The sequence below is a fragment of the Lissotriton vulgaris genome, chromosome 3_1 (assembly GCF_964263255.1).
Source record: "Lissotriton vulgaris chromosome 3_1, aLisVul1.2, whole genome shotgun sequence".
NCBI classification, from domain to species: domain Eukaryota; kingdom Metazoa; phylum Chordata; class Amphibia; order Caudata; family Salamandridae; genus Lissotriton; species Lissotriton vulgaris.
The window spans coordinates 111,957,811-112,101,485 of NC_141689.1; positions in this window are offsets into that span (position 1 = coordinate 111,957,811).

Sequence of the window (143,675 nt, forward strand, 5' to 3'; positions counted from 1 at the left end):
GCCCTAGGGGGGCCTGGCACTGCCAGCTCAAGATGGAGCATGGCACTGCCAGCTCTAGATGGAGCCTGGCACTGACAGCTCTAGGGGGAGCTTGGGACTGCCAGCTATGGAGGGAGCCTGGCACTGCCATCTCTGGAGAGAGCCTGGCACTGCCAGCTCTAGGGGGAGCCTGGCACTGTCAGCTCTAGAGGGAGCCTGGCACTGCCAGCTCTAAGGGGGTCTGGCACCCCCAGCTCTAGAGGGAGCCTGGCACTGCCTGCTGTAGGGGGAGCCTGCCAGCTCAAGAGGGAGCCTGGCACTGCCAGCTCTAGAGGGAGCATGGCACTGCCAGCTCTAGAGGGAGCCTGGCACTGCCAGCTCTTAGGGGGGTCTGGAACCGCCAGCTCTAGAGTGAGCCTGGCACTGCCAGCTCTAGTGGGAGCCAGGCACTGAGAGTCTGGCACTGCCAGCTCTAGAGGGAGCCTGGCACTGCACTGTCAGCTCTAGGGGGCCTAGCACTGCCGGCTCTAGAGGGAGCCTAGCACTGCAAGTTCTAGAGGGAGTGCAGCACTGCCAGCTCTAGGGGGAGCGCGGCACTGTCAGCTCCAGAGGGAGCCGACCACTGCCAGCTCTAGAGGGAGCCTGGCACTGCAAGCTCTAGAGGGAGCCTGGCACCACCAGCACTAGAGGGAGCCTGGCACTGCCAGCTGTAGAGGGAACCTGGCACCACCAGCTTTAGAGGGAGCCTGGTACCTCCAGCTCTGGAGGGAGCCTGACACCAATAGCTTTAGCGAGAGTGCAGTACTACCAGCTCTAGAGGGAGCCTGGCACTGCCAGCTCTAGAGGAAGCCGGGCAAAGCCAGTTCTAGGGGAGCCCGGCACCGCCAGTTCTATAGGGAGCCTGGCACTGTGAGCTCTAGAGGGAGCGTGGCACTGCCAGCTCTAGAGGGAGCATGGCACTGCCAGCTCTGAATGGAGCCTGGCACTGCCAGCTGTAGTGGGAGCCTGGCACTGCCAGCTCTAGAGCGGCCTGGCACTGCCGGCTCTAGAGGGAGCCTGCCAGCTCAAGAGGGAGCCTGGCACCACCAGCCCTAGGGGGGCCTGGCACTGCCAGCTCAAGATGGAGCATGGCACTGCCAGCTCTAGATGGAGCCTGGCACTGACAGCTCTAGGGGGAGCTTGGGACTGCCAGCTATGGAGGGAGCCTGGCACTGCCATCTCTGGAGAGAGCATGGCACTGCCAGCTCTAGGGGGAGCCTGGCATTACCAGCTGTAGAGGGGCCTGCACTGCCGGCTCTAGAGGGAGCCTGCCAGCTCTAGGGGGGCCTGGCACGACCAGCTCTAGGAGAAGCCTGGCACTGTCAGCTCTGGAGGGAGCCTGATACTGCCAGCTCTAGAGGGATCCTGGCACTGTCAGCTCTAGAGGAAGCCTGGCAAAGCCAGTTCCTGGGGGAGCCCAGCACCTTCAGCTCTAGAGGGAGCCAGGCACTGCCATCTCTAGAGGGAGCGTGGCACTGCCTTCTCTAGATGGTTTCTGACACTGCCAGCTCTAGAGTGAGCCTTCTACTGCTAGCTCTAGAGGGAGCCTGGCACTGTCAGCTCTAGAGGGAGCCTGGCACTGCCAGATCTAGAGCAAGCCTGCCACTGCCAGCTCTAGAGGGAGCCTGGCACTGCCAGCTCTGGAGGGAGCCTGACACCACCGGCTCTAGAGGGAACCTGGCACTGCCAGCTCTAAATGAAGCACTGCCCTGACAGCTATAGATGGAGTCTGGCACTGCCAGCTCTAGGGAGAGCCTGGCACTGCCAGCTCTAGGGAGAGCCTGGCACTGCCAGCTCTAGGGAGAGCCTGGCACTGCCAGCTCTAGAGGGAGCATGGTACTTCCAGCTCTAGAGGGAGCGTGGCACTGCCAGCTCTACGGGGAGCCTGGCACTGCCAGCTCTAGGGGGAGCCTGGCACTGCCAGCTCTAGAGGGAGCATGGCACTGCCAGCTCTAAGGGGGTCTGGCACCCCCAGCTCTAGAGGGAGCCTGGCACTGCCTGCTGTAGGGGGAGCCTGCCAGCTCAAGAGGGAGCCTGGCACTGCCAGCTCTAGAGGGAGCATGGCACTGCCAGCTCTAGAGGGAGCCTGGCACTGCCAGCTCTTAGGGGGGTCTGGAACCGCCAGCTCTAGAGTGAGCCTGGCACTGCCAGCTCTAGTGGGAGCCAGGCACTGAGAGTCTGGCACTGCCAGCTCTAGAGGGAGCATGGCACTGCACTGTCAGCTCTAGGGGGCCTAGCACTGCCGGCTCTAGAGGGAGCCTAGCACTGCAAGTTCTAGAGGGAGTGCAGCACTGCCAGCTCTAGGGGGAGCGCGGCACTGTCCGCTCCAGAGGGAGCCGACCACTGCCAGCTCTAGAGGGAGCCTGGCACTGCAAGCTCTAGAGGGAGCCTGGCACCACCAGCACTTGAGGGAGCCTGGCACTGCCAGCTGTAGAGGGAACCTGGCACCACCAGCTTTAGAGGGAGCCTAGTACCTCTAGCTCTGGAGGGAGCCTGACACCAACAGCTTTAGCGAGAGTGCAGTACTACCAGCTCTAGAGGGAGCCTGGCACTGCCAGCTCTAGAGGAAGCCGGGCAAAGACAGTTCTAGGGGAGCCCGGCACCGCCAGTTCTATAGGGAGCCTGGCACTGTGAGCTCTAGAGGGAGCGTGGCACTGCCAGCTCTAGAGGGAGCATGGCACTGCCAGCTCTGAATGGAGCCTGGCACTGCCAGCTCTAGGGGGAGCTTGGCACTGCCAGCTCTAGAGGGAGCCTGGCACTGCCGGCTTAAGATGGAGCCTGCCAGCTCTGCGGGACCGGAGCACCACCAGCTCTAGGGGGGCCTGGCACCCCCAGTTATAGGTGGGCTTGGCACTGCCAGCTCTAGAGAAAGCCTGGCACTGCCAGCTCTAGAGGGAGCTTGGCACTACGAGCTCCAGAGGGAGCCTGGCACTGCAGCTCTGAAGGGAGCCTGGCACGACAGCTTTAGAGGGAGTGTAGCACTACCAGCTCTAGTGGGATTCAGAGCTGGCAGTGCCATGCTCCCTCTAGAGCTGGCAGTGCCACGCTCCCTCTAGAGCTCACAGTGCCAGGCTCCCTATAGAACTGGCGGTGCCGGGCTCCCCTAGAACTGGCTTTGCCCGGCTTCCTCTAGAGCTGGCAGTGCCAGGCTCCCTCTAGAGCTGGTAGTACTGCGCTCTCGCTAAAGCTATTGGTGTCAGGCTCCCTCCAGAGCTGGAGGTACCAGGCTCCCTCTAAAGCTGGTGGTGCCAGGTTCCCTCTACAGCTGGCAGTGCCAGGCTCCCTCTAGTGCTGGTGGTGCCAGGCTCCCTCTAGAGCTTGCAGTGCCAGGCTCCCTCTAGAGCTGGCAGTGGTCGGCTCCCTCTGGAGCTGACAGTGCCGCGCTCCCCCTAGAGCTGGCAGTGCTGCACTCCCTCTAGAACTTGCAGTGCTAGGCTCCCTCTAGAGCCGGCAGTGCTAGGCCCCCTAGAGCTGACAGTGCAGTGCCAGGCTCCCTCTAGAGCTGGCAGTGCCAGACTCTCAGTGCCTGGCTCCCACTAGAGCTGGCAGTGCCAGGCTCACTCTAGAGCTGGCGGTTCCAGACCCCCCTAAGAGCTGGCAGTGCCAGGCTCCCTCTAGAGCTGGCAGTGCCATGCTCCCTCTAGAGCTGGCAGTGCCAGGCTCCCTCTTGAGCTGGCAGGCTCCCCCTACAGCAGGCAGTGCCAGGCTCCCTCTAGAGCTGGGGGTGCCAGACCCCCTTAGAGCTGGCAGTGCCAGGCTCCCTCTAGAGCTGACAGTGCCAGGCTCCCCCTAGAGCTGGCAGTGCCAGGCTCCCCGTAGAGCTGGCAGTGCCACGCTCCCTCTAGAGCTGGAAGTACCATGCTCCCTCTAGATTTGGCAGTGCCAGGCTCTCCCTAGAGCTGGCAGTGCCAGGCTCTCCCTAGAGCTGGCCGTGCCAGACTCCATCTATAGCTGTCAGGGCAGTGCTCCATTTAGAGCTGGCAGTGCCAGGTTCCCTCTAGAGCCGGTGGTGCCAGGCTCCCTCCAGAGCTGGCAGTGCCAGGCTCCCTCTAGAGCTGGCAGTGGCAGGCTTGCTCTAGATCTGGCAGTGCCAGGCTCCCTCTAGAGCTGACAGTGCCAGGCTCCCTCTAGAGCTAGCAGTGGAAGGCTCACTCTAGAGCTGGCAGTGCCAGGATCCATCTAGAGAAGGCAGTGCCATGCTCCCTCTAGAGCTGGCAGTGCCTGGCTCCCTCTAGAGCTGAAGGTGCTGGGCTCCCCCAGGAACTGGCTTTGCCAGGCTTCCTCTAGAGCTGACAGTGCCAGGATCCCTCTAGAGCTGGCAGTGGCAGGCTCCCCCCTGAGCTGACAGTGCCAGGCTTCTCCTAGAGCTGGTCGTGCCAGGCCCCCCTAGAGCTAGCAGGCTCCCTCTAGAGCCGGCAGTGCAGGCCCCTCTACAGCTGGTAATGCCAGGCTCCCCCTAGAGCTGGCAGTGCCATGCTCTCTCCAGAGCTGGCAGTGCCAGGCTCCCTCCATAGCTGGCAGTCCCAAGCTCCCCCTAGAGCTGGCAGTGCCAGGCTCCATCTAGAGCTGGCAGTGCCATGCTCCATCTTGAGCTGGCAGTGCCAGGCCCCCCTAGGGCTGGTGGTGCCAGGCTCCCTCTTGAGCTGGCAGGCTCCCTCTAGAGCCGGCAGTGCCAGGCCGCTCTAGAGCTGGCAGTGCCAGGCTCCCACTACAGCTGGCAGTCTCAGGCTCCCTCTAGAGCTGGCAGTGCCAGACTCCCAGTGCCTGGCTTCCACTAGAGCTGGCAGTGCCAGGCTCCCTCTAGAGCTGGCGGTGCCAGACCTCCTAAGAGCTGGCAGTGCCAGGCTCCCTCTAGAGCTGGCAGTGCCATGCTCCCTCTAGAGCTGGCAGTACCATGCTTCCTCTAGAGTTGGCAGTGCCAGGCTCCCCTAGAGCTGGCAGTGCAGTGCCAGACTCCATCTATAGCTGTCAGGGCTGTGCTCCATCTAGAGCTGGCAGTGCCAGGTTCCCTCTAGAGCCGGTGGTGCCAGGCTCCCTCCAGAGCTGGCAGTGCCAGGCTCCCTCTAGAGCTGGCAGTGGCAGTCTTGCTCTAGAGCTGGCAGTGCCAGGGTCCCTCTAGAGCTGGCAGTGCCAGGCTCCCCATAGAGCTGGCAGTGCCATGCTCCCTCTAGAGCTGGCAGTACCAGGCTCCCTCTAGAGTTGGCAGTGCCAGGCTCCCCTAGAGCTAGAAGTGCAGTGCCAGACTCCATCTATAGCTGTCAGGGCTGTGCTCCATTTAGAGCTGCCAGTGCCAGGTTCCCTCTAGTGACGGTGGTGCCAGGCTACCTCCAGAGCTGGCATTGCCAGGCTCCCTCTAGAGCTGGCAGTGGCAGTCTTGCTCTAGAGCTGGCAGTGCCAGGCTACCTCTAGAGCTGACAGTGCCAGGCTCCCTCTTGAGCTAGCAGTGGAAGGCTCAATCTAGAGCTGGCAGTGCCAGGCTCCCCCTAGAGCTGGCAGTGCCATGATACATCTAGAGAAGGCAGTGCCACGCTCCCTCTAGAGCTGGCTGTGCCGGGCTCCCTCTAGAGCTGAAGGTGCTGGGCTCCCCCAGGAACTGGCTTTGCCAGGCTTCCTCTAGAGCTGACAGTGCCAGGCTCCCACTAGAGCTGGCAGTGCCATGCTCCCCCTAGAGCTGGCAGTGCCAGGCTCCCTCCAGAGCTGACAGTGCCAGGCTTCTCCTAGAGCTGGTTGTGCCAGGCCCCCCTAGAGCTGGCAGGCTCCCTCTAGAGCCGGCAGTGCAGGCCCCCCTACAGCTGGTAATGCCAGGCTCCCCCTAGAGCTGGCAGTGCCATGCTCTCTCCAGAGCTGGCAGTGCCAGGCTCCCTCCATAGCTGGCAGTCCCAAGCTCCCCATAGAGCTGGCAGTGCCAGGCTCCATCTAGAGCTGGCAGTGCCATGCTCCATCTTGAGCTGGCAGTGCCAGGCCCCCCTAGAGCTGGTGGTGCCAGGCTCCCTCTTGAGCTGGCAGGCTCCCTCTAGAGCCGGCAGTGCCAGGCCGCTCTAGAGCTGGTAATGCCAGGCTCCCCCTAGAGCTGGCAGTGCCATGCTCTCTCCAGAGCTGGCAGTGCCAGGCTCCCTCCATAGCTGGCAGTCCCAAGCTCCCCCTAGAGCTGGCAGTGCCAGGCTCCATCTAGAGCTGGCAGTGCCATGCTCCATCTTGAGCTGGCAGTGCCAGGCCCCCCTAGGGCTGGTGGTGCCAGGCTCCCTCTTGAGCTGGCAGGCTCCCTCTAGAGCCGGCAGTGCCAGGCCGCTCTAGAGCTGGCAGTGCCAGGCTCCCACTACAGCTGGCAGTCTCAGGCTCCCTCTAGAGCTGGCAGTGCCAGACTCCCAGTGCCTGGCTTCCACTAGAGCTGGCAGTGCCAGGCTCCCTCTAGAGCTGGCGGTGCCAGACCTCCTAAGAGCTGGCAGTGCCAGGCTCCCTCTAGAGCTGGCAGTGCCATGCTCCCTCTAGAGCTGGCAGTACCATGCTTCCTCTAGAGTTGGCAGTGCCAGGCTCCCCTAGAGCTGGCAGTGCAGTGCCAGACTCCATCTATAGCTGTCAGGGCTGTGCTCCATCTAGAGCTGGCAGTGCCAGGTTCCCTCTAGAGCCGGTGGTGCCAGGCTCCCTCCAGAGCTGGCAGTGCCAGGCTCCCTCTAGAGCTGGCAGTGGCAGTCTTGCTCTAGAGCTGGCAGTGCCAGGGTCCCTCTAGAGCTGGCAGTGCCAGGCTCCCCATAGAGCTGGCAGTGCCATGCTCCCTCTAGAGCTGGCAGTACCAGGCTCCCTCTAGAGTTGGCAGTGCCAGGCTCCCCTAGAGCTAGAAGTGCAGTGCCAGACTCCATCTATAGCTGTCAGGGCTGTGCTCCATTTAGAGCTGCCAGTGCCAGGTTCCCTCTAGTGACGGTGGTGCCAGGCTACCTCCAGAGCTGGCATTGCCAGGCTCCCTCTAGAGCTGGCAGTGGCAGTCTTGCTCTAGAGCTGGCAGTGCCAGGCTACCTCTAGAGCTGACAGTGCCAGGCTCCCTCTTGAGCTAGCAGTGGAAGGCTCAATCTAGAGCTGGCAGTGCCAGGCTCCCCCTAGAGCTGGCAGTGCCATGATACATCTAGAGAAGGCAGTGCCACGCTCCCTCTAGAGCTGGCTGTGCCGGGCTCCCTCTAGAGCTGAAGGTGCTGGGCTCCCCCAGGAACTGGCTTTGCCAGGCTTCCTCTAGAGCTGACAGTGCCAGGCTCCCACTAGAGCTGGCAGTGCCATGCTCCCCCTAGAGCTGGCAGTGCCAGGCTCCCTCCAGAGCTGACAGTGCCAGGCTTCTCCTAGAGCTGGTTGTGCCAGGCCCCCCTAGAGCTGGCAGGCTCCCTCTAGAGCCGGCAGTGCAGGCCCCCCTACAGCTGGTAATGCCAGGCTCTAGCGGGAGCCTGGCACTGCCAGCTCTAGAGGAAGCCTGACACTGCCAGCTCTAGGGGGAGCCTGGCACTGCCAGCTCTAGATGGACCCTGGCACTGCCAGCTCTAAAGGGAGCCTGACACTGCCAGCTCTAGGGGGAGCCTGGCACTGACAGCTCTAGAGGGATCTGGCACTGTCAGATCTAGAGGAAGCTTGGCAAAGCCAGTTCCAGGGGGAGCCCAGCAACGCCAGCTCTAGATGGAGCCCGGCACTGCCAGCTCTAGAGAGAGCGTGGCACTGCCTTCTCTAGATGGATCCTGGCACTGCCAGCTCTAGGGGGAGCCTGGCACTGCCAGCTCTAGATAGAGCCTGCCACTGCTAGATCTAGAGGGAGCCTGGCACTGTCAGCTCTAGAGGGAGCCTGGCACTGCCAGCTCTAGAGCAAGCCTGCCACTGCCAGCTCTAGAGGGAGCCTGGCAGTGCCAGCTCTGGAGGTAGCCTGGCACCACCGGCTCTAGAGGGAGCCTGGCACTTCCAGCTCTAGATGGAGTGCAGCACTGACAGCTATAGATGGAGTCTTGCACTGCCAGCTCTGGGGAGAGCCTTGCACTGTCAGCTCTAGGGGAGCCGGGCACTTCCAACTCTAGAGGGAGCACAGTACCGCCAGCTCTAGAGGGAGCATGGCACTGCCAGCTGTAGGGGGAGCCTGGCACTGCCAGCTCTAGAGCGGCCTGGCACTGCTGGCTCTAGAGGGATCCTGCCAGCTCTAGAGGGAGCCTGGCACTGCCAGCTCTAGGGGGGCCTGGCACTGCCAGCTCAAGATGGAGCCCGCCAGCTCTAGCGGGACCGGGACACTACCAGCTCTAGGGGGGCCTGGCACCCCCAGTTATAGGTGGGCCTGGCACTGCCAGCTCTAGAGAAAGTCTGGCACTGCCAGCTCTATAGGGAGCCTGGCACTGCACTGTCAGCTCTAGGGGACCTAGCACTGCAGGCTCTAGAGGGAGTCTAGCACTGCAAGTTCTAGAAGGAGCCCAGCACTGCCAGCTCTAGAAGGAGCGCGGCACTGCCAGCTCCAGATGGAGCCAACCACTGCCAGCTCTAGATGGAGCCTGGCACTGCCTGCTCTAGAGGGAGCCTGGCACCACAAGCACTGAAGGGAGCCTGGCACCGCCAGTTCTAGAGGGAGCCTGGCACCACCAGCTATAGAGGGATCCTGGCACCTCCAACTCTAGAGGGAGCCTGGCACCCACAGCTTTAGCAAGAGTGCAGCACTAACAGATCTGGAGGGAGTGTGGCACTGCCAGCCTTAGGGGGAACCTGAAACTGTAAGCTCTAGAGGGAGCCTGGCACTGCTAGCTCTAGAGGAAGCCTGGCAAACCTAGTTCTAGGGGGAGCCCGGCACCTCCAGCTCTACAGGGAGCCCAGCACTGCCAACTCTAGAGGGAGCATGGCACTGCCAGCTCTAGAGGGAGCCTGGCACAACCAGCTGTAGGGGGGCCTGCACTGCCGGCTCTAGAGGGAGCCTGCTAGCTCTAGGGGGGCCTGGCACGACCAGCTCTAGGAGAAGCCTGGCACTGTCAGCTCTGGAGGGAGCCTGGCACTGCCAGCTCTAGAGGGAGCCTGGCAATACGAGCTCCAGAGGGAGCCTGGCACTGCAGCTCTGGAGGGAGCCTGCCACCAACAGCCTTAGAGGGAGCGCAGCACTACCAGCTCTAGAGGGAGAATGGCACTGCCAGCTCTAGGGGGAGCATGGCACTGCCAGCTCTAGTGGGAGCCTGGCACTGCCAGCTCTAGAGGGAGCCTGACACTGCCAGCTCTAGTGGGAGCCTGGCACTGCCAGCTCTAGAGGGACCCTGGAATTGCCAGCTCTAGAGGGAGCCTGACACTGCCAGCTCTAGGGGGAGCCTGGCACTGCCAGCTCTAGAGGGATCCTGGCACTGTCAGCTCTAGTGGAAGCCTGGCAAAGACAGTTCCTGGGGGAGCCCAGCACCTTCAGCTCTAGATGGAGCCCGGCACAGCCAGCTCTAGAGGGAGAGTGACAGTGCCTTCTCTAGATGGATCATGGCACTGCCAGCTCTAGGGGGAGCCTGGCACTGCCAGCTCCATATTGAGCCTTCCACTGCTAGCTCAAGAGGGAGCCTGGCACTGTCAGCTCTAGAGGTAGCTTGGCACTGCCAGCTCTAGAGCAAGCCTGCTACTGCCAGCTCTAGAAGGAGCCTGGCACTGCCAGCTCTGGAGGGAGCCTGGCACCAACGGCTCTAGAGGGAACCTGGCACTGCCAGCTCTAGATGGAGCACAGCCCTGACAGCTATAGATGGAGTCTGGCACTGCCAGCTCTTGGGAGAGCCTGGCACTGCCAGCTCTAGGGGAGCCTGGCACTGCCAACTCTAGAGGGAGCATGGTACTGCCAGCACTAGAGGGAGCATGGCACTGCCAGCTCTACGGGGAGCCTGGCACTGCCAGATCTAGGGGGAGCCTGGCACTGCCAGCGCTGGAGGGGCCTGGCACTGCCTGCTGTAGAGGGAGCCTGCCAGCTCTAGATGGAGCCTGGCACTGCCAGCTCTAGGGGGAGCTTGGGACTGCCAGCTATGGAGGGAGCATGGCACTGCCAGCTCTGGAGAGAGCATGGCACTGCCAGCTCTAGGGGGAGCCTGGCATTACAAGCTGTAGGGGGGCCTGCACTGCCGGCTCTAGAGGGAGCCTGCCAGCTCTAGGGGGGCCTGGCACGACCAGCTCTAGGAGAAGCCTGGCACTGTCAGCTCTGGAGGGAGCCTGGCACCGCCAGCTCTAGAGGGATCCTGGCACTGTCAGCTCTAGAGGAAGCCTGGCATAGCCAGTTCCTGGGGGAGCCCAGCACCTTCAGCTCTAGAGGGAGCCCGGCACTGCCAGCTCTAGAGGGAGCGTGGCACAGCCTTCTCTAGATGGATCCTGGCCCTGCCAGCTCTAGATTGAGCCTTCCACTGCTAGCTCTATAGGGAGCCTGGCACTGTCAGCTCTAGAGTGAAGTAGTGTGGCTCACTGGTTAGAGGCGGCAGACCCGAGAGCAGAGGACGGCCCGGGACCAGGGTTCGATTCCCGGCGCGGCAGGTTTCTGGACCAGGGTCAGCGGACTCGATAATTCTCTCGCCTCGGTCCCCACTCTGATCAGCGTTCACACTCGGCAACTCTGGGCATTAGCTTGCCATATCTTCACTAACGGCCCCACCAGACCGCCGGGGATGCCTGGTCTCACCCTGGTGATACCCATTAAGGGACCATCTCTCAGGGAAGCCAGGAAGGGTTTCGCAGCGGTCGAAGCGCCTTGGGACCCTCCGGGTAAGTAGTGCGCTATATAAATGCCTATACATACATGTCTATACATAGAGGGAGCCTGGCACTGCCAGCTCTAGAGCAAGCCTGCCAATGCCATCTTTAGAGGGAGCCTGGCACTACCAGCTCTGGAGGGAGCCTGGCACTGCCAGCTCTAAATGGAGCACTGCCCTGACAGCTATAGATGGAGTCTGGCACTGCCAGCTCTAAGGAGAGCCTGGCACTGTCAGCTGTAGAGGAGCCTGGCACTGCCAAATCTAGAGGGAGCATGGTACTGCCAGCTCTAGAGGGAGCGTGGCACTGCCAGCTCTACGGGGAGCCTGGCACTGCCAGCTCAAGGGGGAGCCTGTCACTGCCAGCTCTAGTGGGTGCCTGGCACTGCCAGCTCTAAGGGGGTCTGGCACCGCCAGCTCTAGAGGGAGCCTGGCACTGCCTGCTGTAGAGGGAGCCTGACAGCTCAAGCGGGAGCCTGGCACTGCCAGCTGTAGGGGGACCTGGCACTGCCAGCTGTAGGGGAAGCCTGACACTGCCAGCATTAGAGGGAGCCTGGCACTGCCAGCTCTAGAGGGAGCATGGCACTGCCAGCTCTAGAGGGAGCCTGGCACTGCCAGCTCTAAGTGGGTCTGGCACCATGAGGAAAATTAAATTTTTGGTCATGTTATGTTCCCTAGCGCGCACCCCACCGACTCCATGTACCGGCTTAAAGTACATGTAACTTCCCTCCTGTGCCAGCTATGAAGACGCAAATACATTTGCGTCCAACGTTAACTTGTCCTCTTTCAGATCCACCCTGAATGGATTATGTAGTCCGTTCCTAAGTATGCTATGCCACCGTCTTTTTGTAGTACACTTTACATGTTTTTCCTGCTCCTAGCAGAGTAGGCCCTGAATTCCTGCCATTGAGCCTCTTTTCTGGCTTTCGACTCTGACAGCTCCTGCCCAGCCTACCCCTGTACCCGTGAACTCTGACTTACTTTCAGCGCGGCCCCTCGCGCTCAGCTCAAGCCTGCTTTCTGCCAAGACTGACTATAACCTTCGAGTTATCTGTTCCGCTCCTCGAGAATGCATTCCTGCCTACTAGATCCTGTAAACATCCTCTCCAGCTGCAGAGCCAAAGGGCCGACCTGTCTCAATGCAAGTAAATCATAGCCTCTGTTGCCATGCTTCAATGGAAGGCCCCGTGCCCCCACGCTTCACATACAGACACTTAGGCGCTTATACACGCATCCACAGTTAGCATAGAATAGCTTCTGCCCTAGAGACCTTTTCGCCCAGATAGTATGGTTCCTAAACATCAGATATCAGATATGATAGTAGTACAAGTTGATCTGACATGCCAGACTTCTGTCTCTTTCCGTCAGTGTAAATGTCAAATCCCCCGCACCCCTTCAATCACACGTCATGCAGCTGCGCGCGCATCCAAGCTTCCGATTTCTGCTGACATTGCAACAATTCTGTTAGCACCACCCCTTGGTGCCACCCACTTGCGTCACCTATCAGTGACGTTTCTAGCACACACCTCTGGTTCACGCCTAGTTTACGCCTCTTGATCACGTACTAGTACCACGTGTATACTGTTATCTTGTCTTCTCTCAGCTGTTACGCCTCTTACATTATTACTTATGATGTGAATTAAGTATATAAGCCATGAAATATCAATAAAGTTTTGCTCTATCCCTTCTGACACCCCTGTGGTGGTCAGAACATGATATCCTGGTCGAGACCATTCCTTTATGAGGAATAAAACCCTTAGAAACTCTAACACCACGGACTCTGTCTTTTTTCATTCCGATTGAGTTATTATTGATTAAGTACTTACCTGCATAGAAATTAAGAGAGTAAATTAATTATTTACGTCATTTTGGCGCCCGAATAGGGACCCCTCCCCCACCTCACGCGCCGGTTGGTGCGTTGCAAGCTCTGTCCCCTGCCATCAGTTAGATGGAACATACGCGTACTGGCAGGATTTCCTGCATCTCCCTCTGACCCACGGAGGTGACGAAGACTGCGATCAGTGCCCAGACGAGGCGGTGAGGAGCGCGGAGGATCCCGACCAGAGCCTAGCCGAAAGAAGCAAGGTCCGAGGTGTCAAGAGGCCCACCAGGTTTCCGAAGTTTTCCGAAGTTTTCCGAAGTTTTCCGAAGTTTTCCGAAGTACCGAGTCGAGTCCAGTCGAGTTTTCCGAGGCCTTCTGTTTCCGTGCTTCCCGGTGAGTACCATTGCTGGGTCGTATCTAGACGGGTTTGGGTACGCAAGTCCGGTCTGCACTGTTTTTAGGCAGTGTATCTGTACTGTTTAGCAGTATATCTAGTATTCCGAATTTCTGCACTGTTACACCAGTGTATCTGTACTGTTTAGCAGTACATCCAGTATAGGGGGGTAGTCATCTATGTCTTCAATGTTCTTATGTGATTAATGTTGTGGTATGAATGTGACTGTTTAAATGTGTATTATTGTGTTTCTCGTATAACCTAGCTGTCAAGAGTATTAAGGAATAAGGATTGAGCATTCAGTAATAAGTAAGCAAAATGCCGTTTTTCAACAAGTTAAAGCAGATAGGAACTAGGAAAGGGATACTGGAGGAAGAAATTCCTATTCCCCCTAGGGACACTCCCGGCAATTTTATGTACCACAAGCATGGCATAGATGCCATATTATATCTAGATTTATGGGCCGATTACACCAAACACCTAGACGAAAGACACAGATGGCCTGTCACCGGAACATGGGATGCCGAGTGCATCATGAAGGTAGAAGAAGCATTGTGGAAAAAGAAAGCTAGACAATCTCAGAAAGACGCCATAGAATTTTGGCGTAAGGAATCACATAAGCGTGCTGAGAAAGCACTCCGTAGAGAAGACAGACTTAAAGAATCAGAAAAGGCTCAAGAAAACGAATTAGTTATCGAAGGAATCCGAGTAAAAACGGAACAGATAGACCGCGCCCGAAATAATCTTGTAAACGGTATGTATCTTGCAGCAGATGGCACATCTGAAGCCCTATCAGAAATACCGAAAAACTTACCGACTCCATTAGTTCCAACTAAAGTAATGCATAAAACTACTAAAGACATATTCCTAAATTCATATTTAGAGGATGTAGCACCAGCTTACACCAATCTGCCTGTTCGTGCCCTGCCTACTGACAGGGATGGGGGTGGCACTACGCCCCCAGATCATGTCCCGCCGGTACCGCGACAGACCTCCCCTGTTCCGCCAGCTCCGCCACTTCCCGCACTCAAGATTGACCTACCGAAACCAGTCCTACCTGATCCTACTAAACGACAAATTCCAGTTCAGATCCAGACTCCGCGGAGAGATAATGCCCAAGCATCCGCCTCAGGAGGTGCGACTGCGGGTCCTCAGACCCCGCCATTGACACACAGATTCAATTTAAGGGACACGCAGAATCCTTTCCAGTCTCCCCACTTGACGCGTCTTGACGCATTAAAGGAAAACATGTCAGTCTGCAGATATGATCCAGTACCCGGAAGAAACGATCTAATGATATTGGCATCCCTACGGTTAAGATCTGCCACTGATAGCTTGCTATGCTATGTAGGAATGAAGGAACGTCTCGACAGACTATATGAGTTTATACAGACAGGGAAAGACCCTGACAGTGTCAAAGATGCCATGCATAAACAGAAAGTTGACATTCAAGCACAGATATTACGATTTTTCATAAATTGTCTAATAAGAGAACGAGACAGGCCCGAGACAGATCAAAGTGAATTAGACGGACTAAACAAGTGGGGTCAAAATATAGCCGAAGGAAAACATGATAGGGGGGCTTGCATAGCCAGTATGTCCCAGAAAATTAGAAAGGCAGTATTAACTGCACACCAGGAAGGGAATGATAAAGCTTCCTCCGAGGAGGAAGAAGAACATGAAGCACCAGGAAGGTCTACAGATACTATAGCGTATGTAGGTAAGGGAAACTACCTTAGGAAAGGTATTCGTCCGGAAAACAAGAGAGTTCTTTTCTCTGCTTTAACAAATCCGAATTCTTCTGAACATCAGTTCCAGGAAACTGATAAAAGGCTTCGAGACCGAATGGGGTACCATGTACTCAATTCTATGGATGAACAGGAACTAGCCCGGTCAGCCGTGTTATGGGCCGAAAACCCAGACATATATAATGATGATACGTTAGTACAGACATTCTTGAACCTTTCCCCAGAAGAGCAGAAAATAGCAGGTGTATACATGATTCAGCACCTCCTCATCAAGTTCAGAAACCATCATTCCGATCCAGGTCCCTTACACGAAACATTAGAAGCACTACTCATGGATAGATGGAGAGGTTTCAGTACCAAATTAATACAAATAATTCTAGAACAACGACGTAAATATAACACCTTCATAAGCTCTGAATATGTTCCCGCCCCGCCTCCAGAAAGAAAAACGTACCACATGCAATGCCTGAGTGGCATTGAAAGTCAGAACCCCTTACGAGAAGTACACCCAGTTATGGGTACGGATCAAGTTTTGAAGCGTGTGTATGTTCACACACCACTGACTAAGTTAGAACTGTTAGAAATGAAGAAATTAGTCCCGTGTCACGATAAAGACCCTGCAGGTTTTCACAGAGAGCTCAAAGACATGTTACTCATGGGGGATTACACGTATGATGATATTATGAAAATGTTAAAAGTACTGTTGCCCACGGGCATTTACGAGAAATTAAAGGAAAAAGATTGGGAGGTGGGGGAGGCAAAGATAGCATGGGCAGAAATAGAAGACGAAGAAAGTAAACGAATCCCAGGGTTAGGCCTTGGGGATAAGACTAAAGCATTACCAGGTTTAATAGTACAGGTTTTGCCAAGATTATTGACAACTAGAAAGGAAGATTGGGACGCAATCTCGTCCTGTAAACAGAAACAAGATGAAGATACTAGTGACTTCTATTCCAGATTCGAGAAATGTTTCATTATAAATAGTGGCCTACAACCAAGTAGCGAGTCATATCCACACCTTTTTGTATCAAAATTAGTCGAGAATTCCCTACCATTAGTCAAAAATAGAGTGTACAAAGTTGAAAGTACTTGGCAGGCAAATACGCCATCCCAGATGTTACAAATGTTACAATATCACCAGAACAGAATTAGGGAAGAACAAGATCAGGAACAGAAACGTATGAAAGACACGAAAATGAAAATGTTAGTAGCTCAGACGGTCCCAGCCGACGGTCAAAGAAAAGGTGGGGCCCAGACCAATCATTCTGCAGCTCCCGTTAAAGGGACATGTAATTACTGCAAGCAGCCAGGTCATTACGTACATGAATGTCCAGTCCTGAAACACAACATCGCGACAGGTAAAACTAAAGAAAGACCGCATCCGCCTAGACATGAACATGGTCATCAACAGACCTCGCAGAACGAACAGCCAATGCAGAATATGCAGCCTACGCATGCTCCATCCCACACAGCACAGACCGTAGCAGTACCGCAGCCACAGCCCATTGCCGCGACTCAGCAAGTCTCACAACAGATGTACCAGTATGCCCAATCTGCATATCCAGATTACCCCCGATATACATGAAACAGCCTAGAGAGGGAAAGTGATTTGCCTCTTATTGAAATTCCTGTAGATCAAGAAGGTCCTTATGTACACAGTCACGTATTGGGAAAAGACAGAAAGTTTTTAATTGACACAGGGGCAAGTCGCACTACGATCAGTCATAATGAAGTCCCAGGGGCACCCCTCTCAGGCTCACAGAATGTTTCCCTTGGTTTTTCAGGACAGCCTATTGTAAATGAAGTATCGGAACCAGTACCATTAGCTGTGGGTCCATTATCCCGAGTTACAGATTTGTTGCTTACAAAATCATGTCCAGAAAATCTGTTAGGAATTAAAACACTGAAGGCTCTAGGAGCTATAATATGCTGTTCCCCGGAGGGAGTCAGACTCTTTCTACGGGATTTCAAGGGTCATTATGTTTTACGTGATTTTGATGTCAGACTGAAAAATGTACCAGATCACTTATGGGCAAAAGGCCCAGCTGATGTAGGTTGTATGCATATCACTCCATACCGTGTTACACTCAAGACAGGAGTTGTTCTACCCAGAATCAGACAATACAAGTTACCACCCGATGCTGTAGTGGCTTTACTGAAAATAATTGAAGAGCTTATTGCCCAGGGGGTGGTCGTAGAGACCAACTCCAATATCTGTAATTCACCCATCATTCCAATTCTTAAACGTACAGACCCCAATGCACCGCCAGTATATCGGCTGGTGATTGATCTTCGAGAGCTGAACAAATGCATTGTACCACAGTATCCTGTGGTCCCCGATATCTCCTCCCTGTTAACTGCTATTAATTCAGAAGCAACGTTCTTTACTGTAATTGATCTCAAGAACGCTTTCTTCAGTGTACCTATTGACCTGGAGAGCCAATATCTCTTCGGATTCAGTTTAAATGGACGAAGTTTCAAATTTTCCCGCGCACCTCAAGGATTTACAGAAAGCCCCAGCATCTATAGTCAAGCACTGAAAAGACAACTAGATTGTATTCAAATGCCAGTTAATACCGCTTTACTGCAATACGTCGATGATCTACTGATCACCGCACGAAGTGAGCCCGAATGTGAACAAGCATCATTGACAGTTTTGCATTTCCTGGCCGACAAGGGACACAAGGTGTCTCCTTCGAAGCTACAATTCTGTGTTCAGCAAGTTGTGTACTTGGGTCACTTGCTGTCCAAAGTGGGGAGACAGCTCACTCCCGATCGCATTCAGTTAATTGTAAATATGCCACGACCCCAGACACAAAAGGAAGTGCGGGCCTTCATAGGCCTCACCTCGTACTGCAGACAATGGATTCCTCAATATGCATTTCTAGCTAAACCACTCATCCAGTTAACAACGCAGGAGGTAGCAACTTCCATTGCCCTCCCTTGGACTCAGGAACACACACAAGCCTTTGAGGAATTAAAGAAAGCATTATGCCAAGCACCAGTTTTAGCGACACCATGTTACAGCAAACCGTTTACACTTTTTGTTACAGAACGTGACGGTACAGCATTATCTGTCCTCACTCAAGATCAAGCAGGTTCACATAAGCCTTGCGCTTATTTTTCAAGTACATTGGATTCAGTAGCCCAGGCACTCCCTGCGTGCTTAAAGTCAGTAGCAGCAACAGCGCTAGCAATCAGACAAAGCGATTCAATTGTTCTAGGTCATCAGTTAACAGTACAAGTCCCACATTCTGTAGAGGTTCTGTTAAACAGAACCCAGACTCAACACTTGACTATAGCACGACTGACAGGTTACGAATTGACACTATTCCAGCCACACATAGAAATCAGACGCTGCAGCATCCTGAACCCAGCAACACTGTTACCTACAGTTATGACAGATCCAGCTCCGCATGATTGCATAGAGATCATTAATGCAGTAACAAAGCCCCGACGAGATTTAACAGATATTCCATTGACAAACCCAGACCTGACACTTTATGTAGATGGTTCATGCATGAGAACAAGTACAGGAGAATTAGTGGCCGCGTATGCAGTGACCACTGAAACTGAAGTTAAAGAGACACATCGTATTGATACACTGTCTGCTCAAGCAGCAGAGCTCACCGCTCTGACCCGAGCCTGTATTCTAGCCAAAAACAGAAATGTCAACATATACACTGATTCCCGTTATGCATTCGGAGTTGTTCACGACTTCGGAGTACTATGGCAGGAACGAGGTTTCCTGACCTCTCATGGTGCCAAGATACAGCATGGTCCTCTCATTCAAGCACTGTTAGAAGCAATACATCTGCCTTCAGCCATATCCGTCATGAAGTGTAAAGCACATACTAAAGTCACAGATTCTGTTTCCCAGGGTAACGACCTGGCAGATCAGACAGCAAAACATACAGCACTGACTCACACTCAGACAAATGATACGACAAAGACAACAGATCCGACAAACTGTATGACAGTCAGGGATCCCACACTAGATGTTATCGACATTCAGACACATGCTACTCCAGAAGAAATAAAGAAATGGATTGAACTAGGAGGGATCCAGACAGATCAAGGTTGGATGACGAAGGGAAAATCTACATGGTTTCTCCCTGACTCTATGGTTCAAGTCATGATAAATACAGCACATAGTCCTGCACATCTAGGAGAGAAAGCAATGTTAGACAGTTTGCAAAATCTCTGGAACAATAAACACTTACGAGCAGCCGCAAAACAGAAAGTGCGTACTTGCATGATCTGTTGTCAGTTCAATCCAGGTAAAAGCGTCCCTGTAGAGCAAGGTGGATTTCATCCTCCCGATCACCCTTTTGAAGTCCTCCAGATGGATTATATCCAGATGGACCGTTGTCGAGGATTTAAATATGTTCTCGTAGTTGTCTGTGCTCTGTCCCGCTGGACCGAAGCATACCCAGTCTCAGATTACACTGCTCCGACCACTGCCAAGCAGTTGGTTCGTGAATTCTTCCCACGATACGGCCTGCCTCGTGTCGTGTACTCAGATAACGGTCAGCCATTCTCATCTGCATTAATGAAAGAAGTTTCTTTATTACTGGGATACCAGTGGAAGTTCCATTGTGTCCGACATCCAGAAGCCGCAGGCCTTGTTGAGAGGCATAACCAGACACTAAAGATCCGCCTTGCCAAAATATGTCAGGAGAAAGGGGTCGACTGGATAGTCGCCCTGCCAGTGGCACTATTCTACATGAGAATGGTCGCCCATTTGAGATCAGGGCTATCCCCGTACGAGGTGGTCTTTGGAAGACCACCGAATATGTGGGGGACGCCCATTCCGAAAAAGATTACTGATGTTGATTGTAACATGTTGACAGATTACCTTGCCTCCTTGATGTCTGCACTCCAATCATGTCGTTCACAGGTTGCCGCAGCCTTCCCTGACAACACTGATGTAAAGCCACACGACGTCCGTCCTGGCGATACGGTGCTCGTCCGCAATTTCGACAGAAAAAGTCCGCTGGAGCCCCGCTGGAAGTCTCCGAAGACCGTACTTCTTACAACAAGGACGGCCGTGAAAATCGAAGGAAGAAAGGGGTGGGTTCACACGAGTCATATAAAAAAATTCTCTGGACTGAAACCTGACCGAGACTCGTCCACCCCCACCAAAGACTGTGTTGAACAAAAAGACTTTACAGAATCTGAACGAGAAAAAACTCCTCAAGAAAATTATCGCATGAAATTACGATCTAGCAAGTCAGACAGTTTAATTGTTTAAGTCCTCCCCTAGGTGAATCGGTTAAATAGTTTCTGACATGTATCCCCTAGATCGAGATAGAGAGAGAGAGAGAGAAGTAAAGAAACGTACATATTGTAAATCACTTCGTAGTCACTGCATAGTGACACTAATAATCATGTTTATTCTCAGTATTTTAATTATCATTACTAGCATCCTCTTGCCTATCTATTACCCTATTTTCAAGCATGAACAATCTGCCTATAATGTCTCTGCTGAACACACTTTTAGTGAGTTACCTCCACACGAGCTTTCCTACAGACTTGCGCTGCGCAACAACACATTCATTAGTATGTTACATCATTCTCATCAAACTAACAATGCTACAAATTGCTGGATATGTGGCCGACTCCCTCCCTATCAGAATTACAAGGGAGCTCTGCCCCTCTTTCCGTACCCGTTCACTCACAACGGCTCCTGCGGAGCATGGTTTAAAATAATTAATTCTTTAGATCCTGATATTGCTGTTTTCGATGGGGGTTGGGTTTGGGGAAACCTGAACTTGGTCCTGCTCGACGTCTGTTACCCAGATAAGGAGGGACTTCCCACTAGAATAGGAACTGATCTAGAAAATGAAGTATATGGATTAGGTAATTATACAATTAGCCTTATGATTCTCACTGTCGAATCCGAAGCCACACCAGTTCTACCCATTATGTCAGTATTGCCAGTCACTGGTGGATTATGTATCAAGAAGAAAGGTTCAGTACACTTAGGTCATAGTAAATGCACTACTGTGGTCGAATTCAGTGATCATGGAAAATCGTCCTTCAAAGCTATCAGTCATTCTTACTTTGTTTGTGGTCATACCGCATACATACGTCTACCTCCAGATTGGGATGGTACCTGTTACATTGCATTCCTTCTGCCACCTGTTTTTCTAGCTCCTCCTGATTACCATAGAAATACCAATCTAGTAAAGAATAGACCCAGAAGAGATATCCCACTTGTCGACTACACAGAAACGGCATGGGAACAGTACACTGATTTTAATAAAGGATTCTTTTTCTTTTTAGGACCTGTCCAGAATAGTAAATTAATACGCAGATTAACTAGAACACTTGAAGCAGTAGTAAATGAAACTGCCTCCGCCTTAGGTAACTTAACAGAAGAGCAGTCCGCCATGCGGGTTGTTGTCCTTCAGAACCGTCTTGTAATTGACGTCATCTTGGCAGATAGAGGTGGAGCCTGTAAGGTCATCGGGTCAAGTTGCTGTGTTTTCATACCACAAAACGCACCATCTGTATATCAAGCTATCACCCGTCTTCATAAAATTGCAAATCAGATACATCAGAATCCAGGCACCTGGACTTGGTCCGGTTGGTTCTGGACAACGTTAACAGCTTGGGGATGGAAGATCCTATCCTTCCTAGGCATTGGCCTAGTCCTAGTATTCAGTTGCTGCCTGTGCCTGCAGTGTGGGCCAGCGATTTGTGGACTGTGTGCCACCTCCTGTATTGAACACTCCAGTTTTCTCTCAAAACGTAAACGAAAGAAAGAAGAACAAATGATGTTACAAGAACAGACTGATCGATTCATGAGGATCGATATTTCATGAAGGGTCCGTAGGGAACAAGGAGGGAATGAGGAAAATTAAATTTTTGGTCATGTTATGTTCCCTAGCGCGCACCCCACCGACTCCATGTACCGGCTTAAAGTACATGTAACTTCCCTCCTGTGCCAGCTATGAAGACGCAAATACATTTGCGTCCAACGTTAACTTGTCCTCTTTCAGATCCACCCTGAATGGATTATGTAGTCCGTTCCTAAGTATGCTATGCCACCGTCTTTTTGTAGTACACTTTACATGTTTTTCCTGCTCCTAGCAGAGTAGGCCCTGAATTCCTGCCATTGAGCCTCTTTTCTGGCTTTCGACTCTGACAGCTCCTGCCCAGCCTACCCCTGTACCCGTGAACTCTGACTTACTTTCAGCGCGGCCCCTCGCGCTCAGCTCAAGCCTGCTTTCTGCCAAGACTGACTATAACCTTCGAGTTATCTGTTCCGCTCCTCGAGAATGCATTCCTGCCTACTAGATCCTGTAAACATCCTCTCCAGCTGCAGAGCCAAAGGGCCGACCTGTCTCAATGCAAGTAAATCATAGCCTCTGTTGCCATGCTTCAATGGAAGGCCCCGTGCCCCCACGCTTCACATACAGACACTTAGGCGCTTATACACGCATCCACAGTTAGCATAGAATAGCTTCTGCCCTAGAGACCTTTTCGCCCAGATAGTATGGTTCCTAAACATCAGATATCAGATATGATAGTAGTACAAGTTGATCTGACATGCCAGACTTCTGTCTCTTTCCGTCAGTGTAAATGTCAAATCCCCCGCACCCCTTCAATCACACGTCATGCAGCTGCGCGCGCATCCAAGCTTCCGATTTCTGCTGACATTGCAACAATTCTGTTAGCACCACCCCTTGGTGCCACCCACTTGCGTCACCTATCAGTGACGTTTCTAGCACACACCTCTGGTTCACGCCTAGTTTACGCCTCTTGATCACGTACTAGTACCACGTGTATACTGTTATCTTGTCTTGTCTCAGCTGTTACGCCTCTTACATTATTACTTATGATGTGAATTAAGTATATAAGCCATGAAATATCAATAAAGTTTTGCTCTATCCCTTCTGACACCCCTGTGGTGGTCAGAACATGATATCCTGGTCGAGACCATTCCTTTATGAGGAATAAAACCCTTAGAAACTCTAACACCACGGACTCTGTCTTTTTTCATTCCGATTGAGTTATTATTGATTAAGTACTTACCTGCATAGAAATTAAGAGAGTAAATTAATTATTTACGTCAACCACCAGCTCTAGAGTGAGCCTGGCACCCCCAGTTATAGGTGGGCCTGGCACTGCCAGCTCTAGAGAAAGCCTGGCACTGCCAGCTCTAGAGGGAGCCTGGCACTGCCTTCTCTACAGGGAGCCTGCAACTGCCAGCTCTAGAGGGAGCCTGGCATTGCACTGTCAGCTGTAGGGGGCCTAGCACTTCCGGTCTAGAGGGAGCCTAGCACTGAAAGTTCTAGAGGGAGTGCAGCACTGCCAGCTCTAGAGAGAGCGTGGCACTGCCTTCTCTAGATGGATCCTGCCACTGCTAGATCTAGAGGGAGCCTGGCACTGTCAGCTCTAGAGGGAGCCTGGCACTGCCAGCTCTGGAGGGAGCCTGGCACCACCGGCTCTAGAGGGAGCCTGGCACTTCCAGCTCTAGATGGAGTGCAGCACTGACAGCTATAGATGGAGTCTGGCACTGCCAGCTCTGAGGAGAGCCTTGCACTGTCAGCTCTAGGGGAGCCTGGCACTTCCAACTCTAGAGGGAGCACAGTACCGCCAGCTCTAGAGGGAGCATGGCACTGCCAGCTGTAGGGGGAGCCTGGCACTGCCAGCTCTAGAGCGACCTGGCACTGCCGGCTCTAGAGGGATCCTGCCAGCTCTAGAGGGAGCCTGGCACTGCCAGCTCTAGGGGGGCCTGGCACTGCCAGCTCAAGATGGAGCCCGCCAGCTCTAGCGGGACCGAGGCACCACCAGCTGTAAGGGGGCCTGGCACCCCCAGTTATAGGTGGGCCTGGCACTGCCAGCTCTAGAGAAAGCCTGGCACTGCCAGCTCTATAGGGAGCCTGGCACTGCACTGTCAGCTCTAGGGGGCCTAGCACTGCAGGTTCTAGAGGGAGTCTAGCACTGCAAGTTCTAGAGGGAGCGCAGCACTGCCAGCTCTAGAGGGAGCGCGGCACTGCCAGCTCCAGATGGAGCCAACCACTGCCAGCCCTAGAGGGAGCCTGGCACTGCCTGCTCTAGAGGGAGCCTGGCACCACAAGCACTGAAGGGAACCTGGCACCGCAAGCTCTAGAGGGAGCCTGGCACTACCAGCTATAGAGGGATCCTGGCACCTCCAACTCTAGAGGGAGCCTGGCACCCACAGCTTTAGCAAGAGTGCAGCAGTAACAGATCTGGAGGGAGTGTGGCACTGCCAGCTCGAGGGGGAACCTGAAACTGCCAGCTCTAGAGGGAGCCTGGCACTGCCAGCTCTAGAGGAAGCCTAGCAAAGCTAGTTCTAGGGGGAGCCCGGCACCTCCAGCTCTATAGGGAGCCCAGCACCTCCAGCTCTAGAGGGAGCGTGGCACTGCCAGCTCTAGAGGGAGCCTGGCACAACCAGCTGTAGGGGGGCCTGCACTGCCGGCTCTAAAGGGAGCCTGCCAGCTCTAGGGGGGCCTGGCACGACCAGCTCTAGGAGAAGCCAGACACTGTCAGCTCTGGAGGGAGCCTGGCACTGCCAGCTCTAGAGGGAGCCTGGCAATACGAGCTCCAGCGGGAGCCTGGCACTGCAGCTCTGGAGGGAGCCTGCCACCAACAGCCTTAGAGGGAGCGCAGCACTACCAGCTCTAGAGGGAGCATGGCACTGCCAGCTCTAGGGGGAGCCTGGCACTGCCAGCTCTAGAGGGACCCTGGAATTGCCAGCTCTAGAGGGAGCCTGACACTGCCAGCTCTAGGGGGAGCCTGGCACTGCCAGCTCTAGAGGGATCCTTTCACTGTCAGCTCTAGAGGAAGCCTGGCAAAGACAGTTCCTGGGGGAGCCCAGCACCTTCAGCTCTAGATGGAGCCCGGCACAGCAGGGAGCGTGACAATGCCTTCTCTAGATGGATCATGGCACTGCCAGCTCTAGGGGGAGCCTGGCACTGCCAGCTCTATATTGAGCCTTCCACTGCTAGCTCAAGAGGGAGCCTGGCACTGTCAGCTCTAGAGGTAGCTTGGCACTGCCAGCTCTAGAGCAAGCCTGCCACTGCCAGCTCTAGAAGGAGCCTGGCACTGCCAGCTCTGGAGGGAGCCTGGCACCAACGGCTCTAGAGGGAACCTGGCACTGCCAGCTCAAGATGGAGCACAGCCCTGACAGCTATAGATGGAGTCTGGCACTGCCAGCTCTTGGGAGAGCCTGGCACTGCCAGCTCTAGGGGAGCCTGGCACTGCCAACTCTAGAGGGAGCATGGTACTGCCAGCACTAGAGGGAGCATGGCACTGCCAGCTCTACGGGGAGCCTGGCACTGCCAGATCTAGGGGGAGCCTGGCACTGCCAGCGCTGGAGGGGCCTGGCACTGCCTGCTGTAGAGGGAGCCTGCCAGCTCTAGATGGAGCCTGGCACTGCCAGCTCTAGGGGGAGCTTGGGACTGCCAGCTATGGAGGGAGCCTGGCACTGCCAGCTCTGGAGAGAGCATGGCACTGCCAGCTCTAGGGGGAGCCTGGCATTACAAGCTGTAGGGGGGTCTGCACTGCCGGCTCTAGAGGGAGCCTGCCAGCTCTAGGGGGGCCTGGCACGACCAGCTCTAGGAGAAGCCTGACACTGCCAGCTCTAGGGGGAGCCTGGCACTGCCAGCTCTAGAGGGAATACTGGCACTGTCAGCTCTAGAGGAAGCCTGGCAAAGACAGTTCCTGGGGGAGCCCAGCACCTTCAGCTCTAGAGGGAGCCCGGCACAGCCAGCTCTAGTGGAGCGTGGCACTGCCTTCTCTAGATGGATCATGGCACTGCCAGCTCTAGGGGGAGCCTGGCACTGCCAGCTCTAGATTGAGCCTTCCACTGCTATCTCAAGAAGGAGCCTGGCACTGTCAGCTCTAGAGGTAGCTTGGCACTGCCAGCTCTAGAGCAAGCCTGCCACTGCCAGCTCTAGAAGGAGCCTGGCACCACCAGCTTTAGAGGGAGCCTGGTACATCCAGCTCTGGAGGAAGCCTGGCTCTGCCAGCTCTATAGGGAGCCCGGCACTGCCAGCTCTAAATGGAGCCTGGCACAGCCAGCTCTAGGGGGAGCTTGGCACTGCCAGCTCTAGAGGTAGCCTGGAACTTCCGGCTCAAGATGGAGCCTGCCAGCTCTAGGGGGGCCTGGCACGACCAGCTCTAGGAGAAGCCTGGCACTGTCAGCTCTGGAGGGAGCCTGGCACCGCCAGCTCTAGAGGGATCCTGGCACTGTCAGCTCTAGAGGAAGCCTGGCATAGCCAGTTCCTGGGGGAGCCCAGCACCTTCAGCTCTAGAGGGAGCCCGGCACTGCCAGCTCTAGAGGGAGCGTGGCACAGCCTTCTCTAGATGGATCCTGGCACTGCCAACTCTAGATTGAGCCTTCCACTGCTAGCTCTATAGGGAGCCTGGCACTGTCAGCTCTAGAGTGAAGTAGTGTGGCTCACTGGTTAGAGGCGGCAGACCCGAGAGCAGAGGACGGCCCGGGACCAGGGTTCGATTCCCGGCGCGGCAGGTTTCTGGACCAGGGTCAGCGGACTCGATAATTCTCTCGCCTCGGTCCCCACTCTGATCAGCGTTCACACTCGGCAACTCTGGGCATTAGCTTGCCTCATCTTCACTAACGGCCCCACCAGACCGCCGGGGATGCCTGGTCTCACCCTGGAGATACCCATTAAGGGACCGTCTCTCAGGGAAGCCAGGAAGGGTTTCGCAGCGGTCGAAGCGCCTTGGGACCCTCCGGGTAAGTAGTGCGCTATATAAATGCCTATACATACATGTCTATACATAGAGGGAGCCTGGCACTGCCAGCTCTGGAGGGAGCCTGGCACTGCCAGCTCTAAGGAGAGCCTGGCACTGTCAGCTGTAGAGGAGCCTGGCACTGCCAACTCTAGAGGGAGCATGGTACTGCCTGCTCTAGAGGGAGCGTGGCACTGCCAGCTCTACGGGGAGCCTGGCACTGCCAGCTCTAGTGGGTGCCTGGCACTGCCAGCTCTAAGGGGGTCTGGCACCGCCAGCTCTAGAGGGAGCCTGGCACTGCCTGCTGTAGAGGGAGCCTGACAGCTCAAGCGGGAGCCTGGCACTGCCAGCTGTAGGGGAAGCCTGACACTGCCAGCATTAGAGGGAGCCTGGCACTGCCAGCTCTAGAGGGAGCTTGGCACTGCCAGCTCTAAGTGGGTCTGGCACCGCCAGCTCTAGAGTGAGCCTGGCACCCCCAGTTATAGGTGGGCCTGGCACTGCCAGCTCTAGAGGGAGCCTGGCACTGCCTTCTCTACAGGGAGCCTGCAACTGCCAGCTCTAGAGAGAGCGTGGCACTGCCTTCTCTAGATGGATCCTGGCACTGCCAGCTCTAGGGGGAGCCTGGCACTGCCAGCTCTAGAGGGAGCCTGGCACCACCGGCTCTAGAGGGAGCCTGGCACTTCCAGCTCTAGATGGAGTGCAGCACTGACAGCTATAGATGGAGTCTGGCACTGCCAGCTCTGAGGAGAGCCTTGCACTGTCAGCTCTAGGGGAGCCTGGCACTTCCAACTCTAGAGGGAGCACAGTACCGCCAGCTCTAGAGGGAGCATGGCACTGCCAGCTGTAGGGGGAGCCTGGCACTGCCAGCTCTAGAGCGACCTGGCACTGTCGGCTCTAGAGGGATCCTGCCAGCTCTAGAGGGAGCCTGGCACTGCCAGCTCTAGGGGGGCCTGGCACTGCCAGCTCAAGATGGAGCCCGCCAGCTCTAGCGGGACCGAGGCACCACCAGCTCTAGGGGGGCCTGGCACCCCCAGTTATAGGTGGGCCTGGCACTGCCAGCTCTAGAGAAAGCCTGGCACTGCCAGCTCTATAGGGAGCCTGGCACTGCACTGTCAGCTCTAGGGGGCCTAGCACTGCAGGCTCTAGAGGGAGTCTAGCACTGCAAGTTCTAGAGGGAGCGCAGCACTGCCAGCTCTAGAGGGAGCGCGGCACTGCCAGCTCCAGATGGAGCCAACCACTGCCAGCTCTAGAGGGAGCCTGGCACTGCCTGCTCTAGAGGGAGCCTGGCACCACAAGCACTGAAGGGAACCTGGCACCACGAGCTCTAGAGGGAGCCTGGCACCACCAGCTATAGAGGGATCCTGGCACCTCCAACTCTAGAGGGAGCCTGGCACCCACAGCTTTAGCAAGAGTGCAGCAGTAACAGATCTGGAGGGAGTGTGGCACTGCCAGCTCGAGGGGGAACCTGAAACTGCCAGCTCTAGAGGGAGCCTGGCACTGCCAGCTCTAGAGGAAGCCTGGCAAAGCTAGTTCTAGGGGGAGCCCGGCACCTCCAGCTCTATAGGGAGCCCGGCACCTCCAGCTCTAGAGGGAGCGTGGCACTGCCAGCTCTAGAGGGAGCCTGGCACAACCAGCTGTAGGGGGGCCTGCACTGCCGGCTCTAGAGGGAGCCTGCCAGCTCTAGGGGGGCCTGGCACTGTCAGCTCTGGAGGGAGCCTGGCACTGCCAGCTCTAGAGGGAGCCTGGCAATACGAGCTCCAGCGGGAGCCTGGCACTGCAGCTCTGGAGGGAGCCTGCCACCAACAGCCTTAGAGGGAGCGCAGCACTACCAGCTCTAGAGGGAGCATGGCACTGCCAGCTCTAGGGGGAGCATGGCACTGCCAGCTCTAGTGGGAGCCTGGCACTGCCAGCTCTAGAGGGAGCCTGACACTGCCAGCTCTAGAGGGAGCCTGGCACTGCCAGCTCTAGAGGGACCCTGGAACTGCCAGCTCTAGAGGGAGCCTGACACTGCCAGCTCTAGGGGGAGCCTGGCACTGCCAGCTCTAGAGGGAATACTGGCACTGTCAGCTCTAGAGGAAGCCTGGCAAAGACAGTTCCTGGGGGAGCCCAGCACCTTCAGCTCTAGAGGGAGCCCGGCACAGCCAGCTCTAGTGGAGCGTGGCACTGCCTTCTCTAGATGGATCATGGCACTGCCAGCTCTAGGGGGAGCCTGGCACTGCCAGCTCTAGATTGAGCCTTCCACTGCTAGCTCAAGAAGGAGCCTGGCACTGTCAGCTCTAGAGGTAGCTTGGCACTGCCAGCTCTAGAGCAAGCCTGCCACTGCCAGCTCTAGAAGGAGCCTGGCACCACCAGCTTTAGAGGGAGCCTGGTACATCCAGCTCTGGAGGAAGCCTGGCTCTGCCAGCTCTATAGGGAGCCCGGCACTGCCAGCTCTAGAGGGAGCGTGGCACTGCCAGCTCTCGAGGGAGCATGGCACTGCCAGCTCTAAATGGAGCCTGGCACTGCCAGCTCTAGGGGGAGCTTGGCACTGCCAGCTCTAGAGGTAGCCTGGCACTGCCGGCTCAAGATGGAGCCTGCCAGCTCTAGCGGGACCGGGGCACCACCAGCTCTAGGGAGGCCTGGCACCCCCAGTTATAGGCTGGCTTGGCACTGCCAGCTCTAGAGAAAGCCTGGCACTGCCAGCTCTAGAGGAAGCATTGCAATGCCAGCTCTGGAGGAAGCCTGGCAAAGCCAGTTCTAGGGGGAGCCCGGCACCGCCAGCTCTAGGGGGAACCTGGCACTGCCAGCTCTAGAGGGAGCCTGGCACTGCCAGCTCTGGAGGAAGCCTGGCAAAGCCAGTTCTAAGGGGAGGCCGGCACCGCCAGCTCTATAGGGAGCCCGGCACTGCCAGCTTTAGAGGGAGCGTGGCACTGCCAGCTCTAGAGGGAGCATGGCACTGCCAGCTCTAGGGGGAGCTTGGCACTGCCAGCTGTAGAGGTAGCCTGGCACTGCTGGCTCAAGATGGAGCCTGCCAGCTCTAGCGGGACCGGGGCACCACCAGCTCTAGGGGGGCCTGGCACCCCCAGTTATAGGCAGGCTTGGCACTGCCAGCTCTAGAGAAAGCCTGGCACTGCCAGCTCTAGAGGGAGCATGGCACTGCCAGCTCTAGATGGAGACTGGCACTGCCAGCTCTAGAGTGAGCCTTCCACTGCTAGCTCTAGAGGGAGCCTGGCACTGTCAGCTCTAGAGGGAGCCTGGCACTGCCAGATCTAGAGCAAGCCTGCCACTGCCAGCTCTAGAGGGAGCCTGGCACCACCGGCTCTAGAGGGAACCTGGCACTGCCAGCTCTAAATGGAGCACTGCCCTGACAGCTATAGATGGAGTCTGGCACTGCCAGCTCTAGGGAGAGCCTGGCACTGCCAGCTCTAGGGAGAGCCTGGCACTGCCAAATCTAGAGGGAGCATGGTACTTCCAGCTCTAGAGGGAGCGTGGCACTGCCAGCTCTACGGGGAGCCTGGCACTGCCAGCTCTAGGGGGAGCCTGGCACTGTCAGCTCTAGAGGGAGCCTGGCACTGCCAGCTCTAAGGGGGTCTGGCACCCCCAGCTCTAGAGGGAGCCTGGCACTGCCTGCTGTAGGGGGAGCCTGCCAGCTCAAGAGGGAGCCTGGCACTGCCAGCTCTAGAGGGAGCATGGCACTGCCAGCTCTAGAGGGAGCCTGGCACTGCCAGCTCTTAGGGGGGTCTGGAACCGACAGCTCTAGAGTGAGCCTGGCACTGCCAGCTCTAGTGGGAGCCAGGCACTGAGAGTCTGGCACTGCCAGCTCTAGAGGGAGTCTGGCACTGCACTGTCAATTCTAGGGGGCCTAGCACTGCCGGCTCTAGAGGGAGCCTAGCACTGCAAGTTCTAGAGGGAGTGCAGCACTGCCAGCTCTAGGGGGAGCGCGGCACTGTCAGCTCCAGAGGGAGCCGACCACTGCCAGCTCTAGAGGGAGCCTGGCACTGCAAGCTCTAGAGGGAGCCTGGCACCACCAGCACTAGAGGGAGCCTGGCACTGCCAGCTGTAGAGGGAACCTGGCACCACCAGCTTTAGAGGGAGCCTGGTACCTCCAGCTCTGGAGGGAGCCTGACACCAACAGCTTTAGTGAGAGTGCAGTACTACCACCTCTAGAGGGAGCCTGGCACTGCCAGCTCTAGAGGAAGCCGGGCAAAGCCAGTTCTAGGGGAGCCCGGCACCGCAAGTTCTATAGGGAGCCTGGCACTGTGAGCTCTAGAGGGAGCGTGGCACTGCCTTCTCTAGATGGATCCTGGCACTGCCAGCTCTAGGGGGAGCCTGGCACTGCCAGCTCTAGATAGAGCCTGCCACTGCTAGATCTAGAGGGAGCCTGGCACTGTCAGCTCTAGAGGGAGCCTGGCACTGCCAGCTCTAGAGCAAGCCTGCCACTGCCAGCTCTAGAGGGAGCCTGGCAGTGCCAGCTCTGGAGGTAGCCTGGCACCACCGGCTCTAGAGGGAGCCTGGCACTTCCAGCTCTAGATGGAGTGCAGCACTGACAGCTATAGATGGAGTCTTGCACTGACAGCTCTGGGGAGAGCCTTGCACTGTCAGCTCTAGGGGAGCCGGGCACTTCCAACTCTAGAGGGAGCACAGTACCGCCAGCTCTAGAGGGAGCATGGCACTGCCAGCTGTAGGGGGAGCCTGGCACTGCCAGCTCTAGAGCGGCCTGGCACTGCTGGCTCTAGAGGGATCCTGCCAGCTCTAGAGGGAGCCTGGCACTGCCAGCTCTAGGGGGGCCTGGCACTGCCAGCTCAAGATGGAGCCCGCCAGCTCTAGCGGGACCGGGGCACCACCAGCTCTAGGGGAGCCTGGCACCCCCAGTTATAGGTGGGCCTGGCACTGCCAGCTCTAGAGAAAGTCTGGCACTGCCAGCACTATAGGGAGCCTGGCACTGCACTGTCAGCTCTAGGGGACCTAGCACTGCAGGCTCTAGAGGGAGTCTAGCACTGCAAGTTCTAGAAGGAGCCCAGCACTGCCAGCTCTAGAAGGAGCGCGGCACTGCCAGCTCCAGATGGAGCCAACCACTGCCAGCTCTAGATGGAGCCTGGCACTGCCTGCTCTAGAGGGAGCCTGGCACCACAAGCACTGAAGGGAGCCTGGCACCGCCAGCTCTAGAGGGAGCCTGGCACCACCAGCTATAGAGGGATCCTGGCACCTCCAACTCTAGAGGGAGCCTGGCACCCACAGCTTTAGCAAGAGTGCAGCACTAACAGATCTGGAGGGAGTGTGACACTGCCAGCCTTAGGGGGAACCTGAAACTGTAAGCTCTAGAGGGAGCCTGGCACTGCCAGCTCTAGAGGAAGCCTGGCAAAGCTAGTTCTAGGGGGAGCCCGGCACCTCCAGCTCTATAGGGAGCCCAGCACTGCCAACTCTAGAGGGAGCGTGGCACTGCCAGCTCTAGAGGGAGCCTGGCACAACCAGCTGTAGGGGGGCCTGCACTGCCGGCTCTAGAGGGAGCCTGCTAGCTCTAGGGGGGCCTGGCACGACCATCTCTAGGAGAAGCCTGGCACTGTCAGCTCTGGAGGGAGCCTGGCACTGCCAGCTCTAGAGGGAGCCTGGCAATACGAGCTCCAGAGGGAGCCTGGCACTGCAGCTCTGGAGGGAGCCTGCCACCAACAGCCTTAGAGGGAGCGCAGCACTACCAGCTCTAGAGGGAGAATGGCACTGCCAGCTCTAGGGGGAGCATGGCACTGCCAGCTCTAGTGGGAGCCTGGCACTGCCAGCTCTAGAGGGAGCCTGACACTGCCAGCTCTAGTGGGAGCCTGGCACTGCCAGCTCTAGAGGGACCCTGGAATTGCCAGCTCTAGAGGGAGCCTGACACTGCCAGCTCGAGGGGGAGCCTGGCACTGCCAGCTCTAGAGGGATCCTGGCACTGTCAGCTCTAGTGGAAGCCTGGCAAAGACAGTTCCTGGGGGAGCCCAGCACCTTCAGCTCTAGATGGAGCCCGGCACAGCCAGCTCTAGAGGGAGCGTGACAATGCCTTCTCTAGATGGATCATGGCACTGCCAGCTCTAGGGGGAGCCTGGCACTGCCAGCTCTATATTGAGCCTTCCACTGCTAGCTCAAGAGGGAGCCTGGCACTGTCAGCTCTAGAGGTAGCTTGGCACTGCCAGCTCTAGAGCAAGCCTGCCACTGCCAGCTCTAGAAGGAGCCTGGCACTGCCAGCTCTGGAGGGAGCCTGGCACCAACGGCTCTAGAGGGAACCTGGCACTGCCAGCTCTAGATGGAGCACAGCCCTGACAGCTATAGATGGAGTCTGGCACTGCCAGCTCTTGGGAGAGCCTGGCACTGCCAGCTCTAGGGGAGCCTGGCACTGCCAACTCTAGAGGGAGCATGGTACTGCCAGCACTAGAGGGAGCATGGCACTGCCAGCTCTACGGGGAGCCTGGCACTGCCAGATCTAGGGGGAGCCTGGCACTGCCAGCGCTGGAGGGGCCTGGCACTGCCTGCTGTAGAGGGAGCCTGCCAGCTTTAGATGGAGCCTGGCACTGCCAGCTCTAGGGGGAGCTTGGGTCTGCCAGCTATGGAGGGAGCCTGGCACTGCCAGCTCTGGAGAGAGCATGGCACTGCCAGCTCTAGGGGGAGCCTGGCATTACAAGCTGTAGGGGGGCCTGCACTGCCGGCTCTAGAGGGAGCCTGCCAGCTCTAGGGGGGCCTGGCACGACCAGCTCTAGGAGAAGCCTGGCACTGTCAGCTCTGGAGGGAGCCTGGCACCGCCAGCTCTAGAGGGATCCTGGCACTGTCAGCTCTAGAGGAAGCCTGGCATAGCCAGTTCCTGGGGGAGCCCAGCACCTTCAGCTCTAGAGGGAGCCCGGCACTGCCAGCTCTAGAGGGAGCGTGGCACAGCCTTCTCTAGATGGATCCTGGCACTGCCAGCTCTAGATTGAGCCTTCCACTGCTAGCTCTATAGGGAGCCTGGCACTGTCAGCTCTAGAGTGAAGTAGTGTGGCTCACTGGTTAGAGGCGGCAGACCCGAGAGCAGAGGACGGCCCGGGACCAGGGTTCGATTCCCGGTGCGGCAGGTTTCTGGACCAGGGTCAGCGGACTCGATAATTCTCTCGCCTCGGTCCCCACTCTGATCAGCGTTCACACTCGGCAACTCTGGGCATTAGCTTTCCTCATCTTCACTAACGGCCCCACCAGACCGCCGGGCATGCCTGGTCTCACCCTGGTGATACCCATTAAGGGACCATCTCTCAGGGAAGCCAGGAAGGGTTTCGCAGCGGTCGAAGCGCCTTGGGACCCTCCGGGTAAGTAGTGCTCTATATAAATGCCTATACATACATGTCTATACATAGAGGGAGCCTGGCACTGCCAGCTCTAGAGCAAGCCTGCCACTGCCATCTTTAGAGGGAGCCTGGCACTACCAGCTCTGGAGGGAGACTGGCACTGCCAGCTCTAAATGGAGCACTGCCCTGACAGCTATAGATGGAGTCTGGCACTGCCAGCTCTAAGGAGAGCCTGGCACTGTCAGCTGTAGAGGAGCCTGGCACTGCCAACTCTAGAGGGAGCATGGTACTGCCAGCTCTAGAGGGAGCGTGGCACTGCCAGCTCTACGGGGAGCCTGGCACTGCCAGCTCAAGGGGGAGCCTGACACTGCCAGCATTAGAGGGAGCCTGGCACTGCCAGCTCTAGAGGGAGCATGGCACTGCCAGGTCTAGAGAAGGCCTGGCACTGCCAGCTCTAAGTGGGTCTGGCACCGCCAGCTCTAGAGTGAGCCTGGCACCCCCAGTTATAGGTGGGCCTGGCACTGCCAGCTCTAGAGAAAGCCTGGCACTGCCTTCTCTACAGGGAGCCTGCAACTGCCAGCTCTAGAGGGAGCTTGGCATTGCACTGTCAGCTGTAGGGGGCCTAGCACTTCCGGCTCTAGAGGGAGCCTAGCACTGCAAGTTCTCGAGGGAGCCTGGCACTGCCAGCTCTAAGTGGGTCTGGCACCGCCAGCTCTAGAGTGAGCCTGGCACCCCCAGTTATAGAGAAAGCCTGGCACTGCCAGCTCTAGAGGGAGCCTGGCACTGCCTTCTCTACAGGGAGCCTGCAACTGCCAGCTCTAGAGGGAGCTTGGCATTGCACTGTCAGCTGTAGGGGGCCTAGCACTTCCGGCTCTAGAGGGAGTGCAGCACTGCCAGCTCTAGAGAGAGCGTGGCACTGCCTTCTCTAGATGGATCCTGGCACTGCCAGCTCTAGGGGGAGCCTGGCACTGCCAGCTCTAGATTGAGCCTCCCACTGCTAGATCTAGAGGGAGCCTGGCACTGCCAGCTCTAGAGCAAGCCTGCCACTGCCAGCTCTAGAGGGAGCCTGGCAGTGCCAGCTCTGGAGGGAGCCTGGCACCACCGGCTCTAGAGGGAGCCTGGCACTTCCAGCTCTAGATGGAGTGCAGCACTGACAGCTATAGATGGAGTCTGGCACTGCCAGCTCTGAGGAGAGCCTTGCACTGTCAGCTCTAGGGGAGCCTGACACTTCCAACTCTAGAGGGAGCACAGTACCGCCAGCTCTAGAGGGAGCATGGCACTGCCAGCTGTAGGGGGAGCCTGGCACTGCCAGCTCTAGAGCGACCTGGCACTGCCGGCTCTAGAGGGATCCTGCCAGCTCTAGAGGGAGCCTGGCACTGCCAGCTCTAGGGGGGCCTGGCACTGCCAGCTCAAGATGGAGCCCGCCAGCTCTAGCGGGACCGAGGCACCACCAGCTCTAGGGGGGCCTGGCACCCCCAGTTATAGGTGGGCCTGGCACTGCCAGCTCTAGAGAAAGCCTGGCACTGCCAGCTCTATAGGGAGCCTGGCACTGCACTGTCAGCTCTAGGGGGCCTAGCACTGCAGGCTCTAGAGGGAGTCTAGCACTGCAAGTTCTATAGGGAGCGCAGCACTGCCAGCTCTAGAGGAAGCCTGGCAAAGCTAGTTCTAGGGGGAGCCCGGCACCTCCAGCTCTATAGGGAGCCCGGCACCTCCAGCTCTAGAGGGAGCGTGGCACTGCCAGCTCTAGAGGGAGCCTGGCACAACCAGCTGTAGGGGGGCCTGCACTGCCGGCTCTAGAGGGAGCCTGCCAGCTCTAGGGGGGCCTGGCATGACCAGCTCTAGGAGAAGACAGGCACTGTCAGCTCTGGAGGGAGCCTGCCACCAACAGCCTTAGAGGGAGCGCAGCACTACCAGCTCTAGAGGGAGCATGGCACTGCCAGCTCTAGGGGGAGCATGGCACTGCCAGCTCTAGTGGGAGCCTGGCACTGCCAGCTCTAGAGGGAGCCTGACACTGCCAGCTCTAGAGGGAGCCTGGCACTGCCAGCTCTAGAGGGACACTGGAACTGCCAGCTCTAGAGGGAGCCTGACACTGCCAGCTCTAGGGGGAGCCTGGCACTGCCAGCTCTAGAGGGAGCCTGGCACTGCCAGCTCTAGAGGGAGCCTGACACTGCCAGCTCTAGAGGGAGCCTGGCACTGCCAGCTCTAGAGGGACCCTGGAACTGCCAGCTCTAGAGGGAGCCTGACACTGCCAGCTCTAGGGGGAGCCTGGCACTGCCAGCTCTAGAGGGAGCCTGGCACTGCCAGCTCTAGAGGGAGCCTGACACTGCCAGCTCTAGGGGGAGCCTGGCACTGCCAGCTCTAGAGGGAATACTGGCACTGTCAGCTCTAGAGGAAGCCTGGCAAAGACAGTTCCTGAGGGAGCCCAGCACCTTCAGCTCTAGAGGGAGCCCGGCACAGCCAGCTCTAGTGGAGCGTGGCACTGCCTTCTCTAGATGGATCATGGCACTGCCAGCTCTAGAGGGAGCCTGGCACTGCCAGCTCTAGATTGAGCCTTCCACTGCTAGCTCAAGAAGGAGCCTGGCACTGTCAGCTCTAGAGGCAGCTTGGCACTGCCAGCTCTAGAGCAAGCCTGCCACTGCCAGCTCTAGAAGGAGCCTGGCACCACCAGCTTTAGAGGGAGCCTGGTACATCCAGCTCTGGAGGAAGCCTGGCTCTGCCAGCTCTATAGGGAGCCCGGCACTGCCAGCTCTAGAGGGAGCGTGGCACTGCCAGCTCTCGAGGGAGCATGGCACTGCCAGCTCTAAATGGAGCCTGGCACTGCCAGCTCTAGGGGGAGCTTGGCACTGCCAGCTCTAGAGGTAGCCTGGCACTGCGGGCTCAAGATGGAGCCTGCCAGCTCTAGCGGGACCGGGGCACCACCAGCTCTAGGGAGGCCTGGCACCCCCAGTTATAGGCTGGCTTGGCACTGCCAGCTCTAGAGAAAGCCTGGCACTGCCAGCTCTAGAGGAAGCATTGCACTGCCAGCTCTGGAGGAAGCCTGGCAAAGCCAGTTCTAGGGGGAGCCCGGCACCGCCAGCTCTAGGGGGAACCTGGCACTGCCAGCTCTAGAGGGAGCCTGGCACTGCCAGCTCTGGAGGAAGCCTGGCAAAGCCAGTTCTAAGGGGAGGCCGGCACCGCCAGCTCTATAGGGAGCCCGGCACTGCCAGCTTTAGAGGGAGCGTGGCACTGCCAGCTCTAGAGGGAGCATGGCACTGCCAGCTCTAGGGGGAGCTTGGCACTGCCAGCTGTAGAGGTAGCCTGGCACTGCTGGCTCAAGATGGAGCCTGCCAGCTCTAGCGGGACCGGGGCACCACCAGCTCTAGGGGGGCCTGGCACCCCCAGTTATAGGCAGGCTTGGCACTGCCAGCTCTAGAGAAAGCCTGGCACTGCCAGCTCTAGAGGGAGCATGGCACTGCCAGCTCTAGATGGAGACTGGCACTGCCAGCTCTAGGGGGAGCTTGGCACTGCCAGCTCTGGAGGGAGCCTGGCACTGCCAGCTCTGTATTGAGCATGGCACTGCCAGCTCTAGGGGGAGCCTGGCACTACCAGCTGTAGGGGGGCCTGCACTGCCGGCTCTAGAGGGAGCCTACCAGCTCAAGGGAGCCTGGCACTGCCAGCTCTAGGGGGGCCTGGCACCACCAGCTCTAGGGGAAGCCTGGCACTGTCAGTCCTAAAGGGAGCCTGGCACTGCCAGCTCTAGAGGGAGCCTGGCACTACGAGCTCCAGAGGGAGCCTGGCACTGCAGCTCTGGAGGGAGCCTGGCACCGACAGCTTTAGAGGGAGCGTAGCACTACCAGCTCTAGAGGGAGTGTGGCACTGCCAGCTCTAGGGGGAGCATGGCACTGCCAGCTCTAGCGGCAGCCTGGCACTGCCAGCTCTAGTGGGAGCCTGATATTGCCAGCTCTAGAGGGACCCTGGTACTGCCAGCTCTAGAGGGAGCCTGACACTTCCTGCTCTAGGGGGAGCCTGGCACTGTCAGCTCTAGAGGGAGACTGGCACTGCCAGCTTTGGAGGTAGCCTGGCACCACCGGCTCTAGAGGGAGCCTGGCACTGCCATCTCTAGATGGAGCGCAGCACTGACTGCTATAGATGGAGTCTGGCACTGCCAGCTCTAGGGGAGCTTGGCACTGCAGCTCTGGAGGGAGCCTGGCACCAACAGCTTTAGCAGAAGCATAGCACTACCAGCTCTGGAGGGAGCATGGCACTGCCAGCTCTAGGGGGAGCCTGGCACTGCCAGCTCTAGAGCAAGCCTGCCACTGTCAGCTCTAGAGGGAGCCTGGCACTGCCAGCTCTAGATGGAGCGCAGCACTGACAGCTGTAGATTGAGTCTGGCACTGCCAGCTCTAGGGAGAGCCTGGCACTGCCAGCTCTAGGGGAGCCTGGCAGTGCCAACTCTAGAGGGAGCACGGTACTGCCAGCTCTAGAGGGAGCATGGCACTGTCAACTCTAGGGGGAGCCTGGCACTGCCAGCTCTAGAGGGGCCTGGCACTGCCGGCTCTAGAGGGAGCCTGCCAGCTCAAGAGTGAGCCTGGCACTACCAGATCTAGGGGGCCTGGCGCTGCCAGCTCTAGGGGAAGCCTGACACTGCCAGCTGTAGAGGGAGCTTGGCACTGCCAGCTCTAGAGGGAGCCTGGCACTGCGATTTCCAGAGGGAGCCTGGCACTGCAGCTCTGGAGGGAGCTGGGCACCGACAGCTTTAGCAGGAGCACAGCACTACCAGCTCTGGAGGGAGCCTGGCACTGCCAGCTCTAGGGGGAGCCAGGCACTGACAGGTCTAGGGGGAGCCTGGCACTGCCAGCTCTAGAAGGAGCATGGCACTGCCAGCTCTGGAGTGAGCCTGGCACTGCCAGCTCTAGGGGGAGCCTGGCACTGCCAGCTCTAGAAGGAGCATGGCACTGCCAGCTCTAGTGGGAGCCAGGCACTGGGAGCCTGGCACTGCCTGGCTAGAGGGAGCCTGGCACTGCCAGCTCAAGATTGAGCCTGCCAGCTTTAGCGGAACCGGGGCACCAATAGCTCCCGGGGGGGGCTGGCACCCCCAGTTATAGGCGGACCTGACACTGCCAGCTCTAGAGGAAGCCTTGCACTGCCAGCTCTAGAGGGAGCCTGGCACCACCTTCTCTACAGGGAGCCTGCAACTGCAGGCTCTAGAGGGAGCCTGGCACTGCATTGTCAGCTCTAGGGGGCCTAGCACTACCAGCTCAAGAGGGAGCCTAGCACTGCAAGTTCTAGAGGGAGCGCAGCACTGCCAGCTCTAGAGGGAGCACGGCACTGCCAGCTCCAGAGGGAGCCGAGCACCGCCAGCTCTAGAGGGAGCCTGGCATTGCCAGCTCTAGAGGAAGCCTGGCACCACCAGCACTAGAGGGAGCCTGGCACCTCCAGCTCTAGAGGGAGCCTGGCACCAACAGCATTAGCGAGAGTGCAGCACTACCAGATCTGGAGGGAGTGTACCACTACCAGCTCTAGGGGGAACCTGAAACTGCCACCTCTAGAGGGAGCCTGACACTGCCAGCTCTAGAGGAAGCCTGGCAAAGCCAGTTCTAGGGGGAGCTCGGCACCACCAGCTTTATAGGGAGCCCGGCACTGTCAGCTCTAGAGGGAGCTTGGCACTGCCAGCTCTAGAGGGAGCATGGCACTACCAGCTCTAGATGGAGCCTGGCACTGCCAGCTCTAGGGGGAGCTTTGCACAGCCAGCTCTGGAGGGAGCCTGGCACTGCCAGCTCTGGAGAGAGCATGGCACTGCCAGCTCTAGCGGGAGCCTGGCACTGCCAGCTCTAGAGGGAGCGTGGCACTGCCAGCTCTGGAGGGAGCCTGGCACGTCACTGCCAGCTCTAGGGGGGCTGGCAATGCCAGCGCCAGAGAAAGCCTGTCAATGCCAGCTCTAGAGTTAGCCCTGCACGGCCAGCTCTAGAGGGAGCCTGGCACCACCAGTGCTAGAGGGAGTCTGGCACCGCCAGCTCTAGAGGGAGCCTGGCACAGACAGCTTTAGCGGGAGCGCAGGACTACCAGCTCTGGAGTGAGCGTGGCACTGCCAGCTCTAGGGGGAGCCTGGCACTGCCAGCTCTAAAGGGAACCTGGCACTGCAAGCTCTAGAGGGAGCCTGACACTGCCAGCTCTAGGGGGAGCCTAGCACTACCAGCTGTAGGGGGGCCTGCACTGCCGGTTCTAGAGGGAGCCTGCCAGCTCGAGGGAGCCTGTCACAGCCCGCTCTAGGGGGGCCTGGCACCACCAGCTCTAGGGAAAGCCTGACACTGTCAGCTCTAGAGGGAGCCTGGCACTGCCAGCTCTAGAGGGAGCCTGGCACTACAAGCTCCAGAGGGAGCCTGGCACTGCAGCTCTGGAGGGAGCCTGGCACCGACAGCTTGAGTGGAAGCGTAGCACTACCAGCTCTAGAGGTAGCATGGCACTGCCAGCTCTAGGGGGAGCATGGCACTGCCGGCTCTAGCAGGAGCCTGGCGCTGTCAGCTCTAGAGGGAGCCTGACACTGCCAGCTCTAAAGGGACCCTGGCACAGCCAGCTCTAGAGGGAGCCTGACACTGCCAGCTCTAGGGGGAGCCTTGCACTGCCAGCTCTAGAGGGATCCTGGGACTGTCAGCTCTAGAGAAAGCCTGGCAAAGCCAGTTCCAGGGGGAGAGCAGCACCGCCAGCTCTAGAGGGAGCCCGGCACTGCCAGCTCTAGAGGGAGCGTGGCACTGCCAGCTCTAGGGGGACAAAAGGGGGTGGTAATGGATGGAGCATCTGAACCAATCAAACACTCACACCCAGTCAAAAGATCTGGGTTTAATCCATCACCGTTCTTTAGCCCACTCTGCCACCCCAGTTCAGACATGGCTATATGCAAATCAGTCTGACCCTGTGCCTCATGGGAACAGTCCAGCCCGAACTGCCCAGCCATGCCTTCCCTGGACCGGAAACAAGCTTGCGAAGACAGGTTTCTGGCATTCCAGCCGTCTTCAGCCCGGCTTGCTTGAATCCAGTGGCAAAGTGAGCAAGGGACTCACGTCTGAGCATACCCTGTGTTGGACTTGGCCCTTAGGGCGGGTTCCCCCCTAATCTTTTTGCTTTTATTTGTGACCCTGTGTTAGTGATTTTTGGGTCTCTGCGCACTTTTCCCTGGGTCCCAGAATGAAAGTGCGTACGTGTAGTATGGCTGGCCTGCCCTCCCATAGGAATGCATGCGGAATGTGTGTGTCCCTGGTAGTTCCGGATGTGTGAGGAGTGCAGGCTTGAATTTGATATGTGCGAACTCGTGAGAGTGAATGCTTCACAATGATATATGTGGCATGAGTGTGTCTTGTGTACAAATGCCACTTCTAGGACTTGGAATATTAATGTAAAATATGCCTGGAGCATGATTGGCTGGAGCTGGCTGGCATGCCAGGCTCCAGGAAGTCTGGATGGGTCTGCCGGTGGTGTGTGTGAGATTAGCATGAGTGATGTGTGGGAGGATTGTACCTGTGTCCTGGATGGGCTGGGTTTTCCCCACACAAGTGTCTAACGACCCTAGCCTCCCCAGTGAAAGAAAGGGGTGGTTGGGCCATCAAGGGTACTCCCAAAACCAGCTGCAACTGGTTTCCCCCCACCCTGCTCCTACAGACAAAGGAATTTACTGTATAAAAATGGGGCTGTGTTCCCAGAAATGTGTTCTCTTCCAGGATCCTGAGGGGGCTGCTGCTGCTGTTGCTGGGCCAGAGGACCGCCACTTGGAGTGTCTCCCTGCCTGGAGACCCAGTGTGCTGGCTCTGGGCCCAGCCTTGCCCCCCTGCCTGCCTACAAGGACTTTTGCTGGACTTTATTGTCCTATAGCGCCTGGGGGCGCGCATTTGATTGATAGCGCTGGCAGCGCTTTACTTTCCCCTTGTAGCGCTTGGGAGCGCTGTGACCCTATTTCTAGCGCTGAAAGCGCTTTACCTTTGTCTCCATAGCACCTGGGGGCGCTTTTCCTGTCCTCCTAGAGCTGGGAGCGCTTTATGTGGCCTCTAGCGCTTAGAGCGCTTTACTCTTGCGGCTGCCCACTCTGCAAATTGCCTTGTCTTTGTGCCAAGCGGCGCGGGTGCCACCCCGCTCATTGCCGCACGTTCACAGCCGGTGCCCACCCGGCATTGCCCCGCTTGAGTGCCACCTCGTTCCAGTTAATTTAGAAGGAAAGCCGGTGCCCACCCGGCATTTGCAGCTGTCTATCGCCGGGCCGCCGCTCTGCCTACAGCGACCCGGAAGCAGTTAGCGGGCCGGCCAATTGCTGCGCGGCCTGCCCGGCAGTCCCGCCCCCGCAGCCCGAAGAGAGGAGGTCGTCCGAGGGTGCATGCAGGGCTCCGGTGCTTTGAAGAGAGCCCCGCTGCTGCCCCAAAGGAGACAGCGACCGAGCCTGCAGGCATCCGAGGAGCCCCACTGAGGAGGGCTCCCCTGTGCCACCCCTGCACCAGCGGCAGCGCCGGAAGAAGATCCCCACCAGCCGGTGAGTGTTCCCGAGAGGAAGGGAGGGGCGCGGGACACATTGTCGGAGTCCGCCCCCCCCTCCAGAAGTGCGATCTCGTGCGCGGTGCGGCTGTGAAGCCTGAGGGCTTCAGGGGGCATAATTGTGTTAGAGCCTGCGAGGCTCTTGGTGGCCATTGTTTCTCGAGTCCCCTGAGAGGGACTCCACCGATCTAAAGCGCATTAGGGGTGGTAGAGTGGCCCCACTTGGCAGCAGGTCGCTCCCCCTGGTGTTGGCGCAGTTCCTAGAGTCCAGAGGCTCTTGGGGGCCAGAGCTGCTTCGAGTCCCCAGGAGGGTGGCTCCATCGAAGAGGCAGCATTTGTTTGTTCTTGAAGCTTGCGAGGCTCCGACCCAGCCCCATCATTCTTTGAGCCCAGAGAGGCTCGAGTGCCCATTTCTGTTGGAGAGCCACAGTGGTGGTTCTTGAGCCCACGAGGCTCCAACATTGCCCTAACTTTATCTGCACCAGTTGCCCAGCACTTTGTGGGCAACTGCCACGTTTAGGACCCTGACTTTGGGACACAGGGCGTCCTAGCCCTAGAGAGGCCAGTTGGCCTAGGGACAGTCACAGGTGGTGACTTATGTGAGTTTGGCGCAACAGTTCATTTTCTGCACCTCTTGAATGTATTGTTGATGCATCATGTGTTTTCCTTCCTTACACCTCTGAATGAATGTTATGCATTGCATCATGTGTCATGTTCTTACACCCCTACAGGTATTGTGATACTTAGGTGGTTGTTTTTCTCCTAGTGCAGGTGGTGCTAGTGAGGTCCTGGTTCCCTGCGTGACCTGTTCCTAGGTGGTTAGGATTGCGTAGGTGCTACTTAACCTTTACCAGTGATTACTGGTTGTGTGCTCTATTTTTATATTTTGTGCTACAGTGATTTTACATTCTAAATGTGTTACTTCTAAAAGTGCATACCCTTGACAGTGGTCCAGGTGGCCCTGTCCTGTACATTATCCCCTGTACATTCTGCCCGTGCCTCTGGCACAATGTAAAGTGTGTGTTTTATCTAATGTATGTTTATTGTAATACAGAGGCTATTTTTATATAGCCTTGTGTGGAGTTTCCTTTGTGGTGGGCCTTGGGTGTTGTTGCTGGGGTGCGTGCGCAAATACTTAACTCATATCGCCTCCAAGTTTAGCCTTGCTGCTCGCGCCACGTTACCTAGAGGGTGAGCAGGGGTTATCTTGGTGTGTAACTCCCTTGCCCTGACTTGGGAGTGGTGGTCTCTGACTGACTTTGGCGCAAGCCCTGGCCAGCCAGGGATCCCATTTCTAACATTGGCGGCAAGCGGTGAGGATAAGGATTTGTGTTTGCGCTGTACCACAGTGGGGACAGGCCACACTTCAAAGCTCTACATTTTTAGATAACCACATTTTGGGGATTATTGTGTTTTTTGGTGAAGTTCTGTCGTAATTTGACGGTGATCAGGTTAGCGTTAAGCTTTGCTACACGTGTTTTCCCCTTATCTTGACTAGAGTTGACGGACGCCATTTTGTATGTAACGGAGGCCATTTTAATTGAATGCGTTGCCTCGTGGTCAGCATGCCCTTTGTCCTTCCTCTGTACCGTTGGCCATTTGAGTTTGCCCAGCAACTGGCTATTTTTAGTAATGGTCAAGCTCACACATGCGCAGTTTAGATTGACCAGTCATCACTTAGGAATGTTCCGCCAAACTGACCAGTGGTGTTATAGCTCCTCCCATGAGTTGGCTGTGTTCCAAAAATGACCATATATGTACCTAAAACTCTGTAACTGTGTACCGCATACCTTTTTTATTACTGTAAAACTGTATAAAAGAAGGACTTGCACCGATGTTCGGTGTGATACTTCTTGCATTACCGAAGGGTGCTGTAGGAATGTACCACCACCCCATGGTGTCTTAATAAACTTGTCTTTTGCATTTTCTAGTTTCCGTGCCAACAGTTCTTATGGTGTAGAGGATATTCTGCGGAGTATGTAGGCCTGAAGAACCCAATACCACAAATTGGCGACCACGAAGGGACTCATCGGCGACTCGGATGCCCGAAGGAGAGGTCGTGATGAAGGATTGGAAACTAGCCATGGACGCGTACGCTGCCTCTGAGTGACCCGAGTCTTGGCACCAACGGTGTTTTCTTCCTTTCCTTCCGATCTGACTTCCAGGTGGCGCCGGTCCTCGACTGAGATCCTGCTCGTTCGAGTTGTCGTACAGTGCCGATTTGGCTGATTTGATTACAGACCTTGGCAGTTGGAACCTGGATATCTGAGATTTTTTTAAGCTTGTGATAGGTAAGGTAGTCTACGGACGCTTACTATGGTTCTATGAATATGTTTTGAGTTAGCTAACATTTGATTCTATGATTTGAACTATATGTGCAGTGCATTTCACATAGGCAGGCATGTAGAGATATTTCTCTGTATTTGTTTGTATTTGAGCGGCACATTTGTGTGAAGTATAGTAAGTGCCATTTTTGTGGTATCACGTTTCCGTGATACTTTTTGAACATGCCTGTTTTAAGCACACTCCGAGGAATGTGCTGTCTTGGAAATGGTACCACTTATCGATTAAATGAATCTCAGCCGGCTCCCCTAGAGGGGACTCCCAATCGAGAGATGTATATAAAGTTTGGCCTTCCCCCTATATTGTACAGTAAATTATGGAATAAATACACCAAATCTGATCCCGAGTTGCAATGGCCACTACATAGGTCGTTTGATTTACGAAAGGTTCAGTTTGTGGAGCAATGTTTGTTTCAGCGTAGATCTAGACAAAATATGTTTGATTGTGTACGAATGTGGGAGAAAGCAGTGCGTGAACGGATGAAGCGTGAAATAGCCTTGGCGGAAAAAGAGCAGCGCAAGGCTGCCTGAGATAAGGCTTTACAGCTGGAGGAGAAGGAACTGCAGGAAAAGAAAGAGAGGGAGGCACGGGAACGTAATTTGCAAACGAGCGGTCAATTTCCTATTCGGCGTCCGCTTTACCCTGTCCTTACTAATGAAGTTGATGATTTTTCATTACTAGATCGGTGCCCGCCTCCGTACGTTTCGCCTACGGCCCCGGACGAGGACTCGAACGACGATGGTCGAGGGAGTAAGAGTAAGAGGTTAACTGCTGGTGAAGCTGCGGAGTTGCGCAGTTTTGCTCGCAAGCTTAATTTGAATAAAATAACTATGTCAGAGATTAACATTGAAAGGAATAAGTGGTCAGACCGAGAACAGTTGTATTTTTTAAGTGCTTTCGGAGATGAAGTTGGAGAACGATTTAGGAAATATTCGATTAATCTAGAGCCTAAGGATATATCAGTTCATCGTGAGAATATGCGTAAAGGTTTATTTGTTATTGCAGATGCGGATGGGTTTTTCCAGCGCTTGGTCCAGCTACGGGATGAGGCGTCCAGATTGCGGGAAGCACAAAAGGCATCAGACGTGTCTGCGCCGGGGTCGACGGAGCAATCCAAAGAGTGTTCTATCTTTGGAGCAGATAAGAGTTCTAAAGTTCATGTTATGCCAATGCGTGAAGCCGCACCTTTGTATGTTTCCCCAAAGGGCAAGGTACCAGTGATGATAAATTGTCCGGGGATGCAAAAGGGTATTTTATATATAATTGGGTGTATACGCCTTGGAACAGGGCAGATGTTATGGCATTGAAAAATGCTTTACCTGATCCCCACAAAAATCCGGCAGCTTTCTATGAAGGAGTGGAGGGGGCTATTTCTTCATGTGTTATGACACTAGTTGATATCGATCTTTTCTTTGGGTTAATATTGCCCCCTGATATGTGGAGAGTGATTTGTAAGTTTGATGACCAAGCGATTTTAGGAGCGGATTGGAAAGCTGTAGCTCAAGCTGATTTAGATAGGGATACAAACATATTTTTAAGCAAAGGTGCACCACAACAGGGACATGTGAAAACTAAGGTCTTCTAGTTTGCACAAAAAATATTTACAAAAGTCGTACCAGGTTCTATACGAACTGGCTCAGACGGGAAGGGGACGACACACTACCACAGACGTATCTGGAACAGCGTTATGATTTTTGACGATCTGTAGCTGAACTCAATTAAGCACGAACTTCTGTCCATCATACCACAGTTATTACAAAGGGGTCATGCTTGAAGCCACTGAACCTATGGCTTAGCACTCCTTGGGATTTGCTGCAATTCTTGAAAATATTGACCCCATGGGATGTTTCCTATGATTCAACACACATCCCTTTTCCACCATACTGCATATGAATATTAGTTCCAGGAACCGTAGATCCCCTATCGAATTCGAAAAAGAATAAAAGAATAAAAGAATAAAAGAATATTTCTCTATTTATTGAATCAGACGAAACTCTGGACATCCTTGAACCAGTGTTCCAGCATCTATATACAACTTAACCGTAGAAGTCACATCTGGACCTCTCTATCACAACATCGTCGCGCTATAGGAGTTTCCTCTACTTATCTCGCCCTGAAGAAGTCCCCGTAGGGACGAAACGCGTCGGCTGTGTCCTTTAACATTTGGAATAAATAAAGAAAAATCTTTTTTGAGAAAATAATTGTCCAGTTTTATATGAGAATTTTCTTTTGTAAATATTTTTTGTGCAAACTAGAAGACCTTAGTTTTCACATGTCCCTGTTGTGGTGCACCTTTGCTTAAAAATATGTTTGTATCCCGAAGTTCTATATAGAACTACCATTGTGATGGTGGGTGGTTGCCAGTGTGCACACTTCTCCCTCGTTGATATTTAGAGGGGAAATATTAATTGGGCTATATTGGTCAGGTGCTTCTTAAAGTAAGGTTCCACCATCCAACTTGTTTCTCTGATTTAGATAGGGAGCCTGCATGTAAGCCTTGCCAGTTAATTCTTGACCTCCCAACAGCTATTTTGAATAAATTAAAAATGCTTGTTCCCCCTAAAAAGATTGATTGGACTATGTTAGCCTCTTGCAAACAGAAACAGGACGAGTCGGTATCTGACTTCTTTTCACGTTTCGAAGAAGCGTTTCATGATTACAGTGGGCAATTAATAACGGATGATACGGGTAGGCATTTGTTTGTTGATAAGTATGTGGCTAATCTCCTCCCGGAGATTGCAAAACGATTGAAGACTAGTGAAAGTTCCTGGACCACGGCGACCCCTGTGTCCTTGTTAACTATGGCTCAGTATTATGAGTGGCAGGAATTAGAGGCTAAAGAAAGTACCGATAAGAAAGCAAAGGAGTTAAAGACGAAGGTGATGTTGGCTCAGGTTCGTGCTATGCAGCCAAGGGGGAATGAGAGAGGCAGGCGAGGAGGGTATGGTGCGTCTTATGGTCGTACTGACATTGCTGAGGATCAATGTGCATACTGTAAAGAGTTTGGGCATTGGGCCGAAGATTGTCCGGTGCTTCGTGAGCAACAAAATCAGCGTGGTCGAGGAGGTGGAAGGACACGGAATAGTTATTCGGGGGCGAGAGGTGGAGGAAGTGATTGTGGTAGGTTTGAGGCGAGGGGTCCTGGTCAGGATGATCGTAATACTTTCGATCGACGGAATCAGTACCAGATATCGGAGGGTGAGAACGTGGAGTCTCAGGATTATGTGCACGCATAGGATTGCGTAGGATGGGGTGTGGAATCGGTTGAAGTGCCAGTAGATCAAAGAGGTCCATATGTATCAGATGGCGTTTTGGGTTCTACTGATCAGTTTTTGGTTGATACAGGAGCTACTCGCAGTGCTCTGTCTAAAAACTTGGTTCCAAGGGCTCCCCTGTCTGGCGAAACGATTACATGCATAGGGTTCAATGGCACACCCTCTCCAAGCCCACTGTCACAACCTCTTACATTTTGCATTGACAGATTCTTTGGTCTATGTCCATTCTTATTGTCGCCACATACCCCAGACAATATTATGGGCATAGATTTGCTTAAATATTTCCGAGCAACAATACGCTGCGCTCCTGAAGGAGTGCAGGTTATTTTGAATGACAATTACCCGGATGTAGGAAGACTATGTACCATGCAGGAAATTGAAGCATTAGCCTCTCTCCCACACACGTTATGGGCTACATCAGACACGGATGTGGGACAGATGCTCATTCCGCCTATTCGAATAACTGTTAAGGAGGGAGTGTATTTGCCACGTGTGCCCCAGTATAAGATATCTAGAGAAGGTGAAATTGCCCTGACGCACATTGTTCAGGATTTAATTATTGCAGGAGTTGTGGAGGAAGTTCCCTACAATGTTTGTAACAGCCCGATTCTTCCGATTCTAAAGAAAGACACTGATGACAAAGTCTATCGATTTATTATTGATTTGAGAGAAATAAACAAAATTGTAGTGCCCCAGTACCCGGTGGTGTCTGATATCACCACCTTACTTACTTTGGTCCCCCCCACTGCTACCACGTTTTCTGTAATTGACCTTAAAAATGCCTTCTTTTCCATTCCCATCCATCCCGACAGCAGATATCTATTTGGCTTCACGTTAAATAATAAATCATATAGATTTTGTCGTGTTCCTCAAGGCTATACAGAAAGTCCTAGCATTTATAGCCAGGCTTTCAAGAGACAGCTTGATTCTTTTGATCTGCAATCTGGAGTAGCTCTTATTCAGTACGTGGATGATCTTTTACTGGCTGCAGACACATATGCGCAGTGTGAGGAGAGTACTCTTGCTTTGCTCTCCTTTCTTGCTCAGAACAATCACAAAGTTTCTAGGAAAAAGTTACAATATTGTAGACCAAAGGTGACCTACCTCGGTCATCTTTTGTCTAAGGAGGGACGTGCATTAACATCTGATCGAATTCAAGCAATTTTAGATACACCAGTCCCCCGCACTCAGAGAGATGTACGTGCCTTTATAGGTTTAACGTCCTTTTGTAGACAGTGGATAATGGGGTTTTCACACATTATAAAACCCTTGTTAGCATTATTGTCCAAAACTACACCAATGCCTCTTGAATGGATAGATGAATGTCAGAATGCTTTTGAACAATTGAGACAAGCCCTTTGTTCTGCACCAGTGTTAGGTACGCCAGATTACACAAAGATTTTCACGTATGTGCACGAGAAAGATGGCTGTGCATTGTCGGTGTTAGTGCAGACACACGGGGATAAGCAGAAGCCCTGTGCATACTTTTCGGCAATACTTGATCCTGTGGCACAAGGTTTACCTGGGTGTTTCCGAGCAGTTGCCGCAACAGCAGTAGCTATACGGCAGAGTGAGGGAATAGTTTTGTCACACAAATTGTTGGTGTTAGTTCCCCATGCGGTAGATGCTTTGCTAAATCAAATGAAGACCCAGTATCTCACGAGTGCACGTTTAACAGGATATGAGCCTACCCTGTTGGCACCACACATCACACTAAAGAGATGTGCTACCCTGAATCCTGCCACTTTATTGCCGTATCCGGTTGCTGAGGGCCAGGAGGAAGAACACCATGATTGTGTTTTCCTGACCGAAGAACAAACAAAGGGTCGTGTCGACTTACAGGATATGCCACTTCCAGATGTGGATGGGGAACTGTGGGTTGATGGATCGTGTTTAAGGCTGCCAGATGGCACAACTTCTGCAGCATATGCGATCACGACACTTAAGACAGTGGTAGAAACAGCACGAATACCACAGAAATCGGCCCAAGCAGCGGAGTTAATAGCTTTGACAAGAGCCTGCGAATTGAGTGCTGGCCTATGTGTGAACATTTACACAGACAGCCGGTACGCCTTCGGAGTAGCGCACAACTTTGGCCTACTTTGGAGAGAGCGCGGGTTTTTGACTTCGCATGGAGTACACATCATGCACGGAGAACTAGTGCGTGATCTCTTGAATGCGTTACTTTGTCCAAAGAAAGTGGCGATAATCAAATGCAGTGCACACAAAAAAGTCACTGACAAAGTGGGACAAGGTAACGCTTTTGCAGACAGTATAGCAAGACAAACGGCTATGTTACGAAATGACACGCCAATGTATGTGGTGAAATCACAGGCTGAGCGATGGCATGATGCTAGAGAAGAGATACTAGACATCCAGAAATCAGCGTCTGAAGCAGAACTCGCAACCTGGGCAGCAGAGGGAGTGCTGGATGATGAGGGTTGTTGGCGAAGTAAAGATATGGAAAGATGGAAATTGCCTGCAGCTTACTTGCAAGCGATGGTCCAAATGACACATGGATTGGCACATGTTGGAGCTCTTGCAATTACTCGATTGCTAACACGAGTTTGGGAGCATCCTGAGATTGCCAATACGGCCAAGAGAGTAGTGCAGACCTGTCTGATATGTTTACAGCACAATCCTGCAAAAGGGACTCATACTCCGAAAGGAGGGTTTGTTCCACCTACTGCACCGTTTGAAGTACTGCAAATGGATTATATCCAGCTTGAGCGTTGTAATAACCTTAAGTATGTCTTAGTGGTGGTATGTGCTTTCAGTAAATGGATTGAGGCCTTCCCCACGAAGGATAATACAGCGTTGACAACAGCTAAGGTTTTGCTCAAAGAGTACTTCCCTCGATACGGCGTTTGTAAATTTTTGTGGAGCGACAATGGTCCTCATTTTGTTGGGAAAATTGTGGAATACATGATGAAGGTATTGGGAATTCAGCAGAAATTTCATGCTGTGTTCCATCCTCAGTCAGCAGGTCTTGTTGAACGATATAACGCTACTCTGAAATTAAAGCTAGCAAAGATTGTGGCATCTACGTCTTTGAAATGGCCGGACGCTCTGCCTCTGGCATTGCTATCTATCAGATCAGTACCCCATTCCCGAACTGGCCTCACACCTTATGAAGGGGTGTTTGGAAGGCCTATGAATATATAGGGAGTTCCTAAGCCTCGATTGTTACATGATGTGCCTTGTATAATGATGAACGATTATTTGGCATGATTAACAAATGATTTACTTTCCATTCATCAACAGGTTCGAGAAGCGCTCCCCGACAATTCCATTGGAGAGGCTCATAATCTTCGTCCTGGGGACCATGTGATGATCCGCTCTTTTGAGAGAACAAGCAGCCTGGAACCGAGGTGGCGTGGTCCTGAGCAGGTATTGCTTGCAACTCGTACGGCTGTGTGAGTCACCAACAGGAAGCGGTGGGTGCACTCTACTCACTGCCGCCGTGTCTCTCCGGATCTGGTGAGCCCAACTGTGCTGTCTGATTATCGAGACATCTTGGACGAGGAGAAGAGCCCAGCTGTAACGTCTGCTGAATCGGAGGGAGCCTTCCCGGACCACACTGTTTCTGGAAGAGAAAGATACAACCTACGACCACGATATGAAGTTTTTTTTGTGCGAGACTGGTTGAGTTACCGCTCTGGGGTTTGTGAAACGGAAGCCGGGAATATCAAGGGGGGGGAGGGATCTGTTCTGCCAAGTGTAGCGACACCCGTCTTGAATCTCGGAGAAGAAACCAACGGCTACCTCGGAGCTCAGCACTCATATTTTTATTTTTTAGTTGTGTTTTTGAGACATTTTGAACTTTGAACTATGGCATCTTCTGCAGTACGAGACAAAAGAATTCTTGGTGCAGTACTATTTGTTTTTGACAATTGTTGTGATAGCTGTGATAGCCTGGGTAGTAGAACTTGTGGTACCAGTGCGAGAACATTTGTTGCCAACGACCCCGATTCCATCTGAACATTTCCATTTTACTCTGCCCTATCATGAAGAACGGCACCGACAGACTTATTTGAACAATAGTTTTATTCAGATTCTGCATCACACCCATAATATGACTAACACTTCGAACTGTTGGGTATGTGGGATGTTGCCAGGGCATCAAAAGAAAGGAGGCACACCGCTTATCCCACTCCCGTTTTCCCATAATGGTTCTTGTAATGCCTGGTACACACTCCTATTCACGTTGCGATGGCCAACGAAAGGGGGGCTGCTCTTTCGACTCAATAAGATATGCTATAATGATCGGGATGGCTATCCGCAAGCTGAGGGAACTAAGTTTGAATGGGAGGAGTACCGCCCTGACAACGTGTCAGCACCACGAGTTTATAATAACCAACGGAGTGTCAATATGTCTAGTTCACATGTGATTACTGTTATTGATACCAAAGCTGATCTCTGTGTTTGTAATAAAGGTACTATCCCAGTTGGCAGAAGTGAATGTAACACCACTCTTACCTTTGATACTCCGAATGGCATTTCATTTGTTGCCTCCCGAAATACGTATTTTATATGTGGAAATAAAGGCTCTCATCGTCTTCCTATAGGATGGTTAGGAACATGTTATATATCTTTTGTATTACCCCCTGTGTTTATTGCCCCACCTATGTATCATAACAATTACATCCTTTATCACGATTTCATATTGAATAGGGTAAAGAGAGCATTAGTCCTTGAGGACATAGACCAAACGGACACTGCGTTGCAACAATATGTCGATTTTAATTTGGGCCTGTTTTCTTTTGTTGGAGCTGCTCTAAATAGTCGAAAAATAAGACGGTTAACTCGTGTTGTAGAAGCTGTTGCTAATGACACCGCTTTTGCTTTAGGAAACTTAACTGAGGAGCTTCGGATAACTAGAATTGTAACGCTTCAGAACAGAATGGTATTAGATGTAGTATTAGCTGATCGTGGAGGAGCATGTCGCATTATCGGAAGTAGTTGTTGTGTATACGTGCCAGATAATTCTCCTTCTGTGTACGATGCAATATCCAAATTACATAAAATTGCTGCTGAGATACATCCTGATAATGGTACATGGACATTTTCGGGGTGGTTTTGGTCAATACTTAGTACCTGGGGTTGGAAGTTGCTGACGATTCTATGTGTAATAATTGGGATATTATTCTTTTTACGCCTCTGTATCCAGTGTGGCCCTGTATTATGTTCCATGTGCCTTTCTGCTTGTATTCCATCCAAACGAGCCTTTGCTAAACATGAACAAATGATTCACAAAGAAGTAGCACAAATCATGTCTATTGATATTGAAGATGAGTACCCCGATTACGTCCATTATGAGGTAGCTTCAGCTGAACGCTAAAAGGGTCGTCTGTCGTAATTTGACGGTGATCGGGTTAGCGTTAAGCTTTGCTACACGTGTTTTCCCCTTATCTTGACTATAGTTGTCGGACGCCATTTTGTATGTAACGGCGGCCATTTCAGTTGAATGCGTTGCCTCGTGGTCAGCATGCCCTTTGTCCTTCCTCTGTACCGTTGGCCATTCGAGTTTGCCCAGCAACAGGCTATTTTTAGTAATGGTCAAGCTCACACATGCGCAGTTTAGATTGACCAGTCATCACTTAGGAATGTTCCGCCAAACTGACCAGTGGTGTTATAGCTCCTCCCATGAGTTGGCTGTGTTCCAAAAATGACCATATATGTACCTAAAACTCTGTAACTGTGTACCGCCTACCTTTTTTATTACTGTAAAACTGTATAAAAGAAGGACTTGCACCGATGTTCGGTGTGATACTTCTTGCATTACCCAAGGGTGCTGTAGGAATGTACCACCACCCCATGGGGTCTTAATAAACTTGTCTTTTGCATTTTCTAGTTTCCGTGCCAACAGTTCTTATGGTGTAGAGGGTATTCTGAGGAGTATGTAGGCCTGGAGAACCCAATACCACAGTTCCATTATTTCTTCTCCTGAAGAGTGTCATTTTATAATTGTGTCCCGTACATTTGTCCCCCGCCCCCTGTGTCGCTTTTGGTCAGGTTGAGAAGTCAGGGGTGGTAGAAACTGCCTTACCAGTCCGAGGGGAGGGTGTGTGTGGATGAATGGTGTGTTTTCCTGGACACATGAGTATGAGTTCTCTTTGATAAGGAGATTGTTGAAGTCTTGGAATTGTGTACTCTTACTTCAGATTGTTAGGTCCCTTGTGTTGCACGTGTCTGAGCATCCTGTCAAGATGTAATCTCCTTTTAACCTCTGTGGCCTGTTTAAGTACAGTGTGCATGAGTTGGTACAGTTTTGTGAGGAGAGAGACATCCCAGTGAGTGAGTCAGACACCCAGTCCAAGCTTAGGGATAACCTGATCCTATGGCAGAAGGATGACTGGGAACGTGAGCACAGTGAGAAAGAGAGGGCCCGGGCCGCACGCCATGAGGGTGGTGAGTCTGAGGGGAGCCCTGAAGAGTCTGAAGTGGAAAGTGAGTTTGACAGTGGCTGGGCACCAGCAGAGAGCGAGTACCCCCTAGATAGGGAGTCCCTTGCTGGGTCCAGTGTCAGATGTAGCACCCCATCCCTTTCCCTGTCCCCAGATGAGTGGTTGGATAGGAGAGAAGAGAGGGAACACCAGCTGGCTATGGAGAAGCTCAGGTTAGAGCATGCCAGAGAGATGGCGCAGCTGGGTGTGCATGAGCGGATTGCAGAGGCTGAGAGGGCCTTGGCCAGGGAGAAGATAGCCCTAGAGTGTAGGTTGTCCCCTGAGCGCAGTTCTAATTGTCTGGATTCCCCAGGGAGGGTTGAGTCCAGTGGTGGCAGCTATTTGAATCTCAGTGCAGAAAGTCCCAGTTCCCAGAGTATGGTACCTGTTTCCCCAGAAGAGTAGTATAGGTTGCAGTTCAGGGGCCGTAGGAAACTGTCTCACCAGTCTTGGGAGGAGTTTGCAGGGGACTGTCAATGTGCACTGATTGAGTGGTTAGAGGTTCCCACGGGACCTGATTTTGACAAACTGTTTGATCTTATTCTCAAGGAGCAGGTGCTCAGTCGTTGTTGGCCGGAGTTGCGGCAACACTTGTTAAGGTGTGAAAACATGGATCCTTGGGAACTTGCAAGTGAAGCAGACCGCTGGGAGAGTGCCAGAGGTTCTGTAGAGTCATTAGAGAGTGACTCCAACAGTAGTGGTACAGGTATCTTCCAGCCCAGCATGGTGGAAGAGGCCCAGTGTAGTCCAGCTAGGTCCCAGTATAGTGAGAAGGGTGGAGAGGCTGACTACCTGGCTCAGTGGAGCAGGAGTCAGTGGGAGGCTGAGAGTCCTCAGATGCCCGAAGCCCTGTCTCAGAACCTGGGTGGTTTCTTGAGGGAACACCAGGTTAGGGACCTAGGCTGTCCTGTTAGAGGGGGTTGTGTTGGACTTGGCCCTTAGGGCGGGTTCCCCCCTAATCTTTTTGCTTTTATTTGTGACCCTGTGTTAGTGATTTTTGGGTCTCTGCGCACTTTTCCCTGGGTCCCAGAGTGAAAGTGCGTACGTGTAGTAGGGCTGGCCTGCCCTCCCATAGGAATTCATGGGGAATGGTTTGTCCCTGGTAGTTCCGGATGTGTGAGGAGTGCAGGCTCGAATTTGATATGTGCGAACTCGTGAGAGTGAATGCTTCGCAATGATATATGTGGCATGAGTGTGTCTTGTGTACAAATGCCACTTCTAGGACTTGGCATATTAATGTAAAGTATGCCTGGAGCGTGATTGGCTGGAGCTGGCTGGCATGCAAGGCTCCAGGAAGTCTGGATGGGTCTGCCCGGTGGTGAGTGTGAGATTAGCATGAGTGATGTGTGGGAGGAGTGTACCTGTGTCCTGGATGGGCTGGGTTTTCCCCACACAATGCTGGCTCCGCCCCTCTGTGGTGTGTATAACGACCCTAGCCTCCCCAGTGAAAGAAAGTGGTGGTTGGGCCATCAAGGGTACTCCCAAAACCAGCTGCAACTGGTTTCCCCCCACCCTGCTCCTACAGACAAAGGAATTTACTGTATAAAAATGGGGCTGTATCCCCAGAAATGTGTTCTCTTCCAGGATCCTGAGGGGGCTGCTGCTGCTGTCGCTGGGCCAGAGGACCGCCACTTGGAGTGTCTCCCTGCCTGGAGACCCAGTGTGCTGGCTCTGGGCCTAGCCTTGCCCCCCTGCCTGCCTACAAGGACTTTTGCTGGACTTTGTTGTCCTAAAGCGCCTGGGGGCGCTGCATTTGATTGATAGCGCTGGGAGCGCTTTACTTTCCCCTTGTAGCGCTTGGGAGCGCTGTGACCCTATTACTAGCGCTGAGAGCGCTTTACCTTTGTCTCCATAGCGCCTGGGGGCTCTTTTCCTGTCCTCCTAGAGCTGGGAGCGCTTTATGTGGCCTCTAGCGCTTAGAGCGCTTTACTCTTGCGGCTGCCCATGCTGCAAATTGCCTTGTCTTTGTGCCAAGCGGTGCGGGTGCCACCCCGCTCATTGCCGCACGTTCACAGCCGGTGCCCACCCGGCATTGCCCCGCTTGAGTGCCACCTCGTTCCAGTTAATTTAAAAGGAAAGCCGGTGCCCACCCCGCATTTGCAGCTGTCTATCGCCGGGCCGCCGCTCTGCCTACAGCGACCCGGAAGCAGTTAGCGGGCCGGCCAATTGCTGCGCGGCCTGCCCGGAAGTCCCGCCCCCACAGCCCGAAGAGAGGAGGTCGTCCGAGGGTGCAGGCAGGGTTCCGGTGCTTTGAAGAGAGCCCCGCTGCTGCCCCAAAGGAGACGGTGACCGAGCCTGCAGGCTTCCGAGGAGCCCCACTGAGGAGGGCTCCCCTGTGCCACCCCTGCACCAGCCGCAGCGCTGGAAAAAGATCCCCACCAGCCGGTGAGTGTTCCCGAGAGGAGGGGAGGGGCGCGGGACACATTGTCGGTGCCGCCCCCCTCCAGAAGCGCGATCTTGTGCGCGGTGCGGCTGTGAAGCCCGAGGGCTTCAGGGGGCATAATTGTGTTAGAGCCTGCGAGGCTCTTGGCGGCCAATGTTTCTCGAGTCCCTTTAGAGGGACTCCACCGATCTAAAGCGCATTAGGGGTGGTAGAGCGGCCCCACTTGGCAGCGGGTCGCTCCCCCTGGTGTTGGCGCAGTTCCTAGAGTCCAGAGGCTCTTGGGGGCCAGAGCTGCTTCGAGTCCCCAGGAGGGGGGCTCCATCGAAGAGGCAGCATTTGTTTGTTCTTGGAGCCTGCGAGGCTCAGACCCGGCCCCATCATTCTTTGAGCCCAGAGAGGCTCGAGTGCCCATTCCTGTTGGAGAGCCTGAGAGAGGCTCAGGGTGCCCATTCTTGTTCTAGAGCCCAGAGAGGCTCAGCAGTGCCACAGTGGTGGTTCTTGAGCCCACGAGGCTCCAACATTGCCCTAACTTTATCTGCACCAGTTGCCCAGCACTTTGTGGGCAACTGCCACGTTTAGGACGCTGACTTTGGGACACAGGGCGTCCTAGCCCTAGAGAGGCCAGTTTGCCTAGGGACAGTCACAGGTGGTGACTTATGTGAGTTTGGCGCAACTGTTCATTTTCTGCACCTCTGAATGTATTGTTGATGCATCATGTGTTTTCCTTCCTTACACCTCTGAATGAATGTTATGCATTGCATCATATGTCATGTTCTTACACCCCTACAGGTATTGTGATACTTAGGTGGTTGTTTTTCTCCTAGTGCAGGTGGTGCTAGTGAGGTCCTGGTTCCCTGCGTGACCTGTTCCTAGGTGGTTAGGATTGCGTAGGTGCTACTTAACCTTTACCAGTGATTACTGGTTGTGTGCTCTATTTTTATATTATGTGCTACAGAGATTTTACATTCTAAAAGTGTTACTTCTAAAAGTGCATACCCTTGGCAGTGGTCCAGGTGGCCCTGTCCTGTACATTATCCCCTGTACATTCTGCCCGTGCCTCTGGCACAATGTAACGTGTGTGTTTTATCTAATGTATGTTTATTGTAATACAAAGGCTATTTTTATATAACCTTGTGTGGAGTTTCCTTTGTGGTGGGCCTTGGGTGTTGTTGCTGGGGTGCGTGCGCAAATACTTAACTCATATCGCCTAAAAGTTTAGCCTTGCTGCTCGCGCCATGTTACCTAGAGGGTGAGCAGGGGTTATCTTGGCGTGTCACTCCCTTGCCCTGACTTGGGAGTGGTGGTCTCTGACTGACTTTGGCGCAAGCCCTGGCCAGCCAGGGATCCCATTTCTAACACCCTGCCACACTTATGGCGGCCAAAAGCGGTACAAAAGGGGGTGGTAATGGACGGAGCATCTGAACCAATCAAACACTCACACCCAGTCAAAAGATCTGGGTTTACTCCATCACCGTTCTTTGGCCCACTCTGCCACCCCAGTTCAGACATGCATATAGCCATGTCTGAACTGGGGTGGCAGAGTAGGCTAAAGTACGGGGATGGATTAAACCCAGATCTTTTGACTGGGTGTGAGTGTTTGATTGATTCAGATGCTCCGTCCATCACCACCCCCTTTTGTTCTGCTTTTGGCTGCCATAAGTGTGGCAGGGTATGCTCAGACGTGAGTCCCTTGCTCACTTTGCCACTGGAATCAAGCAAGCCGGGCTGAAGACGGCTGTGTTGGACCTGGGCCTCTTGGCAGGGTCATCTCTAAACTTTTTGCCTTCCTCCAATACTCTCTCTGACATGTTTTTGTTGGTTTAATGACTCTGGGCACTTTACCACTGCTGACCAGTGCTAAAGTGCATATGCTCTCCCTATATAAAGTGTAACTGTGTTTGGTATACCTGATTGGTCCATTGGATTTACTGTCAGTCCCCAGTAAAGTGCACCAGGAGTGCCAGGGCTTGTAAATACCAATACTGCTAGTGGGCCTGCAGCGCTGGTTGCGCCACCCACAGAAGCAGCCCTTTAAAATGTGTCTAGGGTCTGCCATTGCAGAACCTGTGTGCAGTCTGGTACTGTCATGCTGGCTGGGCAAGTGCACACACTTGCCAGCCCCTAAACCTTCCCTTAACTTCATATTAGTCACCCCTATGGTAGGCCCTAGGGCAGGGAGCATTGTAAGTGTAAGGTAGGACATGCTCTGATGTGTGTGGCATGTCCTAATAGTGAATTACAGCCAAATTTGTTTTTCACTATTGTAAGGCTACCTGCTCCCTTTAGGCCAGAATGGGCTGCTGGAATTATTGCACTCTATAATCCCAGCAGGCTCAGGGAACATGGTAGAAATTAATGTTTAGTATGCCTGAACTCAGAATAATAAAATACTTCTTTTAGTAAAGTTTATTTTAATATCCTGGGTTTGCAAATGCTACTTTTAGAAAGTTAGCATTTGCTTGTCTAACCTTTCAGCCCGCCTCTGCTCTTGTGTGTATCTGACTGTCTGAGTGTGTGAGTGACAGGGCTGGGAGTTGACAGGTTGTGAATAGCAGGATGACACCTTAGTGGGTGGTGGGAGTTTCCCCTGAATGATGCATCAGGCTGTGCTCTGCCTCCACAATGCTGGCTCCGCCCTCCTGGGGAGCGACTGATGACTCAGCCTGCACCTGGCCCAGGAAGGGCGAAGCCCCATCATCAAGATACTCCTGGCTGCCCCTGTCCACACAATGCTGGCTCCACCTCCTGTGGAGCGTCTGATGTGCCTGCCCTCACACTGAAAGCAGAAGCCAGATTGCACCCAACAAAGTACTCAGAGACTGAAAGTGGCTATGCAAAGGCCCCCCTGGCCTGTCAGAACAAAAGAAATGCAGTATAAAAGTAGGAGCCCTGCTCCTAAGAAATCAGAATCCTGTTTTACCACGAAGGACCTCTGCCCGACTAGAAGGAGAAGAGACGCTGGAAGGACCGGCCTGCTGCTTGCCTTGCTGAGAAAGGAGAGGAGAAGACTTGCTGAGAAAAGACTTTGCTTCTTTGTGCTTTAAACATTCTCCAAGGGCTTGATTGAGCAAACTCCCTGAACTGAACCCCAGGACTAGTGGGTTCTTGGTGCCTTTGCTCGTCTTTGAACGCCGAGCCGTGTGTGCCTCCTGCCGGAGTAAGACTGCGCCCCTCATCGCCCCCTCCTAGGGCTGTGGCACTCGGGAGCTTGCCTGCCTCTTCACCTTTGAGAGCCTCGCTCCGATCGGAGTCGCTCTCTGTCCCTGGGTCAGGCTGCCTGCTCCTCTGCCACTGTCTGTTACTGGAGCGCGTTGAAACGCTCTCGCCCCTCCCGCCGGAATTCCCTGGGAGATTGTGATCTCCGCCGAGACTGCAGCCTGCACGGACCGTGCCCTGCTGTCCTCACTTCACGACCCCGAGGGTTTACAGGCCGCGCCGCCCCCTTTTGTGGAGACCCCCCGTACCGTCGTACTGGGGGTCGAGGGCCGCGCCTGCCTGTGTGCTCACCCCCGCTGACGATCGAGATCCAAAGGTGCCACCCTGAACTGGACGAGTCGCACTGCCCGTGCACGACTCGCCCTCAAGAAAGTTGAAGCCGTCGGAAAAGCTTCACACCGGGCTAGGGGCCCGCAACGTTTGTTTTCCCCTTGATACATTGTGCGCCTTCATCGTACCCGGTACGCCCATCTGCTACCTGGATCTCTGGTGGAGTGCGGCGCGTACCCGGAATAGCGTTCCCCCTTTGTGCTCACATCTATAGAGACTGGGCGCATTTTGAACTGTGCACCTCGTCTCTCACTTTGGGACTGTACGCTGGATCTGTGCACCTCGTCTCTCACTTTGGGACTGTACGCTGGATCTGTGCGCCTCGTATTGCCTGCTGTGCCCCACAGAACCGGACAGTGCGCTTGTTGCCAAGAGAAATCGAGCGCTTTGTCAATCTGCGCACATAGCCCTCTGAAAAGGGCCCAGTACGCTGCAATCGCCCCGCAGTACGAGCCGCACAAGCTGGGTACGGCTCGCACCATAGTTTTCATTGCCTGGAAGCTGTACGCCGCGTACGCCGACTCACGCGAGATGCGTGAGGATTGGTAGGGCCTCGGGGTACGCGACTCACGCGAGATGCGTGAGACTTGGTAGGGTGCCGTGATTTCTCCCGTGTAGAGCGCACAGAAGCGCTGCGAAGCGCACAGAGGGCCTAAGACTGGCCTAAGGTCCCTGGAACCTGCCCAGGAAGCGAGAGTAAAGTAATTTGGGACAGAGAAACTTGCCAAGAAGGAATTTTAACAGAAAACCCGTTTTGTCAAGTAAAATGAACTGAACACAATCCATTTAAACTACAACAAAGAACTGTTGGTGGAACATTTGAAAGTGAAGTTTGCCTATTTACAATCTGTGGTGCTACAAAAAACGTTATTTGGTCATGTACTAAGTCTGAACTACAAAGAGATATATATATATTTTACATAAAGAAGCGTATTTTTATATACTCACAGCCTGGTGTCCATTTGTGGGGGGATTAGTGTATTTACTGTGTGTGTGATTACAAATGCTTAACTAAACAACGCCTGGAGAATAGCCTTGTCTGCTCACGCCACGCACCTAGAGGGTGAGTAAGGGTCATTCTAAAGGGGTCATCCTTCGCCCTGACTTAGAGGAGAGGGTCCCTGCTTGTCACAAGTGCATACTTGCGCCAACCAGAGACCCCCAATTCTAACATTGGACGCAGCGGTGAGGATTTGCGAATTTGCATTTGTGGTTTACATACAGTGAATTGCTGATCACCACATAGTGAGAGCAGACCTATAACGCAGCCACAGATATCCATTTTGTTTAATTTTGCTGGGAGATCTCCATGTGCTGGTGAAACGTCATGCCTGGTTCAGTGAGGATGGAAAAGGCAGCAACCAGATGCCTGTCGCCAGAGGAGTTGGCAGACAGGGCAGCAACCAGGGCACATGAAATGGAGATGGCGAGATTAAAAGGACAATTGGAAATAGAGAAGCAGAAATTGGCAATGGAAGCGCAAACACGCCAAAGAGCTCACTACTTGAGGATGAGAGAACTTGATTTGGAGCTTGAAGCCAGGAGGGCTTCAGCCCAACATCCAGAGATTTGTGTAGCTCACAGATGGAGCTTTGCTGAGTTGGAGGTGGAGTCCAGCTCAGCTGGTGGCAGCAACATTCAGGTATCTAGTGCTGACAGCATAGCACGCGCACCTAGAGATATGGCACCTGACTTGGAGGGGGTTAACTTACACCAGGAGGTTCAAGGGCATGAGGTAGCTCCAGTAGTGCGCAGCGTCCCTGAAGGGAATAGGGTGGCTGGCGTAGGAGTTCATGGTCCTAGTGGTGGGAGGGATTCCCCCATGGTTGAGGTCCTGGTGAGTGAGTGTAAAGACCGCCCAGAAGAGTGTGGGTTGTGTGACAGAGACAGTCCGCTACTGTCTGGCCAGTCTCAGAAGGATGGTGTGGAGTATGTGTGTGAGGCGCTGGATGGTGAGGTGAAGGATAGTTTGGTTAACCCTGCTAGGGGGCTGTGTAATCCAATTGTGGGAGAGCATACTTTAAGTCCCAGTTTTCCAGAGCTATGCCAACACCTGTTTGAGAGTGAGTTCTCTGACCCCAGGGAGCTCACATTGGAGGCAGACCTTGTGGTGGATTCCAGAGGGTCTGGAGAGGCATTGGGGTGTGATCCTGTGGGCAGTGGCTCAGGTATCTTCCAGCCCAGAGTGGTGGAAGTGGCGCAGAGTAGCCCGGCTAGGTCCTGTAGTAGTGAGAGGGGTGTAGGGCCTCACGTCCTGTCCTTGAGGGGAAGGAGTGAGAATGGGTTTTGTCCCGGTAGTGCCCAACCTCAATCTCAGAGCCTGGATGGTTCTTTAAGGGAACACCAGGTGGGGAGCCTAGGCTGTCCAGATGAGTCACCCTCTGAGGGAGATCCTCCAGTAGCTAGAGAACGTGGAGGCTCTGTAGACAGGGCTCCAGTAGTTCTGGTGTCTGGCAGTACCGCCCCAGTTGGGAGGGTGCAGAAGTCCAGAAAGAGGGGCGAGAGGGGGAAAGAGTCCCCAGTGGAAGAACCAGTGGGTCAGGGGCCAGCCAGCAGGGCTGCGTCCCCAGTGAATGACCATGGGGACACCACTTCTGTCCTGGGGGATCTTCCCACACTGTCAGAGGGACAGAGGCTGGGAGATCTGCGCCAGGCAGACTGTCGCACGGCACATGAGCTATGTGCCACCCTCAGGGGGGCATGCGTGCTCCCCGGGAAGTCCTGGTGCGCCAGGCAAGTGTTCAACTGCAGGGTTGGGTCCCTGAGTTGGAGAGCCAGGTTCAGGTGTTGTCTGACCTGGAGGGTGGGACCACTGTAATCAGTGTCCTGACCCATGTCACTTCTAGGGGTACCACTCCAGTGGGGAGTGGGCAGTACTCTGGAAGGGGGTGCAGAGGGAGGGAGCCCTTGCCTCTGACCCCGGTGCAGTTTGAGGGTTTAGACCCTAGGATAGAGGGCCAGGTGCAGGGTGTCCCCCCTGACCTGGTGCCCCAGTTGCAGGATAGCACCCCTGAACTGGTGGGCGAATTGTGCAGGTCACCTGCCACAGGTGCCCTGACAATTCTGGAAGGGGGTACCACTCCAGGTGGGAGGGTACAGAGCCCCAAGGAGGAGGACCGGGTGTGGGAGAGGCCACCCCCGTGTTTGGTCCAGCCGCCAGGTACAGGCCTGGGGCTGGTGGGTCAGTGCCAGGACGACATACCTGACCTGACAGGAGGGAGAGTGGACACAGGGTGCCAAGCACCTGGGGCTACTGCCCCCCGCTCTCTTAGGCCACAGAGGTTTGAGAGCCCTGAGAGGCATGAGGCCTGGGTCTCAGCCCTGACTACTGTCAGTGGCCACTGTGATTTGATGACTGTCTGTTGGGACACACCTGTGAGCCAGTTAAGGTTAGAGGCTGCACAGGTGGTGTCCACAGAGAAAGAGAAGGGTGCCCAAGGTATTAGCTGGGTGAACCCTGAGAGTATGGACAGAGAATTTGAAATAGGTTCAGATTGGCGTAGAACTGGAATGTGCCCCTGCTGTTGCGGGCCAGGTCCAGGTTCTATCGCCCAAAGCAGGGAAGCCCATCACAGTGGTGATTGGTCTACCCTGCGTTTTGGCTGGAAGGGGGTTGTGTTGGACCTGGGCCTCTTGGCAGGGTCATCCCTAAACTTTTTGCCTTCCTCCAATACTCTCTCTGACCTGTTTTTGTTGGTTTAATGACTCTGGGCACTTTACCACTGCTGACCAGTGCTAAAGTGCATATGCTCTCCCTATATAAAGTGTAACTGTGTTTGGTATACCTGATTGGTCCATTGGATTTACTGTCAGTCCCCAGTAAAGTGCACCAGGAGTGCCAGGGCTTGTAAATACCAATACTGCTAGTGGGCCTGCAGCGCTGGTTGCGCCACCCACAGAAGCAGCCCTTTAAAATGTGTCTAGGGTCTGCCATTGCAGAACCTGTGTGCAGTCTGGTACTGTCATGCTGGCTGGGCAAGTGCACACACTTGCCAGCCCCTAAACCTTCCCTTAACTTCATATTAGTCACCCCTATGGTAGGCCCTAGGGCAGGGAGCATTGTAAGTGTAAGGTAGGACATGCTCTGATGTGTGTGGCATGTCCTAATAGTGAATTACAGCCAAATTCGTTTTTCACTATTGTAAGGCTACCTGCTCCCTTTAGGCCAGAATGGGCTGCTGGAATTATTACACTCTATAATCCCAGCAGGCTCAGGGAACATGGTAGAAATTAATGTTTAGTATGCCTGAACTCAGAATAATAAAATACTTCTTTTAGTAAAGTTTATTTTAATATCCTGGGTTTGCAAATGCTACTTTTAGAAAGTTAGCATTTGCTTGTCTAACCTTTCAGCCCGCCTCTGCTCTTGTGTGTATCTGACTGTCTGAGTGTGTGAGTGACAGGGCTGGGAGTTGACAGGTTGTGAATAGCAGGATGACACCTTAGTGGGTGGTGCGAGTTTCCCCTGAATGATGCATCAGGCTGTGCTCTGCCTCCACAATGCTGGCTCCGCCCTCCTGGGGAGCGACTGATGACTCAGCCTGCACCTGGCCCAGGAAGGGCGAAGCCCCATCATCAAGATACTCCTGGCTGCCCCTGTCCACACAATGCTGGCTCCACCTCCTGTGGAGCGTCTGATGTGCCTGCCCTCACACTGAAAGCAGAAGCCAGATTGCACCCAACAAAGTACTCAGAGACTGAAAGTGGCTATGCAAAGGCCCCCCTGGCCTGTCAGAACAAAAGAAATGCAGTATAAAAGTAGGAGCCCTGCTCCTAAGAAATCAGAATCCTGTTTTACCACGAAGGACCTCTGCCCGACTAGAAGGAGAAGAGACGCTGGAAGGACCGGCCTGCTGCTTGCCTTGCTGAGAAAGGAGAGGAGAAGACTTGCTGAGAAAAGACTTTGCTTCTTTGTGCTTTAAACATTCTCCAAGGGCTTGATTGAGCAAACTCCCTGAACTGAACCCCAGGACTAGTGGGTTCTTGGTGCCTTTGCTCGTCTTTGAACGCCGAGCCGTGTGTGCCTCCCGCCGGAGTAAGACTGCGCCCCTCATCGCCCCCTCCTAGGGCTGTGGCACTCGGGAGCTTGCCTGCCTCTTCACCTTTGAGAGCCTCGCTCCGATCGGAGTCGCTCTCTGTCCCTGGGTCAGACTGCCTGCTCCTCTGCCACTGTCTGTTACTGGAGCGCGTTGAAACGCTCTCGCCCCTCCCGCCGGAATTCCCTGGGAGATTGTGATCTCCGCCGAGACTGCAGCCTGCACGGACCGTGCCCTGCTGTCCTCACTTCACGACCCTGAGGGTTTACAGGCCGCGCCGCCCCCTTTTGTGGAGACCCCCGTACCGTCGTACTGGGGGTCGAGGGCCGCGCCTGCCTGTGTGCTCACCCCCGCTGACGATCGAGATCCAAAGGTGCCACCCTGAACTGGACGAGTCGCACTGCCCGTGCACGACTCGCCCTCAAGAAAGTTGAAGCCGTCGGAAAAGCTTCACACCGGGCTAGGGGCCCGCAACGTTTGTTTTCCCCTTGATACATTGTGCGCCTTCATCGTACCCGGTACGCCCATCTGCTACCTGGATCTCTGGTGGAGTGCGGCGCGTACCCGGAATAGCGTTCCCCCTTTGTGCTCACATCTATAGAGACTGGGCGCATTTTGAACTGTGCACCTCGTCTCTCACTTTGGGACTGTACGCTGGATCTGTGCACCTCGTCTCTCACTTTGGGACTGTACGCTGGATCTGTGCGCCTCGTATTGCCTGCTGTGCCCCACAGAACCGGACAGTGCGCTTGTTGCCAAGAGAAATCGAGCGCTTTGTCAATCTGCGCACATAGCCCTCTGAAAAGGGCCCAGTACGCTGCAATCGCCCCGCAGTACGAGCCGCACAAGCTGGGTACGGCTCGCACCATAGTTTTCATTGCCTGGAAGCTGTACGCCGCGTACGCCGACTCACGCGAGATGCGTGAGGATTGGTAGGGCCTCGGGGTACGCGACTCACGCGAGATGCGTGAGACTTGGTAGGGTGCCGTGATTTCTCCCGTGTAGAGCGCACAGAAGCGCTGCGAAGCGCACAGAGGGCCTAAGACTGGCCTAAGTTCCCTGGAACCTGCCCAGGAAGCGAGAGTAAAGTAATTTGGGACAGAGAAACTTGCCAAGAAGGAATTTTAACAGAAAACCCGTTTTGTCAAGTAAAATGAACTGAACACAATCCATTTAAACTACAACAAAGAACTGTTGGTGGAACATTTGAAAGTGAAGTTTGCCTATTTACAATCTGTGGTGCTACAAAAAACGTTATTTGGTCATGTACTAAGTCTGAACTACAAAGAGATATATATATATTTTACATAAAGAAGCGTATTTTTATATACTCACAGCCTGGTGTCCATTTGTGGGGGGATTAGTGTATTTACTGTGTGTGTGATTACAAATGCTTAACTAAACAACGCCTGGAGAATAGCCTTGTCTGCTCACGCCACGCACCTAGAGGGTGAGTAAGGGTCATTCTAAAGCGGTCATCCTTCGCCCTGACTTAGAGGAGAGGGTCCCTGCTTGTCACAAGTGCACACTTGCGCCAACCAGAGACCCCCAATTCTAACAGGCTGGAATGCCAGAAACCCGTCCTCGGAAGCTTGTTTCCTGTCCAGGGAAGACATGGCTTGTCAGTTCGGGCTGGACTGTTCCCATGAGGCACAGGGTCAGACTGATTTGCATATAGCCATGTCTGAACTGGGGTGGCAGAGTGGGCTAAAGAACGGTGATGGATTAAACCCAGATCTTTTGACTGGGTGTGAGTGTTTGATTGATTCAGATGCTCCGTCCATCACCACCCCCTTTTGTTCTGCTTTTGGCCGCCATAAGTGTGGCAGGGTATGCTCAGACGTGAGTCCCTTGGTCACTTTACCACTGGATTCAAGCAAGCCGGGCTGAAGACGGCTGGAATGCCAGAAACCGGTCCTCGGAAGCTTGTTTCCGGTCCAGGGAAAACATGGCTTGGCAGTTCGGGCTGGACTGTTCCCATGAGGCACAGGGTCAGACTGATTTGCATATAGCCATGTCTGAACTAGGGTGGCAAAGTGGGCTAAAGAACGGTGATGGATTAAACCCAGATCTTTTGACTGGGGGTGAGTGTTTGATTGATTCAGATGCTCCGTCCATCACCACCCCCTTTTGTTCTGCTTTTGGCCGCCATAAGTGTGGCAGGGTATGCTCAGACGTGAGTCCCTTGCTCACTTTGCCACTGGATTCAAGCAAGCCGGGCTGAAGACGGCTGGAATGCCAGAAACCGGTCCTCGGAAGCTTGTTTCCGTTCCAGGGAAGACATGGCTTGGCAGTTCGGGCTGGACTGTTCCCATGAGGCACAGGGTCAGACTGATTTGCATATAGCCATGTCTGAACTGGGGTGGCAGAGTGGGCTAAAGAACGGTGATGGATTAAACCCAGATCTTTTGACTGGGTGTGAGTGTTTGATTGATTCAGATGCTCCGTCCATCACCACCCCCTTTTGTTCAGCTCTAGGGGGAGCCTGGCACTGCCAGCTCTAGATTGAGCCTGCCACTGCTAGTTGGAGAGGGAGCCTGGCACTGCCAGCTCTAGCGAGAGCACAGCACTACCATCTCTGGAGGGAGCCTGGCACTGCCAGCTCTAGAGGGAGCCTGACACTGCCAGCTCTAGGGGGAGCTTGGCACTGCCAGCTCTAGAGGGAGCCTGGCACTGTCAGCTCTAGAGGAAGCCTGGCAAAGCCAGTTCTAGGGAGAGCCCAGCACCGCCAGCTCTAGCAAGAGCCCGACAATGCCAGCTCTAGATGGAGCCTGGCACTGCCAGCTCTAGATGGAGCCTGGCACTGCCAGTTCTAGAGGGAGCATGGCACTGCCAGCTCTAGATGGAGCCTGACACTGCCAGCTCTAGGGGGAGCTTGGCACTGCCAGCTCTTGAGGGAGAGTGGCACTGCCAACACTGGAGAGAGCATGGCACTGCCAGCTCTAGCAGGAGCATGGCACTGCCAGCTCTAGAGGGACCTTGGCACTGCCAGCTCTAAGGGGGTCTGGCACTGCCAGCTCTAGAGGGAGCCTGGCACTGCCAGCTCAAGATGGAGCGTGCCAGCTCTAGCGGGACCGGGGCACCACCAGCTCTAGGGGGGCCTGACAACCCCAGTTATAGGCGGGCCTGGCACTGCCAGCTCTATAGGAAGCCTGGCACTGCCAGCTCTAGAGGGAGCCTGGCACCGCCATCTCTACAGGGAGCCTGCAACTGCCAGCTCTAGAGGAAGCCTGGCACTGCAAGTTCTAGAGGGAGCGCAGCACTGCCAGCTCTAGAGGGAGTGCGGCACTGCCAGCTCCAAGGAAGCCGAGCACTGCCAGCTCTAGAGGGAGCCTGGCACTGCCAGCTCTAGAGGGAGCCTGGCACCACCAGCACTAGAGGGAGCCTGGCACCACCAGCTCTAGAGGGAGCCTGGCACCACCAGCTTTAGAGGGAGCCTGGCACCTCCAGCTCTGGAGGGAGCCTGGCACTGACAGCTTTAGCGAGAGTGCAGCACTACCAGATCTGGAGGGAGTATGGCACTGCCAGCTCTAGGGGGATCCTGAAACTGCCAGCTCTAGAGGGAGACTGGCACTGCCATCTCTAGGGGGATCCTGGAACTGCCAGCTCTAGAGGGATCCTGGCACTGCCAGCTCTAGAGGAAGCCTGGCAAACCCAGTTCTAGCGGGAGCCCGGCACCGCCAGCTCTATAGGGAGCGTGGCACTACCAGATCTAGAGGAAGCATGGCACTGCCAGCTCTAGATGGAGCATGGCACTGCCAGCTGTAGGGGGAGCTTGGCACTGCCAGCTCTGGAGGGAACCTGGCACTGCCAGCTCTGGAGAGAGAATGGCACTGCCAGCACTAGCGGGAGCCTCGCACTGCCAGCTCTAGATGGAGCGTGGCACTGCCAGCTCTAGAGGGAGCCTGGCACTGCCAGCTCTAAGAGGGCCTGGCACCGCCAACTCTAGAGGGAGCCTAGCACTGGAAGCCTGGAACTGCCAGCTCTAGAGGGAGCCTGGCACTGCCGGCTCAAGAGGAAGCCTGCCAGCTCTAGCGGGAGCGCAGCACCACCAGCTCTAGTGGGGCCTGGCACCCCCAGTTCTAGGGGTGCCTGGCAATGTCAGATCTAGAGGGAGTCTGGCACTACCAGCTCAAGATGGAGCCTGCCAGCTCTAGCGGGACCGGGGCACCACCAGCTCTAGTGGAGCCTGGCACCCCCAGTTATAGGCGGGCCTGGCACTGCCAGCTCTAGAGGAAGCCTGGCACTGCCAGCTCTAGAGGGAGCCTGGCACCGTCATCTCTACAGGGAGCCTGCAACTGCCAGCTCTAGAGGAAGCCTGGAAATGCAAGTTCTAGAGGGAGCGCAGCACTGTCAGCTCTAGAGGGAGTGCGGCACTGCCAGCTCCAGAGGAAGCCGAGCACTGCCAGCTCTAGAGAGAGCCTGGCACTGCCAGGTCAAGAGGGAGCCTGGCACCACCAGCACTAGAGGGAGCCTGGCACCACCAGCTCTAGAGGGAGCCTGGTACCACCAGCTTTAGAGGGAGCCTGGCACCTCCAGCTCTGGAGGGAGCCTGGCACTGACAGCTTTAGCGAGAGTGCAGTACTACCAGATCTGGAGGGAGTGTGGCACTGCCAGCTCTAGGGGGAACCTGAAACTGACAGCTCTAGAGGGAGACCAGCACTGCCATCTCTAGGGGGATCCTGGCACTGCCAGCTCTAGAGGGATCCTGGCACTGCCAGCTCCAGAGGAAGCCTGGCAAAGCCAGTTCTACGGGGAGCCCGGCACCGCCAGCTCTATAGGGAGCGTGGCACTACCAGCTCTAGAGGGAGCATGGCACTGCCAGCTCTAGATGGAGCATGGCACTGCCAGCTGTAGGGGGAGCTTGGCACTGCCAGCTCTGGAGGGAGCCTGGCACTGCCAGCTCTGGAGAGAGCATGGCACTGCCAGCTCTAGCGGGAGCCTCGCACTGCCAGCTCTAGATGGAGCGTGGCACTGCCAGCTCTAGAGGGAGCCTGGCACTGCCAGCTCTAAGAGGGCCTGGCACCGCCAACTCTAGAGGGAGCCTAGCACTGGGAGCCTGGAACTGCCAGCTCTAGAGGGAGCCTGGCACTGCCGGCTCAAGAGGGAGCCTACCAGCTCTAGCGGGAGCGTGTGGAAAATGCAACCATATTCCTATCGATGCCCAGGCCGCTGGCGCAAACCGCCTCTTAGTTCCCATGTTGAATAGTTACCAAAATAAAGAGACGGGCGCTGGAAGCAGGAATCAAAAACAGAGTTTATTACTCATGAGGAGAGCCAGTCATTTCGGACACGAAACACAGTGTCTTTCGGGAGGTGCTCTAACAAGTGAGCTGAGACTCTGGCTTTTTATACTTTACAGAACACAGGATAACACAATCAGGGCGGTGTGACGCAAAAGGAAAGACATCCCTATAATCCTCGTGGTGATCCTACCCATATACATTCACAATGGGGACCCTTGACCTGCTGATAAGAGGGGAGGGCAATCACGCAACTGAGTGTTTTTGCAGGATGTGTACGCCTGATCATAGCCCAAGGGGTGGGGTGGCTAAGACCAATAGAGGATCCTTTGAAGAGGAGTGACTTCATACAATAAGGGCAGTAAATGGTATCTCCTGGCTCAGGCGATGGCCTCGGACATGTGTGGTCAGCTGGACTCGGGAGGGGGGGGGAAAGGGTCATCAGAGGAGTGGTATTAATGCCGTGTGGACAATTGAGTGCGGAGGGAAGACTTGTCAACAGAGGGGCATTCATGGAAGGGAAGGAGGTGCTGGTCAGGCGCGGCCGTGACCCTCAAGGACAGGGCTTTGCGTAAGAAGAGGGTCTATGACTTGTTCATGTGAGGAGAAAGAGGGGGTCAGGGTGCGTGCAGGGCCGGGGTCGCGCAGAGAGAGAGAGAGAGAGAGGTCTTATGACCCGTACATGAGAGAACAGGGGCAGTCAGATACAGCTGGGGGGCTATGTCAGCTGAGGCGAAGGATGCTCCTTCAAGAGGGAAATGGGGGGGGGGGGGTGCCTGGGTCAAGCAGGAGGGTTGCCTTTCATAGCAGGGTCGCGCAGAGTGCTGGGTTTCATGGTCTATGCATGTGAGAGTGGGAGGGGGGTGCTCAAATGCACGCAGGAGGGAAGCCGGGGATTTTATAAAAACGGACAGAGAGGCCATGGCCTAAAATGGCTGTCATGTACATATGGGCACGGGCTTTCATTGGCAGAATGATGCGGTCAATCATTTCAGGGTATACGTGGTGCCTACAGGGAGGGGGACGGGAGAGGGCAAATGAACGCCGCTTAGGTACATTAATTTTGCTAATTTCCACAGTCGCCGCTTTTAACATAAGCGAGTTCATTTTCCTATCCTTCCTAGTTGCGGGGCGTACATATAAACATGTGGTTGATGAAATAGCATTTGTCAATACTAACATATTGCATAAAAATCATGAACAGTTGATGTGACGGGCAGAATGCAGCACATAGGAAATTGCATTTGTCGAGTTCCTATCATTTCAAAAGCACTACATAGCATAAATGTTTCTGACTTAAAAAGTGTGACCAATGAACAGTTTTGACCAGGTAGTTGAGAGCGGAATTCAGTTCAATATACAATATCTCTTCGTCCCAGTGTCTTTTTGTCAGTGAGCCATCACTGGTAGGCTCTAATCCGAGTACTTTCGTTGGCGCTGTTGAGCACCGGCGGTGGAGCTATAGGTCCAGCTCTGTTCTATCCTTTCGCGTCGCAGGGTGCGGTCAGTCCTCTGCTGTTAGACCACAGTCCTGTTCCCTAAACAATCCGGTTGGCGGCGCCTTATGCTCGGCACCCATAGTTCTATGGCGGCACCCTATTCCCAGTGGAATGCAGTTCGTTCCTTTGACAAAAAGTCACGTGGAGAAGAGGGTGAGTGAAGTTCAAAATAGTCGATAGGGGAGAGGGTGGAGTTGGGTCAGAGTTCCTGGGACACGCAAAAGGGACCAAGGGAGCAAAGGATAACAAGCAGGCAGGCCCATCCATCGGGCTCAAGGAAGGGGGACGGAGACTCCAGGCACACGTGGTTTTAGCAGGCGAGTGGCTTCGAGGTGGCTCGCCGTTTTTCATGTTCCACGTTGAAGTTGCGGTCTCGTCCCGTATCCTGTTGCTCTGCGGCTCCACCTTTGGTCGGGGTCACACGAGTCCCAAGATCCGCAGCCAGGCTGTACGTCACTTCTGACCCATCTCCTTCGGTGATCGTGAATCTTTGAATAGGTACAAGACAATGTTTCAGTGAAATGGCAAAAGAAGATATCTATGCATGCTGAATTCCTCCCTCAATTCTACGCCTTTGGGAGATACGCTCATTGGTCACAGTCAGAGGTCCATTACCAGGCAGTGCACGTGTCAATATTCCTACTGGGTTCATGGCAGGTCTATTCATCGTTTTATTTATGAATCAAGTGAGGTTCCCATCAACTGTGCATTACATCATATTCAGCATTCTACGGAGCATGTCCCATCAGGACTGGCTAACCTTTTTCGAGCAGGGCGGGGGTGTCATTATCGAGAGTCAGGCAAAACAGGGTATTCTCGAGGGTCAACAGCTACTCATGTGCATCAAGTTCATATTCGGGACAGCAATTGGGGTTTATCAAAAAATGGGGCGGGGACGCTTCGGGCGCTTGCGCTTGGGTGCAAAAGGGGGGGGGGTGGGGCAATCCGGGCGTTGGGAGTTCAATCTGGACGTTGGCGTTCGTCTCTGAAAAACAGACATAAGGTGCCATTGACATACAGTTCCCCTATAAATGGCCAGATTTTGGGGGACTTTAGTCGTCTTACCTGTCCTTTCCTTCTCAGCCAATTCAAGTTCATTCATTTTACGGAAAGGAGAGGCAGTAACGTGGCGAGATACAGTCATTTTAGTTTCGGTCAATTTCGCTGAACACCTTCGCGTTCAAACGTGTATCAAATCAGACTGGTGCCGGTGGGGCACAATTTTGCCAATAAGAGGGAGGAAAAAATAGGGAGACTCTCATAGAGAGTGAGAGTCGTCCGCAATCTAAACGAGCCATTCGGTACACGTATGACATGTAAGGAGAGAGAGTGAGAGTGAGAGGGAGAGAGAGAGAGAGAGAGAGAGAGAGAGAGAGGGAGAGGGAAAGAGAGAGAGAGGGAGAGGGAAAGAGAGAGAGAGAGAGAGACGTGTACAAAAATAGGTCATTTAGTGCGCTCACAACACAGAACAGCAAAGGTTAGATAACATGCAGATACAGACAGAGGGAAGACATAAATTCGTACAGTTACACACACAAACTCAGACAGGGAAGACGGCGCATATATTATACGTATACAAGACATTCACGTCAAGACAGGAAACAATTGTTAGTTTACAAGATCTATTTATACATATATATCCTACGTATCTTTACTATCCTATTTATCTACGTGCTTAGCTCTTTCTGCTCTTCCCCCCTTTCCCTTCTTGCTTGTCATACCTGCGAGCGTCCCCTATTACCAATACTCACGCCTCGGGTGGTTGAACAGAAATTAACCTGGCTGTGCTAGTTACCCGTGATTGGATCTTAACCCATTTTCCAGTTCCTTCCTTTGGTGGAAAGTTCTCCAGGCTGAGGCAACGGCAAGTATTGACCGGGAGAACAGTCGGACAGCTTGGCTATATCTATAAGAGTGTGAGAAAGGGGGTAGTGCATTTTGAACATCAGCAATATTTCTAACTTCCTAGACGGGTGGTGCCGTGGCAACCCTTACCTGTATAATTTTTCTTCGTCCTTTCCCTACCTAGTCAAACGTCCAGTTACATTATTTAACACGTCATTTCTAGTCAATTTTTCGTCATTCAGTACTTGTCCAGTTTCTATGTCAGTCCATCCTCTCAGTCGCTATGTCCTAAGGAGGAACAGTCATGTTAAGCCTACGTCTTTAAAAAGTTTATCTGTTATAACGACTAAACACATATTTCCCCTTTCCCCTTTTTCGTCGGTGGTCCGACCGTCGCTCTTCCATACTTCAGTCGACGTTCTGACGTGACCTGCGGAAGGGAGGAAAAGAAGGGGTGGGGGGCAGCATTCAAAGCACATCATCATGCAGTAGTTCGAAAATGTTTTTACCTACCATATACTCGCCCTATCTCCTCGTACCGCATTCCCTTGCCATTTCAGCGTTTCAGCCCAGAGGGACCAGTGGTGTCATATAGATAATCATTGACGATCTGAGTATCTACATGAGCTACTTGGTCGTAACCGTCTTTATCGGGTGCAAGGGCGACGGTCAGAAGGCATTTTCTGTGGTGTCATTTTTAAGGGTATCTGAAACACTTTTCCGGTTGCTTGTGGCACATAAGGTAGCTGCCAAATATCTGATCCCCTTTGATCTACATCCTTCATCATACTTACTCTTCGCTCGCAGTAGTAAGGCATTACAAAACTCATTAATGCAACTGCAACGACCATGCTTTCTTCTTCCAAAATGCTTTTAATAAACGGAATTGGTAGCAGTTCATTGCATAAAGTGCAGCAGTGCAAATAAAATCGTATTGAAATTACCTTACAGAGCAAACATGATGCATGTCAAAAATTCATTTTAATCGATTCATAATTCATTATCCAACACTCATTCTTTATCTAAATTACACCAATTCATTTTCCAACTCATAATCAGTACCCACCCTAAGTCAACTCATTGTCCAAGCACATGCTCAATATCCTTCATATCTACTTTCTTTATCCAAAGCGTTATATATATCTCGGGGTAAAAAAGTTGCATGGTCATTGTACAATAAAGTTCATTCAAAAAAATCTCATTTTGTGTCGGCGCCATTTTGGGTGGGGTCAGGCGAGTTCCAGCACAGTCAGGATGTCTCTAGTCTTGCATGGTTGGCCCAGAGCCTTCCGTTGGGAATTCAAAAAGTTTCGTGCTATAATGTTAACAGTCTAACAATATGGACCACGAGTCAAAGAGTGGGAAGGGCGGCAACAATTTTCCTACCGGGTCATCCTGGTGTTCCTCCGGAACTGAACAAGTCTGTGCCGTGGCTGCATTTTAGCCATTTCTAATCCGAGGCTGGTGCCGGCAGGAGTTGCACCGATGTCGTGGTTCCCAGTGAAGGGGGCGGGGGCACCCATGCAGAGGGGTCGGGGGCCCCCCGGCTCTTATAGAATCTTCAAGGTCGAGGAGAGGCGATATGGAGCGAGTGCCCGTCCTGGGCAGAGGACCGCTTTATGATGTTGACCCTCTTTAAGCAAGAGCATTGGGGTGTCGCTGGAAGCCTCCACCTGGAGGGAGGTGGGGGAGGCTCGTTCGCGTCACCTCCCCCTTCCAGCGACCCCGCGCCGTTCCTCGGCTCCGTCGTCTTCGATATCGGCCATGCCAGCCATTGAAGATGGGGGGGGTGGTCGGCGGCTGAGGCAAGACAGCCCCCCCTTTCCCTCGACATGTGGCGGGACTACTTGTGCCTATGCAGGCGGCGGCATGCGGTGAATTTGGCATCTGGCAGGACTACTTGATTTGCCGCCGTTTTCGCCTTGGCTTCGGCCTTTGGCAAGCAGGCGATGGCATGCGGCGAATTTGAAATGTGGCGGGACTACTTGATTCGCCGCCGTTCTCGCCTTCGGCTTCTGCCTTCTTCGTGGGTCGGACCAGGCGAGAGACAGAAGGGGGGGGGGTGGTCGGTGGCTGAGGCAAGACAGCCCCCCCCCCCGTGGCCTGCAGGGCAGCGGAAGAGGAGAGAAGGAGAGGACTCTGCCATTCTTTGGACCGCCTGCCCAACATCATCTCCTCCCGACCGTGGTCAGGCGGGCCCCTCGTGCCTCGAGGCCTCGCCTTCCGGATGGGCGTAACTGCGGACCTGTTGCACTTCGGGAGTTTCCGGAATGGGGGTAGGTACCTATTGATTTGTATCTATTTCATGTGACCGTTATTTGGGCGTGGTGGGCAATGAGGCAGACATGTTTAGGGCAAGAATAGGCAACGGAACCTAGCTACCTCGTGGCTGCCTTGGTGTCAAGCTTGTCTTCCTTCGCCATTTTTATGTTTCTTATTGCGGGTTATTTCTATCGTTTCTTATTTTATTTTTAGCGAAGTTGATGACTCATCAGTGGCCTACTGATTTCGCTCGACTCTTTTTCTTGTATTTTTATGCCATAACCTATTATAAGCTATAGCGACTAGTCCACACTTAATGAACATGTCCTTATTAGGTGTGCCCCCCAGTGGAGCTGGATGGTTCATCTCTAATAAGCGGTCCGGGTTAAACAGGCTACCAACCAGTGGGGAGAAGATAGGCATGACGGATTACAACGGGGACAAAAGTCTGCATTACCTATCTTATCACGGCGGGCAAAGACTAGGCAGAATATTTCTATTCTCCGTTGTTTGGCGGCGGTGAATACCTCAAACGAACAAATACCGAATAATCGGCCAATCAAACAATTCAGTGGGGAGAATAAGTGGGCACGAAAAGTTATCGCTACCCACTCTTTCTCTACCTGCAAAGAGAGACCTTGTTCTTTCCCTGTTTGCAGACAAAGAATCTCCAGACAATAATCCACGAACGACAGTTCGGGAAACAGTGGGGGAGGAAGATAGACACGACGGATTACAATGGGGACAAAAGTCTGCGTTACCTATCCTTCACTGCTTGCAAAGGGAGAGCCTGTTGTTTTCTCCGTTTGCAGACGGTGAATCTCCAGAGGTTTCAATAAAGCGTAATACTAGTATTATCCAACAAACAATCATTTCACAATTTGTCGCATTTACGCGACCTTACCCGGACCGGACCGTGTGGGCAGTTCTTCGCCTTCCTCCTTCCAGCGCCCGATCGTTCTCTTACTCCATGATTTTACCGCAGCAGTCCTGTGGGATCCCAGTCAGGACAGTAGGTCACTCGAGAGAGGTCCGTTCAGAATCGGTGAAGTTCATTTAATCGGCAGCCGGACGAGGGCCCTCTCAAGGCAGGTATACTCCGATCATTTAGATGTTCACCTCATCGTCTGGATCTCTCTTACTGGACCTTATGTCACTGATGGGCCCCGCGTTGGGACGCCAATTGTGGAAAATGCAACCATATTCCTATCGATGCCCAGGCCGCTGGCGCAAACCGCCTCTTAGTTCCCATGTTGAATAGTTACCAAAATAAAGAGACGGGCGCTGGAAGCAGTAATCAAAAACAGAGTTTATTACTCATGAGGAGAGCCAGTCATTTCGGACACGAAACACAGTGTCTTTCGGGAGGTGCTCTAACAAGTGAGCTGAGACTCTGGCTTTTTATACTTTACAGAACACAGGATAACACAATCAGGGCGGTGTGACGCAAAAGGAAAGACATCCCTATAATCCTCGTGGTGATCCTACCCATATACATTCACAATGGGGACCCTTGACCTGCTGATAAGAGGGGAGGGCAATCACGCAACTGAGTGTTTTTGCAGGATGTGTACGCCTGATCATAGCCCAAGGGGTGGGGTGGCTAAGACCAATAGAGGATCCTTTGAAGAGGAGTGACTTCATACAATAAGGGCAGTAAATGGTATCTCCTGGCTCAGGCGATGGCCTCGGACATGTGTGGTCAGCTGGACTCGGGAGGGGGGGGGAAGGGTCATCAGAGGAGTGGTATTAATGCCGTGTGGACAATTGAGTGCGGAGGGAAGACTTGTCAACAGAGGGGCATTCATGGAAGGGAAGGAGGTGCTGGTCAGGCGCGGCCGTGACCCTCAAGGACAGGGCTTTGCGTAAGAAGAGGGTCTATGACTTGTTCATGTGAGGAGAAAGAGGGGGTCAGGGTGCGTGCAGGGCCGGGGTCGCGCAGAGAGAGAGAGAGAGAGAGGTCTTATGACCCGTACATGAGAGAACAGGGGCAGTCAGATACAGCTGGGGGGCTATGTCAGCTGAGGCGAAGGATGCTCCTTCAAGAGGGAAATGGGGGGGGGGGGTGCCTGGGTCAAGCAGGAGGGTTGCCTTTCATAGCAGGGTCGCGCAGAGTGCTGGGTTTCATGGTCTATGCATGTGAGAGTGGGAGGGAGGTGCTCAAATGCACGCAGGAGGGAAGCCGGGGATTTTATAAAAACGGACAGAGAGGCCATGGCCTAAAATGGCTGTCATGTACATATGGGCACGGGCTTTCATTGGCAGAATGATGCGGTCAATCATTTCAGGGTATACGTGGTGCCTACAGGGAGGGGGACGGGAGAGGGCAAATGAACGCCGCTTAGGTACATTAATTTTGCTAATTTCCACAGTCGCCGCTTTTAACATAAGCGAGTTCATTTTCCTATCCTTCCTAGTTGCGGGGCGTACATATAAACATGTGGTTGATGAAATAGCATTTGTCAATACTAACATATTGCATAAAAATCATGAACAGTTGATGTGACGGGCAGAATGCAGCACATAGGAAATTGCATTTGTCGAGTTCCTATCATTTCAAAAGCACTACATAGCATAAATGTTTCTGACTTAAAAAGTGTGACCAATGAACAGTTTTGACCAGGTAGTTGAGAGCGGAATTCAGTTCAATATACAATATCTCTTCGTCCCAGTGTCTTTTTGTCAGTGAGCCATCACTGGTAGGCTCTAATCCGAGTACTTTCGTTGGCGCTGTTGAGCACCGGCGGTGGAGCTATAGGTCCAGCTCTGTTCTATCCTTTCGCGTCGCAGGGTGCGGTCAGTCCTCTGCTGTTAGACCACAGTCCTGTTCCCTAAACAATCCGGTTGGCGGCGCCTTATGCTCGGCACCCATAGTTCTATGGCGGCACCCTATTCCCAGTGGAATGCAGTTCGTTCCTTTGACAAAAAGTCACGTGGAGAAGAGGGTGAGTGAAGTTCAAAATAGTCGATAGGGGAGAGGGTGGAGTTGGGTCAGAGTTCCTGGGACACGCAAAAGGGACCAAGGGAGCAAAGGATAACAAGCAGGCAGGCCCATCCATCGGGCTCAAGGAAGGGGGACGGAGACTCCAGGCACACGTGGTTTTAGCAGGCGAGTGGCTTCGAGGTGGCTCGCCGTTTTTCATGTTCCACGTTGAAGTTGCGGTCTCGTCCCGTATCCTGTTGCTCTGCGGCTCCACCTTTGGTCGGGGTCACACGAGTCCCAAGATCCGCAGCCAGGCTGTACGTCACTTCTGACCCATCTCCTTCGGTGATCGTGAATCTTTGAATAGGTACAAGACAATGTTTCAGTGAAATGGCAAAAGAAGATATCTATGCATGCTGAATTCCTCCCTCAATTCTACGCCTTTGGGAGATACGCTCATTGGTCACAGTCAGAGGTCCATTACCAGGCAGTGCACGTGTCAATATTCCTACTGGGTTCATGGCAGGTCTATTCATCGTTTTATTTATGAATCAAGTGAGGTTCCCATCAACTGTGCATTACATCATATTCAGCATTCTACGGAGCATGTCCCATCAGGACTGGCTAACCTTTTTCGAGCAGGGCGGGGGTGTCATTATCGAGAGTCAGGCAAAACAGGGTATTCTCGAGGGTCAACAGCTACTCATGTGCATCAAGTTCATATTCGGGACAGCAATTGGGGTTTATCAAAAAATGGGGCGGGGACGCTTCGGGCGCTTGCGCTTGGGTGCAAAAGGGGGGGGGGTGGGGCAATCCGGGCGTTGGGAGTTCAATCTGGACGTTGGCGTTCGTCTCTGAAAAACAGACATAAGGTGCCATTGACATACAGTTCCCCTATAAATGGCCAGATTTTGGGGGACTTTAGTCGTCTTACCTGTCCTTTCCTTCTCAGCCAATTCAAGTTCATTCATTTTACGGAAAGGAGAGGCAGTAACGTGGCGAGATACAGTCATTTTAGTTTCGGTCAATTTCGCTGAACACCTTCGCGTTCAAACGTGTATCAAATCAGACTGGTGCCGGTGGGGCACAATTTTGCCAATAAGAGGGAGGAAAAAATAGGGAGACTCTCATAGAGAGTGAGAGTCGTCCGCAATCTAAACGAGCCATTCGGTACACGTATGACATGTAAGGAGAGAGAGTGAGAGTGAGAGGGAGAGAGAGAGAGAGAGAGAGAGAGAGAGAGAGGGAGAGGGAAAGAGAGAGAGAGGGAGAGGGAAAGAGAGAGAGAGAGAGAGACGTGTACAAAAATAGGTCATTTAGTGCGCTCACAACACAGAACAGCAAAGGTTAGATAACATGCAGATACAGACAGAGGGAAGACATAAATTCGTACAGTTACACACACAAACTCAGACAGGGAAGACGGCGCATATATTATACGTATACAAGACATTCACGTCAAGACAGGAAACAATTGTTAGTTTACAAGATCTATTTATACATATATATCCTACGTATCTTTACTATCCTATTTATCTACGTGCTTAGCTCTTTCTGCTCTTCCCCCCTTTCCCTTCTTGCTTGTCATACCTGCGAGCGTCCCCTATTACCAATACTCACGCCTCGGGTGGTTGAACAGAAATTAACCTGGCTGTGCTAGTTACCCGTGATTGGATCTTAACCCATTTTCCAGTTCCTTCCTTTGGTGGAAAGTTCTCCAGGCTGAGGCAACGGCAAGTATTGACCGGGAGAACAGTCGGACAGCTTGGCTATATCTATAAGAGTGTGAGAAAGGGGGTAGTGCATTTTGAACATCAGCAATATTTCTAACTTCCTAGACGGGTGGTGCCGTGGCAACCCTTACCTGTATAATTTTTCTTCGTCCTTTCCCTACCTAGTCAAACGTCCAGTTACATTATTTAACACGTCATTTCTAGTCAATTTTTCGTCATTCAGTACTTGTCCAGTTTCTATGTCAGTCCATCCTCTCAGTCGCTATGTCCTAAGGAGGAACAGTCATGTTAAGCCTACGTCTTTAAAAAGTTTATCTGTTATAACGACTAAACACATATTTCCCCTTTCCCCTTTTTCGTCGGTGGTCCGACCGTCGCTCTTCCATACTTCAGTCGACGTTCTGACGTGACCTGCGGAAGGGAGGAAAAGAAGGGGTGGGGGGCAGCATTCAAAGCACATCATCATGCAGTAGTTCGAAAATGTTTTTACCTACCATATACTCGCCCTATCTCCTCGTACCGCATTCCCTTGCCATTTCAGCGTTTCAGCCCAGAGGGACCAGTGGTGTCATATAGATAATCATTGACGATCTGAGTATCTACATGAGCTACTTGGTCGTAACCGTCTTTATCGGGTGCAAGGGCGACGGTCAGAAGGCATTTTCTGTGGTGTCATTTTTAAGGGTATCTGAAACACTTTTCCGGTTGCTTGTGGCACATAAGGTAGCTGCCAAATATCTGATCCCCTTTGATCTACATCCTTCATCATACTTACTCTTCGCTCGCAGTAGTAAGGCATTACAAAACTCATTAATGCAACTGCAACGACCATGCTTTCTTCTTCCAAAATGCTTTTAATAAACGGAATTGGTAGCAGTTCATTGCATAAAGTGCAGCAGTGCAAATAAAATCGTATTGAAATTACCTTACAGAGCAAACATGATGCATGTCAAAAATTCATTTTAATCGATTCATAATTCATTATCCAACACTCATTCTTTATCTAAATTACACCAATTCATTTTCCAACTCATAATCAGTACCCACCCTAAGTCAACTCATTGTCCAAGCACATGCTCAATATCCTTCATATCTACTTTCTTTATCCAAAGCGTTATATATATCTCGGGGTAAAAAAGTTGCATGGTCATTGTACAATAAAGTTCATTCAAAAAAATCTCATTTTGTGTCGGCGCCATTTTGGGTGGGGTCAGGCGAGTTCCAGCACAGTCAGGATGTCTCTAGTCTTGCATGGTTGGCCCAGAGCCTTCCGTTGGGAATTCAAAAAGTTTCGTGCTATAATGTTAACAGTCTAACAATATGGACCACGAGTCAAAGAGTGGGAAGGGCGGCAACAATTTTCCTACCGGGTCATCCTGGTGTTCCTCCGGAACTGAACAAGTCTGTGCCGTGGCTGCATTTTAGCCATTTCTAATCCGAGGCTGGTGCCGGCAGGAGTTGCACCGATGTCGTGGTTCCCAGTGAAGGGGGCGGGGGCACCCATGCAGAGGGGTCGGGGGCCCCCCGGCTCTTATAGAATCTTCAAGGTCGAGGAGAGGCGATATGGAGCGAGTGCCCGTCCTGGGCAGAGGACCGCTTTATGATGTTGACCCTCTTTAAGCAAGAGCATTGGGGTGTCGCTGGAAGCCTCCACCTGGAGGGAGGTGGGGGAGGCTCGTTCGCGTCACCTCCCCCTTCCAGCGACCCCGCGCCGTTCCTCGGCTCCGTCGTCTTCGATATCGGCCATGCCAGCCATTGAAGATGGGGGGGGTGGTCGGCGGCTGAGGCAAGACAGCCCCCCCTTTCCCTCGACATGTGGCGGGACTACTTGTGCCTATGCAGGCGGCGGCATGCGGTGAATTTGGCATCTGGCAGGACTACTTGATTTGCCGCCGTTTTCGCCTTGGCTTCGGCCTTTGGCAAGCAGGCGATGGCATGCGGCGAATTTGAAATGTGGCGGGACTACTTGATTCGCCGCCGTTCTCGCCTTCGGCTTCTGCCTTCTTCGTGGGTCGGACCAGGCGAGAGACAGAAGGGGGGGGGGTGGTCGGTGGCTGAGGCAAGACAGCCCCCCCCCCCCGTGGCCTGCAGGGCAGCGGAAGAGGAGAGAAGGAGAGGACTCTGCCATTCTTTGGACCGCCTGCCCAACATCATCTCCTCCCGACCGTGGTCAGGCGGGCCCCTCGTGCCTCGAGGCCTCGCCTTCCGGATGGGCGTAACTGCGGACCTGTTGCACTTCGGGAGTTTCCGGAATGGGGGTAGGTACCTATTGATTTGTATCTATTTCATGTGACCGTTATTTGGGCGTGGTGGGCAATGAGGCAGACATGTTTAGGGCAAGAATAGGCAACGGAACCTAGCTACCTCGTGGCTGCCTTGGTGTCAAGCTTGTCTTCCTTCGCCATTTTTATGTTTCTTATTGCGGGTTATTTCTATCGTTTCTTATTTTATTTTTAGCGAAGTTGATGACTCATCAGTGGCCTACTGATTTCGCTCGACTCTTTTTCTTGTATTTTTATGCCATAACCTATTATAAGCTATAGCGACTAGTCCACACTTAATGAACATGTCCTTATTAGGTGTGCCCCCCAGTGGAGCTGGATGGTTCATCTCTAATAAGCGGTCCGGGTTAAACAGGCTACCAACCAGTGGGGAGAAGATAGGCATGACGGATTACAACGGGGACAAAAGTCTGCATTACCTATCTTATCACGGCGGGCAAAGACTAGGCAGAATATTTCTATTCTCCGTTGTTTGGCGGCGGTGAATACCTCAAACGAACAAATACCGAATAATCGGCCAATCAAACAATTCAGTGGGGAGAATAAGTGGGCACGAAAAGTTATCGCTACCCACTCTTTCTCTACCTGCAAAGAGAGACCTTGTTCTTTCCCTGTTTGCAGACAAAGAATCTCCAGACAATAATCCACGAACGACAGTTCGGGAAACAGTGGGGGAGGAAGATAGACACGACGGATTACAATGGGGACAAAAGTCTGCGTTACCTATCCTTCACTGCTTGCAAAGGGAGAGCCTGTTGTTTTCTCCGTTTGCAGACGGTGAATCTCCAGAGGTTTCAATAAAGCGTAATACTAGTATTATCCAACAAACAATCATTTCACAATTTGTCGCATTTACGCGACCTTACCCGGACCGGACCGTGTGGGCAGTTCTTCGCCTTCCTCCTTCCAGCGCCCGATCGTTCTCTTACTCCATGATTTTACCGCAGCAGTCCTGTGGGATCCCAGTCAGGACAGTAGGTCACTCGAGAGAGGTCCGTTCAGAATCGGTGAAGTTCATTTAATCGGCAGCCGGACGAGGGCCCTCTCAAGGCAGGTATACTCCGATCATTTAGATGTTCACCTCATCGTCTGGATCTCTCTTACTGGACCTTATGTCACTGATGGGCCCCGCGTTGGGACGCCAATTGTGGAAAATGCAACCATATTCCTATCGATGCCCAGGCCGCTGGCGCAAACCGCCTCTTAGTTCCCATGTTGAATAGTTACCAAAATAAAGAGACGGGCGCTGGAAGCAGGAATCAAAAACAGAGTTTATTACTCATGAGGAGAGCCAGTCATTTCGGACACGAAACACAGTGTCTTTCGGGAGGTGCTCTAACAAGTGAGCTGAGACTCTGGCTTTTTATACTTTACAGAACACAGGATAACACAATCAGGGCGGTGTGACGCAAAAGGAAAGACATCCCTATAATCCTCGTGGTGATCCTACCCATATACATTCACAATGGGGACCCTTGACCTGCTGATAAGAGGGGAGGGCAATCACGCAACTGAGTGTTTTTGCAGGATGTGTACGCCTGATCATAGCCCAAGGGGTGGGGTGGCTAAGACCAATAGAGGATCCTTTGAAGAGGAGTGACTTCATACAATAAGGGCAGTAAATGGTATCTCCTGGCTCAGGCGATGGCCTCGGACATGTGTGGTCAGCTGGACTCGGGAGGGGGGGGGAAAGGGTCATCAGAGGAGTGGTATTAATGCCGTGTGGACAATTGAGTGCGGAGGGAAGACTTGTCAACAGAGGGGCATTCATGGAAGGGAAGGAGGTGCTGGTCAGGCGCGGCCGTGACCCTCAAGGACAGGGCTTTGCGTAAGAAGAGGGTCTATGACTTGTTCATGTGAGGAGAAAGAGGGGGTCAGGGTGCGTGCAGGGCCGGGGTCGCGCAGAGAGAGAGAGAGAGAGAGGTCTTATGACCCGTACATGAGAGAACAGGGGCAGTCAGATACAGCTGGGGGGCTATGTCAGCTGAGGCGAAGGATGCTCCTTCAAGAGGGAAATGGGGGGGGGGGGGGTGCCTGGGTCAAGCAGGAGGGTTGCCTTTCATAGCAGGGTCGCGCAGAGTGCTGGGTTTCATGGTCTATGCATGTGAGAGTGGGAGGGGGGTGCTCAAATGCACGCAGGAGGGAAGCCGGGGATTTTATAAAAACGGACAGAGAGGCCATGGCCTAAAATGGCTGTCATGTACATATGGGCACGGGCTTTCATTGGCAGAATGATGCGGTCAATCATTTCAGGGTATACGTGGTGCCTACAGGGAGGGGGACGGGAGAGGGCAAATGAACGCCGCTTAGGTACATTAATTTTGCTAATTTCCACAAGCGCAGCACCACCAGCTCTAGGGGGGCCTGGCAATGTCAGCTCTAGAGGGAGCCTGGCACCGCCAGCTCTAGAGGGAGCCTGGCAAAGCACTGCCAGCTCTAGAGGGGCCTGGCATTGCCAGCACCATAGAAAGCCTGGCAAGGCCATCTCTAGAGGGAGCCCTGCACGGCCAGCTCTAGAGGGAGCCTGGCACCACCAGCTTTAGAGGGAGCCTGGCACCGACAGCTTTAGCGGGAGCGCAGCACTACCAGTTCTGGAGCGAGTGTGGCACTGCCAGCTCTAGGGGGAGCCTGGCACTGCCAGCTCCAGAGGGAACCTGGCACTGGCATCTCTAGAGGGAGCCTGACACTGCCAGTTCTAGAGGGAGCCTGACACTACCAGCTCCAGGGAGAGCCTGGCACTGCCAGCTCTATACTCACATCTGAGCATACCTATCCCACTCGGGGTGACAAATGCAAAACAACAGTTGATGGACAGAATGCAGAACAATGTCATACATTCACCCCAGTACAGAGATCTGGGCCTAAATCCATCGTTTTTTTGCACTCCACACCACCCCAGTTCAGACATGGCCATATACAAATCAGCCTTGACCCTTTGCCTCATGGGAACAGTCCAGCCCGAACTGCCAAGCCATGTCTTTCCTGGACCGGAATCAAGCATCCTTTGACCGGTTTCTGGCTATCAGCCGTCTTCAGCCAGGATAGCTTGACCCCAGTGGTGTGGAGAGCATGGGACTCACGTCTGAGCATACCCATCCCACTCGGGGTGACAAATGCAAAACAACAGTTGATGGACAGAATGCAGAACAATGTCATACATTCACTCCCTAGAGGGAGCCTGCCAGCTCGAGGAAGCCTGGCACGGCCAGCTCTAGGGGGGCCTGGCACCACCAGCTCTAGGGGAAGCCTGGCACTGTCAGCTCTAGAGGGAGCCTGGCACTGACAGCTCTAGAGGGAGGCTGGAACTACGAGCTCCAGAGGGAGCCTGGCACTGCAGCTCTGGATGGAGCCTGGCACCGACAGCTTTAGTGGGAGCGTAGCACTACCAGCTCTAGAGGGAGCGTGGCACTGCCTTCTCTGGATGGAGCCTGGCACTGCCAGCTCTGGAGGGAGCCTGGCACTGCCAGCTCTGGAGCAAGCCTGTCATTGCCAGCTCTAGAGGGAGCCTGGCACTGCCAGCTCTGGAGGGAGCCTGGCACTGTCAGCTCTAGAGGAAGCCTGGAACTGCCAGCTCTAGAGCGAGCCACTGAGCCTGGCACTGCCAGCTCTGGAGGGAGCCTGGCACCACCGGCTCTAGATGGAGCCTGGCACTGCAAGCTCTAGATGGAGCACAGCACTGCCAGCTCTAGATGGAGCGTGGCACTGCCAGCTCTAGAGGGAGCCTGGCACTGCCAGCTCTAAGAGGGCCTGGCACCGCCAACTCTAGAGGGAGCTTAGCACTGGGAGCCTGGAACTGCCAGCTCTAGAGGGAGCCTGGCACTGCCGGCTCAAGAGGGAGCCTGCCAGCTCTAGCGGGAGCGCAGCACCACCAGCTCTAGGGGGGCCTGGCAATGTCAGCTCTAGAGGGAGCCTGGCACCGCCAGCTCTAGAGGGAGCCTGGCAAAGCACTGCCAGCTCTAGAGGGGCCTGGCATTGCCAGCACCATAGAAAGCCTGGCAAGGCCATCTCTAGAGGGAGCCCTGCACGGCCAGCTCTAGAGGGAGCCTGGCACCACCAGCTTTAGAGGGAGCCTGGCACCGACAGCTTTAGCGGGAGCGCAGCACTACCAGTTCTGGAGCGAGTGTGGCACTGCCAGCTCTAGGGGGAGCCTGGCACTGCCAGCTCCAGAGGGAACCTGGCACTGGCATCTCTAGAGGGAGCCTGACACTGCCAGTTCTAGAGGGAGCCTGACACTACCAGCTCCAGGGGGAGCCTGGCACTGCCAGCTCTATACTCACATCTGAGCATACCTATCCCACTCGGGGTGACAAATGCAAAACAACAATTGATGGACAGAATGCAGAACAATGTCATACATTCACCCCAGTACAGAGATCTGGGCCTAAATCCATCGTTTTTTGCACTCCACACCACCCCAGTTCAGACATGGCCATATACAAATCGGCCTTGACCCTTTGCCTCATGGGAACAGTCCAGCCCGAACTGCCAAGCCATGTCTTTCCTGGACCGGAATCAAGCATCCTTTGACCGGTTTCTGGCTATCAGCCGTCTTCAGCCAGGATAGCTTGACCCCAGTGGTGTGGAGAGCATGGGACTCACGTCTGAGCATACCCATCCCACTCGGGGTGACAAATGCAAAACAACAGTTAATTTAATTTAATTTAATTTAAAACATTTATAAAGCGCAACGTCCACCGAGCGGTTTCTTGGCGCTAACAGAGGTCCGAATTACTGAGGATTGCAGGGATGAGTGTGTTTATGAGGGGAAGGCCTGTCTAAACAGGAACGTTTTGAGGTCTTTTCGAAAAGAGGCATAGTGGGTGGCAAAACGTAGGTGATCAGGCAGAGAGTTCCAAAAGGTGGGGGCCAAGGTAGAAAAATTGGCACCACCCCACTTTTTTCGCTTAAAACGTGGGGTTTGGAGGAAAGCTTTGGAAGAAGACCGGAGCTCTCTAGATGGAACATATTCGCTTATCAGCGAGGAAATGAAGGCCGGGGCAGTGCCTTGCCGGGCCTGGAAGGTCATACAGGCGGTCTTGAAAAGGGAACGCTCCCTGATAGGCAGCCAGTGGAGTTGATGGACAGAATGCAGAACAATGTCATACATTCACTCCCTAGAGGGAGCCTGCCAGCTTGAGGAAGCCTGGCACGGCCAGCTCTAGGGGGGCCTGGCACCACCAGCTCTAGGGGAAGCCTGGCACTGTCAGCTCTAGAGGGAGCCTGGCACTGACAGCTCTAGAGGGAGCCTGGAACTACGAGCTCCAGAGGGAGCCTGGCTCTGCAGCTCTGGATGGAGCCTGGCACCGACAGCTTTAGTGGGAGCGTAGCACTACCAGCTCTAGAGGGAGCGTGGCACTGCCAGCTCTAGAGGGAACCTGGCACTGCCTTCTCTGGATGGAGCCTGGCACTGCCAGCTCTAGAGGGTGCCTGGCACTGCCAGCTCTGGAGCAAGCCTGTCATTGCCAGCTCTAGAGGGAGCCTGGCACTGCCAGCTCTGGAGGGAGCCTGGCACTGTCAGCTCTAGAGGAAGCCTGGTACTGCCAGCTCTAGAGCGAGCCACTGAGCCTGGCACTGCCAGCTCTGGAGGGAGCCTGGCACCACCGGCTCTAGATGGAGCCTGGCACTGCAAGCTCTAGATTGAGCACAGCACTGACAGCTATAGATGGAGTCTTGCACTGCCAGCTCTAAGAAGAGCCTGGCACTGCCAGCTCTAGGGGAGCCTGGCACTGCCAACTCTAGAGGGAGTGCGGTACTGCCAGCTCTAGAGGGAGCATGGCACTGCCAGCTCTAGGGGGAGCCTAGCACTGCCAGCTCTAGAGGGGCCTGGCACCACCAGCTCTAGGGGGGCCTGGCACTGCCAGCTCTAGGGGAAGCCTGGCACTGCCAGCTCTAGAGGGAGCCTGGCACTCCTATTTCCAGAGGGAGACTGCCACTGTGAGCTCTAGAAGGAGCCTGGCACTGCCAGCTCTGGAGGGAGCCTGGCACCTCCGGCTCTAGGGGGTGCCTGGCACTACCAGCTCTAGGGGGAGCCTTGTGGTAAATTAATTCAATATTACCTCATCTCATAATTTCTATACTTAATAATCATAATTTCAGTCAAAGCAAGGAGAGGAGTCTGTGGTGCTCGAGTAAAAAAAAGGGTCCAGTAACTCGAGTTAAGGGGAGAGCTCCAGCACCAAGCGGGTACAGGAGTGGTCTGCAGCTTTATTCACACATCAGAATATTTATACAGTTTTCAGTCAATAGGCAAAAGAAGGAAAGAGAAGTGACAAGAAAAAAAGGGAAGTGACAAGCAGTAATGTCCAACAGATGTGTCAAGGTAGGGGCGTGTCTTGTGTCTCGTGAGAGGGCATGTGATGTGTGGAAATGTGTTCTCTTTCAGTTGAAGGCCCTTACTCATTCGGGGGTTTATCTCTGGCTTAGAGTCAAGAACAGGAACCATCTTGCGTAAAACAGGAACTATCTTGCTGGTTCTGGGAATTGGCTGAACCACAAGAGTCAAAAAGTGGAACTATCTTGTGTAAAACAGAGACCATATGCTCTCTGGCTTGCAGTCAAGGACAGGAACTATTTCTTAAGACATGAATTGTCTGCTGGTTCTGGGAATTGGCTGAAGCACAGCAAGGGGTGGTCAATGAACTAAGATGCCAGGTGCAGGGTGTCTTACAGTTAAGAAAACAGGAACTATCTGCTGCTGGTTCCCAGAATTGGCAGAACCACAGAAATGTGTGGTCAATGAACGGGGGTGCCAGAGGCAGGGTGTCTTGCTTGTGGGTCTGAAGACAAAATGGATGTCACACAAAATGGGTGCTTGTCTGAATAGAAAAATGGCTGTCAGGCAGATAGACCGCACAGGACAGGACCACATTGGATGCAAAGGCAGCATCCAGTTATTATCAGGAATATTATACCTGCTGCTGACAGCAGTTGCCATCCCCAGGACGATATTATCTTCCAGAACCAATCAGACCACGTCCTAGTGCCAGGTTCTTGATGTAAACTTACGGCTATCTTGTGTAATTTTGTTATGGCCGTGGATACAGATGGGGAATTATCAGGAATAAATATACAGCAGCTAGAGCCTATAATTTTACAGGCTACGCCTCTGTCAGCCAGGATGATGTAAAGGACAAGGCGATTTTGGAGAGTAACCAATCGTATGGCGGACTGCTCCTGGGTTAAGCTCCCCAAGGCAGACGCCGTCTGGTTTACAACAGCCTCTAAGGTCCTTGTCAACCTGCGTATAAGCTTGCTGTTCTGTACAGGGCCAACAAAGAAGAAAAAAGAAAAACCCTTTGTTGAAATCTGTATACTGTTCCCATGAGGTTTCTGTTTGGTCAACCAAGGAGGTATCGATCATTCTTTTATGTCTGACATGGGGCACCAGGAGGTCTCGGTGGTAAGTGGATGGGGCCACAAAACAGGGGGTAACAGGAATGCTATATAGCAAGTTCCCCCCCCCCCCCAGTTATAGGGCAGCTACACATAGGCCGTTTGGCCACAGACAAAATAAGTATGCAGAGATGCTAGAAAGGAGGACTTTCCTCTGTCTTCAAAACTTATAGTAGTATGACAGTCACTGTGCCCTAATGGAACAGAGCCATTTTTCTGGATGCACAGGTGTCCTTTTACTGGTGAGACCAAGATGGAAGGGGGACCAGCATTCTTTTTAGGTTTGATATTTAACATCTTGTAGGACATGTTCATGTTCCCTTGCTTGTATTCTTCACTTTCTAGGACTGTACCTGTCGCCTGAGGATTTCCATCCTTATTTGGGTAACAGGCAGCATTAAATACCTTGTTTAAGTCCCCCCAAGGCCACCCATTCTTGCATGAATTATTTCCATCAGGGCAGGAGGTGGGGGTAGTATCATCAGCTGTTATTAGGGCGAACCAGGCTTCACAAGTCCCATTATAGGAAAATGGGAAGGGGAAAAGAGGCATTCCTCCCTTTTTCTGATGAGGTGGGAAGCGGCCACATATCCAGCAATGTGTGCCAATGTCTGGCCTGATGAGTGTAGTGTAACATCTGTATAAAGGTATTGTTTTGCAAGGCTAGTCTATGGGCTTGTTCATGAGGGGGTAGGTCATGATATGTGTGTTCCTGAGAGATGTTGGGTGTATGAGAGGTGTGTGGTGTTGGAGGAAAAACAGTGTGGAGGATCCAACCAAGACACGTCATAATGGTTATGAAGAAAAACAATATCATTAAACATATGATAGAACCATTACCCAAGTTCTTAAAGTTCTTGTTTCTGCGTTTCATCCTATCTTTTTCCCACATAGTCAAGGTGTTTAAATCCATCCCCATGCTCAAACCGCTTCACCACTGGACCTGCGCCCAGTGGACTTAATTAGCCAGAGTCCGGATGGCAGACCTCAACTTTGATTTATATTCTTGTTGTGGGGTCAGTTCCAAGGGCACAAAAAATTGTTCTGTTACAATGTCACTAGGGTTGGCAGCGTCGCCGGCAACAGTGTCTCTTTGTCCAAAATATTTCCGGCAGTGGCTCGCTTGTAGCCAGCCCTTCCTGCCTTCGACCTTCACCGCCGTCCGCGTGGTTAGGAGCACGAGCTTCGGAGTCTTCCACCTGGGCTGAAGAGGACTGGTCCTGTCGAAGTTTCTTATCATCACTCAGTCGCCGGGTCGGATGGTGTGTTCTCCAGGGGGCGGTTTTGTCAGGGAAGGCTGCAGCGACCTGTGAACGACAATATTGGAGTGCAGACATCAAGGAAGCCAGGTAATCAGTCAATATTCTGCTGTCTACATCAGTAATTCTTTTAGGCATTGGCGTACCCCACATATTTGGTGGTCTGCCAAAGACCACCTCATACGGAGATAGACCAGTTCTGGAATGTGCTACCATACGCATGTAGAAAAGGGCAACCGGTAAGGCTACCATCCAGTCCATGCCTTTGTCTGTACATATCTTGGCCAATTTTGTCTTCAAAGTCTGGTTGTGTCTCTCTACTAGACCTGCTGCTTGAGGATGTCTTACACAGTGAAATTTCCAAGTGTACCCTAACAGAAGAGATACTTGCTTCATGAGTTCAGAGGAGAAGGGCTGGCCGTTGTCTGAGTAGATGACGCGGGGCAACCCATATCTCGGGAAATATTCTCTTACTAGTTGCTTAGCAGTTGTCGTTGCAGTGTAATCTGGGACGGGATAGGCTTCTGTCCATCTGGTCAGAGCACATACTAGAACATACTTGTGACCTCCTCTACATCTCTCCATCTGGATATAGTCCATTTGGAGAACTTCAAATGGATGGTCAGGGGGTTGGAATTCACCCTGCTCCACCTTTGTGCCTTTACCTGGGTTGAACTGATTACAAATCATGCACGTTTTGACTTTTTGTTTGGCTGCAGCTCTCAAATGTTTGTTGTGCCATATGTTCTGTATGCTGTCTAACATGGCTTTTTCTCCCAGATGCGCTGGTCCATGTATGGTGTTTATTATAACCTGTACCATAGCATCCATCAGAAACCATACTACTCTTTCAGGTGTCATCCAACCTTGATCTGTAAGGACCCCTCCTTTTTCCTTCCATTCTAGCAGTTCCTGTGGTCTGGTGTGACTTTGGACATCCTGGATGTCAGAAAAGGGGTCTCGTATTGCGTATTGGCGGTGTAGTATATTCAATTCTGTGTTTGCTGCTAATTTGCCTGCACTGTCTGCAGAATCATTTCCTTTTGATATTTCATCGGTTCCTTTTGTGTGTGCTTTACACTTTAATACTGCAACTTTCGCTGGTAACTGACTGGCCTCTAAGAGGGCAGTGATGAGTGTAGCATGCTGTATTTTAGACTCATGTGATGTGAGGAATCCTCTCTCTTTCCACAATGTGCCGAAGTTGTATACAACCCCGAAAGCGTACTGTGAATCAGTATAAATGTTAACTGATTTTCCTTTTGCTATGTGACACGCTCGTGTTAGTGCTATGAGTTCGGCTGCTTGTGCCGACAGTATCTCTATCTTGTGTGCTTCCAAGGTGTTTGTACCATTTGTGATGGCATAGGCTGCTGCTAGTTCTCCAGTGGGGAGTCTCATGCAAGAACCATCAACAAAAAGTGTAATTTCTGCCTTAGAAAGGGGAGTATCTTGTAAATCTGGTCTGGGTTTGGTCACTAAATCAATTATGTCAATACAATCGTGAAGTTGTTCAGTAGGAGAGGTCAGTGGCAACAGTGTTGCTGGGTTTAAAATGTTGCATCGTCTAATCTCAATATGTGGCTGAAAAAGCATCATCTTATATCCGGTGAGACTGGCTATTGTCAGATGCTGTGTTTGCGTTCTGTTTAGCAGAAGTTCTACAGCGTGTGGGACCTGGACTATCAGATGATGTCCCAATACAATAGCATTGCTTTGTCTAATAGCTTGTGCAGTAGCTGCTACTGATTTTAGAAATGCAGGTAATGCTTGTGCTACTGGATCTAATGTACTTGAAAAATAACCACATGGTCTATGTCTGTCTGCTTGAAGTTGGGTCAGGACTGAAAGTGCTGTACCTGAGTTTTCTGTTACAAACAAGGTAAAATCTTTGGTGTAATCAGGTGTTGCTAACACTGGGGCTTGACACATAGCCTTTTTAAGAGACTGAAAAGCTTGCGTGTGTTCATCTGTCCAGGGTAATTGTGGAGTAGCGCCAGCTTTGAGTGTTGTCAGCTGCACTAATGGTTTAGAAATGAGTGCAAATTGCAGGATCCACTGTCTACAATATGAGGTGAGACCAACAAAAGCTCGAACTTGTTTCTGTGTTGTTGGTTGTGGTGTTTGTTGTATGAGCTGGATGCGTTCCTGTGTAAGCTGCCTACCCTCCTTTGACAGCAAGTGCCCTAAGTATGCCACTTGCTGTAAACAAAATTGGAGCTTACCAGGGGAAACGTTATGGCCATTTGCAGCTAGGAATTCTAGTACTAGTAGTGATGCTTCAGCACATGCTGCATCGGATTTGGCCGTAATGAGGATATCATCAACATATTGTAGTATGGCTGTATCCGTGGGCATTTGAATAGTATCCAATTGTCTTTTCAGTGCTTGGCTATATACACTTGGACTTTCGGTGAAACCTTGAGGAGCTCTTGTGAATTGGAAACTTCGTCCTTGTAAGGAGAAGCCGAAAAGGTATTGACTGTCTGGATGAATGGGTATACTGAAGAATGCGTTTTTTTAAGTCAATGACAGAAAAATGCGTTGCTTCAGCATCTATGGGTGTGAGTAAAGTGGAGATGTCTGGGACCACAGGGTATTGTGGAATGACACATTTATTGAGCTCTCTCAAATCCACCACTAGTCTGTAGACAGGTGGTGTTCCTGGTTCCACTTTTTTATGAACTGGTAAAACAGGGGAATTGCAAATGTTCGAAGTTGTTTCTTTAATCACATCTGTAGTTGTCGTGAGGGGACCAACCTGCAAGGGCAATGGTTTTGACGTGGCGTTTGTCACAGGTTGTCCGGAGAAATCCAGAGAAATACTTTTTGAACCTGAGAGAGGAGCCTCTGGGACCTCTTGATGGCTTTTTGTTGTTTTACTGGCCCCAGTGTCTAGTAGAAACTTTCTATCCTCCCCAAGAAGTCGGACCCCTATAAATGGGCCTTTCTGATCTACTGGGATGGGGATTAGGGGAAGTTTGTCATCTTCTCTCCCTGGGCAACATCATGACAAATCTGGGTAGTATTCAGTGTAGTCGTTGTCTATAATGTTCATTTGGGCCATTTGTGTTGTCGGTGGAACTGAAGGTGTTGAACCGCCTTGGGAAACATTCTGTTTGGCTGATATGGACGAGGCTGTGTCTTACCAGTAGCCAAATTGTGCTTTAAGACAGGGCAGTCTTTAACGAAGTGTCCCGTCTTTTTGCAATAATTACAAGTGCTCTTCACGTTTGTCTGGCTACCTGGTGTCTGTTGGCGCTGGGGTGCAGTTTGGGCTACTAATGCTTTCATCTTGGTGTCTTTCATGCGTTTCTTATCATTTTCTTCTTCATCCCTAATGCGATTTTGGTGATATTATAGCATTTGTAACACCCGTGGTGGTTTATGTGCTTGCCAGGTACTTTCTACTTTTAGCACTCTATTCTTAATAGCGGGCAAGGCGTTGTCTACTAATTTGGAAACAAACAGATGCGGCTAAGCTTCGCTTGTCGGCGTAAGGCCGCTATTTACCGCAAAACATTTTTCAAGTCTGGTGTAATAATCTCCTATGTCTTCACCATGTTTCTGTTTGCAGGAGGAAATGGTATCGCAGTCCTCCTTTTTCACTGTCCGTAACTGTGGTAGCACCTTTAAAATAGTGCCAGGAAGTGCTTTTAGTCTGTCTCCTATACCTTGACCTGCTACTCTAGTATTTTCGTCATTCTGAAGTTCGGTCCATCTAATGTGTTCTCCTGCTACTTCCCAATCTTTTTCTCGTAGTTTGTCATATATACCCGATGGCAACAATAATTTCTGAATTGCTGTGATATCAGAAAGAGTATATGTTCCCATCATTAATACATCTCCTAATTCTTTAAAGAATCCAGCAGGATCCTTTGAGTGGGAGGGAACCATCTCTTTTATCCTTAGTAACTCAAGTTTTGTCAAGGGTACATAAATAAAAACGCGTTGTAGCGCGCCATTCATGTCAGCTCTGGGGTGGACATCTCTCATGGGGAACTGGCGTGTTTGAGGAAGTCTATTAATTGGTCCACAAGTATTATTGAACGATTTATATTCAGTTGTTTTATGGTATTTCTGTCTACAATCTATAAATGTGTTGAGAAAAACTGAACTATTGTGGAGGAACATGTTATCAGCACAGTCAGACAGAAAATCTTCGAGTCTTGGATCATGTTTAAAATGAGTGTCATTGAGTGTGATGAGATGTTGTACCATGTAGAGACTTGCTAATCTTTGATGTGAGCATGGTAATGCTAGAAAAAGTTGGGCAATGAGATCATTGTCATATATCTTATATTGAGAGACCCATAGGGTCGCAGTTCTGGCTATTTCCTCCTCCTCCGGTGTAAGCGGAGGTTCCTGGTCTAACCAGTGGTCTAATGCATTGAATGTTTTTTCAAATAACTCATCTGGAGATGACCGTTCAGAGTGACCTTGGAGGAATGTAGTCGGGGGTGTTCGTGAATTAGGGGCGGAAGAACGAACGGGTAGGACTTTTTCAGTAGGTTCAGAAATTTCCTCCTCAAATTTCTTATTCTCTTCATTTGTTTGCAAGTTTTGCAGAATACGGGTCACCTTACGGGTGAACCTGTCTAGTGCATAATTTATAAGTTCTAGACTAGTGTGGTCGGATGCGGAATCTAATAAGTCAAAAAGTGAAACTGGTACATTTCTTTCCTCTGCTTGTATGTGTTTTATGAAATAGCAAAGGAGGAACCTATACATGTGCATTTTTACAGGGTGTGATCTTCTTGTAGTCATAGCGTTAATGGCTCGTGAGTTCTCTCCAGTACGAAGAAACTCAGAGGCCGCTTGAAGAAACGTGTCAACTGCTGGTAGATGTCTTATTTCTTCCCAGGAGTCATGAAGTATTTTACTTATTCGGCCCGCCTCACCTGTGTTGCTCGGAGTCGGGTCATAGGGGCAGTCGGGAATTGTTTTACCTGTGTCTGGACCTACGGCACCCCCTTCTGGAGTGAGAGATGGTGTGTTATGTTGTAAAAGGGGTGGCGGAGGCAGAGGGTGTTGATTTACTGGAACCTCATATGGAGGTGGAGTATCTAAGAGGAAATTAGTGAAAGTATCCTCTGGTGATGGGGCGGTAGGTTGTGCAATGTTAAGGTTTTCAGGTGCAGATGGCAATACAGGATAAAAACCAGTAGAAATGGCTGATTGTTCCCTTTTATTCCTTTCACTAACTACTTCTTTCCCTATTTCTTGTAACTGTTCTTTCTTGGCCTACTCTGACATTCTCTTACCCTTTTCAACTTCATGCAATTCCTTCTGTTGCCTCCTATGGGCTTCTTTTCTCCATAATTCCACCGAGTCACTTTGTGACTGACGGACTCCCTTTTTCTTCCACAACTGTTCCTCTAATTTTATAATACATTCCATGTCAAAAGTACCATTTTCAGGCCATCTATATCTGTGTTCTAGGTCTTTAGTATAATCCACCCATAAATCACAATAAATAATTGCACCGACACCATGTTTTGCATACACGAAGTGTCCTGGAGTATCCCGAGGACGAAGGGGAATTTCCTTCTCAAGAATACTCCTTTTGGTTGCTATCTTACGTATTTTTGAGAAAATAGGCATGATTGCAAGACTTTTCAAAGATTTAGAATTGAGAGAAAAAGAAAAACAAACAAAACATACATCTTTACCGTACCCACGAAAGTGGTGAGTGCGTCTTTTATACTAGTTTAGCAGCCCTCACAAAATAAGTGAGAAACCAACAAAAACATGTATCTTTACCGCACCCACAAAGTGGTGAGTCCGTCTTTTATACTAGTTTAGCAGTCCTCACCAAAGACTGGTGAGAAACCAACAAAAATATGTATCTTTACCGCACCCACAAAAGCTGTGGGTTCGTCTTTATACTTTTCAGCAGTACTCACCGAAAAAAAAATAACTGGAAGGCCTCTTGAAGATTTTGAAATGCGCGCAGCTTCTAAGGTGGGACCCACAGAACCTTGGACTTGTCTCTTCACAGGTTGGGCTCTGGTTCAGGACGTTCGCAATTTTCCTCACCGCCTCGTGTGGATGCTGGGCCGCAGTTGGTCCCCCTCTTTGCCTCGAGGGAATTAGCGGGAATTCCCCGCGTTGTGCACTTTGAAGTCCGTCAAAGGTCAGGAGGGGACAGTACCGGGTCCAATATCGCCGGCACGTGGGGAAAAGGGAGCGTACCTGTTCGGGCGCCAATTAATGTGGTAAATTAATTCAATATTACCTCATCTCAGAATTTTTATACTTAATAATCATAATTTCAGTCAAAGCAAGGAGAGGAGTCCGTGGTGCTCGAGTAAACAAAAGGGTCCAGTAACTCGAGTTAAGGGGAGAGCTCCAGCACCAAGCGGGTACAGGAGTGGTCTGCAGCTTTATTCACACATCAGAATATTTATACAGTTTTCAGTCAATAGGCAAAAGAAGAAAAGAGAAATGACAAGAAAAAAAGGGAAGTGACAAGCAGTAATTTCCAACAGATGTGTCAAGGTAGGGGCATGTCTTGTACCTCGTGAGTGGGCATGTGATGTGTGGAAATGTGTTCTGTTTCAGTTGAAGGCCCTTACTCATTCGGGGGTTTATCTCTGGCTTAGAGTCAAGAACAGGAACCATCTTGTGTAAAACAGGAACTATCTTGCTGGTTCTGGGAATTGGCTGAACCACAAGAGTCAAAAAGAGGAACTATCTTGTGTAAAACAGAGATCATCTGCTCTCTGGCTTGCAGTCAAGGACAGGAACTATTTCTTAAGACAGGAACTGTCTGGTGGTTCTGGGAATTGGCTGAAGCACAGGAAGGGGTGGTCAATGAACTAAGATGCCAGGTGCAGGGTGTCTTACAGTTAAGAAAACAGAAACTATCTGCTGCTGGTTCCCAGAATTGGCAGAACCACAAAAATGTGTGGTCAATGAACGGGGGTGCCAGAGGCAGGGTGTCTTGCTTGTGGGTCTGAAGACAAAATGGGTGCTTGTCTGAATACAAAAAATGGCTGTCAGGCAGAAACAGGGAAATGATGGGGCACAATTATCAATTTTATTTCCACAGCCTGGCACTGCTAGCTCTAGGGAGAACCTTGCACTGCCAGATCTAGGGGAGCCTGGCACTGCCAACTCTAGAGGGAGAGTGGCACTGCCAGCTCTAGATGGAGCCTGGCACTGCCAGCTCTAGGGGAGCCTGGCACTGCCAGTTCTAGAGGGAGCACGGCAATGCCAGCTCTAGAGGGAGCCTGGCACTGCCAGCTCTAGGGGGAGCCTGGCACTGCCAGCTCTAGGGGGGCCTGGCACTGCCAACACTAGAGGGAGCCTGGCACTGCGATCTCCAGAGGGAGCCTAGCACTGCAGCTCTGGAGGGAGCCTGGCACCGACAGCTTTAGCGGGAACGCAGCACTGCCAGCTCTGGAGGGAGCCTGGCACCACCAGCTCTAGAGCAAACCTGGCACTGCCAGCTCTAGATGGAGCACAGCCCTGACAGCTATAGATGGAGTCTGGCACTGCCAGCTCTTGGGAGAGCCTGGCACTGCCAGCTCTAGGGGAGCCTGGCATTGCCAACTCTAGAGGGAGCATGGTACTGCCAGCTCAAGAGGGAGCATGGCACTGCCAGCTCTACGGGGAGCCTGGCACTGCCAGCTCTAGGGGGAGCCTGGCACTGCCAGCACTAGAGGGGCCTGGCACTGCCTGCTGTAGAGGGAGCCTGCCAGCTCAAGAGGGAGCCTGGCACTGCCAGCTATAGGGGGACCTGGCACTGCCAGCTCTAGGGGAAGCCTGACACTGCCAGCTCTAGAGGGAGCCTGGCACTACCAGCTCTAGAGGGAGCATGGCACTGCCAGCTCTAGAGGGAGCCTGGCACTGCCAGCTCTTAGGGGGTCTGGCACCGCCAGCTCTAGAGGGAGCCTGGCACTGCCAGCTCTAGTGGGAGCCAGGCACTGGAAGACTGGCACTGCCAGCTCTAGAGGGAGCCTGGCACTTCCAGCTGTAGGGGGAGCCTGTCACTGCCAGCTCTAGAGCGGCCTGGCACTGCTGGCTCTAAAGGGAGCCTGCCAGCCCAAGAGGGAGCCTGGCACCACCAGCTCTAGGGGGCCTGGCACTGCCAGCTCAAGATGGAGCCTGCCAGCTCTAGCAGGACCGGGGCACCATCAGCTCTAGGGGGACCTGGTACCCCTAGTTATAGGTGGGCCTGGCACTGCCAGCTCTAGAGAAAGCCTGGCACTGCCAGCTCTATAGGGAGCCTTGCACTGCACTGTCAGCTCTAGGGGGCCTAGCACTGCTGGCTCTAGAGAGAGCCTAGCACTGCAAGTTCTAGTGGGAGCAGAACACTGCCAGCTCGAGAGGGAGCGCGGCACTGCCAGCTCCAGATGGAGCCGACCACTGCCAGCTCTAGAGGGAGCCTGGCACTGCCAGCTTTAGAGGGATCCTGGCACCTCCAGCTCTGGAGAGAGCCTGGTACCCACAGCTTTAGCAGAGTGCAACACTAACAGATCTGGAGGGAGTGTGGCACTGCCAGCTCTAAGGGGAACCTGAAACTGCCAGCTCTAGAGGGAGCCTGGCACTGCCAGCTCTAGAGGAAGCCTGGCAAAGCCAGTTCTAGGGAGAGCCCGGCACCTCCAGCTCTATAGGGAGCCCAGCACTGCCAACTCTAGAGGGAGCGTGGCACTGCCAGCTCTAGAGGGAGCATGGCACTGCCAGCTCTAGATGGAGCCTGGCACTGCCAGATCTAGGGGGAGCTTGGGACTGCCAGCTATGGAGGGAGCCTGGCACTGCCAGCTCTGGAGAGAGCATGGCACTGCCAGCTCTAGGGGGAGCCTGGCATTACCAGCTGTAGGGGGGCCTGCACTGCCGGCTCTAGAGGGAGCCTGTTAGCTCTAGGGGGGCCTGGCATGACCAGCTCTAGGAGAAGCCTGGCACTGTCAGCTCTGGAGGGAGCCTGGCACTGCCAGCTCTAGAGGGATCCTGGCACTGTCAGCTCTAGAGGAAGCCTGGCAAAGCCAGTTCCTGGGGGAGCCCAGCACCTTCAGCTCTAGAGGGAGCCAGGCAGTGCCAGCTCTAGAGGGAGCGTGGCACTGCCTTCTCTAGATGGATCATGGCACTGCCAGCTCTAGGAGGAGCCTGGCACTGCCAGCTCTAGATTGAGCCTTCCACTGCTAGCTCTAGAGGGAGCCTGGCACTGTCAGCTCTAGAGGGAGCCTGGCACTGCCAGCTCTAGAGCAAGCCTGGCACTGCCAGCTCTAGAGGGAGCCTGGCACTGCCAGCTCTGGAGGGAGCCTGGCACCACCAGCTCTAGAGGGAACCTGGCACTGCCAGCTCTAAATGTTGCACTGCCCTGACAGCTATAGATGGAGTCTGGCACTGCCAGCTCTGGGGGAGAGCCTGGCACTGCCAGCTCTAGGGGAGCCTGGCACTGTCAACTCTAGAGGGAGCATGGTACTGCCAGCTCTAGAGGGAGCGTGGCACTCACGTCTGAGCATACCCTGCCACACTTATGGCCGCCAAAAGCGGTACAAAAGGGGGTGGTAATGGACGGAGCATCTGAACCAATCAATCACTCACACCCAGTCAAAAGATCTGGGTTTACTCCATCACCGTTCTTTGGCCCACTCTGCCACCCCTGTTCAGAAATGCATATAGCCATGTCTGAACTAGGGTGGCATAGTGGGCTAAAGTACGGGGATGGATTAAACCCAGATCTTTTGACTGCATGTGAGTGTTTGATTGATTCAGATGCTCCGTCCATCACCACCCCCTTTTGTTCTGCTTTTGGCCGCCATAAATGAGGCAGGGTATGCTCAGACGTGAGTCCCTTGCTCACTTTGCCACTGGAATCAAGCAAGCCGGGCTGAAGACGGCTGGAATGCCAGAAACCGGTCCTCGGAAGCTTGTTTCCGGTCCAGGGAAGACATGGCTTGTCAGTTCGGGCTAGACTGTTCCCATGAGGCACAGGGTCAGACTGATTTGCATATAGCCATGTCTGAACTGGGGTGGCAGAGTGGGCTAAAGAACGGTGATGGATTAAACCCAGATCTTTTGACTGGGTGTGAGTGTTTGATTGATTCAGATGCTCCGTCCATCACCACCCCCTTTTGTTCAGCTCTAGGGGGAGCCTGGCACTGCCAGCTCTAGATTGAGCCTGCCACTGCTAGTTGGAGAGGGAGCCTGGCACTGCCAGCTCTAGAGTGAGCCTGCCACTGCCGGCTCTAGAGGGAGCCTGGCACTGCCAGCTCTAGAAGGAGCGCAGCACTGACAGCTATAGATGGAGTCTGGCACTGCCACTTCTAGGGAGAGCCTGGCACTGTCAGCTCAAAGGGAGCCTGGCACTGCCAACTCTAGAGGGAGCGCGGTACTGCCAGCTCTAGAGGGAGTGTGGCACTGCCAGCTCTAGGGGGAGCCTGGCACTGCTAGCTCTAGGGGGAGCCTGGCACTGCCAGCTTTAGAGGGGTCTGGCACTGTGGGCTCTAGAGGGAGCCTGCCAGCTCAAGAGGAAGCCTGGCACCACCAGCTCTAGGGGGAATGGCACTGCCAGCTCTAGGGGAAGCCTGGCACTGCCAGCTCTAGATGGAGCCTGGCACTGCCAGCTCTAGAGGGAGCCTGGCACTGCAATTTCCAGAGGGAGCCTGGCACTGCAGCTCTGGAGGGAGCCTGGCACTGCCAGCTCTAGAGGGAGCCTGGCACTGCGATTTCCAGAGGGAGCCTGGCACTGCAGCTCTGAAGGGAGCCTGGCACCGACAGCTTTAGCGAGAGCACAGCACTACCATCTCTGGAGGGAGCCTGGCACTGCCAGCTCTAGAGGGAGCCTGACACTGCCAGCTCTAGGGGGAGCTTGGCACTGCCAGCTCTAGAGGGAGCCTGGCACTGTCAGCTCTAGACGAAGCCTGGCATAGCCAGTTTTAGGGGGAGCCCAGCACCGCCAGCTCTAGCAGGTGCCCGGCAATGCCAGCTCTAGATGGAGCCTGGCACTGCCAGTTGTAGAGGGAGCATGGCACTGCCAGCTCTAGATGGAGCCTGACACTGCCAGCTCTAGGGGGAGCTTGGCACTGCCAGCTCTTGAGGGAGAGTGGCACTGCCAGCTCTGGAGAGAGCATGGCACTGCCAGCTGTAGCAGGAGCATGGCACTGCCAGCTCTAGAGGGAGCCTGGAACTGCCAGTTCTAGAGGGAGCCTGGCACTGCCAGTTCTAGAGGGAGCCTGGCACTGCCAGCTCAAGATGGAGCCTGCCAGCTCTAGCGGGACCGGGGCACCATCAGCTCTAGGGGGGCCTGGCACCCCCAGTTATAGGCAGGCCTGGCACTGCCAGCTCTAGAGGAAGCCTGGCACTGCCAGCTCTAGAGGGAGCCTGGCACCGCCATCTCTACAGGGAGCCTGCAACTGCCAGCTCTAGAGGAAGCCTGGCACTGCAAGTTCTAGAGGGAGTGCAGCACTGCCAGCTCTAGAGGGAGTGTGGCACTGCCAGCTCCAGAGGAAGCCGAGCACTGCCAGCTCTAGAGGGAGCCTGGCACTGCCAGCTCTAGAGGGAGCCTGGCACTGCCAGCTCTAGAGGGAGCCTGGCACCACCAGCACTAGAGGGAGCCTGGCACCACCAGCTCTAGAGGGAGCCTGGCACCACCAGCTTTAGTGGGAGCCTGCCACCTCCAGCTCTGGAGGGAGCCTGGCACTGACAGCTTTAGCGAGAGTGCAGCACTACCAGATCTGGAGGGGGTGTGGCACTGCCAGCTCTAGGGGGAACCTGAAACTGCCAGCTCTAGAGGGAGACTGGCACTGCCATCTCTAGGGGGATCCTGGCACTGCCAGCTCTAGAGGAAGCCTGGCAAAGCCAGTTCTAGGGGGAGCCCGGCACCGCCAGCACTATAGGGAGCGTGGCACTACCAGCTCTAGAGGGAGCATGGCACTGCCAGCTCTAGATGGAGCATGGCACTGCCAGCTGCAGGGGGAGCTTGGCACTGCCAGCTGTCAGATTCTGTACCTGAAGTTTCCTGAGTTCCGCTGGAATACCAGGCCGAAGGAGTTGCTAGCTCCCAATTCCCCTACACCACTGCGCCAGATTTCTCTTGCCACAGTGACGCCAGGGAAAGGGGAAGTGGAAGAGACAAACAGAGAGACTGCTCACACTGGAATCTTCACCTCTACTTCGGATGAGATGAATATTCTTTCTGCAAGATTAAACAACACATTACTAAGTTCTTGTACTAATAATCATACATTAATTTCCAACAATAAACTCTCCTTAACTCTCTCTCAATTACCTGGTTTAGTGTGGGCATTAGCCTCTCTCTAGAGAGTCTCTATAAGGTGATCTGCAGGATGGAGTTAAAAGTCAATAGTTGAGGTTTTGTGGAAATGGAGTTAGCAGAATAAAGGTGGTACACAAGAATATATATATATATTGTTATCTACTTGACGTTACTGCCACTTGAAGATTTGTCCTCTGAAAACTGTACTTGAAACAATCCTTAGGAAAAGGCAAACAGTTCAGTTCCACAAAACAAGGTAGCGCCCAAGCTCTTGTACTGAGAGCGCTTCTGATTTAATTTGTAATTACCCAAGACTCCATGAAAGTCTGCACTGCTGTAGTTCATTTAAATGAATGTCTTCACAGGAAAACTCATTGAACATAAGCAGATAAATTCTTGCCAGAGAGTTCTGAATTGGAGAAGTACTTTGAACTACAAATAACTATTGAGTTCTGTATATCCACTTGTAAAACAAGGAAAGATCTCACCAAGGACCCAGCTGCTTAGCCCTCTGGAGATGGAGACTGACAGAAGGAAGTCCGCTGCTTAGCCCTCGCTGAACACAGGATGGAGCGCTGTAGAGGAGCCGCTGCCGGGCTCCCGCTGAACACCGGAAGAAGCGCTGAAGAGGAGCCGCTGCCGGGAACACTGGGGAGGCAGTGAAGAGTCACGGAGAGTGACTAAAGCGGCGAAGAAGCTGCCGCCGAAATCCCAACTCCAAAATTAATACGGACTGAAGAATACTAGGTGGCTAGAATACCTAGGAATTACTGATACTCGAATCTCTGCTAAGAGGAAAGGGAAATAACGGTTGAAGTGCGACGTTAGAAAAACGCTCGCGCTCCAAGTAAGCTGAGCCAACATTCTATGTAAACACTAGAGCGCTAACAGATTGCGCTGTCAGTGGCAACAGGGAAATGCCTGACCAGTCCCAAACTATATTTAGCCACAAGCAAAGTCCAGTTATTTAAAGAGCTTGGGGTCTTATTACCTAGAGAAGACTTATTTATGGAGGACACAAACTGAGAATGACCTAAAGAGGAACCATTCCTGGCAGTACCACCCACCAAAACCCCCTCCCTAGGTTTTTGTGGATAAGTCTTGTGAAACTCCCTCACCAATCTAGAAGAGTGGACATTAGAACTGGGCTCCCAAGATCATTATTCAGGACCAAAACCCTTCCAATCCACCAAATAGAAAAGTTGACCCTTCCTGATCTTGGAGTCTAGAATTCTCTTTACTTCAAATTCCTCTGCGGAATCCACCTGCACAGGAGCTGGCGGAAGGACCTTACGAAGATTAGGTGGATTTTTCCTAATTAAAGAAACATGGAAGGTTGGGTGAATCCTTAAGGTTTTAGGTAATCGTAATCTCACACTCACTGGATTTACCATTCTGTCCACTGGATAAGGACCCACAAACCTGGGTTGAAACTTTCGATTCCCATGCAAGCGCATATGGCGCGTGGAGACCCAAACTTGATCCCCAGGTTCAAAAACAGGACTCTCCTTGTGACCCTTATCAGCCTGTTTCTTGAAAGCAGCCTTTGCCTTTACCAAATTAGCAGAGGCAACGTGGTAAGCTAATTGTAACTTCTGAATGACTTCCTCCGCTGCTGGAACGTCCACAACTACTCTGCCCACCAACATGTTGGGATGCCTACCAGATTTCAAGAAGAAAGGGGAAAATCCTGTGGCTGAATGTACTGAGTTATTGTAAGCAAATTCTGCTGGGCCTAACAACGAAGGCCAATCTCCCTCCTGTTCCATAAGATACAAACGTAGGTACTGCTCTAAATCCTGATTTACTCTCTCTGACTGTCCGTCGGTTTCAGGATGGTAATCGGTGGACAAACGAGAGTCAACCCCCAGACCTTTAAGAAAGGATCTCCAGAATCGCGACACAAATTGGGGGCCTCTGTCAGAAATCACTACCTTCGGAATCCCATGCAATTTGACTACATGTTGCACAAACAAAGAGGCTAATTCTGTAGCGTTAGGAAGACTTTTGAGAGGGACAAAGTGACTCATTTTAGAAAATTGATCAACCACCACCCAAATGACTGAATTCCCTTGACAAGAAGGTAACTCAACAATAAAATCCATCGACACAGTGTGCCAAGGATAAGGAGGTACAGGTAAAGGCATAAGGAGGCCCTATGGAGACTGTCTGACACTTTTCCCTTTCAAACATTGTTCCCAAGTGGCTACATACTGTCGAACCTGAGCTTCCATACCGGGACAATGAAAATTTCGCTTCACCAACTCCAAGGTCTTTACAACTCCCTTGTGTCCGGCCAATGGCTGATCATGGAACATTCAAATGGTTTCTTCTTGAAGCTTTTTCCCCAGGGACGAACATCTTTTCTTTAAAATATGGTTTCCCATCTTTCACAGAACGATTTGGACCTTCAAGTTCCCAATTCAAGTAATCTTTTTTCTGAAATTCCAGGGTAATCTTTTCTTCCAACTCATCCACTACTGAGACTGCCACAATCTTTTCCATGGGAATCAGGAATTCTTCTGACCTTGCCTTTGGATTTTCTCCCACATTCAGACGAGAAAGGGCGTCAGCTTTCCCATTCATAACTCCTGGTTTATAAGTAAGTACAAAATCATAGTCAGCAAAGAATAACGACCACGAAGTTGTCGCGGTGTCAAGGTTCGCGCAGACTTAAGGAATTGCAAATTCCTATGGTCAGTAAACACTGTAACCACATGTTTGGCTCCCAGCAAATAATGTCGACATTCAAGGAATGCATCTTTGACTGCCAACAACTCCTTGTCAGAAATGGCATAGTTAAGCACTGCTGAGGACAGTTTTCGAGAATAATAAGCAACTGGATGAAGCTGTCCAGTCTTCTTATGGCGTTGAGACAATACTCCCCCTATTGCTAAATTGGAAGCGTCTGCCTCCACAAAAAATGGTTCCAACGGATCAGGGTGTTGCAAAATTGGAGCAGTGATGAAGGATTCTTTGAGAAATTGAAAAGTCTTCTCTGCCTCGGATCCCCACACAAACTTTTCATTCTTCCGGAGCAAACGGGTAATGGGACTCACCTTCTCAGAAAAATTCTGAATGAATCGCAGATAAAAATTGGCGAATCCTAAAAAACTTTGGATTTCTTTCACTGAGCAAGGAGTGGGCCACTCATGAATTGCCTTAAGCTTAGAATCATCCATTGAAACTCCTACTGGGGAAAGAATGAACCCAAAAACTCAACCTTTGTTGCATGAAACACACATTTCTCCAATTTTACGTCGAGTTGATTCCTCAAGAGACATTCTAAGATGGTACGAACATGCTGGACATGCTCCTCAATATTTTTGGAAAAAATAAGAATATCATCAATATAAACTACTGCGAATCGATCCAAAAACTCCCGAAGGATGTCATTAACAAAGTGCTGGAAAGCCGCAGGAGCATTGCACAACCCAAAGGGCATCACCTGGTACTCAAAAAGCCCGAAACGTGTTCCAAACGCCGTTTTCCACTCATCCCCTTCAGCCATCCGGACCAGGTGGTAAGCACCCCTTAGATCTAATTTAGTCAAGTCAAGTCAATAGATTTATATAGCGCGCTACATACCCAGAGGGTCTCAAGGCGCTTGAAGAAGGGTGGGGAATTACTTGTCAAATATCCACGTTTTAAGTTGCTTTCTGAATGCTAGGTGGTTCTGAGTAAGGCGAAGGTGAGTGGGAAGTGAGTTCCAGGTTTTAGCTGCTAGGTAGGAGAAGGATCTACCTCCCATGGTGGTTTTGTTGATGCGAGGTACAGTGGCAAGGGCTTGGTTGGAGGATCGTAGTTGGCGGGAGGGGGAGTAGAAGGACAGTCGTGTGTTGAGGCATTCGGGTCCGATTTCGTAGAGTGCTTTGTGTGCGTGGGTTAGGAGGCGGAAAGTAATCCTCTTATTGACGGGGAGCCAGTGGAGGTTTTTCAGGTGACCAGAGATGTGTTCTTTACGCGGGATGTCTAATATGAGCCTGGCTGAAGCGTTCTGGATGCGTTGGAGTTTCTTCTGGAGTTTTGCGGTGGTACCGGCGTAGAGGGTGTTTCCGTAGTCCAGTCGGCTCGTGACCAGTGCGTGGGTGACCGTTTTTCTAGTCTCGGTGGGGATCCAGCGAAATGTTTTTTTGAGCATGCGAAGAATGTTGAAGCAAGATGAAGAAACGGCGTTGACTTGTCTGTTCATCGAGAGTGAGGAATCCAGGATGACGCCCAGGTTCCGTGCGTGGTCCGTTGGGATGGGTGCTTTTCCAAGGGCCTCTGGCCACCAAGAGTCATCCCAGGCGGAGGGGGAGGTGCCTAGGATGAGGACTTCTGTTTTGTCTGAGTTCAGTTTCAGACGGCTGTGCTTCATCCATTCGGCTACTTCTTTCATTCCTTCATGCAGGTTGGTTTTGGCAGTGTTAGGGTCTCTGGTGAGTGATAGGATCAGTTGAGTGTCATCGGCGTAGGAGATGATGTTGAGGTTGTGTTGGCGTGCGATGACCGCGAGGGGGCTCATGTATACGTTGAAGAGGGTGGGGCTGAGTGACGATCCTTGTGGTACGCCGCAGATGACTTCAGTGGCCTCTGACTTGAAGGGTGGAAGGCGGACTCTCTGGGTTCTTCCGGAGAGGAACGAGGTGATCCATTCCAGTGCTTTTCCTTGGATTCCGACGTTTCTGAGGCGCTGTAAAAGGGTGCTATGACAGACAGTGTCGAATGCTGCTGAGAGGTCGAGGAGGATGAGGGCGACTGTGTCTCCATTGTCCAGTAGAGTTCGAATGTCGTCTGTTGCTGCAATGAGGGCGGTTTCAGTGCTGTGCTTGGCTCGGAAGCCGGACTGTGAGGAGTCGAGGGATTTGTTGGTTTCGAGGAAGGCGGCGAGCTGGTTGTTGACCGCTTTCTCGATGACTTTGGCCAGGAATGGAAGGAGTGAGATAGGGCGGTAGTTTTTGAGTTCGGTGGGGTCAGCTGTGGGTTTCTTCAGGAGGGCGCTGAGTTCGGCATGTTTCCAGCTTTCCGGGAAGGTTGCGGAGGTGAGGGAGCAGTTGATTACGTCTCGGAGGTGCGGTGCTATAATGGAGTCTGCTTTGTTAAAGAAGTGGTGAGGGCATGGGTCTGTGGGGGATCCTGAGTGGATAGAGTTCATCAGACGGATGGTGTCCTCAGTGGAGATTGGGTACCAGTCATTGAGGATGTTCGAGGGGGGTGGGGGTCCTGCAGAAGGTTGGGTGGGTTGGTCTTCGGGTTGGTTGTCGAAGCTGTTGTGGATGTCTGCAATCTTGTTGTGGAAGAATGAGGCTAGGGAGTCGCAGAGGGCTTGAGAGGGGGTGATGTCGTTGGAGTTGGCTGAGGGGTTGGTAAATTCCTTGACGATGTTGAATAATTCCTTGCTGTTGTGGGCGTTGCTGTCTAGTCGGTCCTTGAAGGCGGCTTTCTTGGCATTTCGGATCAGTTGGTGGTGTATGCGGGTGGCGTTTTTGAAGGCGTCCTTGGTGCTGGTGGTTGGGTCTTTTTTCCAGGCCTTCTCAAGGGAGCGACAGAGTTTCTTCGATTTCTTAAGATCATCGTTGAACCAGGAGGCCTTCTTGCTGCCTAGTTTGATTTGACGTTTTTTCAGTGGTACTAGGATGTCGGTGCTGTTGGATAACCATTGGGTGAGGTTGGTGGCTGCTTGGTCGGGGTTTGAGGAGTGGGCGGGGGGGTTTTGAAGAAGCGATGAGGAGATCTGGTTGATGGTGATTTTGTTCCAGTTTCTTCGCAGAGTGGGTTGGGGGTGGTTGTTGGATGTGGGCTTGTTGTAGGTAAAGTGAACGCAGCTGTGGTCAGTCCAAAGGAGAGCTGTGGTGTTGCTGAAGGAGACATGTTTGCTGGAGGTGAAGATAGGGTCGAGTGTGTGACCTGCGATGTGGGTGGGGGTAGTGACAAGTTGTTTAAGTCCGAGGTTGGCGAGGTTGTCCAAGAGGGTGGTGGTGTTGCGGTCGTTGTTCGTGTAGACCTGGGCCTCCTTCACCTGATCCAAAAGTTCAGAGATGAGCGGCAATGGGTATCGGTTCTTTCTAGTCACCAAATTCAAAGCCCTATAGTCAATGCAAGTCCTCAAGCTCTTGTCCTTCTTGGGAATAAAAAAAAGAGGGGAGGAAAACGGAGACTGAGAAGGTCTTATGAATCCGTTTGCCAGGTTCTTGTCAAGATATTCTTTTAAATGCAAATTTTCTGATTCCGAGAGAGCATATATACGGCTATAAGGCAAAGATGCTCCAGGTTCCAATTCAATTGTACAATCATACTCCTGATGGGGCGGGAGTTTTTGTGCTTCTTGTTCGTCAAAAACAGATCTCAAATCTTGATACTGCGCAGGTACATCCGGAAGTTCCACCAAACAAATCATTTGAGGTTGATTAGCCAAACAGTAAGATTCACTAGATTCTTTCTCCTGGGAATGAGGATGAAAACAATGTTCCAAACAATATTCAGAATTCAAGTCTACAGTTCTCTTGGCCCAGTCAATCTTCGGGTTATGTTCAGTTAACCAAGGCAGGCCCAAAATAAGCTGGAATTGAGGAGCGTCAATTAAACTAAAACGAATGAAACTGCAATGTTTTCCAGGACCCAACACCGAGATCTCCTCGGTATCAAAAGCAATCGGACCGGATGATAGCGGGGTACCATCGACGGCTCGTACAGGCTCGGGTTTGTCCTTTCTTACAAAATTAATACCCAAGCTTTTTGCAAACAATATATCGTAAAAATTTCCTGTGGCTCCAGAGTCAATCATAATTGCTACATTTGCACATTGATCTTTTCCAAAATGAATTTGACATGAAAGAATGAGATGTGGGGCGGAAAACTGCATGGTATTAGACAAAGACTGTATAAAAGGAGTTGACTTAGATTCGGCGTCCACCAGAGCAACTCCGTCTACTGGTGGAGCTTGTCTTTTACCCATGACGCAGTTTTTGGTCTACGTGGACACTCCTTGACAAAATGGCCTGAACCACCACAGTACATGCACAGTTTACCGACTCTTCTCTTTTCACGTTCCTCCTTACTCAGCGGACAACGGACCATCCCAATCTGCATAGGTTCTTCAACGGTGACTTCTTCTTTGGATTTTACTACTTCAGAACGAAACTGATCAAACCTCGGGGGAATAGGTCGATTTTCCTTTCGCCGCTCCAAACGCCTCTCAGATTGTCTCCGATCGATTTGAAGAACCAGGTCGATCAATTCGGAAACATCAGTGGGTCTTTTTTGAATCTGAGATAGACCATCTTTTAATTCATCTCTCAGACCTCTGTAGAAGATCGCTGCTCTTTTTTCAGATGGCCAATTCGTTTCCACAATAAGTTTGTTGAACTGGGCTAAATACGCCACGAACTCGCGATTCCCTTGTTTTAAATCATGAAGCTCGTTGTCTGTAGTTTGAGAGATTGCTCTCCGATCAAATATTCGTAAGAATTTAGTCTTAAACTCTTGAAAGTTGTATAACACTGGATCATTGGTAGACACTAGAGGCAAAGACCAAGCCGCAGCATCCCCACTCAGGTACGACAGCATGAACGCCACCTTGGATTGATCCTCCTTGAAAATTATAGGTTTATAAAGAAAATGCAACGAACACTGCGTGACAAATACCTGTGCCTTATTAGGATCACCCAGAAACCTTTCTAGTGGGGCCAGCGCAATAGTTGGGGACATGGCATGCACCACCTGAGTGGTAAACTCACTGGAGGATGGAGAAGGATTAAAGGTTTGAGACTTCTGACCCCCAAAATCAGGACTTGGACTAACTGTGAGTTCATTAAACCTCTGACGAAGGAAACTAGTCTCTTGATTTGATTTCCTAACTTCTTCTCTGGTCTCAATCAACTGCTTTTGCAAATCTTCCAAGATGGATCCCAGGGCCTTTAAATCAAGTCCTTCAGCCATGATACCCAAGCGGAAGGCAACTGCAGGCACTTGAATATGTCAGATTCTGTACCTGACGTTTCCTGAGTTCCGCGGGAATACCAGGCCAAGGAGCTGCTAGCTCCCAATTCCCCTACACCACTGTGCCAGATTTCTCTTGCCACAGTGATGCCAGGGAAAGGGGAAGTGGAAGAGACAAACAGAGAGACTGCTTCACCTCTACTTCGGATGAGATGAATATTCTTTCTGCAAGATTAAAGAACACATTACTAAGTTCTTGTACTAATAATCATACATTAATTTCCAACAATAAACTCTCCTCAACCCTCTCTCAATTACCTGGTTTAGTGTGGGCATCAGCCTCTCTCTAGAGAGTCTCTATAAGGTGATCTGCAGAATGGAGTTAAAGTCAATAGTTGAGGTTTTGTGGAAATGGAGTTAGCAGAATAAAGGTGGTACACAAGAATATATATATATATTGTTATCTACTTGACGTTACTGCCACTTGAAGATGTGTCCTCTGAAAACTGTACTCGAAACAATCCTTAATAAAAAGGCAAACAGTTCAGTTCCACAAAACAAGGTAGCGCCCAAGCTCTTGTACTGAGAGCGCTTCTGATTTAATTTGTAATTACCCAAGACTCCATGAAAGTCTGCACTGCTGTAGTTCATTTAAATGAATGTCTTCACAGGAAAACTCATTGAACATAAGCAGATAAATTCTTGCCAGAGAGTTCTGAATTGGAGAAGTACTTTGAACTACAAATAACTATTGAGTTCCGTATATCCACTTGTAAAACAAGGAAAGATCTCACCAAGGACCCAGCTGCTTAGCCCTCTGGAGATGGAGACTGACAGAAGGAAGTCCGCTGCTTAGCCCTCGCTGAACACAGGATGGAGCGCTGTAGAGGAGCCGCTGCCGGGCTCCCGCTGAACACCGGAAGAAGCGCTGAAGAGGAGCCGCTGCCGGGAACACTGGGGAGGCAGTGAAGAGTCACAGAGAGTGACTAAAGCGGCAAAGAAGCTGCCGCCGAAATCCCAGAGAAACTCCAAAATGAATACGGGCTGAAGAATACTAAGTGGCTAGAATACCGAGGAATTACTGATACTCGAATCTCTGCTAAGAGGAAAGAGCGCGAATTAAACATCCGCCTCTCAGGGAAATAACAGTTGAAGTACGACGTTAGAAAAACGCTTGCGCTCCAAGTAAGCTGAGCCAACATTCTATGTAAACACTAGAGCGCTAACAGATTGCGCTGTCAGTGGCAACAGGGAATCGCCTGACCAGTCCCAAACGATATTTAGCCACAAGCAAAGTCCAGTTAGTTAAAGAGCTCGGGGTCTTAACACCTAGAGAAGACTTATTTATGGAGGACACAAACTGAGAATGACCTACAGAGGAACCATTCCTGACACCAGCTCTGGAGGGAGCCTAGCACTGCCAGCTCTGGAGAGAGCATGGCACTGCCAGCTCTAGCGGGAGCCTCGCACTGCCAGCTCTAGATGGAGCGTGGCACTGCCAGCTCTAGAGGGAGCCTGGCACTGCCAGCTCTAAGAGGGCCTGGCACCGCCAACTCTAGAGGGAGCCTAGCACTGGGAGCCTGGAACTGCCAGCTCTAGAGGGAGCCTGGCACTGCCGGCTCAAGAGGGAGCCTGCCAGCTCTAGCGGGAGCGCAGCACCACCAGCTCTAGGGGGGCCTGGCACCCCCAGTTCTAGGGGTGCCTAGCAATTTCAGCTCTAGAGGGAGCCTGGCACCGCCAGCTCTAGAGGGAGCCTGGCAAAGCACTGCCAGCTCTAGAGGGGCCAGGCATTGCCAGCACCAGAGAAAGCCTGGCAAGGCCAGCTCTAGAGGGAGCCCTGCACGGCCACCTCTAGAGGGAGCCTGGCACCACCAGCTTGAGAGGGAGCCTGGCACCGACAGCTTTAGAGGGAGCTCAGCACTACCAGCTCTGGAGCGAGCGTTGCACTGCCAGCTCTAGGGGGAGCCTGGCACTGCCAGCTCTAGAGGGAACCTGGCACTGGCATCTCTAGAGGGAGCCTGACACTGCCAGTTCTAGAGGGAGCCTGACACTACCAGCTCCAGGGGGAGCCTGGCACTGCCAGCTCTATACTCACGTCTGAGCATACCCATCCCACTCGGGGTGACAAATGCAAAACAACAGTTGATGGACAGAATGCAGAACAATGTCATACATTCACCCCAGTACTGAGATCTGGGCCTAAATCCATCGTTTTTTTGCACTCCACACACCCCAGTTCAGACATGGCCATATGCAAATCAGCCTTGACCCTGTGCCTCATGGTAACAGTCCAGCCCGAACTGCCAAGCCATGTCTTTCCTGGACCGGAATCAAGCATCCTAGGACCGGTTTCTGGCTATCAGCCGTCTTCAGCCAGGATAGCTTGACTCCAGTGGTGTGGAGATTATGGGACTCACGTCTGAGCATACCCATCCCACTCGGGGTGACAAATGCAAAACAACAGTTAATGGACAGAATGCAGAACAATGTCATACATTCACTCCCTAGAGGGAGCCTGCCAGCTCGAGGAAGCCTGGCACGGCCAGCTCTAGGGGGGCCTGGCACCACCAGCTCTTGGGGAAGCCTGGCACTGTCAGCTCTAGAGGGAGCCTGGAACTACGAGCTCCAGAGGGAGCCTGGCACTGCAGCTCTCGATGGAGCCTGGCACCGACAGCTTTAGTGGGAGCGTAGCACTACCAGCTCTAGAGGGAGCGTGGCACTGCCAGCTCTAGAGGGAGCCTGGCACTGCCTTCTCTAGATGGAGCCTGGCACTGCCAGCTCTAGGGGGAGCCTGGCATTGCCAGCTCTAGATTGAGCCTGCCACTGCTAGCTCTAGAGGGAGCCTGGCACTGCCAGCTCTGGAGCGAGCCTGCCATTGCCGGCTCTAGAGGGAGCCTGGCACTGCCAGCTCTGGAGGGAGCCTGGCACTGTCAGCTCTAGAGGAAGCCTGGTACTGCCAGCTCTAGAGCGAGCCACTGAGCCTGGCACTGCCAGCTCTGGAGGGAGCCTGGCACCACTGGCTCTATAGGGAGCCTGGCACTGCATGCTCTAGATGGAGCACAGCACTGACAGCTATAGATGGAGTCTGGCACTGCCAGCTCTAGGGAGAGCCTGGCGCTGCCAACTCTAGAGGGAGCACGGTACTGCCAGCTCTAGAGGGAGCATGGCACTGCCAGCTCTAGGGGGAGGCTGGCACTGCCAGCTCTAGAGGGGCCTGGCACTCCCAGCTCTATAGGGAGCCTACCAGTTCAAGAGGGAGCCCGGCACCGCCAGCTCTAGGGGGGCCTGGCACTGCCAGCTCTAGGGGAAGCCTGGCACTGACAGCTCTAGAGGGAGCCTGGCACTCCTATTTCCAGAGGGAGACTGCCACTGTGAGCTTTAGAGGGAACCTGGCACTGCCAGCTCTGGAGGGAGCATGGCACCACCGGCTCTAGGGGGTGCCTGGCACTGCCAGCTCTAGGGGGTGCCTGGCACTGCCAGCTCTAGGGGGAGCCTTGTGGTAAATTAATTCAATATTACCTCATATAAAAAAATTCTATACTTAATAATCATAATTTCAGTCAAAGCAAGGAGAGGAGTCTGTGGTGCTCGAGTAAAAAAAAAGGTCCAGTAACTCGAGTTAAGGGGAGAGCTCCAGCACCAAGCGGGTACAGGAGTGGTCTGCAGCTTTATTCACACATCAGAATATTTATACAGTTTTCAGTCAATAGGCAAAAGCAGAAAAGAGAAGTGACAAGAAAAAAAGGGAAGTGACAAGCAGTAATGTCCAACAGATGTGTCAAGGTAGGGGCGTGTCTTGTGTCTCGTGAGAGGGCATGTGATGTGTGGAAATGTGTTCTCTTTCAGTTGAAGGCCCTTACTCATTCGGGGGTTTATCTCTGGCTTAGAGTCAAGAACAGGAACCATCTTGTGTAAAACAGGAACTATCTTGCTGGTTCTGGGAATTGGCTGAACCACAAGTGTCAAAAAGAGGAACTATCTTGTGTAAAACAGAGACCATCTGCTCTCTGGCTTGCAATCAAGGACAGGAACTATTTCTTAAGACAGGAATTGTCTGCTGGTTCTGGGAATTGGCTGAAGCACGGGAAGGGGTGGTCAATGAACTAAGATGCCAGGTGCAGGGGTCTTACAGTTAAGAAAACAGGAACTATCTGCTGCTGGTTCCCAGAATTGGCAGAACCACAGAAATGTGTGGTCAATGAACGGGGGTGCCAGAGGCAGGGTGTCTTGCTTGTGGGTCTGAAGACAAAATGGATGTCACACAAAATGGGTGCTTGTCTGAATAGAAAAATGTCTGTCAGGCAGATAGACCGCACAGGGCAGGACCACATTGGATGCAAAGGCAGCCTCCAGTTATTATCAGGAATATTATACCTGCTGCTGACAGCAGTTGCCATCCCCAGGACGATATTATCTTCCAGAACCAATCAGACCACGTCCAAGTGCCAGGTTCTTGATGTAAACTTACGGCTATCTTGTGTAATTTTGTTATGGCCGTGTATACAGATGGGGAATTATCAGGAATAAATATACAGCAGCTAGAGCCTATAATTTTACAGGCTCCGCCTCTGTCAGCCAGGATGATGCCAAGGACAAGGCGATTTTGGAGAGTAACCAATCGTATGGCGGACTGCTCCTGGGTTAAGCTCCCCAGGGCAGACGCCGTCTGGTTTACAACAGCCTCTGAGGTCCTTGTCAACCTGCGTATAAGCTTGCTGTTCTGTACAGGGCCAACAAAGAAGAAGAACCCATTGTTGAAATCTGTATACTGTTCCCATGAGGTTTCTGTTTGGTCAACCAAGGAGGTATCGATCGTTCTTTTATGTCTGACATGGGGCACCAGGAGGTCTCGGTGGTAAGTGGATGGGGCCACAAAACAGGGGGTAACAGGAATGCTATATAGCAAGTTCCCCCCCAGTTCAAGGGCAGCTGCACATAGGCCGTTTGGCCAAGACGAAATAAGTATGGCGAGATGCTAGAAAGGAGGACTTTCCTCTGTCTTCAAAACTTATAGTAGTATGACAGTCGCTGTGCCCTAATGGAACAGAGCCATTTTTCTGGATGCACAGGTGTCCTTTTACTGGTGAGACTGAGATGGAAGGGGGACCAGCATTTTTTTTAGGTTTGGTATTTAACATCTTGTAGGACATGTTCATATTCCCTTACTTGTATTCTTCACTTTCTAGGACTGTACCTGTCGCCTGAAGATTTCCATCCTTATTTGGGTGACAGGCAGCATTAAATACCTTGTTTAAGTCCCCCCAAGGCCACCCATTCTTGCATGAATTATTTCCATCAGGGCAGGAGGTGGGGGTAGTATCGTCAGCTGTTATTAGGGCGAACCAGGCTTCACAAGTCCCATTATAGGAAAATGGGAAGGGGAAAAGAGGCATTCCTCCCTTTTTTTCTGATGAGGTGGGAGGTGGCCACATATCCAGCAATTTGTGCTATTGCTGGCCTGATGAGTGTAGTGTAACATCTGTATAAAGGTATTGTTTTGCAAGGCTAGTCTATGGGCCTGTTCATGAGGGGGTAGGTCATGATATGTGTGTTCCTGAGAGATGTTGGGTGTATGAGAGGTGTGTGGTGTTGGAGGAAAAACAGCGTGGAGGATCCAACCAAGACACGTCATAATGGTTATGAAGAAAAACAATATCATTAAACATATGATAGAACCACTATGCAAGTTCTTAAAGATCTTGTTTCTGCGTTTCATTCTATCTTTTTCCCACATAGTCAAGGTGTTTAAATCCATCCCCATGCTCAAACCGCTTCACCACTGGACCTGCGCCCAGTGGACTTAATTAGCCAGAGTCCGGATGGCAGACCTCAACTTTGATTTATATTCTTGTTGTGGGGTCAGTTCCAAGGGCACAAAAGATTGTTCTATTACAATGTCACTAGGGTTGGCAGCGTCGCCGGCAACAGTGTCTCTTTGTCCGAAATATTTCCGGCAGTGGCTCGCGTGTAGCCAGCCCTTCCTGCCTTCGACCTTCACCGCCGTCCGCGTGGTTAGGAGCACGAGCTTCGGAGTCTTCCACCTGGGCTGAAGAGGACTGGTCCTGTTGAAGTTTCTTATCATCACCCAGTCGCCGGGTCGGATGGTGTGTTCTCCAGGGGCGGTTTTGTCAGGGAAGGCTGCAGCGACCTGTGAACGACAAGACTGGAGTGCAGACATCAAGGAAGCCAGGTAATCAGTCAATATTCTGCTGTCTACATCAGTAATTCTTTTAGGCATTGGCGTACCCCACATATTTGGTGGTCTGCCAAAGACCACCTCATACGGAGATAGACCAGTTCTGGAATGTGCTACCATACGCATGTAGAAAAGGGCAACCGGTAAGGCTACCATCCAGTCCATGCCTTTGTCTGTACATATCTTGGCCAATTTTGTCTTCAAAGTCTGGTTGTGTCTCTCTACTAGACCTGCTGCTTGAGGATGTCTTACACAGTGAAATTTCCAAGTGTACCCTAACAGAAGAGATACTTGCTTCATGAGTTCAGAGGAGAAGGGCTGGCCGTTGTCTGAGTAGATGACGCGGGGCAACCCATATCTCGGGAAATATTCTCTTACTAGTTGCTTAGCAGTTGTCGTTGCAGTGTAATCTGGGACGGGATAGGCTTCTGTCCATCTGGTCAGAGCACATACTACAACTAGAACATACTTGTGACCTCTACATATCTCCATCTGGATGTAGTTCATTTGGAGAACTTCAAATGGATGGTCAGGGGGTTGGAATCCACCCTGCTCCACCTTTGTGCCTTTACCTGGGTTGAACTGATTACAAATCATGCACGTTTTGACTTTTTGTTTGGCTGCAGCTCTCAAATGTTTGTTGTGCCATATGTTCTGTATGCTGTCTAACATGGCTTTTTCTCCCAGATGCGCTGGTCCATGTATGGTGTTTATTATAACCTGTACCATAGCATCCGGCAGAAACCATACTGCTCTTTCAGGTGTCATCCAACCTTGATCTGTAAGGACCCCTCCTTTTTCCTTCCATTCTAGCAGTTCCTGTGGTCTGGTGTGACTTTGGACATCCTGGATGTCAGAAAAGGGGTCTCGTATTGCGTATTGGCGGTGTAGTATATTCAATTCTGTGTTTGCTGCTAATTTAGCTGCACTGTCTGCGGAATCATTTCTTTTTGATATTTCATTGGTTCCTTTTGTGTGTGCTTTACACTTTATTACTGCAACTTTCGCTGGTAACTGACTGGCCTCTAAGAGGGCAGTGATGAGTGTAGCATGCTGTATTTTAGACCCATGTGATGTGAGGAATCCTCTCTCTTTCCACAATGTGCCGAAGTTGTGTACAACCCCGAAAGCGTACTGTGAATCAGTGTAAATGTTAACTGATTTTCCTTTTGCTAAGTGACATGCTCGTGTTAGTGCTATGAGTTTGGCTGCTTGTGCCGACAGTATTTCTATCTTGTGTGCTTCCAAGGTGTTTGTATCATTTGTGATGGCATAGGCTGCTGCTAGTTCTCCAGTGGGGAGTCTCATGCAAGAACCATCAACAAAAAGTGTAATTTCTGCCTTAGAAAGGGGAGTTTCTTGTATAATCTGGTCTGGGTTTGGTCACTAAATCAATTTTGTCAATACAATCGTGAAGTTGTTCAGTAGGAGAGGTCAGTGGCAACAGTGTTGCTGGGTTTAAAATGTTGCATCGTCTAATCTCAATATGTGGCTGAAAAAGCATCATCTCATATCCGGTGAGACTGGCTATTGTCAGATGCTGTGTTTGCGTTCTGTTTAGCAGACGTTTTACAGCGTGTGGGACCTGGACTATCAGATGATGTCCCAATACAATAGCATCGTTTTGCCTAATAGCTTGTGCAGTAGCTGCTACTGATTTTAGAAATGCAGGTAATGCTTGTGCTACTGGATCTAATGTACTTGAAAAATAACCACATGGTCTATGTCTGTCTGCTTGAAGTTGGGTCAGGACTGAAAGTGCTGTACCTGAGTTTTCTGTTACAAACAAGGTAAAATCTTTCGTGTAATCAGGTGTTGCTAACACTGGGGCTTGACACATAGCCTTTTTAAGAGACTGAAAAGCTTGCGTGTGTTCATCTGTCCAGGGTAATTGTGGAATAGCGCCAGCTTCGAGTGTTGTCAGCTGCATTAATGGTTTAGAAATGAATGCAAATTGCGGGATCCACTGTCTACAATATGAGGTGAGACCAACAAAAGCTCGAACTTGTTTCTGTGTTGTTGGTTGTGGTATTTGTTGTATGAGCTGGATGCGTTCCTGTGTAAGCTGCCTACCCTCCTTTGACAGCAAGTGCCCTAAGTATGCCACTTGCTGTAAACAAAATTGTTCCTTACCAGGGGAAACTTTATGGCCATTTGCAGCTAGGAATTCTAGTACTAGTAGTGATGCTTCAGCACATGCTGCGTCGGATTTGGCCGTAATGAGGATATCATCAACATATTGTAGTATGGCTGTATCCGTGGGCATTTGAATAGTATCCAATTGTCTTTTCAGCGCTTGGCTATATACACTTGGACTTTCGGTGAAACCTTGAGGAGCTCTTGTGAATTGGAAACTTCGTCCTTGTAAGGAGAAGCCGAAAAGGTATTGACTGTCTGGATGAATGGGTATACTGAAGAATGCGTTTTTTCAGTCAATGACAGAAAAATGCGTTGCTTCTGCATCTATGGCTGTGAGTAAAGTGGAGATGTCTGGGACCACAGGGTATTGTGGAGTGATACATTTATTGAGCTCTCTCAAATCCACCACTAGTCTGTAGACAGGTGGTGTTCCTGGTTCCACTTTTTTATGAACTGGTAAAACAGGGGAATTGCAAATGTTCGAAGTTGTTTCTTTAATCACACCTGACTGTATTAGGTCCTGAATAGTTAACATTAATGCTTGTTCAGCTTGAGGTAGAATTTTGTATTGTCTTATACGTGGTAGTTGGGCTCCCTCTTTCAGTGTAACCTTGTGAGGTGTTATTTCCATACATCCTACTGTGGTGGAATCAGTGGCCCAAAGGGTGTGTTGCAAATCTTTCAAACGCTCGTCTAATTCTCTACTTGTTTAGTGGCCCTTAAAATCTCATAGAAATAATCTGACATCTTTAGGTGAGCAAACAATAACGGCTCCTAATTCTTTTAATGTTTTTATACCAAGCAAATTTTCTGGACATGATTTTGTCAATATAAGATCTGTAGTTGTCGTGAGGGGACCAACCTGCAAGGGCAGTGGTTTTGACGTGGCGTTTGTCACAGGTTGTCCGGAGAAACCCAGAGAAATACTTTTTGAACCCGAGAGAGGAGCGTCTGGGACCTCTTGATGGCTTATTGTTGTTTTACTGGCCCCAGTGTCTAGTAGAAACTTTCTATCCTCCCCAAGAAGTCGGACCCCTATAAATGGGCCTTTCTGATCTACTGGGATGGGGATTAGGGGCAGTTTGTCATCTTCTCTCCCTGGGCAACATCATGAAAAATCTGGGTAGTATTCAGTGTAGTCATTGTCTATAATGTTCATTTGGGCCATTTGTGTTGTCGGTGGAACTGAAGGTGTTGAACTGCCTTGGGAAACATTCTGTTTTGGCTGATATGGACGAGGCTGTGTCTTACCAGTAGCCACATTGTGCTTTAAGACAGGGCAGTCTTTAACGAAGTGTCCCGTCTTTTTGCAATAATTACAAGTGCTCTTCACGTTTGTCTGGCTACCTGGTGTGTGTTGGCGCTGGGGTGCAGTTTGGGCTACTAATGCTTTCATCTTGGTGTCTTTCATGCGTTTCTTATCATTTTCTTCTTCATTTTCTCCCTAATGCGATTTTGGTGATATTGTAGCATTTGTAACACCTGTGGTGGTTTATGTGCTTGCCAGGTACTTTTTACTTTTAGTACTCTTTCCTTAATAGCGGGCAAGGAGTTGTCTACTAATTTGGAAACAAACAGATGCGGGTAAGCTTCGCTTGTTGGCGTAAGGCCGCTATTTACCGCAAAACATTTTTCAAGTCTGGTGTAATAATCTCCTATGTCTTCACCATGTTTCTGTTTGCAGGAGGAAATGGTATCCCAGTCCCCCTTTTTCACTGTCAGTAACTGTGGTAGCAACTTTAAAATAGTGCCAGGAAGTGCTTTTAGTCTGTCTCCTATACCTTGACCTGCTACTCTAGTATTTTCGTCATTCTGAAGTTCGGTCCATCTAATGTGTTCACCTGCTACTTCCCAATCTTTCTCTCGTAGTTTGTCATATATACCCGATGGCAACAATAATTTCAGAATTGCTGTGATATCAGAAAGAGTATATGTTCCCATCATTAATACATCTCCTAATTCTTTAAAGAATCCAGCAGGATCCTTTGAGTGGGAGGGAACCATCTCTTTTATCCTTAGTAACTCAAGTTTTGTCAAGGGTACATAAATAAAAACTCGTTGTAGGGCGCCATTCATGTCAGCTCTGGGGTGGACATCTCTCATGGGGAACTGGCGTGTTTGAGGAAGTCTATTAATTGGTCCACAAGTATTATTGAAAGATTTATATTCAGTTGTTTTATGGTATTTCTGTCTACAATCTATAAATGTGTTGAGAAAAACTGAACTATTGTGGAGGAACATGTTATCAGCACAGTCAGACAGAAAATCTTCGAGTCTTGGATCATGTTTAAAATGAGTGTCATTGAGTGTGATGAGATGTTGTACCATGTAGAGACTTGCTAATCTTTGATGTGAGCATGGTAATGCTAGAAAAAGTTGGGCAATGAGATCATTGTCATATATCTTATATTGAGAGACCCATAGGGTCGCAGTTCTGGCTATTTCCTCCTCCTCCGGTGTAAGCGGAGGTTCCTGGTCTAACCAGTGGTCTAATGCATTGGATGTTTTTTAAAATAACTCATCTGGAAATGACCGTTCAGAGTGACCTTGGAGGAATGTAGGCGGGGGTGTTCGTGAATTAGGGGCGGAAGAACGAACGGGTAGGACTTTTTCAGTAGGTTCAGAAATTTCCTCCTCAAGTTTCTTATTCTCTTCATTTGTTTGCAAGTTTTGCAGAATACGGGTCACCTTACGGGTGAACCTGTCTAGTGCATCCGCAATCCACTGCTGATGATGTCACATATTACATTCATATTCAGTCCTGGTCGGGCGCCAAATTAATGTGGTAAATAAATATTACCCTTTCATAATTTCTATACTTAAAGGAAAGTTCATGCATAAAATGAGAGGCAGAGTCCGTGGTGTCCGATTCAAAGGGGCTTTATTTACAATAACCCGGGTTAGCGGAGAATCTGTTCCATCACCACTAAGGTTCAGGAAGGGTCTTCTGAACTTTATTCACAGATACAATATTGTCCCTTTCCCCACTCGCCGGTGATGTAAGTCCAGCTCATTCATGACATGGTTAGTGACATCACTGATGACATCACTGATGACATCTCAAATGACATCACTGATGACATCACTGATGACAACATCCAGTGACTGTATGTTTCTGTAAAGTTAAAATATGTCTTACATATTGAAGAATGAGTGGATGTATAAGTGTCTAGATGAAGGATTTAGTAGGTGCATGACTGACTGTATGAGAGAATGATTAAATGTGTCTCACTGAGTGCATGGGTTAGTGACTAAACTGTCTTAATTTGTGCATCCTTATATCTGTTGTTCTGTAAACTGCTGCATGTGTTGATCAGTAGCTAGATGATTAACTATATGGGTTATTGATTGGTTGCCCAAGTATTTGTATGGGAGAGTGAGTGTGTGTGTGGGGGTGGCTGGGAGGTGTGTGACTCTGTGCATAGATGTGTGAGCAGTTCATTCACTAGATGTATGGGTTCAAAAGTGCATGTGGAAACAGCTGTATGGGCGGTTGACTGTCTCCATGAGTGTATTGGTGAGTGATTGGATTGGCATAAGAGCCAGTGAATGTGTGAGTGGCTGTATGGATCATTGTGAACTTGTATCAGTGATTGTATAAGAGAGTAAATATGTGTTAGTATATGTTTGATTAAGTAAGGTGTGTATAACTGTATAGTTGAGGAAATGGAGGTGTGATTGATTCTTTGCATGACTGACTAGGTGTGTGAGTAACTCCATGGATGAGTGACAGTCTGTGAGTGTCTGTTTACACTGATTGTATCTAAGGTTATATTAGAGTCTGAAGAGGTTCATGGTATTATCACATGAATGATATCATCAGTGATGTGATCAGTAATGTCAAATGAGATGTTATCAGTGATTTTATCAGTGATGTCATTTGAGATGTCATCAGTGATGTCATCAGTGATGTCATTTGAGATGTCATCAGTGATGTCATTTGAGATGTCATCAGTGATGTCATCAGTGATGTCACTAACCATGTCATGAATGATGTAATATGTGACATCATCAGCAGTGGATTGCGGGTGCGCGATATATAGTTATTGCAACTAACTATATATGGAATTTCAATGGTTTTGTGCGAGTAAATTAAGGTTTTGAAAAGGCTAATCCCTAACTATATATGGTCTATAACCAATGGTTTTTTCAGTGAATTTTCAAGGTTTTGTAAATGCAAATTCCTAACTATATATGGCCTAAAACCTATGGTTTTTTCTGTGAATTTCAATGTTTTTTTAATACCAAATATCAAATGCTGTCAAATGTCAAGTACATGATAGGTAAAAACATTTTCGTGTTTATGCACGCTGATGTGCTTTGAACGCTGCCCCCCCTTCCCCCCCCTCTTTTCTCTTAGCAGTACTCTCTCTTTGCAGATAGTGAAGGGTAGTTAACGCAGGCCTTTGCACCCGTTGTAATCCGTCGTGCCTGCTTCTCTCTCTATTTGATTGATTGCTATCCAAGCATTTACTGTTTTAGAATTGGTTCTCTTTGGTTCATTCTGTATTTACAAACAAGCACAGAGTCGCAATACTCTGTTTAGTCTTTGCAGATAGTGAAAAATAGTAAAAAAAAACAAAAGGAATCGAGCAAAATCAGTAGGCCAATAATGGGATCTGTTTTTGACCTCGCTAAAATAGAAACATTAAGAACAACCCCTCATGAGAAATACGAAACTAGTAAGATGAACTTAGCTCCACACCATGATGGCTGCAAGACAGCTCGACTCCGCCGCCCACCCCACCCCACCCAAAATAACGACAAACCCTATGCAAATATTATAAATATATACAACACACCAGCAAAGTAACAGGGTAAAACATTTTATTAAATAACTATTTACATAACTATTTTATACTTTTTGTTGCCCGATCCGGCTAGCTCAATCGATCGAGCATGAAACTCATGCACTCTGATAGCAACCGTTGCTGCTGATGCTATGCAGACCAAAACTGGTTTTCAGTTTGTACATTCTTCTAGATTTTTCCATCCAAGGCTGGTTGAGTTTGTAGAACGATGGCTTCAGATTTTCAACATACGGTGTGGTGGCGCGGACTGGGAGGGGGCGCTTGGCTCCTGCCCCCTACCCAAGTAAGATTTTCATACGTGAGTGTACGTTCATGGTTTTGGTCCCTGAGTTGCTTCGATGTCACTGCCATGCTCAAATGGCATAAGTTCTGGATGTTGGGTGCCATAGTTCAGAGTTCTGAGCAGCGCTTGTAACACTGTCTGAAGCTTATTTGCACCTACTGCAGCTTCACTATTCTCAAAGTAAGTGAGGGCCGTTTGTGGACCTGACTGCATTTGAAAACAATGTGATATGGTACCTCCCTAAACCGCTTGACGGAGGCCCCCGAGGGGCGGTGTGATGGCGCGGACTGGGAGGGGGCACTTGGCTCCGACCCCCTCCCCAAGTCTTATAGCACTGGTGTAGCCTGAGATCGCCCCCGACATAGGCGGCCGGCTCCCGGGGTCCGGCGGAACTTTTTGCCTTTTGATGACTCTTCCATTCTGGACCTTGTCCCACAATCCGTTTGACCTGAAGACACGCTGTAGTGGGGCGCCCCTTTACCGTTTCAGTTGCCATTCCGCCCGCTTTTGCTACACTGTGCCTCTTCCGCCATTCAGCTGTTTACCGCCCGCTCTTGCGACTACAGCGTCTCGCTCACCATGTAGTTGAGTTGCTCCCGCTCTTGCGATGCAACGATAGGCGGCTGCCACAGGACTCTCAAAATGGCGGCCGGCTCTTCAGATTTGGGCGTGGTCCACTAAAATGGCCCTGGGACACCTTGGAACTCGGACGCTTGCCTGATCGGGCTTGGGTCCCATTCTCGAAAGCGTCCCCTCAGCCTTGAAGATTTTACAAAAGTCTTGGGGGCCCCCGACTCCCGCAGGCTTCTGGTGGGGAGCGGCTGCCATGATTGCTCGTGGAATGGCCACGACGAAGCTACGAGATGGTGGTGCTCTCATGCTGACGCCAGCTTCAGTCTGAAACATCCAGAAACACTGTAGACTACCAATTCGATCAGTTCCGGTAGCGCCCCAACATGACCCGGTAGAGAAGAACTTGCCCTCCCCTCTTTGACTGATGGTTCTTGTTGCCTGTCCCTTCTGTTGTCATTTAACAGAACTTTTTAGAAAGCTGAAAGGGGTTGTGTTCCGAACGCTGGTTGGTGGAGACATTTTGACTATATTCTGGACCTACGTTGTCGCGTAATGCGTTATATGACACGCCGCGTTAGCGCACCCGGAAGTGCTCCGGTGCGCAAAGCGCAGCTTCCCGGATGCGATCCGGGGCGCGGCGCGCAGCGCGTAACGTAAGCATAACAGGTCATGTGACTTGTTAATAAAACTTTTCATTGGTTCATTTTACTTTTGTTATTTTAATGATGAAAAGCTTGGTCATATGACCTAAAAATTACGCTTTTTATAGGTTTCGAACATTATTTTTTCTTAAACATATATGTTATAATGTTCCAGGCTAATGTACTTTCCCGGAAAATTTACAACTGTCCTGCAAGTAAAATATATTCCTTTTTCGAGAAAAAGGGCGTTTCTTCGTCCCATGACGGAGCCGTTGAGTAAAAGAGGCTCGGCCTGCTGTCTTAGTCGCCGATACGCCTGATTATCAGATTCTTATCGATCACTTTATGTTGCAGGAGTGGAAAACACAACTGCCCTTGACCATTTATCTTTACTGCGTTCCTGCGTATTATACCTTTTATCCGTCATGTAATTGGACTGCTTTATTTCACTTGCCTTTTACTGATTCGAAAACAGTGACTAAAATTAAAAACTTTACCAATGTAAATACTACTACCATGTTTTGTTTTAAAAACCTTTATTGTGAAAATGTCAGTATACAAATACGGGCCTATAACCACATGGGCCGGCCACGGAGCAAACTGAAATCGTATATGATGAGGAGACATTTACATTGTAGAGGAACGTACCGAGCGGGCCATTAGGTTGCAAGAACTAAGGTGTCTAACAGTTGCGGAATCGGTGGACGTACATTTTGTAATTAAAATACGACAGGGCCACTTACAATAAAATTATCTAGATATACATTTGCGGGCAAGTACCATGGGTGACGTTAATTCGAACTTTCAATAGTACAGTAATCAATAACACATCAGAACTTAATATCAATAGGGATGTCGAAATGTTCAATCAATTCTCGTCCCCGCCTGCCATGAGCATCAAAACTGCATTCATATCTCGTGATATCAAGGTTGTTCAACCAGTACACAACAAGGAGTTACGAGTCCCATTTATACCGGCGCCATTTTGGGCGAGGCCGGGCAGGTCCAAGATATAGTCAAAATGTCTCCACCAACCATCGGCCAGACCAGAACCCCTTTCGGCCCTTTATGCTACAAGATGGTGTCTTCCATTCAGAAAATATTGTTGGCAGCATTTTGAAAGGAAAGATAAACAGCCGTTCTCCTAGTGAGTCTCACATTGTTACATTTAGGAAGAATGTTGAAGAGTAGTATGTTGAAAATCTGAAGCCATTGTTCTACAAACTCTCAACCAGCCTTGGATGGAAAAAAAAATCCTGAAGAATGTACAAACTGAAAACCAATTTTTGTCTCTATAGCATCAACAGCAACGCTTGACTCATCTTTGTGTGAAGCCGCCATTTTGATTCAATCAATAACGTCCCCCTGCACACATTCAGGGACCTGGTCGTGTCTTCAGGTCAAACGGATTGTGGGACAAGATGCAGAAAGGAAAAGGAAAAAAGTTCCGCCGGACCCCGGGAGCCGGCCGCCTATGTCATGGGCGATCATTGGCCACACCAGGGCGATAGTGAAGCTGCAGCAGGTGCAAATAAGCTTCAGACAGTGTTACAAGCACTGCTCAGAACTCTCAACTATGACACCACCTCGGTGCCATCCGGATCTTGGCGCCTTGTGCTGGTTCCGGCCTATTCACACATCGGTCCGCTACTGACACCACCTCACAGACCAACGGGGCACCCCACGCCGACTTTCGGCGCAGCATTGTAGGATGGCCACACCAGAGCAGCAACTTGCTAAACACCACCTCGGTGCCATCCAGATCTCGGCGCGTTGTGCTGCCTTCGGCCTACTGTAGCCGCAAGTGCGGACGCAACTCAACTGGATAGCGAGTGAAACACCAAGGGGCGCCCCACTGCAGCCGAGGAGCCTCCATCTTGGGGGCGACGCACAGCATCACCAATGCAGTCAGATCCTCAAACAGCCCCCACTGACTGACGCGACCTCACAGGCCAACGGGGCGCCCCACGCCGACTTTCGGCGCAGCATTGTAGGATGGCCACACCAGTGCGGCAACTTGCTGGACACCACCTCGGTGCCATCCGGATCTCGGCGCGTTCGAGTCACTGTACCGCAAGAGTGACCGCAACTCAGCTGGACACGCCGTCTTTCGGCGCAGCATTGTAGGATGGCCACACCAGTGCGGCAACTTGCTGGACACCACCTCGGTGCCATCCAGATCTCGGCGCGCTGTGCTGACTTCGGCCTACTGTAGCCGCAAGTGCGGACGCAACTCAGTTGGACGGCGAGTGAAACGCTAAGGGGTGCTCCACTGCAGCCGAGGAGCCTCCATCTTGGGGGAGACGCACAGCCCCCACTGACTGACGCGACCTCACAGGCCAACGGGGCGCCCCACGCCGACTTTCGGCGCAGCATTGTAGGATAGCCATACCAGTGCAGCAACTTGCTGGACACCACCTCGGTGCCATCCGGATCTCGGCGCGTTGTGCTGCCTTCGGCCTATTCGCACATCGGTCCGCTACTGACGCCGCCTCACGTGCCAACGGATTTTCTACGCTTTTTATAGCCCTATGCCGCATAACAGGTCATGTGACTTGTTTATAAAACTTTTCATTGGTTCATTTCACTTTTGGTTTCCTAATGATGGAAGGCTTGGTCATATGACCTAAAAATAACACTTTTCATTGGTTTAGAACATTTTTTTTCCCAAACGATGAAAGCCCCACCTTGTTTCTGGATGTTTCAGACTGAAGCTGGCGTCAGCATGAAAGCACCACCATCTCGTGGCTCCGTCGTGGTCATTCCGCGAGCAATCATGGCAGCCGCTCCCAACCGGAAGCCTGCAGGAGTCGAGGGCCCCCAAGACTTTTGTAGAATCTTCACGGCTGAGGGGACGCTTTCGAGAATGGGATCCAAGACCTAGCAGACAAGCGTCCGAGTTCCAAGGTGTCCCAGGGCCATTTTAGTGGACCAGGCCCAAAAGGGAAAGAGCCTGCCGCCATTTTGAGAGTCCTGTGGCAGCCGCCTATCACTGAACCGCAAGAGTAGGCGCAACTCAGCTGAATGGCGGATTTTGGCACAGTGTACCAAAAGCGGGCGGAATGGCAACTGAAACGGTAAAGGGGCGCCCCACTACAGCACACGAGCCGCCACCTGGGGAGGCCCGTTCACGTCGCCTGGCCTGGCAAGTTGCTGGCAGTGTCCCCCCCGCCCGCTCCTGAAACAGGACACACACACCGCCGCCTCGAGTACTTCACAGATCTTTAAAAGACCATGTGCTTGTTAATGAGGCTTAAATGGTTTATCACCCCTTCTAGAGCCCCTGCATTGGCCCTCTGACGTTTCCTGGAAGAATTAGCACGTAACACAATACCAATCCCTGTCAGCTGAAACCCCCGAGGAATCAGGTTTTTGCTTGCAGGAATCGGGAGGCGGGAGACTAGCACTGAAATCGGTAGTCTCACGCCTGAATCGGGAGGGTTGGCATGTCTGGATTCTCTACAGCTGGGGCCATAAACTACATCCGCAGGGGTAGGTGATAGCCTGGGACCGGCCTGGACAATCGGACACAGAGGAAGAGAAGTGTCAGAGGGAGCGGTAGTGAATAGGGTGAAAGGGAGGTGTCGGGCGGGCACAGGGTGTGATTCTCAGAGAAGAACAGCGCAGATGGGGGAGGTTTATGGCCCATGCATGAGAGAGAGAGAGCGGGGGTGACCAGTGCGTGGGGGAGATGCTTGCGAGGGTGGGGAGCCGTGCTGAGAATCGACGGCGTGCAGAGAGTGGGTCTGGTCAAGGCATCTAAAATGGCTGCCGTGCACGACAAAATTGTGGCATTGGAAAAAAGGCAAGATGGCACAGAAAATGTTTATCAATAAGGATTAATTTATAACAAAATATTTTATCGCAGTGACAAATTGGCGGTCAACACTTCCTGATTTCCATCGAATCGAACGTTAACAGACGTCACGCAGCAAAAAAAATAAAACGCTCACGCACAGCCGCTGCAAGACATGTATCAACATATATGAGCCTCCTCAGCCACCCTCAGAAAACATAAGGGATCAGGATACGTCTCCCGTACCCCCTTATACCTAGTAATTTAATTAAAACGAAACACAAAATGGCGAATTCCCGTTTCGCTACCAGTTTGCGTCCCAGTTCGCGGCCCGGGAAGCGCTTCTACCGTGAAAAATCCATTTTTTTTTATTTTCCCCACGGGACCCTTTAATAACCCCAACATCATTCCTAGGGGGTCAAGAGGGGTCTACCTTGCCCCCTTTCATTAAATTCCCCCTTCGTTTTTCACCTCTTCTTGTCTCTCGATCCTACCGAGAGACAAGATGGCAGCCGCTACGGACTGTTTAGAATGTTGACAGACACCGGAAAGCCAATCAGCTTCGCTACGCAAAGCTCCGTTACGCGAAAAGTAAGCGAACCGGAGCGCTACCCGGAGCGCTGTTACAGATATATATCTTTTTTTGAACGTTAATTTCTCAAAATCCACTGAAGCTCATATATTGAGACCTAACAAAGGCACATCGGGCTAACAGTCCCTACAATTTTGGCAAGTTTCGTGCAAATCCATTCAGCCGTTCGAGCTAAAAGTGAGGCCAACCGCCCTATGGAAATTAACATGGGAAAAACGCGTTTTGGGACCCCCCTTTTTTCTTGCCCCCCCCCTTGACAAACACCCCCCCCCAAATTGTCAGGGGCTGCTCAGAAACAAAATGTGCCATTTTCCTGAAAATTTCAGCCGATTCCGTCCACAAACGCCAAAGTTATTAGACATAGAATTTTCAAAAGTTCCATAGAGAAAAAATCCTAACTATATATATATATATATAATATTTATACATTGAATCTCGTACATAGAGAAGGAGGAGCGCTCCAGGCAGAGAAAGAGAAAGAGATAAGAGCATGTGGGCGTGCATGAGGGCGTACACTTGAGATGTCATGGAGGTGTCATAAGTGGGTGGATACATGGAGGGGGTTGCATGGCCAGCTGGAACTTTGCCCTACTTGTGTGCAACTTGGTCATGACGTGTAATTGACGTGTGACTAGGGGAAGCTGGGGGGGCTGACTTTCGGTCTAGTAGAGAAATCTTCAGTGTCAGGACGACTTGTACATCTAGTAATATCTGATATCTTGGGTCCGGGGATGTTTTATCTGAAATAAAGGTCACTCAAGCAAAGGTTGCTCATCACTAAGAGCCAGTGCGGGCATACATTTCTTGGTTCATTACATGGGGGCCATGGGCTTTCTATGGATGCGAGCTCTGTAAATCACTTAAATGGAGACAGAAAGGCTAGGCCCTATCTTCTGCAGGCGGAATATGTTTATCCTTTTCATTAGGCAGGAATGTGTTTCTGTGGAGCAGAACAGATAACTGTAGGCATAACACTGTCTTCGCAGGCCAGGCCAGGCTGCGCCGGGCACCTCTCGGCTGAGCAGGAAATAAGGGAAAGGTCAGGGATGCAGGCGGGGCTGCAGCTTTCAGAGTGTTTCAGGAGGCTTGAGGCTTGGATTTGTGTCCTGGCCCTGTGGAGCCTCAAAATGGGGTACGATAGGGGACACATAGGCCATATAAAATTTCATTTACCTCATTCCCTCCTTGTCCCCTACGTTCCCTTCAAGTCACATCTATTTGCATAAGACCTTGTATATGGTCAGACTGCATCATTTGCTCTTCTTGTCTCTTCTGGATACGTGGATGGGGAATACAGGCAGTGGCACACAAGCTGCAAATCGCTGGGTCACACTGCAGACAGAGACAGTCTCATGGCAGACTGCTCCTGGGTCAAGTTAGCCAGGGCAGATGCAGTCTCATTTACTACTGCTTCCAGAGTTCTTGTTAACCTGCGTATGAGTTTACTGTTTTGGACGGGACCTATGAAGAAAAAGAATCCTTTGTTGAAATCTGTATATTGCTCCCAAGCTGTCTCAGTCTGATCAACAACTGGGGAATTTATCTCCCTCTTGTGTCTGACATGTACTAGTCGTGAATCTCGATGATAATGGGATGGGGCTAGAAAGATAGGGGGCAGAAGGAAAGCTATATAACATGTTCCACCCCAGTCTGAGGGCAGTTGTACATAGGCTGTCTGACCGCAAATGAAATAGGTATGGCGTGATGCTTTGAAAATGGACTTTCCTTGGTCATTAAACTCTACTACAGTATTACATTCACTGTGTCCCATATGTACTGATCCCTTCTTTCTGACACACAAATCACCTTTTGCTGGTAGGACTGAAATAGATTGTGGTCCTGTATTTTGCTTGGGCTGAACATTCAGTATTATAAAATTGAGGGAAGCATTTCCTTGCTTGTACTCTTCATTTTCTAGGTCGGTCCCCTTCCTTTGAGGGAGCCCGTCTTTGTCTGGGAAACATACTTCATTCATTACTTTATTCAGGTTTCCATGTATCCATTCATTCTGGTTACCTATGGACTTGTTATCTAGTGATGTCATTAAAGCAAACCATGCTCCACACGAACCATTGTGGGAGAACGTAAAAGGGAAGAAGGGCAGAACTCCCTTCGTTTTCTGATAAGGCGGGAGTTGGCCACATACCCAGCAATCTGTTGCATTGCTGGTCTGATGAGAATGGTGCAACATACGAATGAAAGAATTGTTGCGCAGTGCTTCATGAGGTGGCAGATCACTAAATGTGTGCTCTGCAGTGTCGTTAAAAGAAAAGTGTACATGTGAGGTAATAGGAGGAAAGAAAACATGGAATCAAAGGAACATAATAATCAGAGTTATTATAAATCGACTGCGAAGGGATTTGCAGTACGTCTCTCTCTTATCTCTCTGTCTACTGCTATTCTGATCTACGGTCTCATGCATGTCAGGAACCTGTCTAACCGATTCACCCGAGAGGGACTTAAACAATTAAACTGTTTGACTTACTAGACCGTAACTTGGATTAATACTCCTGATGCTGAGTTTTTCTAGAAAAGGGGGTTTTGAGTCACTGGGGTCATTGTCATTTTTGGTCAAAATTAAAGTTCCAAATTGTCCATAGAATTTCCTTTTCGTCCTTCGAGCCGGATAGCAGTCCTCGTGGTGAGTAGCACAATCCTCGGTGTCTTCCAATGCGGCTCAAGGGGGCTTGATCGGTCAAAAGTTCCGCTCATAGATAACATCTCCAGGGACTATGGCAGGCTCCTGGACTTGGGTGTTGTCAGGGAAGGCGGCGGCAACCTGTGAATGAAGAGAGAGTAGTGCAGACATCAAGGAAGCCAGGTAATCTGTCAGCATGTTATTGTCAACATCAGTCAAACATCAGTCCACTTAGGCACAGGAGATAGGCCTGTTCTGGAATGGGCTACCATACGCATGTCTTCATTGTCTGATTATGTCTTTCAAGGCCTGCTGCAGTATAATCTGGGACTGGGTATGCTTCTGTCCATCTAGTTAGTGCACACACTAATTTGTCCATTTGGATATAATCCATCTGAAGGAACTCAAAAGGGTGGTCGGGAGGATGGAATCCACCTTGTTCCACCGGAATGCCTTTACCTGGATTGAACTGGCAACAGATCATACAGGTACGTACTTTCTGCTTCGCTGCTGCACGCAGGTGCTTGTTAAACCAGATATTCTGTAAACTGTCTAGCATTGCCTTCTCTCCCAAGTGTGCTGGACTATGTGTTTGTGTTTATGATTACTTGTACCATGGAATCTGGACGAAACCATGTAGCTTTGCCTTTAGTCATCCAACCTTAGTCAGTCTGGACCCCTCCTTGTTCAGTCCATTTCTTTATTTCATCTGAAGTGGCATGTGTCTGTATGTCGAGTACATCTTGTGAAGGATCCCTGACTGTCATGCTATTCGTCAGTAATGGTACCTCTGTCTTTGTCGTGTCTGTTAGTGTCTGGACTGTAAGTCTAGAATTCGGTCTGCCAGGTCATTACCCTGGGAAATGGTGTCTGTGACTTTGGTATGTGCTTTGCATTTCAGGATAGCTAAGGCTGAGGCAAATGTATTGCTTCTAACAGGGCTTGAATAAGTGGGCCATGCTGAATTTTGGCCCCATGAGAGGTCAAGTAACCTCTCTCCCTCCAGAGAACTTCAAAGTCATGGAGTCTGTATAAATGTTCACTTTCCAGTTCTTGGCTCTTATGCAGGCTTGTGTCAGAGCGATGAGCTCTGCTGCTTGTGCTGACAGTGTGTCTATTCTGTGGGTCTCTATGACTTCAGTATCAGTGGTCACGGCATATGCGGCCACTAACTCTCCTGTGCTTGTTCTTATGCATGAACCACCAACATAAAGTGTCAGGTCAGGGTCTGGAAGTGCCACATCTGTCAAGTCTTGTCTTGGTTTCGTCACTATATTTATTACTTCCACACAGTCATGTGGTGCGGTGTCTACTGTACTTACGGGCAAAAGTGTAGCAGGGTTAAGAATGTTACATTGTCTGATCTCTATGTGTGGCTGGAATAACGTCAGTCCATATCCTGTCAGTCTCGCTACAGTTAAGTGTTGTGTCTGTGTTCTGTTTAAAGAGAACTTCCACTGCATGTGGTACCTGGACTATCAGGGAAGGTCCTAACACTATGGAATCACTATGGCTAGAGCTGTTGCTGCAACTGATTTCAGGCACGCAGGCAGAGCCTGGGCCACTGGATCTAATGTACTAGAAAAATAAGCACAAGGCTTGTGCTTTCCTGCTTGATCTTGTGTAAGGACAGATAATGCTGTCCCTTCCTGTTCAGTGACAAAAAGCATAAAAGGTTTGCTGTAACTAGGAGTCGCTAAAACTGGCGCTTGACATAAGGCTCTTTTTAATTCTTCAAAAGCCAAGGTGTGTTCTTGTGTCCAAAGGAGGACAGTCGAAGACACTGCCTCTTGTGCTGTCAATGTATGAGTGTTTTGGCTAGATAGGCATACTGGGGAATCCTTTTCTGCAGTATGAAGTGAGGCCACATGAAGGCCCATACTTCCTTTTGTGTCTTGGGCTGTGGAAGGCTAGAAATTAACTGAATGCGGTCAGGTGTCAGCTGCCTACCCCTCTTGGACAGCAAGTGTACAAGGCACATACCACTTGCTGGGCATAGAATTGTAACTTCGAAGTGGACACTTTGTGCCCCTTGTCTTGTCAGAAAGTGTAAAACTGTCAGTGATGCATGTTCGCAGTCTGTCTCTGATCATGCTATGATCAGGATACTGATCAGTACTGTATCGGTAGGCATGTTAATACTGTCCAGCTGTCTTTTTAATGCTTGACTGTAAATGCTAGGACTCTCCGTAATCAATCTAGCAAAAATAAATTTTCAATTCAAAAGCACAACTTTTATTTTTGGGGAAAACCTCTTTTCAAAAAACTCTGTCCTATCTAAATCTTGGGAATAGTATGACCATATGTTCTATAAATGTATTTTCTAAATGTATTTGAATAAAATCCAAATTATTTTTGCATGGACAGAAGGGCTGGGTGGGGCCTTTGCTACTCCATACTCCTTTGAGAAACAGCCCCTCCCTCTAGAAAGATGTTCGTGCTTCAGAGTTTTGAATCAATTCCAAACATAATCAAGTAGAAGCCGAGCTTCATTGCGATCTAAAATTGAATGACTGCCAAATGCTGATCTCATTGCAAGAGCAACACTCCTGCCAATTATCCTGTTTACACTACTGAGGGAAAAACTATTCATTTGCAAGCATGCCTTATCTGAAGTCAATGAAGCTTTTAGTACTGACTGTGAGGAAGAGCAACTTGACCTCCCCTTATATAAACATTTCTGTGCGGCTCATCAAGTTTTTTCTCTAGAGCTGAGAACAGCAGCCAAGTTACTGAAGAGAGTGTTTGCAAGCATCCTTTATCTTCATGCGAAGGGAGCCTGAGTCAGTTGGAGGATTTTAGCCCTCCCTTTACATAAACATTTCTTGCGCGGAACGAAATTGGATGTTGGCCAATGATAACAAGACAGGCACTGCTCGGCACATACTTTGTAACTCAAAACAAAATCTGTTCCCAGGCCAGACCACTATTCTCAAACTAACTGAAGGAAATTTAAAACGTGATGTAAAGCATCCTAAATCAGTAATTAATAAGGACATATTTTTTGCTTTGTAATTCAGACACATGCTGGCATTTTAAAAAAAAATTCTGTTATAAAGTACTGTTCCTATTCGGGCGCCAAATTACTGTTACTTAAAAGTTCCACTTTCTAAAAAAAACACTTTTGTCTAACTAATGCAGCTAGAAGGCAAGTTATTTGAAACATGGGCATTTATTTAGTATGCAGATTAACACACAAAAAGGGGGCAATTTGATTCTGAAAAAACGAATTATCATGGACTGTTGGATTTAATATTTCTCTGCACATATCAATTGAAATTTCTCCACTAAATGTTTTATCTGAAACCTCCTGTGTGAGCATTACAGTCTAACTGACCTCTGAATCAGACATAATAAATCCTATTTTCAAAAGCTGGTGGACATATATCAGACATCATGTTTAAAGAAGTTTGCATTGTATAACAAAGAAGTCAAAATTTAGTGTGCAAGCCATTCTATTCTACCTATTAAAAGGGCCTGGTTCATTAATTTTCAAACAGTCATTTTTCCTAACTGAGTGAGTGTGATAACTGTCACACACTGGTCTGCTGAATGTCAGAAACATTTACATTTTGAAAAAAATTCAGCTTGCAGTAGGAAAATATCCATATATATCTTCTATAATATTATTTTCCATAAAAGCACACGGTTGCATTTCACTAATTTAAAAGCACATTCCATGATGGGTCTGTTTTATAAATTCTTCTCCACAACCGAACACACTAATTCTAAAACACTGGCTTGTGTGCCATCCACAGCTGGAAACCCTTATCATAATCCGACTGGTTGATTTATAACATTCCGACCTCCGGAAAAACACAATAAATCATGTGTCCCAAGGCAAACCCACACAAATTCGTGGACGCATTTCAAATAAAAAGTTAAATGAACACTGCTTTCTGTTCTCCATGCAAGATGTTACCATGCTGTCAAAGCACATAGGCAGTGAAATCAAACCATCATACATTTAAACAATCACTGACTTTTAGTGTCAGCTCACATAACCATGCATGTTAAACAGCATGTAAAAATAAATACTGCCTTCTCAATTCAAGAAATTAACCCTTAGGCGGCTCAAACACAATCATTCCCCAATGACTGCAGATACATGGGAAAATCAAGAACTTATCACTTCACGTTTTCAAATAACACGTACGCACATCTTCAAAACATTTTCTCCAAGCAGTTGAAAGAGATCCAGCTCTCTCCTGACTAACGCAACAATATCATGCTCTGTACAAGCCATATCCACATGGCGCTATTCACAAGCAATATTTACAAGAAAGTCAACAAGTCCAAAAATAACACGCTATTCACAAGGCATATTTACAAGGCGCAATGCACAAGGAACACAACAAGTCTAAATGAGAATATGCTCCTCACAAGCCATATTTACAAGGAGCTATGTACAAGAAACTCCACAAATCTTCCTAGTCTTAGTGAAATCACGAGCATTGAGCCCTTTCCTGGTTCTGGATCGTATATACAGTGGGGAATTGCTTCTTTCTACATACTCTAAAGGGTACAGGTGGTGGCGCTCGTGACCTACGGGGTGTTTCTGAGGGGGGTCACTTTAGCTAGTTCTTCTGAAAGGACCAGTAACAACGGCATTTCTTTCTCTATCAGCCTGTTCTGCCTTGACCTTGTCTAGTTCTCTCTGCTTGATGAATTTCTTTCTCTGTTCTCCTATGTGACTCTTTGCGCCATAACTCAATGGCATCTTTCTGTGAGGGTCTTGATTTCTTTTTCCATAGAGCTTCCTCTACTCTCATAATGCATTCAGAATCCCATGTTCCCGAGATGGGCCATCTGTACTTCTCCTCTAAATCCTTCGTGTAATCTAAAGTCTAAAAACAATATGGCATCTAGCCCATGCTTGTTGTACATATAATGACCAGGTGTGTCTCTAGGTGGGATGTTAACTGACTCTTCTAATATTCCTTTCCTGGTCCCTATCTGACGTAACTTTAAAAACAGTGACATATTTGTACTTACTAGAACGTGAACACAATAAACACAGTAAACACGGTAATAGATGTCAAACCATCATTCATTCCACGGCATTAAGATACATTAAAACATTTTGAACAGATACTATCTAGTGCATAGTACAACACAATACTGGAAACCTTGAAAGACTATACTAGAATACTGAATCACTGAATTACTGGATGCACTGCTAAACAGTACAGATGCACTGCTAAAACAGTACAGACCGGATCTGTGTACCCAGACCCGTCTTGACCGGACACAAATTAATGCACCCGTCTAGATGCGTCCCCAGCAACGGTACTCACCGGGAAGCAGGACTTGAACTTGAACTTGAACTTGAAGGCCTCGGAAACTTGATACTGCGCATGCTCCTTGGAACAGGTGGGCCTCTGGAAACCTCGGACCTTGCTCTCTCACGGCTTGGGCTCTGGTTGGGATGATCCGCATTCCTCACCGCCTCGTGTGGATGCCTGGTCGCAGTCCGTCCTCCTCATGGGCCTGAGGGAGTAAGCGGGAAACCCCCGCTGCGTGCACTCTGAAGTCCATCACGGCTGTAGAAGGGGGGCAAAAGCTGGACTTACATCACCGGCGAGTGGGGAAAGGGACCAGTCCTGGTCGGGCGCCAAATTACTGTGGTAAATAAATATTACCCTTTCATAATTTCTATACTTAAAGGAAAGCTCATGCATTAAATGAGAGGCAGAGTCCGTGGTGTCCTGATTCAAAGGGGCTTTATTTACAATAACCCGGGTTAGCGAAGAATCTGTTCCATCACCACTAAGGTTCAGGAAGGGTCTTCTAACGTTTATTCACAGAGTCCCTTTATTTATACATTATTCTCGTACATAGAGAAAAGAGGAGGACTCCAGGCGGAGCAGGAGAAAGAGATAAGAGCATGTGGGCGTGCATGAGGGTGTACACTTGAGATGTCATGGAGGTGTCATAAGTGGGTGGATACATGGAGGGGGTTGCATGGCCAGCTGGAACTTTGCCCTACTTGTGTGCAACTTGGTCATGACGTGTAATTGACGTGTGACTAGGGGAAGCGGGGGGGCTGACTTCTAGCACTAGGAGGAGAGTCTGGGATGTCAGAGCGACCTGTACCTTTGGCATTATCTGGTATCTTATGTTTGGAGTACATGTTGCTTGATTTAAAGACCATCAGGGCAAAGGCAGCTCATCACTAAGAGCCAGTGCGGGCATACATTTCTTGATTCATTACATGGGGGCCATGGGCTTTCTATAGATGCGAGCTCTGTAAATCACTTAAATGGAGACAGAAAGGCTAGGACTCTATCTTCTGCAGGCAGGATATGTTTATCCTGTTCGTTAGCTAGGAATGTGTTTCTGTGGAGCAGAACAGATAACTGTAGGCATAACACTGTCTTGGCAGGCCAGGCCAGGCTGCGCCGGGCACCTCTCGGCTGAGCAGGAAATAAGGGAAAGGTCAGGGATGCAGGCGGGGCTGCAGCTTTCAGAGTGTTTCAGGAGGCTTGAGGCCTGGATTTGTGTCCTGGCCCTGTGGAGCCTCAAAATGGGTGCTTCTCGATATTTTAAACATGCACCATGTAAAGACATTGGCAACATAGGCTTAAAAGCAGAATAATCATTTCTTTCATGGAGACCCTGGTAACTGACATGTTAACGTTGGACGCAAATGTAAACACAGAGGCGTCATCATTTCGGCCATAGAGGGAAAATGCATGGATGTCATGCACATACATTAAACGTTGGGGTACACGATAGGGGACATTCTTGGCCATATAAAATGTCATTTACCTCAGACCGGTGGGTCCAGGAGGGACTTGCTGATTCTGAGACTGAGACCGTGCCTCGTTTTTTGCCATTCAGCGATGCTCGTTTGACTGGCACGAATACTGAGAAGGAAAATGACAACATTTTGCAAGAAGCTGTGCCGCCGTCAAATCGATTGAACATTATTGAACCTGAACTTTTATTCAAAGATCAAGAATTGCCTGGAAGAAGCCGCTATAATTTGAGACCGAGACCTATGGACAAATAAAAATTATTTTTTTTTTTTGAATGTGCAGCTCTCTCATCTGAGAAACTTGCTTATTTTTGTTTTTGAACTGCCATCTGGTTCAGCTGCTAGGGTCGCGGTTGCTTAAGACTTTGGAGTGCAGCTGAAAACGTTAGGTTGACAGTTCTGGTTGGTCTAAGGGAGTTGCCCTGGACTAACAGAAGCATTCCTTAGCAGAATCAACCTACCGCCGCGGGCAGCTACTTAGAGAGGATGGAGTTTTTCAAGATGGAGAGACCTGCAGAAATTGTGAATTTTAAAAGCCAGATACGAGAATTGTTCATTCGGAAAAGATTTGTAATATTGTGTGTATTTTTGCTACTAAGTTTAATGATGTTCTTAATTGGCTATGTGACATTCTCTTTTCAAGTAACGTTTATGCCTACTATGCAACCTACACCTCCTCCTACTGTTTCTTCGCATTCTTTTCACCCTCTGCCGGAACATGAGTCCATTAGAAGAATGGAATTCGCTAATAATTCCTTTGTTCAGCTTCTGCACCAACACCAGCTAGTAGTGAACACAACTAATTGTTGGGTGTGTGGCCTTATGCCCCATACTACCGATAAAAGCATTCCTTACCTGGTCCTGCCATTTAGCTGCAATGGTTCAGTATGGGCATATAGAACGATGTTCCTTTTTGCTTGTGAAGCCAACCCCCAACGTTCTGTGAAGGACAATCCGAAGAATAGTGCTCTAGTTAAGGGAATAGGAGACATGATTAGAGGAATAGATTCCTATGAGACTATCCCGAGAGATGAGACACTAGCATATATTGGATGGAACGTTGCTGGATGTGGAGTTAGTCTGAGTGTTAACCAGCGAGCTAAAAGATCCTCTCCGATTTGGATTGTACCCCATCAGGGTCAATACTGTCTGCAAGGTAATGGCAAGAATCCGAGAGCTCAGTTAGGAAAAAGTATCTGCACTGAGACGTATGTTTTTGCGTCTCAGACTTCACCGTCGCTTTTAGCAGCTAAGGGTACATATTTCATCTGTTATGACAAGGCTTATACATGGTTGCCCCCTGACTTCTCGGGCACATGTTTTGTTCCTTTTCTGTTGCCTCCCACTTTTAAAGCTGCGGCAGATTACCATAAGATGAGAGTTGCTAGGGGTGTCCTCAGCAAGGAAGATACTGCAGGGCAAGAGTTGGGAGATTTCTTTAAGGGTTTTCTGCCATTCTGGGGACCAATGTCAAACAGCAGAAACATTCGCCAATTGACGAGAGTGGTTGAGTCCACCATAGTCGAAACTGCCGGTGCCTTTAGTAACTTGACTGCTGAGCTCCAGTCGGATAGACTTATGACACTTCAGAATCGAGTTGCTCTTGACGTCATACTTGCAGATAGAGGAGGGGTTTGTAAATTGATCCAATCGAGCTGCTGCGTTTTCATCCCAGACAATGCTCCAACAGTTTTCCAGGCCATTTCCAAGTTTCATAAGATCTCTGAGTCTGTACATCTGGCTGAAGGAGATTGGTCGTTGATGGGATGGTTCTGGGAACTGTTATCCACGTGGGGATGGAAGATTCTGATGGTCATAGGGATGGTATTGGCTATCCTTTTCTTGTTCTGTCTCTGTGTACAGTGTGCTCCTGCTATATGTGGCCTTTGTGCTACTTCGTGTTCGAGGAGACCTGTCCAGAGAGAGTTACTAAGTACTAGGATGATGTTACAGCACCATCTTGATGATCTGATGAATATAGACCTGGATTCAGATTGAAGTGAGTTTAGGTTATTGCAGGAGTTTAGGTAAGGGCAAAAGGAGGGTCTGAGGTTCAGTGAATCCTGAGCCCTTTTGATAAAGGTTATCGTATCATGACGATTTTGGTATCAGCGAACCGCAAATGACGAGTGCGGTATGTACGAGTGTTTTTCGTCACGTTACCCTGATGGATTCAGTATGCATTCGACGATTTTGTTTCGAACCCTTGGCTTACATTTTATGTACGGCAGCCATTTTATGGGTTGCCCTCACATTAGACTGATGACTGCAGGATGACTGTGGCCATGCAAGTCTCTAAGGACACGTACACCTTTGCTGACTCCCCTGTGACCTGGGCAAGCTGATTCCATTGCCTAAAGCCAAACATGTCCGGCCAGTTCCTTTCCCAGTAGCCGAATGAGATTAGTATCAAGGCACAACACATCATAAACCTTTCATCGCACACAAACTATGCCTAATCTTACCCACACCTGTCTTTGTTTCTTTCTTTATGACTAGCTTCACGAGGAGGAGGTGCCCGTTTTTATTGGGGGTCTGTCGATATCTGATGGAAATACTGGACCTTGCCGGGTAATTGGTTATGGGTTGGACAAACTGAAATATGGGCCTGTCATCATGACTCTGCTTTTTCTTTGTAGTGAAAATATGTGAATGATCAACTGTAAAATAAGGAATGTTTGCCTGAAGCATAATATTTTGTGTAAAAAGGGAAGGCTGGCTTTGTAAGATTGAGCAGTCTCCTGAGAACCTACATGCTGTTGTACTTCTAGGACCTCTGTTACTGGTTGCAGCCAATACATTTGATCTTTGAAGTCACCAAGAAGTATCCCGTGTCTCTGTACTCTAAGACAGGTGAATACGGAAGACTAAGGGCGTTTCCCCTGGCGCCGCTGGGTTTAAATACCCGGTTCTTCAGTGTAAATGTCAGTGTAATGGCTGGTGTGAGATTTAGCTTTAGGATAATGTACAGGGTTGAGGCCCTTAACCATAGGATTTTATCCTAACGTTAAATCTTAACTTTAGCTTAAGCAAAGGAAGGGAGAAAGTAGGGTATGAGGTAAGTTTCTGGGTGAGTGCTGGTGTTAGGATCACTTTCAGTGTTAAGGTTAGGTTGGTATAACCCAAGGTTATGGGTCTGACTTCGGTTTAGAGTTGGGGTGAGGACATGGTTGGGGGACTGGCAACAGCTAGGGGTGAGTCTTAGTTTAAGTTGGAAGTCGGTTACTTGGGTTTAGGGATGAAACAGTGGGCCCCCTCTTTTTAATGAAAAGAAATAGAAAACAGAAATTAAACTTCCTGAAAAGTAGGTCTGAGGTTCGCGAAATATTACGAAAAATAAGTGATCCTCATATTTTAGTCCCAATGTTAACCTCATAGTGTCATGTGGAGTTAGGGTGACCACCTCACTCCTGCTCAGTACGATACCAGTACGTAACCTCTGTGTGATAGCCGAAAACATTCTGGGAGT